Consider the following 120,586-nt stretch of genomic DNA (forward strand, 5'->3'; position numbering starts at 1 on the left):
ATGACCCAAATGCAGACACAGGAGACGGGTGTTTCGGTTCTCAGAATATTTATTATAACAATGGGGCAGGCAAAAGGTCAGGTCGATCCAAGAGTCAAAAAGGTACAGAACGGGCAGGCAGCCTCAGGGTCAGGGCAGCCTCAGGGTCAGGGCAGCCTCAGGGTCAGGGCAGCCTCAGGGTCAGGGCAGCCTCAGGGTCAGGGCAGCCTCAGGGTCAGGGCAGCCTCAGGGTCAGGGCAGCCTCAGGGTCAGAAAGGTCGGAACCGGGAACACTAGAAAACAAGAACTATAGAAACGAGAAACACGCTGTTAAGACCTGACAAAACAAGACGGACTAGCAAAAAAACAAACAGAACACGCAAGTATAAACACAGGGGATAACGGGGAAAAATAAGAGACACCTGGTGGAGGTTGAAGACCAGCACAAGACAGGTGAAACAGATCAGGGTGTGACAGCCCAGCCTGTAGCTGGAAAAAAAGAGTCTGACAATGGGTTCGTTTTGCATCCTCCGGTGCCTTAGTTATGCGATATATACTGATATAATAGCGTGTAACTCAATAGCTAAGAAGAACATGAAATTGCTAGACTGCCTGTTTGTGTCGCGCTTGTGTTTGCAATACTGACAACAAAATTTGTATGGACATGCCGATAATGTATTTTGTGTAAAACACGTCAACAGTTGCATGTAGCCTACATCCCTCCGGAAAAAAATAAAATAAAATAGGTTTTATGCTTACTGAGTTATTGAATGCAATAGTTTGAACAGTTTTGTGTACAATATGAAGTTTGTAGGCTACACTAGTGAACAGACAAAGTCAATCTGGGAGAGAGGAGCAGCAGTAGAGCACTCAGCACAGTAGCTATGTAGGCAGAGCAGTGGGCACTCAGCTACGTAAATGTAACAACGACGCTGGGAGACGGGAAGCAAGTGCAGGTAGTGAGTTTAATAATAAACGTAACAGAGAACAAGACACGAGTGTAGCGAACAACATTAACACTGCCTAGGGAATTAGACCTAAGAGAGTGCCAGATATAGGGGAGGTAATGAGAGAGGAAATGGAGTCCAGGTGAGCCTAATCATGAGTAGCAGGTGCGCACAATGATGGTTGCCCGGCCAGGGATGTCCAATGCTGGAGGGGATTAGTGGGAGTAGACCTGACAGTAAAACTATTATTTTGCAGAAATATCCATATTTTTTTGCCTTTTTTGCCTTAAATAACATTTTTAGAACGTTCTTAGAACGTTACTGTTTTCCTGTGTTGATTATTGAAAGTTTTCTTAATGTTCTGAGAACATGACTTTAAAATAGAACCATGAGGAAACCTGTAGAAAACATTATGCTGAAGTCCTGAAATTCTCACAGAAGAATGTTGTTTCTTAATGTTCTCTGAGCGTTTTGAGAACATGACTTTAAATAGAACCATGAGGGAACCTGTAGAAAACGTTATGCTGAATTATTGAAATTCCCACAGAAGAACGTTGTTTCCTAATGTTCTCAGAACTATTTGAGAACATTCCCAAGTTCAAACCAGCTGTAGAACATTCGTAAAACATTACTGAAATTGAAATGAAATGTAACCATGTTTGAAATTCAGGAAACGTTCTGTTAAAGGAATGAAATACCAAGAAAATAACATTATTTTGTCAAGTTCCTTCAATGTGCTGAGATGGTTCCAAAGTCAAGTAACTATCCCTCACCATTCCCAGAAAATTGTAGAAAGATTCTATGCAAAATAACCATACGATAACCATGCTCTCAACAAGCTCTTAGAAACATATGGTTCTCAGAACGTCATGTGCTAACTGAATACAGTTTGCTGAGTTGATGGTCGGTCTGGAACACATAAAACAGATTGCCAGGGTTTTGGGTTTCGAAGATGGACCCATTCTGGAAGGAACAACAAAACCTGGATGAGTGAGAGGGTCGCAGAACGAGGCAGGGGCTGCGGCACGTCAAACCTTCAGGCTGACCGGAAGCCAGCCTGCAATAAAGCTGGGAAAACTAACCCCAATCCCCATCCTGAAGCAGACCGGAGCACCGGGAGTGCTGGGGTGGGAGTCACAGGTGATGTGATTGGTATGGGGGGGCTGGGGTAATTTTATGGAATTGGGGGGGATGATGGTGTGTGTAAATGGGGATTATGGCAGTTTGTTTGGGGGGTGAGTTAGGACCAGCTGGTGGTTTTTGTTCGCGCTTGCATCTCTGTATCCCGTTTATTCCTGGAATCCCTATCGCAGTCTTAAATCAGAGTCCTCGCCATGGAAATTCAAGGCTGGATAACAACTTAGGGGTGAGAGAAAAACATGAACCTCCTCCCCAATCCCCACCCTCCGGCCCGCCATGCTCCCGTTCCCCCTCCGTTTTGTCCCCCACAGTCCCGGATTAAAAAATGATGTTTTACAGGTGTCTCACGATGCAGATGCTGTCCTTGCTCAACTGGAAACCGCATTCGTCCCTCCCCTCCATCTCGCCTCTCCATATTCTCCCCTCTGCCGACTTTTGCTTTGCTGTCAACACTGGAGTTGAGAGGAGGGAGGTGATCTTCCCTGAGTGTTGCTTTAATGAGCAACTTGTTGACAATAAAGGCAGTGTTTTGAATCCTGTCGTCACCTAAACTCCTCACCTCCTCATCCCTTCAAACCCCCACCCATCTAGACCAGACTATCGTCTCTCTATGGGACAGTCCCCTTAATAATGACTCGATCCTCTTCTAACCCTGACTCCCAGAAAGAGGGGCTTCAGACGAGCCACATTGACACCCTCCTTATCTCTTCAACTATCTGCCATATTCAGCTTTCACCTTGATCTGGCCCTACAAACTGACCAAACAATGGCATAAAAATATCCATCAACAACTGCCTAGTGGGACCACATCCAAGGAGAGAGGGTGCTATGGAGAGGGAGGGAAAGGAGACGGACAGACAGAGATAGATAGAAATAGCGAGGCAGAGAAAGGGAAAGAGGGAGCGAGAGAGAGAGAGACAGGAGCCGGTGGAGGACAGCTGTTGGTCTGTTTACTTGCAGGATGTCACTCTTCTCCAGATGTTCTGAAGCCCAGAGAGGAAAGGGAGTGTTGGGGGGAAGGGGGTGTTTGTGGATCGTTGCCAGGATAGAATCATCATTCAATGCACTACGTGGCCAGGTACTGAGGGTCAACAGTAGGACTGCCCAGCCCCAGGTGCCCCGGTCTGTGGCAAAGCATATAGTCAGAGCCCAGCAACACAACAACCAAACAAAGCTTCTCTGTGCAGCTGCTCCTCTTGATGAATTCACTGTTGTGTTTGTTTGTATATGCCTACATATGATAGATGTCATTGTGTTGCATATCGAATCTGTCTGCAGTACTGTACAATTACTGCGTCATAGGATACTCCACTCCCACTTACTTTTATACACTTCAATGGCCACTTACTTCATTGATATTACTTGTGGACGTTTCTGATAGTACTTCTTTGTTTCTTCTCTTGCATGTCTGGGGTGATACAGGTTCAGCCACAGGGTTGAGGTTTGCTGTCACATTAGGAGAGTACATTTCTTGAACATGTACATCCGTTGAGTCGGGGGGAGCTGTGACTATATTTCAATGTGGCTACTGTACTACACAGAATACTCTTCCTCCCTGGCAAGAGATTGGAGGAAGGATGAAATGGAGAATTGTGGCGAGGAAAGGAGAAAAGGGGAAGGAAGAGAGAGACGGGGGGAGAGAGGGAGTCGGTAGTCAAAATTCAAAGTATGCCCTTAAACATATCCAATATGTTACTACGCGATGGCAATACGATCCCCTTGGTTCTTTACTGGGAGCAAAATTGTAACATTTTGATCGTCAGAATATGGGTAAACGAGACAAGGATAAGCTGAATAAAACAACTGCTTGAGTAAAAAAATTGAGTTCATCGAATGTGATGAATGGTCACCAGGGGTGACATAACCAAACAAGAAACACTTCTTCCCTTTTTTTAAGGTGGCTTTGTGTTTTGCCAGAGTAGGGATCTTTTTTTTAATCTCCTTTTTTTCAGGCAAATCTCCCTCATTGCATTAGCACATGTGTCTAAGCCTGAGAACAGGGCCGATAACAGGCGCATGAATAACTGCAGGCGATCTCTGAGCAGTACATGGTGCTCCTGAGGAACATTAACATGGGCTTCAGCCCATCCCGAGTTAAAAAGGAAGAGAAGGATGAAAAAAGGAGGGAAGGGAGAGGGGAGGGGGAAAAGGCCTGGCATAGAGATTAGATTAGTACTTTAAAAACATCTGTGAATTCGTCCGGCCCAAGCTACCGCTTCCCGACAGATCTGGGCCCGATCGTGCATTCTCTTCCTCCGCCCGCCCACCCTCCCTCCATCCTCCCCCCTCCACCGCCCTCATCCCCCTCTGTTGTGGTTTGTCTGTTCTGTTTTTCACTGTGTCAGTGTGTTTGTTGCTTTTTACGACTCTCGCCCTCCTTCGGTCATTCATCTCAAAGCAGCGAATGTTAAATTGGGTACAGCTTATATAAAACAAATGTGTACAGAGCATAGAGCACACAATGGTTGGATGCGTTTAGTGCCTCTTGTCACCGTATAAGCCAGCGCTTCCCAACCCAGGGGTCGCGGGAGAAACTGGGGGGGGGGGTGCTTGGTTCATGGAACCAGGGTTACGTGAGCCACTAAATTGGGTTGTAATAAGAGTGTTTCTTTCCTAGAAATGTGTCTCTCACTTTTGAATGGTTTATGCTACAAAATATTATGACCGCATTCCTGAAAAATAAGACTCCCAGGAACACATACCTGGTTTCCCTTAGAAACCCTAGAACAGAGTGTAAAGAACCAGCCAGTGATAGACTGGTGAAAGAAGAACGTGATGTTCTTTTCTACACGGAAGATCATACACAATTATTGCCTGATGATCTTCCATGATGTTTTCCTGAATTTCAAACCGTACTTCCTCAGATTGAAATACTATTATATTATTTTAAAAGTTAGTATCGGTCGTTGTTCACATAAAAAAAAATTTTTAATGATGGGGTCGAGATTTAAAAAAATATATATCATAAACAGGTCACGGGACAGAAAAGTTTGGGAACCCCTGATATAAGACTTTGTGTGACACTACACAGGCTATACTCATGGCATAGCCCAATAATGTACAATTAACTACTTCAAGCGTAGCCCTAATAATCAGTTGAATTTTTTATTTTTACGCAACACCAAGCCCATCACCAACCACCCCCTCCCATGAAGGGGACCGGACTTGTCGAGTGTCTCATTATTACCATACAGTTCACAAGGCTCACCTCATGGAGTGTTACAACATCAACACTCCCACCTGCCTCCGGGGCAGTGATGGAAGTCCAGAGACCTAAGACATGATAATGTTATGTTACACCCTCTCCAGCACCATCTATCCTGGTGAGAGAAGGTGGGAAGGATAACACCCCCCCCCCAACCCAGGGAAGGCGTGGGCCTGGTTTAGAGCGACCTACGCCATTACTTTCCCTTTAATTATGACCTCGCTTCCAGCACCACTGAGCTGCAACTCCAAAGGTAGGAAGGGTTGGTACGGCATGAAGACAAAGCAAAACCCCTCCCTGGATGCCCAGACCCGGTCTCCACGCCAAACTAGTTATTGTAAATGCAGCGTACCGTATCCTCGCTGGCCAGTAAACTCAGTCTGCTAGCTACTGCTGTACTTGGAAATGCAGCACTCTCTCTCTCTTCCTCTCTCCTTCCTCCACGGACTGAAGACTCAACAACAAGGAGATGGATGACTGACATGTCAAGCATTGTTTCACCCCAAGATCTGGTGATGCCTGTGGATGCAGATCGACTGATCTGATGGTCCCGTGGGGCAGTTGGTAGAGCATGGCACTTGCAATGCCAAGGTTTTGGGTTTGATTCCCACAGGGGACCAGTACTAATGAACATGTCCGCACTCACCACTGTAAGTTGCTCTGGATAAGAGTGTCTGCTAAATGACTCAAATGTAAATGTGGTGACAGAAAAGGCAAATGTCACATGGTACCGCCATGTGTCAAATACAAATCTCTTTCCAACCACATTTTACTATTGGAGACATGTATGGGAAAGATCCTCTGTCAACACATCAATCACATGGTCTCTGCTTTCCGGGAACTTAGCGTGAACCACGTTCAGGTGTATAGCCGACTAGCCCCCATGTTCTCACGTGGGTGATTCAGACTCAGAGCTCAACTGGGGAGGAAGAGAAAGAGAGAAAACCCCATTACTTCAGTGTGTGCTTCATCCAAAACGCTCACTGGCTATGGACAAAGACTCCTTTAACAATGAGAGTTATAACAGCGCGCCATGACCAGATTGTCCTTATTTCACAGTCACCTGGCACAGAGCTCGATGAAAACATTACTACAACGGTTTCCGTTTAATATGTGACTGTATTGTGTTTCATTGCATAGGGAAAACGATTGTGGTTGATTATGGCAAGAGAATACCAAAACAGCCACCCTCAATAACTTTTTTCCCTCCTCTCTTTATACCAAGGAGGAAGTGACATTGTCAACATGGCTGTAAGGGTTTTCTGGTGAAAGAGAAGCGGACCAAAAAGCAGCATGGTGGTTATTCATTTTCTTTAATTTATAAAGAAACTACACATGAGATAACTAACAAAAACAACAAACGTGAGAAAACCTAAAACAGTCCTATCTGGTGCAAACACAGAGACGGGAACAATCACCCACAAACACACAGTGAAACCCAGGCTGCCTAAGTATGATTCTCAATCAGAGACAACTAATGACACCTGCCTCTGATTGAGAACCATACTAGGCCGAAACATAGAAATTCCCAAAACCTAGAAAAACAAACAGACTGCCCATCCAACTCACACCCTGACCATACTAACTAAATACAAAACACAGGAAATACAGGTCAGAACGTGACAATGGCGATGACTGGTTCATATACTACACATTTCCTGGCTGCTACTAGAACCAGACACAATCCAAAATGTCAGCCTGACTCTGGACCGACACCAGACCAGCACTCAACAAAAACGTAAGGCCCTGCAAAACTGTGATTGAGCAATTAACACCCGTTTTCATCCATCGATCCCTCCCTCCTTCCTGTTTTGGCCTGAGCAACAGCACAGTCAGATAAATCACAAATCTGTTCGTCACCAGAAGGAGAACAACAAGTCTAGACCAGGTATTCCCAAAATGGGGTACGCACAACGCTGTCGGGGGTACGCCCCCAAAAATGTGATTCACATTTTTTTTTATATATAAAAAATGGTCTTTTGTTTTCATTTTCAAACAGTCCAATTAAATTTTCCAAAGGGGCTATACGTTTGGGTGAGGTTTTTTTCTTGCCTAAATTAAACCCATCTAGTGTTCAGCGAAATAACAACACAATGTCAAATACAGGTAGCCTAGTCAACTAATTAACATCCAATCACATTAACCGTTACTCTCTCGCGGGAATTCCACTAACGGGACATATGTAGCCAAAAGTAGCTGCTGCTCATTCCGTTTGCTCGAAAATAGATAAATGGTTAAAAACAAGAAAGGCCCGCGTCCTTAGAGACACATACCAGCAGTACTACACCTGCACCTGTCGACGACACAAGCTGTTCTGCTTCCACAAGCACACCCAATGCCAGCGTCAGTAATTCTACATTTGTTGTTAAACCAGCTAACATGGATACTGACAGTTGTGAATCCGATGCGTCATTGTATGATTTTGTTTTGTATGTGTCACGTTCTGACCTTTTATTTCCTTTGTTTTGTATTTATTTAGTATGGTCAGAATGTGAGTTGGGTGGGCAGTCTATGTTTGTTTTTCTATGATTTGGGTATTTCTATATTTCAGCCAAGTATGGTTCTCAATCAGAGGCAGGTGTCATTAGTTGTCTCTGATTGAGAATCATACTTAGGTAGCCTGGGTGCACTGTTTGTTTGTGGGTGATTGTCTATGTTGATGGCTTGATTCAGCGCAGCTCGTATTAGCTTCACGGTTGTTATTTTGTTTACTGTTTTTGTATAGTGTTTCAGTGTTCAGTTCTTTCTTTAATTAAACATTCAACATGAACACATCACGCTGCATTTTGGTCCTCCGATCCTTCTCGCCTCCTCTTCAGATGAAGAGGAGGACGACCGTGACAGTATGCAAATGACCTCAACCTTATGGACCATGTCAAATGTGATATAGCAAAGCAACTGGGTGCGTTGGGTGTGCAATTACACGGGTACTTTCCCGAAACGGATGACACAAACAACTGGATTCGTTAGCGCTTTCATGCCCTGCCTCCAGTCCACTTACCGATATCTGAACAAGAGAGCCTCATCGAAATTGCAACAAGCGGTTCTGTGAAAATGGAATTTTATCAGAAGCCACTGTCAGATTTCTGGATTGGGCGGCGCTCAGAGTGTCCTTCCTTGACAAATCGCACTGTTAAGACACTGACGCCCTTTGTATGCAAGTACCTACAGTATTTGAGAGTGGATTTTCGGCACTCATTAGCATGAAACCTAAATACAGGCACAGAATGTGTGTGGAAAATTATTTAAGACTGAGACTCTCCAATACAACCCAACATTGCAGAGTTACAGTTGAAGTTTACATTCGTTTACATAGGTTGGAGTCATTAAAACATGTTTTTCAACCACTCCACAAATGTCTTGTTAACAAACTATAGTTTTGGCAAGTCAGTTAGGACATCTACTTTGTGCATGACAAAAGTCATTTTTCCAACAATTGTTTGCAGACAGATAATTTTACTTATAATTCACTCTATCAGAATTCCAGTGGGTCAGAGGTTTACGTACACTAAGTTGACTGTGCCTTTAAACAGCTTGGAAAATTCCAGAAAATGATGTCATGGTTTTAGAAGCTTCTGATATGCTAATTGACATAATTTGAGTCAATTGGAGGTGTACCTGTGGATGTATTTCAAGGCCTACCTTCAAACTCAGTGCCTCTGCTTGACATCATGGGAAAATCAAAAGAAATCAGCCAAGACATCAGAAAAAAAAATTGTAGACCTCCACAAGTCTGGTTCATCCTAGGGAGCAATTTACAAACACCTGAAGGTACCACGTTCATCTGTACAAACAATAGTACAAACAATAGTAATTCTAGACACCGTGGGACCACGCAGCAGTCATACCGCTCAGGAAGGAGACGCGTTCTCTCTCCTAGAGATGACCGTACTTTGGTGCAAAAGGTGCAAATCAATCACAAAACAATTGCAAGGACCTTGTGAAGATGCTGGAGGAAACAGGTACAAAAGTATCTAAATCCACAGTAAAACTAGCTCTATATCGACATAACCTGAAAGGCCGCTCAGCAAGGAAGAAGCCACTGCTCCAAAACCGCCATAAAATAGCCAGACTACGGTTTGCAACTGCTCATGGGGACAAAGATCTTACTTTTTGGAGAAATGTCCTCTGGTCTGATGAAACAACAATAGAACTGTTTGGCCATAATGACAATTGTTAGTTGTGGTTGAAGGAAAAGGGGGAGGCTTGCAAGCCGAAGAACACCATCCCAACTGTGAAGCACAGGGGTGGCAGCATCATGTTGTGGGGATGCTTTGCTGCAGGAGGGACTGGTGCACTCACAAAATAGATGGCATCTTGAAGGAGGAAAATGATGTGGATATATTGAAGCAACATCTCAAGACATCAGTCAGGAAGTTAAAGCTTCGTTGCAAATGTGTCTTCCAAATGGACAATGACCCCAAGCATACTTCCAAAGTTGTGGCAAAATGGCTTAAGGACAACAAAGTCAAGGTATTGGAGTGGCCATCACAAAGCCCTGACCCCATATAAAATATGTGGGCAGAACTGAAAAAGTGTGTTCGAGCAAGGAGGCCTACTAACCTGACTCAGTTACACCAGCTCTGTAAGGAGGAATGGGCCAAAATTCACCCAACTTATTGTGGGAAGCTTGTGGAAGGCTACCTGAAACGTTTGACCCAAGTTAAACAATTTAAAGGAAATGCTACCAAATTATAATTAAGTGTATGTAAACTTCTTACCCACTGGGAATGTGATGAAGGAAATCAAATCTGAAACAAATCATTCTCTCTACTATTATTCTTACATTTCACATTCTTAAATAAAGTGGTGATCCTAACTGACCTAAGGCAGGGAATTTTTACTAGGATTAAATGTCAGGAATTGTGAAAAACCGAGTTTAAATGTATTTGGCTAAGGTGTATGTAAACTTCTGACTTCAACTGTATGTGCATCCTTCAAGCACACCTTTCTCATTAACCTGTGGTGAGTTATTCACAATTTTCGATGAACAACTAAGGTTGTATATGTAAGATGGTTAAATAAAGAGAAAATTATTGATTATTATTATATTATTTGTGCCCTAGGCCTATAAGAGCTGTTTGTCACTTCCCACGAGCTGGGTTGTAATAAAAACTCACACTCATTCATATGTTTAATACGTGTATTATATAGTGTGTGTGTGGCAGGCTTTAAATGATGCCAAAAAACAACATTTGAGAGTGAGCTGACCCTGGTGCTAGAGGAGGTATGCGGGAAGGCAGAGGAGAGGAGGTTATGGGAGGGGAGATGAGGAGAGGAGAGGAGGTAAAGGGAGAAGGGACGAGGAGGTTATGGGAGGGGAGATGAGCAGAGAGGAGAGGAGGTAAAGGGAGAAGAGAAGAGGAGGTTATGGGAGGGGAGATGAGCAGAGAGGAGAGGAGGTAAAGGGAGAAGGGAAGAGGAGGTTATGGGAGTGGAGATGAGCAGAGAGGAGAGGAGGTAAAGGGAGGGGAGATGAGCAGAGAGGAGAGGAGGTAAAGGGAGAAGGGAAGAGGAGGTTATGGGAGGGGAGATGAGCAGAGAGGAGAGGAGGTAAAGGGAGAAGGGAAGAGGAGGAAGCGTACAAGTAAATGTTTGGGGATGTGAAAGTACCAGTACCTACCTCTCTTTTCTCTATGTGATGGCAGACAGGGAGGTTGAGTGAAAACAATCGACCACAGAACCAAATCAGTTCCACAGACGCCCATTTCCCTCCTCTCTCCCTTCGTCTGCCCATCGCCTGTTCTGGACCACCTCTGAGAGTCTGGGCTCTTCCTCAACAGAGATTTGTGGTCGCCTTAATGTCCGGTTTTCTTGTCTGTTTGTGGCTTTGTGGCGTCAGTGTGTAAATCTATTACAAATCTGAGACCACAGAAGATTTACCTAAGTAATAATAAATCTAAATCTCCGTTTTCATATTTTTATAACAGTATTTTTGTAGCAATGCAGAAGTAGCGTTGATGGATAAAAACATATGGAACGAACGTGATTGGCAGCACAACGGTGGTACGTGGCTGGTTCAAATCTTATTTGACCCTTTCTATTTGATTCCTGTCCGAGGAATCATACCTTACAAATTCTCGGAAATATCCAGCTGTGAAATTGACCAATATGTCTAGCATGTTAGAGGTGAGCCATAGAAGATGTCCTGGTGACGAGGGGATAGTGTCTGTAAGAAGGAAGAGGTTAGCGCAACAACTTTCCCCTGACAGAATCCCAAGGCCACTAATGCTAAATTAACAGTGACCTGTATAGATGGGGACTCACTTTCTCACTTCCCTGACCCTATTCTCACGTCCTGACCCTATTCTCTAGCTGGGAATAGGGTAGGAAGAAAACTGGGATTGGGACTGGAACAGGATGGGAAGGGACACAGTGCCAGGTCTGCTTCTCAGGGAAGTGAGAACGCTGGGAACAGGAAACCCTTCAGAGCACATCACAGTCAGACGGAAATGAATATTTAAATGGTGTGTGTGTGTGTGTGTGTGTGTGTGTGTGTGTGTGTGTGTGTGTGTGTGTGTGTGTGTGTGTGTGTGTGTGTGTGTGTGTGTGTGTGTGTGTGTGTGTGTGTGTGTGTGTGTGTGTGTGTGTGTGTGTGCTGGGGGGACAGGGGAGGCAGGACACTAGAGAAATCTCTACACAAGAAAAATGATTGAGGGATAGAGACATGGGGTGTGAAGGAGAGATGCAACGAGTTATGGATAGAGAGAGAGAAAGGGAGAGATGTAAAAAACAGATGGTGGAATAAAAGGCAAGAGCGGACAGAGGCTTAGCACAGGTGGGATGGACGGATGGGTGGCTGGATGGATTGCAGTGCTGGAAAACCTCCCACTCTTTCTCTCCCTCTTTTTCTTCTAATGACGTGGCAGTGGAGCTGAAGCCCATCTCTGTTCCTGTCAGTCCCCACACACAGGTGCTCAGTGACAGATCAAATCCTCCTTTGATTTTATATCTCCCAGGGCCCGCCCTGTATTTTCATAATGTTTAAAGAGAAAAGCGTTTTGATTGGGAAACCGGGTGGACATATGGTAGCCATCAAAGCTGGCTTAAAGCTGTAATATGTAACTTTTTGGGCGACGCTACTAAGTTCACATAGAAATGTGAGTTACAGATCTTTCATTCTCATTGAAACCAAGTCTAAGAAGCAGTAGATCTGTTCTATGTGCACTTTTTTATGCTTCATGTTTTTAAGTTTAGTTTTTGCATCTTTTACTTTCGGTTTTGTATGCCAGCTTCAAACAGCTGAGAAAATAAATTTCACAGCTGTTTAGATGGTACAATGACTCCCAACACTATACTTACTTGTTTTGTCAGATAAACTGAAATTAGGCAAATTATTAGAATATTAGCAAACAGGAAAGGTTGGAGCGATGTCTGCATAGTGCACCTTGAAGACCTGAGAGGGCTAGCATCACTAACGCCCCTGTACCCACCCCTATGCTAACCTGCCTGACTGAGGCTTCCTCTCTCCAGACTCCCCTAAAACAAAAGAGATCCAGAAATAGGTTCCAAAGGAAAGACCAACTCTGGAGACAGAGCACGCATACAGATATTACATTCCCAGAACGAGACTGGTCCTATTTTCCAGGATGGAGGAATACTAAAGAAACACACAGAAGTCCTGCAACAAAAGTAGTCCCTGTTTAACATGATGACTTTCAGAACTACTGTACTTCCACAGACAGACAGAGTTTAGGGAAGCAGCAGAGCATCCCCCAGTAAGAGTAAACCTCTGCCAGAGACAGCAATCTTAATCAAAGCAGAGTGACACAAGAGTAGTGTAAAAAGAATGTTTAAAGAAACGCTATAGGCCAGCATAAATATCAAACTAGTCCATCCTGGTCTATGCTGGTCAGTGCTGGTTGGATACTGGTCAAGTTGGTCTGACCAGCATGGTCTAGCTGGTTATGCTGGTTGACCAGCATGGTCTAGCTGGTTAGGCTGGCCGTCTAGCTGGGCACAGACGGTATACTGGTGACTAGTTTATGCTGGTGACCAGCTTGTGCTGGTATGCTGGTCCAGCATGGTCAAGCTGGTCTGCAAAACCACACCCATCATATTTCCCAGCATGCTCTATTGAAGTTAGATTTTTTTTAGCATGTTCTTTGTTGTGTTGTTGCATGTACATTGATTGATTAACACATTTTATGCTACACGAAGATAAATAGTATACATTTTTCATTCTAGCTGGTACACTTGTCACCAGAGTCCAAAACACAGCGAAGGCTGGTCATCAGCAAAACCAGCCCTGATCACCAGCATATGCTGGTCTATGCTATTTTTTCCCAGCAGGGATAGCTCTGTGTATCAAATTCCTCCACCCTATTTCATTTTCATTCATGCTCTGTGAGCGTCCGTGTGTTTCTCCAGTTCTGTTGAGTATCCCAGTGGTGCGTTGAAAGGACTGCCCACTGGTCACACACTGGTTGAATCAACGTTGTTTCCACGTCATTTCAATTGGATAGAGATTGAATTGACGTCTATGTGTGTGTGTGTGTGCATGTGTAAACAACTATGTATTTTAGTCTGTAGTATGCGTATGTGCATGGTCTGAGTTTATTCTTAACAGTTTACAGTAGACAGTTTACAGTGTGTTTGTGTACATAGAGGTCATAGATCAAGTTGCATCCCCCGGTCAGCAAGGTTTTAAGTATAATTTCTGTAACTTTCTCCATCTCTGGTTGCCCCTAATTCTCTCTTTATTCGATGCCTTGGTACAAAGCGATACAATTCATTTTTCATATCTGGTATCTGGTGTACCCATGTACAATTTTGGTCAGGCTATCAGGTTTGAATGTCCGGCCCTAGTTCAAATCAAATCACAATCACAAGTCCATTTATACAGTCTCCACACACTTTACAATTAAAAAATGCGTGTAAAATACTGAGAAACAGACATAGAGACATTACATTGACACAAAACAACACGAAGGAAAATAGACCATATGAATGTGGGGGGCAAGACAGTACAGGGGCAATACATTGGGTGCAGTGCAGTAAAAACAGTAAACATCGGGGACATTAGTTGTTTATCATGTTTAGTGGGAGGGAGGACAGCTCCACCCGGTGAAAGAAGCCATGGTAAACCAATCATTAGCAGCCAGGCTCCATTATCCCTTCGGGGACGTGGGAGAAGGGGACCAGTGGAAGGGCCCGGAAGGACCAAGTGTCCTTGAGAGACACAGGCTCCACTGTGGGTTGCCATAAAGACTATCCATGGATATTGTTGTTAGTGACTCATCGGCCAAACTGTGGAAATTGTAATTGGGTCATTACCACCAATTACAGGCAAGTAGGACTCATTATCTGTTTCGTCGTAATGGTTACTACATTATTATCCCTATTGTCTGTGAATCCGTGAAATACTGTCGGTTGTAGAAAATTGTCCATGATGAAAGCCATTGCCAACGATACTCTAAAATGTGTAGCGGTTTGGTCATTTTCGGGGAGGGTTATTCCCTTTTAGCTACACCGTGGAGGCCCTTGATTCCACAAGCAGCCATTCCTTGCGTGTGTGAAACAGATCAGAGATTGACTTTTGGATTTGGTTTATTTAGAAGATTGATTCCTTCCTCGGGACCCAGGGCCGACCTCCCCCAGTCCTCGCCTGACATCCCCATAAAGCAGAGGAGAGGAAAAAGGCATGAGTCAAAGTAACAACGCAATCCTCCTAGTCGCCACGTTCCAGGATTTATGACCAACCAGTGGGAGAGGCCCCCCCTGACTGACTCCCATCCATGGAAGTTCTGCACTCGAGCAGGTCACGCTCCCGTTCCCTGCACTGCACCTGTGTAAGCCACAGCTACACACCTAAGGCCGGCAGGTGGCTGTTTGTGATGACAGGTGTTGTACCCAGATATGCTAACGCCATTGGCTCCTATTGTTGATGAATTTCAAAATTGGATGGTTTAAAGAAATTATGCAAAAGAGGTGGCAACAAGACAAGCCTCTCAGCTGATTTGTTGATATACTGTAAATTGAGACATTTTGTGACTAAACTTAACAAGAGGAAGAAGAATTGATATTCCAAATCAAGATAAATGACATAAAACACAATGGAAAAAGACTTTGGAGTACCTTAAATTACAAGACCATGGTGCTTGCCTACGGAGCTGTGAGGGGAACGGCACCTCAGTACCTCCAGGCTCTGATCAGGCCCTACACCCAAATAAGGGCACTGCGTTCATCCACCTCTGGCCTGCTCGCCTCCCTACCACTGAGGAAGTACAGTTCCCGCTCAGCCCAGTCAAAACTGTTCGCTGCTCTGGCTCCCCAATGGTGGAACAAACTCCCTCACGACGCCAGGACAGCGGAGTCAATCACCACCTTCCGGAGACACCTGAAACCCCACCTCTTTAAGGAATACCTAGGATAGGATAAAGTAATCCTTCTCACCCCCCCCTTAAAATAATCCTTCTCATCCCCCTCCCCCCTTAAAATATTTAGATGCACTATTGTAAAGTGGCTGTTCCACTGGATGTCATAAGGTGAATGCACCAATTTGTAAGTCGCTCTGGATAAGAGCGTCTGCTAAATGACTTAAATGTAATGTAAATGAAAACCTAATTAATCTCCATCGTTCATTGAAGATGCTGGGTCCTGTTGATATTGACCATAAATTGTTATTGAAGAAACTCACTAGCTATGGCTTTACATTGCCTGTTAACCCTCGCAAGTCTGCCGGCCCAGACGGCATCCCAAGCCGCGTCCTCAGAGCATGCTTCAAGATGTCTACTACTGTTTATGTACCCAAGAAAGCGAATGTAACTGAACTAAATGAACTACTTCACCCCATAGCACTCACTTCTGTCATCATGAATTTCTTTGAGAGGCTAGTTAAGGATCTTATCACCTCCACCTTACCCAACACCCTAGACCCACTACAATTAGCATTCCGCCCCAACAGATCCATGGATGATGCAATCGCCATAGCAGTGCACACTATCCCGTAGCCGCGGGAAGTAGGGCTGCTGAGGGGGCTGCAGCACCTCCAGATAAATAACAATAAAAAACATGTAGGGTGGAAAACTTTTGCCCACCAAATTAGTGCACTGGTCCTTTATTACTCCTGTACGAACGGAGCAGAGCAAAATACTCATCAGCAGAGCAAGGAGAAATGTCCCACCAATTGAAGTGGATTTATCAAATGACATCAATGAGGGATAATCATATGGATTCACCTGGTCTGTCTATGTCATGGAAAGAGCAGGTGTTCCTACTGTTTTGTGCACTCAGTGTGCATATACAGGTACTGACATAGGCACAGTACACTGGATGTGCAAAACATTATGCTCTTTCCATGACATAGACTGACCAGGTGAATCCAGATGAAAGCTATGATCACGGAATTGGTGTCACTTGTTAAATCCATTTCAATCAGTGTAGATGAAGGGGAGGAGACAGGTTATAAAATGAGACGTGGAGTGTGTATGTGTGCAACTCAATATTAGGAAAGTGTTCCTAGTGTTTGGTATACTCAGTGTACTGTGCATTCTGAAAGTATTCCGACCCCTTCCCCTTTTCCACATTTTGTTACGGCCTTATTCTAAAATCGATGAAGTCATTGTTTTCCCTCAGGAACCTACAGACAATACCCCATAATAACAAAGTGAAAAATATTTTTTGAAATGTTTGCAAATGTATTAAAAATAAAAACTGAAATGCCTTATTTACATAAGTATTCAGACCCTTTGCTATGAGATTCGAAATTGAGCTCAGGTGCATCCTTTTTCCATTGATCATCTCTACCTGTGGTAAATTCAATTGATTGGACATGATTTGGAAAGGCACACATCTGTCTATATAAGGTTCCAGAAAAAAACAAGTCATGAGGTCGAAGGAATTGTCTGTACAGCTCAGAGACAGGATCGTGTCGAGGCACAGATCTGGGGAAGGGTACCAAAAAATGTCCCCAAGAACACAGTGTCCTCCATCATTCTTAAATGGAAGAAGTTTGGAAACACCAAGAGCCTTCCTAGAGTTGGCCGCCCGGCCAAACTGAGCAATCGGGGAGAAGGTCCTTGGTCAGGGAGGTGACCAAGAACCCGATGGTCACTCTGACAGAGCTCCAGAGTTCCTCTGTGTAGATGGGATAACCTTCCAGAAAGACAACCATCTCTGCAGCACTCCACCAATCAGGCCTTTATGGTAGAGTGGCCAGATGGACTCTCAGACCATGAGAAACAAGATTCTCTGGTTTGATTAAACAAGATTGAAGTCTTTGGCCTGAATGCCAAACGTCACATCTGGAGGAAACCAGGCACCATCACTACAGTAAAGCATGGTGGTGGCAGTATCATTCCTTAGGGATGTTTTTCAGCGGCAGGGACTGGGAGACTAGTCAGAATTGAGGGAACAATGAACGTAGCAAGGTACAGAGCGATTCATCATGAAAACCTGCTCCAGAGCACTCTGGACCTCAGGCCTGAGTGCTTCCAACAGGAAAATGACCCAAAGCAGACAGCCAAGGCAACACATGAGTGGCTTCAGGACAAGTCTGTGAAAGTCCTTGAGTGGCCAAGCCAGAGCCAGGACGTGAACCCGGTCGAACATCTCTGGAGAGACCTGAAAATAGCTGTGCAGAGACGCTCCTCATCCCACCTGACAGAGCTTGAGAGGATCTGCAGAGAAGAATGGGAGAAACTCCCCAAACACAGGTGTGCCAAGCTTGTAGCGTCATACCCAAGAAGACTCGAGGCTGTAATCGCTGGCAAAGGCACTTCAACAAAGTACTGAATAAAGGGTCAGAATACTTATGTCTGAATACTTTTTTGTTTTATGTTTTTTGTGTGGACCCCAGGAAGAATAGCTGCTGCTTCTGGAAAAAGCTAATGGGGATCTGAATAAACCTGTTTCGGTCTGCTTGGAGGAAAATGCATGACTACTCCAATTTGGTTTGCATGAGTATTCTTGTTACTCCTGACCTTTTGAACTTTCCAAATGTGAGATCAGACTCTTTCACTCCACGTCCCCTCATCTCTTCTCCATCTTCTCTCCTCACTCGTCACGCAGGTCACTGTGACCAGCTACTGTCACTAATAAATAGACCAGCTACTGTCACTAATAAATACAGAGAGCCTTCTGCCCTTATCCTCAGGACGACTGTCACAAGATGCAGACAAAACAAATGGCTGGTCCCAACCATGACATCTCAAATGATGGAAACCTAGACGGTGTGCAAATAAATGATGTTGGGATCTTCACATAGTGTGATGGCTGGCTTCACTTTCCACACACTCACCTAACAGGAAGACCAGGCGGATCTGTAGCTAGCCACCTGTCTGTGGCAACTAGTGAGTCCTCCCCTATCTCCCACTTGCCAAAAGAATGAGAGATTGAATAGAACCAGATCAAATCTGTCCAAGGGCAACCTATGGGAAAGTCTGAGGTTAATTTGTCTTCCCACGGTGCAGCCATTGGCCTAATGCCATGTTTAAAGTGAATCTGAACTTTTACTCAAAACGTCCTCGCTCTCTCTCTCTTTATCTCTCTTTGTCCCTCTCTCTTTCCCCTCCACCTTTTTTCTTTTAGACTTTACGGAAGGGGGAAATGCACAGCGGATACAGTTGGTATTCCTCAAACTGGGCAACCAGGAGATTAGCAGTGACAAAGCAAGCCATTAATGACTACAGAGGAAATAGAGAAAGTCCAGAAATGACTTCAAAAAACAAGCTGCCTCAAGGGCTTCCAATTTGATGTTAAAATATTTACTTTTGTCCACCCGTGGGAGGTCTCGATTTCCCGTCCTGCTCTGTCTCTGCGCGCCAGTGGTAAATGAAATCCTTGTTTGTTGCATTAATCTGCAATCCCAGACACATTAGAGCAGCCTGGTAACTGTTTTCAGTCCTCATGCAAACGCAGGGGGTCACGCACGTCATGTCAGATGGTGTTTATGTTTCGGAGACAAATCTAGTGAACTGTTCTAATGTGGGGTAATACACTGGCCTGACCATGTGGCCAGACCATGGTGATATTACCATAGCTCTGAAACTCTGTTTTAGACTCATTCATTTATATAGGCCTATTCCTTCAAAGTGAGGCATGCATCCATCACAAAGATAGAGGGATGTCCAATACTCGATATCTTGCATAGTAACAGACATTAGGCAATAATTCTCAGCACCTCTCCGTTAGAGTTGTCTGTGTTGAGTTCGGTGCTTCACACTGGTAATGGTCCAGATGATGTGAGTCAATATGTGAAGCTCTAGGGGGGGGGGGCTTGTGAAAGGCACTTCAGAAATGCATTCCATTATTAATAACAGATAGATGTAGTTCCCTGTCTCTCACTTATAAGTCGATCTGTGGACACCTTAGAACGAAATGGCTTGTATTGAGCAATAGCCCTGGTTCCCATGGACATAGTAGTATATTTTTTTAGCCTGGGTGACACACTGTAGGATGTGAAATCTGAATCCACTTGAAGCTGGGATGTCCCTCCTACCATTTAATTTGCTCTTCCGAATGTCCATCAACTCCTGGCTGAACCCTACTTCACAGCCACTGTCAAAACACATGCCTGCAATCCTTACATCATAACGCAGCAACTTCATCACTGTAGCACATTCAGAGATCGATTTACAGCCATTAATCTGAAATAATTCATAGATTTGAAACAAAAAAACACTTTCTGTTTGTTATAGACGGATAATAATATGAGACGAAAGGCGAGTTCCTAGCGAGTTCAGGAAGCCAAGCTAGAGCTGTGTGACATTCACAGTGATGGGGGCAGATGCTTTGATCAAGAAAGGCATTTACAAAATATGCACATTTTATCATTTTCTCTAAATACTGTATATTTTACAATTCTAAGGAAGGTGAAATCTTAGTTGTTTTATAATTTGATTATACTACATTTCAAGAATTATTCTTACAGTTTTATCATATTTGTACTGTGTACTTGAGCTTGCAGCATCGGATTTGTGATTACACACACCATGAAAAAGGTCAATAAAGCCATGAGTGTCACATATGAATGAATTAGGCTACATATATCCACTTTCACCATAAATGTTTCTTTCTTTTTCTTGGCATAAAAGCGCCCTGCTACTTACTGCCCTCTTGTGTGAGGATTGGTTAACACACAATCATTCTGCTGTCAGGGTGGTCAAAATACAACTACTGGTATAATGTATTGTATTTCAAGATTAATGAGAAAAGTTGGAACAAAATGCAGGAAATGTTTCGCATACAGTTGTTGGTGTACCTTGACACGGTGTAAATATCTCAAGAATATGCACACCTGTCAATCAGGGTTGGATAGGTTACATTCTTCTGTAAATGTAATCCATTAGTTACTACTTACCATTCCAAAATTGTAATTAGTAACGTAACTTCTGGATTACCCAAACTGAGTGACGTTATCTTATTCCATTAGTTACTACTTACCATTCCAAAATTGTAATTAGTAACGTAACTTCTGGATTACCCAAACTGAGTGACGTTATCTTATTCCATTAGTTACTACTTACCTTTCCAAAATTGTAATTAGTAACGTAACTTCTGGATTACCCAAACTGAGTGACGTTATCTTATTCCATTAGTTACTACTTACCTTTCCAAAATTGTAATTAGTAACGTAACTTCTGGATTACCCAAACTGAGTGACGTTATCTTATTCCATTAGTTACTACTTACCTTTCCAAAATTGCAATCAGTAACATAACTTTTGGATTACTGAAACTCAGTAACATAATCTGATTACTTTTAGTTACTGTTGGATTACGTTCCCCTGAAGAGGCATGAGAAGATGACAAAAAAGTTGCATCAAACGCATTTGTTGTGTCATCATAGCGCTCAGGTGGAACAAACTTAAACTTGCATATTTTTGTTTATGCTGAGCTGAATGTCAATGAGAAACAGAAAGGAGTCATAATGTATTCCTCTGCTTTATGAAGAACCCTACACTTCCCACTGGGCACACCACGCCATTTCAGTGTGGATAACTGGGTACCATTTGGTTGAGACATTGATCACTGACATTACAACCTATGTTCACCCACTCAAAAAGCAGCTAAATGTAAGTTGAATTTCCAATGTGTTATCACTATGCTTTCAACCATTTAAAAGCACAACCAAATTCCAATGTTAAAACCAATGTCTGATTTTTGGTTAATGCCTTTCAAGACGTGAGGCGGATTATTATATCAATTGTCAAGATTTCCACAAACCTGCTACAACCTATGCATTGCATGCTATCATAAACATGCACTCTTTATATGATTTACATACTGTAAGAATGCATTTTTAGTTTCAGCAACCTCAATGTGACCTCGATGTGTTACTCATTTTAAGGTTAGATGTTACATTAGTTTGTTTAAAAGGTACAAATTCAACCTATTTTTATACAAGATTTGTCTATTTTATACAAGGTTTGTTATCACGATAACATAATGCTGTGTTTGAAATTTCACTCTCAAAACAACAGTTGAGGACTTTTTTCAAATCCAATGTATTTTCTGTGTGGATTCCACAGCACAATACACTGACCAATTACATGAAAACAATGCTGATTCAAACAGTTTGTGCCCAGTGGGTTAGAGGTCTTCATGGGTCCACCCAAACCTGAATACCCAAGACCTGAACCGCAGTAGTGGTGTGTGGGTAAAATTACTGGGGAAGCCAAGCCAGAGATAAAAGCCATATTAAAACCTAAGTGTTGCGATAATTGATTTGTTATGCCTTGACACAGTGATATACTGTATAGGCCTAAGGCTGAGACAGTAAGAAGACCGTGGAAGAATACATTTAACCACACCTTTGTTTCATCACAAATCTGGATAGCAACCTCTGTCCTCTTGTCAAGTCCACAAAGCATTTTGCATGTAACAAACAATTACATGACCTACAGCAGGGTCAAGCAAGTTAACGTTTCTGACATTTTCGGACCCCTAAACAACTACTGATTTAGAACCACGGAGAGTTAACACATGTCGGAAAGACAACAACAGGAGCTGCCTCCACTATTCCGACACCATTTCATCTTCAACATCATCAAATCACCTCTGCTTAGTCTAATACAGTGACAAGTAAAAGATGCCAAAAACAATTTAGTCCAATCAACGCAAGCTAAATATGATGTGGCTGTCCATGGTTCTGTTTGTGTGTGTGTGTGCGCGCGCCGTTCGTGCATGTAGAAAAACATGTTAACTCACCCTACTTGTAGAGAAATGGGAAAGCCACCCTAATTCATGTTGACAAAACGGTCATACAGTACATGCTTTTATTTTTGTTGTTGTCCTAGGCTACCTGGCTAAAATGCTTGCTCGCTAGCCTAACTTCCTTTAATGGACAAAATAAACTAACATTAGCCTTCTACATCTAGCTTCCATCCTCTTAGCCCAGGGTCACAACAATGTATGAATTTATGGATAGATCAGAATCATCGTTGTAATCATTGACCAGTACAGAAAAATAAGTAAACCTCCAAGTCCAAATCCCTATCTCCATCCATGACTAATTTAGGAAAGTGCCAATTGTGGCTTGCTAGCTAGCTACCGGAGGACAACAACACAAAGAGATGCAACAATTTAAGTTCTTTCTGTCAATGATCCAAACTGGCTTCCCTTGACACTTTGTTTTGGTGTGCCAGGACCATTCACCATTGAGCTCACTCAGTTTAGCTAAATGCTGATTGGCTATTATTTGAACCTTTTTTTAAATCAAGGGAGACAAAATGTTCGCTGGCTTCCCTTGCATTAAATGCTATGGGCGGCAACAATGTCATACTCGTTTTGACCAGACCGCATCAGATAGATGGCCTACACATACAGAGACAGAGGAGCGCTGTTTCGTTCGCTTTCTCCGGTTAAATACATTCAGCCTCTTGCGATTTGTAGGAAAATGATGAAACACAGAGAGAAAAAAAGATAAATATGTATATACAGTACCAGTCAAAAGTTTGGACACAAACTCATTTTAAGGGTTTTTATTTATTTGGACTATTTTCTACATTTTAGAATAATAGTGAAGACATCAAAACGACGAAATAACACACCGGATTATGTAGTAACCAAAAAAGTGTTAAACAAATAAACAAATAAATATATTTGAGATTCTTCAAAGTAGCCACCCTTTGCCTAGATGACAGCTTTGCACACTCTTGGCATCCTCTCAACCAGATTCATGAGGAATGCTTTTCCAACAATCTTGAAGGAGTTCCCACTTATATTGAGCACTTGGTGGCTGCTTCCTTCACTCTGCAGTCCAACTCATCCCAAACCATCTCAGTTGGGTTGTTGGATGATTGTCGAGGCCAGGTCATCTGAGGCAGCACTCCATCACTCTCCTTCTTGGTCAAATAGCCCTTCCACAGCCTGGATGTGTGTTTTGGGTCATTGTCCTGACCCAATAAGCTCCAACCAGATGGGAAGGCGTATCGCTGCAGAATGTTGTGGTTGCCATGCTGGTTAAGTGTGCCTTAAATTCTAAATAAATCACTTACATTGTCACCAGTAAAGCACCCCCACACCATCACACCTCCTCTTCCATCCTTCAAGGTAGGAACCACACATGCTGGAGATCATCCGTTCACCTACTCTGCGTCTCACAAAGACACAGCGGTTGGAAGCAAAACTCTCAAATTTGGACTCATCAGACCAAAGGACAGACTTCCACTAGTGTAATGTCCATTGCTTGTGTTTCTTTGCCCAAGCAACTGTATTATTCTTATTGGTGTCCTTTAATAGTGGTTTCTTTGCAGCATTTTTACCATGAAGGACTGATTCACACAGTCTCCTCTAAACAGTTGATTTTGAGATGTGTCTGTTACTTGAACTCTGTGAAGCATTTAATTGGGCTGCAATATGAGGTGCAGTGAACTCTAATGAATGTATCCTCTGCAGCAGAGGTAACCCTGGGTCTTCCTTTCATGTGGTGGTCCTCATGAGAGCTAGTTTCATCATAGCGATTGATGGTGTTTGCAACTGCACTTGAAGAAATGTTCAAAGTTCTTGAAATGTTCTGTATTGACTGACCTTCATGTCTTAAAGTAATGATGGACTGTTGTTTCTCTTTGCAAATTTGAACTGTTCTTGCCATAATATGGACTTGGTCTTTTACCAAATAGGGCTATCTTCTGTATACCCCCCTTACCTTGTCACAACACAACTGATTGGCTCAAAGAAACTACGAAGGAAAGAAATTCCATGAATTAACTTTTAACAAGGCACACCTGTTAATTGAAATGCATTCCAGGTGATTACCTCATGAAGCTGGTTGAGAGAATGCCAAGAGTGTGCAAAGAAGAATCTAAAATCTGAAATATATTTGGATTTGTTTAACCCTTTTTTGGTTACTACATGATTCCATATGTGTTATCTACAATGTAGAAAATAGTAATGAAAATCCATTGAATGAGTAGGTGTTTCCAAACTTTTGAATGGCACTGAATATGTTTTATCTTTTCTTGCTACATTTTTTGTGGAAGCTTTGCTTCCCCTGGCTTCCCTTGGGATCTATGAATACATGCCAATGCTGACCCGGTATCTGAGCGGGTCCAGGTCCAAAAATCTAACTTTTACATCAGGGTTGGGTCTTGTTTGATTGTCATTGGGTTTAGGGTCTATGTAACTACAGCTGATAAACCTGATTGTCGTCGGGTCCATTCGGAGTTCGGGTCTGATTGTTCTATGGTCCGTTTGACTCTGGGGCCATCTTTTTTTATGATAGGTCCTTTTGAGTCTGGGTCTGATTGTCCTTGTGTCCATTCGGGTGCGGGTCCAACTTTTAAGACCTGATAAGACCTCCACAATGGGTGGCTTAGGTTACATGCTTAGGTTCCGTGATTGCCATGGCACCGTGAGGTCGCCAAGGCAGAGAGCTCTGCAAAATATTTGACATATTTTCATTATTTGTTTATATTATGTATGTTTTTAATACAAAACATTTGAGGGTCGAACTGAAATATCTGGATGGTAAACTTATGGAGTTTAAGTCATGTGTATTTGCTAGCTAGCTGGCCAATGGTATTTGAATGACACATCATTTCACCAGCTTTTTTGTTCCACCTGTCCCGGCTCCTGCAGGATGTGGACTGCAGTGTAAGAGAATGGCAGAGGCTCGACTCATTGGAGACTGTTCCAGACTACTTTCAAGGTGTGGTGGTCTTTTCTGGCACTTTTACAGTCACCGAAGCATCACCCAGCCTACCTGGTAATCCAGCCTACCTACAGTATGGAGGACGAGGAAACTACATGCCTGATTAAGAGTGCCAGGCCTGTCTATTATTCCTCTTTCACCAAACTTTACAGTTGGCACTATGATGCCCTAACCACTGTCCCAATAAGGGATATCTCTAGGGAATGTGCTTATCAGGCCAGCATAGTAAGGGCCTGTCCTGAAGCAAACACCAACCCCTTTTCCCTAGGCACTTGTGTAGATCTGAAACAACTGGATAGGTGTAAGCAACAGGGTGAATGCACATTGAAGTAAACCTCAGCTGTTAAATGTACTCAATAAAATTGTTTTATTGATCATGGTGATTCAGGATTAACATTAAAACAGGGTGAAATGCCCCACCAACATTAGACCACTATACAAAAAGCCTTAACATTGCTATAATAAGTAAATCACATCAATGATGAGAAAATAGTCAGATGAACTGCTAACTGATGCAGACATGGTGGCGGAGCAAAAAGATTGGAATGCTGTGAACCTAGGAAGTTGTGAGTTCAAATCCCAGGTGAAGACATACTGAATAATAATTACTGTATAAATGAACATTTCCAGTCATTCTTATCCAGAGTCATTTAGGTTTAAGAGCCTTGCTCAAGGGCATATTGACAGAATTTTTACCTAGTCAGCTCAGGGATTTGAACCAACAATCTTTCGGTGACTGGCCCTACACTCTTAACTGCTGGGCTACCTGCCACCCACAATGCAATCATGTATGTTAAGTAAGTCAATTGAAAACACTGTATGTTAAAAGCACTGCGTTCACTAATCAGGGCCTTGATGGACTCTGCAACAGTAAGAAGGTGTGATGTGTAATGAAAACATTTTGGGGGGGAGAATGTTTCTTTGGGACCATCAGGTGACATGTTCTGAGAACAGTGGCAACCATGCCCTGCTATGTTTGGTGGGAAGTTAATGGAATATTCTCCTAACCCTCAGAAAATGTAATTGTCAGACAGCACATCAGCACACAAATATTTGTAGCATATATTGTGACAGTAAATATCTGATTCAACTGATTATGTTTTTATGCAAAAGTACTTACATCAAATGACCAGCAAGGGGCATAATAATTATAGCATTTTATAACACTGCAAATAGAAATAGAATATAGGCACTAGAAGTGTTCTGTGTCAAACGTATTAGCGATCCTACGACCGTTCTATGCATCACATTTCTATTTGCAGCGTCCTGCGACGTAAAGTGTCCTGAACATGCCCCCCCCCGTCACTAGTTACCCCAGCCACAAAGTAATAAAACATGTCTATTTCAACCATTTGTCTTCTTCAAATCTGATGTTAAACCTAACCTTAACCACCACACCTTATGCCTAACCTTAAATTAGGACCAACAATATAATTTTGGTTTCAATGTTTTCGACCTATCTTTGTGGCTGTGGTAACTAGTGGAAAATCCATGCCCCTGGATATGCGATGACGTATGGACAACAAACAGTTGGACTCGAGTAAGCTAACGTTACGTTAGCTAGCACAAGGACGAGGAGAGAAAACAGCTTCTTTGCATTCAAGCGCTTCTCGGGGAACGTCAATAAGCGGCATGTCTTTGTTTTAAAATAACAACCAAAAAGGAGATTATTGTTCAACAGTTAAATCATTTGGGTACGAGAACGAAACATGCTCCGGACTATGACGCTTGTTTTTCTTCTTACCTAGTCGAGGATTGTGATGCGAGGTGCTCTGGTGAGACCGCGAACGACATTCGGAAATTATTTTTCTTGAGCTAGAATGATTGACTCAAAAACAAAGCATTTGGGTTTACCGAAAGGTGCATAAAACTACACCGGTCTAGATGTCATTGTCGGGCAACTACTTTAGCTAGCTTCATGCACATGAAATAGTATTTTGCTAACGTAATGGAGGCACCGTGGGTACAGTTTTAGCTAGCTGGTCACCCAAAATATAGCTATAACGTTAGCTAGCTTCCACATCCACTTTTAGAGTGTGCTGACCAACAAAATACAGAATACTGTAACATAAAACGGCTATCCATACACTTTGTTGATATCTATCGTGGTTACCTAGCGTTAAATTAGCTAGCCAAACAAGTATAAACTAGATTGAGACTAGCAGCAGAATACATTGTTTCTCGGTTAGGAGGATTTGTCACGGTCGTTTGACACGAGGGGTTGCCTTTATCTCTGGATAATTTCACAACAATTTACCGTTCATGGACATGTGATATGGTCAATTTATCAAAGTTTTTCTGAAATTACAATTTCAGGCTATAAATATTCTGAACTGCAGGCACCCATCACGTGTCAAACCAGTCAAATTTGTTTGCTTGAAAGTTGTCAATAATGTGCGACATTATCTCTTGAAATAGTTCTGTGTGGGCACAAATAGCTGTTTTGTCAATCAATTACGTTAACACTCAAAAAGCACTTATATTGTCATTGACAAAGTTGTAAACATTCTTGATGAAAGCATTTATTTATAGACAAATTATGTTAGCTATTGAAGGATCAAAGACCAACAGTCAAAGGTTAGACTGACATCTACTCAAAGGCATCACTTTAAATATCTTGTGTCAAGTATAGAGTTCTCGAATCCAGTCAATTGCCAACACTGTCTTCCTGGAAATGAAAATATGAATGTCGAGGAGCAAGCTCTGGATTTGTGCAATGTCAAAATGAAGAATAATGTTGGTGACAATACTACCAATAACTCGGAAGAGATCATTCCCCGGCTTTCGGAACTAATGGATGGAGATTTGTGTAAACAAGGCATTGGCAACGAAGCCGCCAACACGTCCTCTCTAGCTAAGCTCACAGACAACCCGCGAAGGGAGGACAACCACCGGTCAAAAGAGACACTAGAAATCGACGAAGTGAATGGGAATAAGAACAACAGCGTCCCAGATACCTCTGCAATAGTCAGTTCTGACTTTGACGTTTATCATGACGACCAACGCCAAGATGAGAGTATCAAGGATACAACACCATTGTCCCTCATGTTTGCTATTGAGGAAGGGGATGATGGTGGGGATATGGACATTGGTGTGGATTTGAGTCTGGATGAAAGTGGCATGTTGGAGTCAGAACCTACAGACCAGGGACCATCCCTAGCAGAGGAGGCATCCTCAAGCAGTACCAATCCAGATTCATCAACTCCAGACGCTGTCACCGACAAGGAACCTGAGAAACCCTCAGAACAGGAGGACTCGCCACCTGTCACTGCCCCAGGAGAGGTCCTCTCTCCAGCCCTGGATGAGGGGGAGGATAAACACAAAAATGGCAAGAGGGTGACTTTTCCTTCAGATGAGGATATTGTCTCTGGAGCAGTGGAGCCCAAGGACCCTTGGAGACATGGTAATTTCTAACACTGTTTTCTAAGCTATATCTGCTTATGTTACTCATATATGTTTAGGCCTTGTATGTGTGGCGTCCTTAGCCTTGCTGTGACCTCAAGCTGGGGATGCCATACAGTGCAGTCTGGTGCTCTTGAACTCTGACTGGCAAAGAGGAACACTGTCACGGTGTACCTTTCTGTTGTCCCTGGCCTAATAGAGGGTTTTGACGCTCACTAGACTTTGCACTTTTAATGTTGGATTGTAGGGTTGGCGTGATACTCTGAAACATGAAGCGGATATAATTTATTGATGAAAACAGTCTTAATGTTAATAACAAACAGCATTATGTCGTCACCTAGAGTTACATTTGTTTATTTTGCAAGCTATAGCACCCACAATTTGACAAAGTAGTTGTTTATAGGGCCAAGGAGTTCAGTCTAATTTGGTGTTTTCTTCTGCCTTCCATAGCAACCATTAGACCCTAATCTGCAGTCACACCATTGTCAAGTTCATCCTCAGGCAATACATTTCAAGTAATTTAGTAGACGCTCTTGTCCAGAGCAACTTACGGTAGTGATTTGGGCCTATACTAGGGCTATACAATACCTAGGATTTATATAAATCTATCAGACTCCCTTGTCAAAATGAAGAATTTAATCATCTTACACAGATGGCTTGACATATGAGAATACAAGGTGGATAATGGTTCCACATGGGCTTCTCCACCAGCTCAAAATGAAATGAGTTCCCTTAGACGTCTCTGTGTGTCTTCCTCATGAGTCAGACCAGGCACTCCTTAAATGCATGCCGTTTTAGTAGTGAGCACTGTTTATTTAGGGAAAACGCCTCAGTATTAGCCTGTGTTGTTGTATGTGGCTTGTAGTGATATTCCTTACATCTGCTTGGTGGATAGAGGTGTATTAATTCTGAATGGACAATTTTTCTTTCTGTTTTGCATACAGAACAAGTCAAGTGTTTGTATGCCTGTGGGCTTATTTTTATAAGGATGCTGCTGTTTCTCTTGATTGAACATTTCCTGTAGGCACCCCAAGCACTTGCAGACTAGGTTCTTTAATGTAGGAGGGTCAGGTGTGGGTGGGGAGATTTCAGGGGATGCAAAAAAAGCAGCAAGGTTGACATACATTTTCAATCTCAATGTTCAATTGACTTGAATTGATCTGGATAGCTTCATAGTACTTTAACACCAAAACAAACCTACTCAGACAGTTGTGTCCAATGAGGGCCAAGTGGGTGACCTTAACCATGTCACTAACTGAACACAGTTCAGTTTGTTTTACATGAGTTCCCAGATAGGAATAGAAATACCCTAATTCGTGCAATTAGATTTCACATCAAAACAGGAATTATCTCGATGGGTTTACTCATGGGAAAAATCCATGGTGACGTCCCCCCCCGTTACATCACGGCAGTTCTTGAGGTTACGGACATGGCCTCCAAGAAGTTATCAGTTTCAAAGATCCAGTGGCCGGAGAGGGAGGGTGCCAGGGACATCACATGATTCAAGATAACATTCTGCCATCTAGGGTAGATGCATGACTGATATCTTGATTAGTGTGTGCATTCCTATATTTCTGTCAATACAATACCATCAGTCATGTCAGATACACTGCCAACAGTAAATAGGACAAAATGGTGGTAGGGCTGGGCGATATGGACAAAATATCACACCATGATGTCTTTGACATTTATGATGGTATTTTATGTTTTTTAATAATAGTTGTAAATATGCTTTATGTGTAGTTCATGACTCTAGGTGGGCAACACATCTTAAGTGATTTCAATGGGCCTTTCTCCATTTATAGTGTTCAAGCCTACTCCAAGCAAAAATCATTTTCATCAATATCTGCATTTCCTGCGCTTTAATGATCATTTCCACTTTGTGCCACAAAGTATGATATGGGCAAACAATATAGGCTTAGTTAATTGGTGAACTATTGGAATCATGGAAATATAATAATTATTCTGATTCTATAGTGTTCGGTTCTAAATAAGCAGAGTAACACTCACGGACGACGAGTAAAGCTCAAACCAAGTTTATTCACCCACTGGACCATGCAGCTGCATAAGACAGACATATTTACACAAGCACTGGTATTTAAACTTTCCTCCTATGCGGAGTCTCCTCACAAATCTGGCCAGCCAATTACATATCTGTTGCTAGACAGGACTTTAGCGATGCCTGTTCTTTCTCACTTCATCTGACCTCTGCCTAAATTCCTCACTCTTCCCAAACTCACGGCTGTCCTGTTGACTTGTACCATACTGTGGCCCTTCTCCTTTCCATAGGATGTCTGACAATAACATGTTCTGACAATGTAAATGTTCTCCATTTCCATCTCCCACAGTAACATGAATAAGGATATTTCAAGTTTAGAAGTCAGAACCCATCAATAGTTAGAATATAGTGGTCAGCATCTTGGAATAAACCCGGGAGGAATTATTGACAGGGTAAGAACGAATGTCTTGGTCAGTGTTTCCATGTGACCCTAATTGTTACATGACATGTTTTCTAACTTTGTGTAGTTAGCTAACATGCTTCGCCTAATCCTCTCTAAGATAATATACCGTTGTACAACCATGCTTATCTAGGCCTACACCAGCGCTGGTACCAGACATTATTAGTTAGCTGCGTTTGCTCTGACTCTTGGAACATTTAGCAATCTAGCAAGCCAGCTAACTGGTTAGCATTAGTGGCTATCACTATTTTTAGCAACACCTTGCAAAGAAAAGACAAACGCGCAGATAGTTTGCAGACCATAAGATACACAAACGTAATAGTGTATAGCAGTGGTTCCCAAACCTTTCATCGTCCTGTACCCCTTTCAACATTCAACCTCCAGCTGCATACCCCCTCTAGCACCAGGGTCAGCGCACTCTCAAATGTTGTTTTTTGACAATATTTATTAAACACTAGAATGAGTGTGAGTATTTTTTTTCTCTGGAAAGTTCCTCCGTAATTGCGCACCCAGCTCACTCGGATGCTTCACTATATCACATTTGACATTGTCCGTAAGCTTGAGTTCATTTGCACACAACAAATAATACATTGATGGAAAGACCTGTGTATTGTCCTTGTTAATGCAGGCAGAGAAGAGCTCCAACTTCTTAATCATAGCCCCAATTTTGTCCCGCATATTGAATATAGTTGCGGAGAGTCCCTGTAATCCTAGATTCTGATCATTCAGGCAAGAAAAAACATCACCCAGATAGGCCAGTCATGTGAGAAACTCGTTATCATGCAAACAGTCGGACAAGTGAAAATGATGGTCAGTAAAGAGCACTTTAAGCTCGTCTCTCAATTAAAAAAAAAATGTGTCAATATTTTGCCCCTTGATAACCAGCGCACTTTTCTGTATGTTGTAAAAGTGTTACATGGTCGCTGCCCATATTATTGCATAATGCAGAAAATACACGAGTTCAGATTTCTTGCTTTAACAAAGTTAACAATTTTTTCACTGTAGTGTCCAAAACGTCTTTCAAGCCGCCAGGCATTCCCTTGGCAGCAAGAGCCTCTCGGTAGATGCTGCAGTATACCCAAGTGGCGTCGGGAGCAACTGCTTGCACGTGTGTTACTATTCCACTATGTCTCCCTGTCATGGCTTTTGCTCCGTCAGTACAGATACCAACGCATCTTGACCACCAAAGTCCATTTGATGTCACAAATCTGTTCAGTACTTTAAAAATATATTCTTCTGTTGTCCTTGTTTGCAGAAGAGGATGTCTTCCTGAATTGACTCCACATAAATGTAACGGACATGTGCCAGGCCCCGCCATGTCTGTTGACTCATCCAGCTTTAACAAATATAATTCACTGGCTTGTATGCGAAGCAGGAATTATTTCAAAACATTTCCTGTCATGTCACTGATGCGTCGTGAAACAGTGTTGTTTGATGAAGGCATTGCCTCTCTAGCTTTTTTGACCTTTTCCCCCAGCATTGTCCCAGCCTTATCTGCAGTAGCAGGAAGAATTAAGTCCTCCACGATAATATGGAGCTTGCCTGTCCTAGCCACTCGGTAGCTCACCATATAAGACACTTCTAGCCCCTTCTTATTAATGTATGTTGCTTTTATACATGTCTTACTACTCGAAAGTTGTATTAATTCTCGCTTTTCAAATGGGCATATTTCCTTTCAAAATGTCGTGAGAGAGTAACGGTCAATGTGATTGGATGTTTATTGTTTGACTAGGCTACCTTAACTGTATTTGACATTGTTGTTATTTTGCTGAATACTAAATGGTTTAATTTTATTTTTGGCAGTGAAACGAGGCTAAAAAACCTCACTCAAATGTATAGCCCCGTTGGAAAATCTAAATGGACGGTTTGAAAATGTGAATCACAGTTTTATTTGGTGTACCTGCGACGGCATTTCCTACCCAGCATGGGAATAGCCGGTGTTTCCTTGTGGAAAGTAGCACGCCACCAACATTGTTGCATGTTTATTTTTTCATTTAACTTTTTTTTATTTAACAAGGCAAGTCAGTTAAGAACAAATTCTTATTTACAATGACTGCCAAACCCTGACAACGCTGGGCCAATTGTGTGCCACCCTGTGGGACTCCCAATCACGGCCGGCCAATTCGAACCAGTGTGTTTGTAGTGACGCCTCTAGCACTGAGACGCAGTGCCTTAGACGGCTGTGCCACTCGGGAGCCCGTCGGTCTGACCATGCAGAGGGAACTGTAAGAAAGTGATCGTTACTCCGTTGTCGAAGAGGGCTTGGTGTGGTTAGTGGCATGCAACAGAGGGGGAGAGATGACTGAACTAGCAAATGGCGTAAACTATAGAAACTTACATTACACGCCAGAGCTGTGTATCACATTTAACAAAACAAACATTGAAATACCGTTATAAAAGGTAAAGTAAATACTCAAAGCTGCCAGTGCATCAATACCTGTATAGAGTCAAATACGGTATACCACCCAGCCCTAAGTGGTAGATATTTCGGGCCAATGTTAAATGAGTTTTAATCATGATGATAACCCATCTATCGTAAGTGCTGCAGAAGACTGAGCGATATTGTCTACTGATGTTTTACTCCCTCAACACGTTCATAATTTCCATTTTCACCATCTGAAACATCCAGATCTAGACATCCCAGGAAGTTTGAGGCATGGGCCTAGTATTCATAACAAGCGTGCAGTGTCCTCGATCCCCATCCAATATCCTTGTCTGTCATTTGTCTTTCCTTCCTCTTCTTTGATATTGCATGAAGGAGTAGGCCTAGCCTAGATCTCTCTGTCTCTGTGCGTTTCTTGGTTCAGCTGTCTTTCCCAGGGTCATGTTCACTCATGGAGAAGTGTCTTGAGCGGGTGTGATGGGCAGTGACTGATCCAACCGTGGCCCAGGAAATGAAACGTATCTCCACCCCCCCCCCGAGCCTCTTCATGGTTCACTTGGACTCGATCATCGTCACCATGGCTCCGGCCTGGAGACTTTCTTAACTCGCATGTCTAGGATCTGCTCTTCACTGCCCAAACCTCATCTAAGCAGTCAGGAGGAACAAACTTGGCCTCAAGTGCTTAGTGCTGCTCTCTCCACCTGGAGCAGACCCAGAGACTGACATGTTCAGAATGATCATAGTTTATGTGGCTTCTAGGATACAAGATGCCTTACGAGAGGGTGTCTTGTTTAGTTTCTGCAGCGCTTGTGGATAGATGTAGGTAGATGTCACGATGTAGTTTGCCATTGAAATTAGAGGTCGACCGATTAATCAGGACATGGTAAAAAAAAAAAAAAATACATTTTTTTTTTTACAACTTTATTTAACTCGGCAAGTCAGTTAAGAACACATTCTTATTTTCAATGACGGCCTTGGAACGGTGGGTTAACTGCAGTGGTGGGCCGTCAGGGTCAGCAAAGCCTTCTCTGCTGGCCTAAACATCATCAGAATATACTTTTAAAAATATATATATTTTCCCACAAATATATATAAAATTATTCCCCAGAGAGTACTCTTCATTTCATAGCTTTCCTCTTGATTGCACTGCTTCCAGCCCCAGGTTGAGATTTGGAGGGCTGGTCTTTGTTAGATCTTTTATCCAATCATATTCAGCCATCATGTGTTGCCAGGGGTCTAAAATCTGCCCTCAGGCCTTCAGAATCAACAGTGCTGGCGCTTGTAGTTTAAAGTGAATGGAAATGAAAATTTAGTGTCAACCAATCAGCTTTAGAGTTGGCTATTGTACGCCTGCTGGCTGGCTCCAGTGTTACACAGGAGTCAGCTAGCAGGCGTAGTGCGTGCACGTCTTTTGATTGGATTACCAATATTGAGAGGCAGGTCCTATATGGGCAGGTATATGCAGAACCTCAGAACTAGGAAACTGAATTTGATAAACAAATGAATTTGCGTACTACTAAGCTGTTTTTTTCAACCCACAATGGCGGAAGGAGGAGAAGATATCGATTTGGTCGAGGATATAATTATAACGCCATTCTCAAGACGAACTTTTCAAGAAAAGTTAGACATTGTAAGGAGAGGTCGCCCGACGCTGCAAAGCCTGTCACAGGTGGGAAAGGGGTTCGTTTGCCACTTTCAAAGTTCCAACTACGAGCGCTATTAATGGCTCACAGGCTCCGAGAAGCACTGCAATCTGTACTGCTGGGAATGCCTATTATTACAATTGAGCGAGAGAGGCACAGGTTCAGTCAAATCTATGATGACACAGCCCGCATCTCAAGTTCGCCCATGCTACTGGACAGACTCGGCTTTCAGCATTATCCTCCATGTCGATAGAAAAGGACTTATTGGTGGAACTAAAACGCACAGATAGACTGTACAACAGTGTCATTGAAGTCTTCTTGAGGAAAGAAAGGAGGATGGATTTTGTGTTCAAATAGTCAGTCTTTGGTTAGTAGGCATACAATGCATTTAATTTTTTATTAAATGTGTATGTATGTTTCGCATTTTATTTCGTTAATTTTAAATAGCCTATATATTAACAAAATAAAATGGCCAATAGCCTATGCTGCAAATGATTTGTTTTCTTTATTTTATTTTCAGTGAATAGTTGTCTTTATCATCACTGTGAAACTGCTTTGGGTGCGACGCAGCGCCTGGTTATACTGCATTTCTGTCTAAATGTATAGTGTCCAGAGCCATAGCATCATAATGATGGTAATAAGAGGTGGATTAATTCTGTGGGACTGTGTAGGACCTCACTGAAGGCCCAGGCCCACGGCACGCCACTGGTTAACTGCCTTGTTCAGGGGCAGAACGGGGCAGATTTTTTTTTCTCAGGGACAGATTTACACCTTGTCAGCTCGGGGATCCAATCTTGCAACCTTAGTTAACTAGTCCAACGCTCTAACCACCTACCTCTCATTGCACTCCACAAGGAGCCTGTCTGTTACACGAATGCAGTAGAAGCCAAGGTAAGTTGCTAGCTAGCATTAAACTTATCTTTTAAAAAAAACAATCAATCATAATCACTAGTTATAACTACACATGGCTGATTACATTACTCGTTTATCTACCATGTCCTGCATTGCATCGATGCAACGCAGGGGGATGATTTAATAAAAACGCATTTGCGATAAAAGCACAATCGTTGGACTACTGTACCTAACCATAAACACCAATGCCTTCCTTAAAATCATATTAAAATCTTGAAGCTAGGGGGCACTATTTTTATGTTTGGAAAAACATAAAACTGTAAAAATATTGTCTGTGAGTATAACAGAACTGATATTGCAGGCGAAACCCTGAGGAAAATCCAATCAGGAAGTGCCTCTTATTTTGAAACCCTTCTGTTCCTATGCATGCCTATCCTCCATTTTAAAGGGATATCAACCAAATTAGTTTTTCTCTGGCTTCCCTAAGGTGTCAACAGTCTTTAGACAGAGTTTCAGGCTTTTATTTTGAAAAATGAGCGTGAAAGATCACATTGCGTAAGTGGATAGGTGGGGGCTCTGAGTGAGTTTTTGCGCTACAGAGTAAAGCTGCCATTGTTCCTCCCGCTGTTATTGAAAAACCTACACACTAGGTTGATATATTATCGAATATATATTTTAAAAACTACCTGAGGAATGATTATAAAAAATGTTTGACATGTTTCTGTGGACATTATGAAGACTATTTGGAATTTCCGTCTGCGTTGTCGTGACCGCTCTTTCCTGTGTATTTCTGAACATAACGCGACAAACAAACATCGGTATTTTGGGTATAAAAATAATCTTTATGGAACAAAAGGAACATTTGTTGTGTAACTGGGAGGCTTGTGAGTGCAAACATCCGAGGATCATCAAAGGTAAACAGTTCATTTGATTGATTTTCTGATTTTCGTGACCAAGCTTCCTGATGCTAAGTGTACATAATGCTATGTTAGGCTATCGATAAACTTACACAAACTCTTTCGCTGTAAAGCATAATTTCAAAATCTGAGACGACAGGTGGATTAACAAAAGGGTAGCTGTGTTTTGCAATATTGCTCTTGTGATTTCATGAATATTAATATTTTTTAGTAATATTATTTGACTGTTCTATTCTATTCAGCGGTTGCTGACAAAAATGATCCAGCGACAGGGATGGGTAGCGTCAAGAAGTTAATGACCAAAGGCTCGTTATTATGTGTGTTATTATGTTATAATTAAGTCTATGATTTATTATTATTTTTAAACTTTTATTTAACTAGGCAAGTCAGTTAAGAACAAATTATTATTTTTAATGACGCCCTAGGAACAGTGGGTTAACTGCCTGTTCAGGGGCAGAACGACAGATTTGTACCTTGTCACCTCGGGGGTTTGAACTTGCAACCTTCTGGTTACTAGTCCTATAAATACTATATTAACTACAACCTAAAACCTCTTACCTTGGAATATTGACGTCTCATGTTAAAAGGAACCACCAACTTTCGTATGTTCTCATGTTCTGAGCATGGAACTCAAACGTTAGCTTTCTTATATGGCGCATATTGCACTTTTACTTCTCCAACACTTGTTTTTGCATTATTTAAACCAAATTGAACATGTTTCATTATTTATTTGAGGCTAAATTGATTTTTATTGATGCATTATATTAAGTTAAAATAAGTGTTCATTCGGTATTGTTGTAATTGTCATAATTACAAATAAAAATAAAAAATCGGCCGAATTAATTGGGATCTGCTTTTTAAAACATAATCATAATCGGTCAACCTCCAATTGAAATACACATCCACTGGGTGTTGTAGAGACTAGCCTCGATAATATTGAAGGGGATTTTGTAATCTGAACAAATTGATAGATGAAACTATTCCCTGCATAGTGTCACCCTGCAGTGAGATTGTACAAGGAGTCCTAGCCTCTTTTGTCCTGGAGCACTTCCCCAGTCCTGGCTGGGGATTGAATGTTGCATAATTTCCTCCAGATTCCTGAACTTCCCATCATGACTCTTAGCAGCTTTGCTTCCTCTCCTCCCTCCTTATTCCACCTCCCTTTCCCTCTCTCATCCTTCCCCTTTCCATCTCTCGTCCATCCTTTCTCCTTCTCTCGGGCATTCGTGGGAAAACCATGTGCTGACTCCTTACATCAGTGGTTCGTTCCCAACCTTTTTTGTTTACTGTACCACCAACTGAGTTTAGCTCTGCCCGGAGTACCCCTGACGTACCCCCTCAAGTGCATTAACATTTTTACCAGTAAGCCTACGGTCTCATTAATCTTCTCAACTACCCCTGTGGTTAGGCCAAGTACCCCCAGGAATCCTAGTAACCCTGGTTGGGAACCAGTGCCTTACATTATGCTGGAAGCATGTGGGCTATTGTTGGTTCTTCCATTGACGTATCATACAAATGAGATTAGTTGATATTTGTAAATATTCTGATTCTGTTAGCTACACTGTGTTTTGTTATAAGTGAAAGCAATTTTCCCCTGAAGAAAATAATAAATCGAATGCTGGATCTCATGTCAAAACAAAGAAGGCCCACTTGGAAATTGGCACCGGTAATGAACTGACCCTTGAAGTCTGATTATCCTCTTTAGTGACGTTAGGCTATGTGATGTGCCTCTGGACCAGAGTTGGACCTGACAGGCCTAAACGCTTTGTTGTTGAGCCTGGGCCAACGCTTTTACTTGGCTGAAGTTTGTAGTGTGTTTTGTGTACTGTTTGTACTGTCTGTCCTGCTCTGCCCCTGCAGCTTGAGGTCATGACATGAACCCTGCCCTTTTAACTGTGTCTGTCTGAACTTCAGTCATGGATATTGGGACTGTAGCGAGTCTGCTCAGAGTCCACCATTTTGACCAGCGTGTTTACACGGGGGAGCTGCTCTCCTCCACTTATGAAAACAACATACCTCTAGGTAGAGGTCGACCAATTAATCGGAATGGCCTATTAATAAGGGCCGATTTCAAGTTTTTATAACAATCGGAAATCTGTATTTATGGACACCGATTTGGCCTATTTATTTATTATTTATTTTTTTACACCTTTACTTAACTAGGCCGTTAAGAACACGTTCTAATTTTCAATGACGGCCTAGGAACGGTGGGTTAACTGCCTTGTTCTATATGCAAGCCGCCTGGCTCGTTGCGAGCTAATTTGCTAGAAATTTACGTAATTATGACATAACATTGAAGGTTGTACAATGTAACATGAATATTTAGACTTAGGGTTGCCACCCGTTAGATAAAATACTGAACGGTTCCGTATTTATAATAAACATTGTTTTCAAAATTATAGTTTCCGGATTCGACCATATTAATGACCGAAGGCTCGTATTTCTGTGTGTTATGTTATAATTAAATCTATGATTTTATATTTGATAGAGCAGTCCGACTGAGCGGTGGTGGGCAGCAGCAGGCTCGTAAGCCTTCATTCAAACAGCACTTTCGTGCGTTTTGCCAGCAGCTCTTCCCTGTGCTTCAAGCATTGCGCTGTTTATGACTTCAAGCCTATCAACTCCCGAGATTAGGCTGGTTTAACCGATGTGAGATGGCTAGCTAGTTAGCGGGGTGCGCGCTAATAGCGTTTCAATTGGTGACGTCACTCGCGCTGAGACTTGGAGTAGTTGTTCCCCTTGCTCTGCAAGGGATAACGATGCTTCGAGGGTGGCTTTTGTGGAGTGATGGGTAACGATGCTTCGAGGGTGGCTGTTGTTGATGTGTTCCTGGAAAAAAAATGGCAGATTAATTGGTATCATCTTTTTTGGACCTCCAATAATCGGTATCGGCGTTGAAAAATCATAATCAATCGACCTCCACCTTTAGGAGTTTGCAGTGTTTAACATTGTTATTGTCCCAAAAACTGTATTCTTCAGCCACCTCCATCCTTCATTATTTTTTACCTATTACATTTTTTTGTTGTTGCCTGAGATTCTATCTTCCCACAAATCGCCCTTATCTGTTTTAAACAGTGCTGGCCGGCGCTCGTCACAAAATGCCTGCTCACTTATAAATAGACAAGGCCCTGCGGAGAGCCAGTTCAGTTGTACTGTTTTAAGCCCATGATATCACAATCCCTCTGTGCCTGACAATGCCTCAGCTACAGCGTTGAGGCTCAGTGGCATCACAATTACCTTGAAGCCGTCTTTTAAATTGAAATGTCTCTTGTCACCACAATTACAGATCAACAAGTCACTAAGATGGAAGAAAATATTTATCTTGCCTCCTCAGGAGGAGGTGGCTCTTTATGACCTGTTATAATGAACTTAATTCACTTATAACGGATGTTATGAACTTTACATTTATGTTAAATGCAACAGTTTTGCCTGCATCTGAAGGTGAAATCTTCCCATATGGGCACTTTCTCACTCAGGCAGTGAGAGAAACAGAAGTTTGTCCATTTCCCTCGCATTAGTCTCTCCGTTAAGTGCCCTCTGTTAATTATTGACCAGCAGGCTAGCTCTGAATTAGCACGGAATCGTTTCATAATCACATTCCATGTGATTCTGGAGCACTTGATTCCCTGCTATTGCTAGATTCACATCGCTACCAAATCCAGGACTGCTGACTTCTCAGGCCCCCCTCCAACTTTCTCCCTCCTGAGGCGTCATTGTGGTTGTGTTGGTTTCTTCTAGACAGCCTGGCCTGGACATTCTGTTCTTGTTTCTCACAGTCATGTGTCCCTGAATGAGTGAGTGGGGCCAGACGTGGTCCAGGGGGAAAAGCAGCACTCCAAGATGGTCAGTCAGCTGCTGGCCTTGGATCAGCCCAAGGATGTCAGCCCAGGTGTGTGTGTGTGTGTGTGGAGGGGGGGGATAGCCACAATGTTTTTTCAATACACGCAATACCGTTAACAATTTAATCCATTTTTATATTTGTTGCTTCTTTTTAAGTAAATACCTTCAGTTTACTTGTGCAATACGATTAAGCAGATCGTGTTCATTTCACCTTATGTCACATTATTTTACGTTATGAAGCTTTACCATATTTTGTAAATGGCACAATGGGATAAAGTGGGAGCATATGAGTCCAGTTGTTTATTGAAGGGTTGCGTTTTATATTGAAAGCCAACCATGCATTTTTTTTCTTCAATTGAGTGATCAGGGACGTGCAACTGTAGTTTTCCTTCACAGAAAATGCATTATCGAAACACATTCGCCAGAAAATAGCTTAGTTTTCATCAGATGACAGCAGAAGTGCAATGAGTTTACAATGGAAAACAAATATATTTTCCGCAGACCACGCGTAACCACGCCAGCCCAGGACTTCCACTTCCGGCTTCTTCACTTGCAGCCTTTTCTGAGACCAGCCACCCAGACAGCTGATGAAACTGTGGGTTTGCACAACCAAATTGTTTCTGACAGTTTGTGCAAAAATTGTCTCCGGAAAGCTCATCTGTGTGCTCGTCACCCTCACCAGGGTCTTGACCTGACTGCCATTCGGTGTCGTAACCGCCTTCAGTGGGCAAAAGCTCACCTTTGAGGGCCACGGGTGAACGGTTTGTTGTGAGCAGAGTGCCCCATAGTGGCGGTGGGGTTACTGTATAGGCAGTCATAAGCTACGGCCAATGAACACACTTGCATTTCATCAATGGTAATTTGAAAGCACAGAGATACCATGACGAGATCCTAAGGCCCATTGTCGTGCCACCATTACCTCATGTTTCAGCATAATAATGCACGGCCCCATGTTGCAAGGATCTGTACACAATTCCTGGAAGCTGAAAATGTTCCAATTCTTCCATGGCCTGCATACTCACCAGATGTCACCCGTTGAGCATGTGTGGGATGCTCTGGATCGACGCGTATGACACTTCCAGTTCCCGCCGCTATCCAGCAACTTTGCACAGCCGTTGAAGAGGAGTGGGACAACATTCCACAGGCCACAATCAAAAGCCTGATCAACTCTATAGGAAGGAGATGTCTCGCTGCATGAGGCAAATGGGGGTCACACCAGATACTAACTGGTTTTCTTGTCCACTCCCTTACCTTAAAAAAGGTATCTGTGAACAGATGCATATCTGTATTCCCAGTCATGTGAAATCCATAGAGGCATAATTAATTTATTTCAATTGACAGATTTCTTTGTATGAACTGTAACTCAATAACATCTTAGAAATTGTTGCCTGTTGCAGCGTTTATTTTTGTTCAGTGTACAGTTCCTATTGTTTGCCTTAAAGTTAATATCGCATTTTACTGGAGAAATGTATGCTGGCTACACCAAGAAAAGTAGCTACATCGTCAGTCAGAGCGCTGTCTGCTGATGGAATGCCGTTAGTGAATTCTCATCCGAATGGAGAGGTGCAACTGAAGCACAGAGTTTCTCTGATGTCTAGCAGAAATGACAATAAGAAGCATTTTAGATCTGCGTCTACAAAACGCAGCAAGATATTTCTTATGAGGTTTGTCTTTAAAAATAATAATAATAATTTTGCTGCGTGAAAAAAAACGTAGAATTCCGCAATAACGTGACCCCTAAAGTTAACTTGCTAGTTTTCTAAGTAAATGGCAGAATTTAATAAGGTGACGGGGCATCATTGTGCTATCTTTCTGCAGTGTTTGAGAAGTCAAATCCCTTTTGCATGAGTTATTTGTATCTGGATTTCCTCTTTTCTCTGTTCTCGGCCCGTCTGCTCCTCCCCCATCGTCTTCGAGCAGAGCAGACGGGCCCGTTGCCCAATCGACTCCAGACTCCACACAGACACAGCATGTACACATGCTGCTCCAGAGCCAGTTCTTCTGTCATAAAGCATGAGTCAAAACTTTGTTCATTTGCACAATGTGTCTCGTTCACATTCACTTGTAAATGTCCTAACTCACCAAAAATTACATTAGGTTGCTCCTGCGTTTGGAAAGTATTCAGACCCTTTTTCCACATTTTGTTACGTTACAGCCTTATTCTAAAACGGATTAAAAAAAATAAAAAATAATCCTCATCAATCTACTCGCAGTACCCCATAATGACAGGTTTTTAGACATTTTTGCAAATGTATAAAAAATCATCTGAAATACCTTATCTAAATAAGTATTCAGATCCTTTGCTATGAGACTTGAAATTAAGCTCAGGTGCATCTGGTTTCCATTGATCATCCTGGATGTTTCTACAACTTGATTGGAGTCCATCTGTGGTAAATTCAATTGATTGCACAATTGATTTAGAAAGGCACACACCTGCCTATATAAGGTCCCACAGTTGACAGTGCATGTCAGAGCAAAAACCAAGCCGTAAGGTCGAAGGAATTGTCCGTAGAGCTCCGAGACAGGATTGCGTTGAGGAACTGATCTCGGGAAGGGTACCAAAAAATGTCTGCAGAATTGAATGTCTACCTAGAGCTGGCTGGCCGGCCAAACTGAGCAATTGGGGGAGAAAGGCTTTGGTCAGGGAGATGACCAAGAATCTAATGGTTACTCTGAAAGAGCTCCAGAGTTCCTCTGTGGAGATGGGAGAACCTTCCAGAAGGTCTGAGGGAAACCTGGCACCATCTCTACGGTGAAGCATGGTGGTGGCAGCATCATGCTGTGGGGATGTTTTTCAGTGGCAGGGACTGGGTGACTAGTCAGGATTGAGGTAAAGATGAACGGAGCAAAGTACAGAGAGATCCTTGATGAGAACCTGCTCAAGACCTCAGACTGGGGAAGAGATTCACCTTCCAACAGGACAACCACCAAGACAACGCAGTAGCGGCTTCGGGACAAGTCTCTGAATGTCCTTGAGTGGCCCAGCCAGAGCCCGGACTTGAACCAAATCGAACATCTCTGGAGAGACCTGAAAATAGCTATGCAGCGACGCTCCCCATCCAACCTGACAGAGCTTGGAGGATCTGCATAGAAGAATGGGAGAATACAGGTGTGCCAAGCTTGTAGCATCATACCCAAGAAGACTCAAGGCTGTAATCGCTGCCAAAGGGGCTTCAACAAAGTACTGAGTAAAGAGTCTGAATACTTATTTAAATGTTTTTTTTTTATACATTTGCAAACAATTCTAAATTTCATTATTTGGTATTGTGTGTAGATTGAGGGGGAAAAAACAATACATTTTCGAATAAGGCTGTAACATACATTTTTGGGGATAAGGTCAAGGGGTCTGAATGCTGTCCGAATGCACTGTTATGTATAACTTCATGAGTTTGATTACCTGTCTTTGTAGTTAGTTTTTAGTTTTCACCCGTTAGAATATTTCGCTAGCAGCCTCATGGATATTCGCTCTTACTTGCGTTCATTTTGTTAGCATCCAATGGGCTTTTTCCCTGTTTTATGGCGCCCCCTTCTGTACTAAACCGGTAATATCGTAAACCCTACGATGAGAGGACAATATGAAAATCTGGATAAACCCAACCCTAGTTTCTATTGTGTAAAATGTGCTTAACTACCTCAACGGCTGTTTCAGATGGATTCAGGTATCCATCCACCTATTTTTCCTCCTATGTGGAGCTGTAGGGGGCTCCCTGCTTTGTGAGATGTTTTTTTTGTCCATCCTGACCCTCCCCCAGCTGTAGGGCTGACCCCATTTAGTCGACTGGTCGGTTGTTTGGCTGTTGGGCGACCAAGATTTTTTTTAGACGAGCAGTTGCAACTATATATATTTTGTACTGCATACGAGACCTCTCTTTCATTCCTGTCTGGACTAATCCATTGCGATCACATTTACTGTTAATTCCTATAATTTCTAATCTACAGTGTTTGTTTGATTCGTCATTTTTGTTAATGCATTCAATATTATTATTATTATTATTATTATTATTATTATTATTAGTAGTAGTAGTATTTTATTGTTCTCATTGTTTGAGGACCGCACAACGTAAATTGACGAGTTGTCAATTTATTTGTTGTCTTTTGTTTGTAGCCTCCTGTCAATCTTGAGTAAGGACGACAACTGATTATGCGTAGAAGCCTAGGCTACCTGGCCTGCGCGCAAATGTAGGCCAATATATGTGCCCATTTGGGGATCTTGATAGTATTTCTGATTGAGAAGCTCCACAGTGGTGGTGAGTTAAGACAAAGTATGTTTTTCTTCACCTCAAACAGCAAGTAAACAAGTCTGTTTTTACATCATTGAGAATGGCAATAGTTCCTCAACATGGCCCATTTAAAAAATATTTCCAGCTCTCTCTTGATAACCACTAGGCGTAAAAGGGGGAATAAATGTCATGCTCTTATTCGGTGGAAACGTAATGAAATAGGCCTACCTGATTACGTCTTATCCCTTGCGCAAATAGCCTACAGCTATGTCTGTCCAGAGCTCACTGGCATGGGAAACTGAGGGCTCAGAATATTTCATACATTGTTTGCTAGCACAAGTTTGCCAGGCCCAAGTAAATAGTTGGTAGTGTTTGGGTTCTTTGCAGACAGGCCATGCGTAGCCAATGTGATTTCTAGGATATATTTATTTTTATCAGGATATTTTCTACCTGTAGGCGGTTTTGTATTTGTTGGCTTTATGTAGGCTGTTTTTACATAGTTGCCAATGGCTATAGATGTTAGTTTTAGAATTTTGATTAAGATACGAAGACTTAATTATAAATTAAATGAAACTGTTCCACGAAAATGTACACATGAAAATCAGAACTGGCATGCAGATCAGTAGAAATGGTAAGATAAATTGGCACTCCAAATGGAAAAGGTTGCCGACCCCTAGCTTAACGGCAGAATCTGGAGGAGGATCGGGAACAGGTTATTTTTATTCTTCTGGTTAGGCTATCTTTATCTCTTGCTCACTCTTGTGTCTTTAAAAAATACATTTAAAAAATACATGTTTAAAAATGTTAAACAATAGATTGGTCGAAAAAACAGACGACTCTAGGTCGAACAAGATTCTGTTTAGTCGGGAACAGGCCTATCCAGCAGGCATCCATCCAGGCCACTGTCAGTAGAGCTCTGCCCCGTAGCATAGGCCTTTCTCTCTTTCATGGACCATGCGTTCCTCGCCCCCTGTGACCAGTGTCAGCTGTCATGTGTGAATGACGTTGCTGCCACCCTGTGCAGCATGGTGGTGTGAAATGGCAGGGATGGGGACGGGGGAGCAGGGCGCTATTTAAGACTCTCAACACACAGTTGTTAAGTAGGCCATCAGGTCCAGTCCCTGCTCTGTTCGTCCAGAGGGCTCCCCTCATTCCACACAGTCAATGGCCTGTGACTGCTGACTGATTGCTTCACCAGGCCCAGTCCTCCTGTCGCTTCCCTCTGAACCCTACGCCCAGTCCTGGGGACCTCTTAACCCTACAAAATGGCTGCTTTGCCATTTCTACTTCTCCTTGTCCCCTCAATGCGGGAGCCGATCGATACAGGTCACAGACTGAAATGGAGTGTCTATTAAAGAACCTGTGATGTTGCATGCCGCAGTGTTGCATGGATTTTCTTTGAGTGACAAGTGCAGTTCCTCATCAGGTGTGCATGGCTCTACTCTTCCTCTCCTAGTCTCCTTGTCTCCTTTTCGTCTTTTGTCAACCTTGATCATTAAAGACCCATGCCGGTTGGCATGGCTTAGCATGTCTGTGTCACCATGTCATCAACACCCTGAGTCATAGTCAGTGACCCTTCAGCCACAAATGATTAGCTCAGGTGACTTTCACTTTCCATCGTGCACTGACTATGTCATTCCATTCTTTGTCTACCACGCTAATTTGTGTCAGTCATTGCAGAACGGTAATATTAATTGACATCAGAGATCAAAGTTATCTTTCAGAAGAGATGATTTACCAAAGAACATCAAAAGTAATATGCTGTTATCGTCAAAGCAGCATTCAGTTGTTCCCCCTCGCTTTCTTTCTTCCTCCTCCCTCCCATTTGATTGAAAACAACGCTATCCTCTGAAGTTTCAGTCCTACATGCAGTCCGCAGATGACTCGGATGCTCTTGCTAGTGCAGACTGTGTTCATCTGTGGTAGCTTGGCTGAGTCAGGGACACCTTGACCCAGTCCTAGTCCCTTCACAGACACCATGCCCAGCATAGAATGAGTAGAACGGACATGGCTCTAAAAATCTACAGGGGATTTCACTGTCTGCTCAATAGAAAAGCATTGCTCCACGTGTAGAACTCTGAGAATCAGCCCAATTCTTACAGGTGTTTGATCAACTAACATTCAAACATTGACACGGCCGGTCCACCTACCACAGAACATTGCTTTGAATCTACCAAGTTTAATTCTATGACACCCAGAGACTGTCCCTCTCAGCACTGATAAGTGTCTCCACACTCCCCTCTACGCTCCTCCCAGCCGCTGTGGTGAAAGGGGGAAAACGCAGAGGAGGAAGGAAGGGAAGGGGAGATTGACACACAGGGAGAAATTGGGGTCAGACTGCACTTGGATGCAGCTAGTTTGCGCAGTAAACCCTTCTGAAGGAGTAGTCGCGTAGACGTACTCCAGAAATGCCATTTTCCCCTCTGTAAAAATATTCAGTTGAGAGCTTTAGGCTGTATCTAGAGGTAAAAGGAGGCATTACTATCAGCTTAAAGGTCAAATTTGTTTACAGCCTGATTTAGATGACCGCTACAGTGCCATCTGAAAGCATTCACACCCCTTGATTTCTTTTAAAAGCCAGAATTAAAATAGATTTAAATTGAGGTTTTGTGTCAGTGGTCTACTCACACTACCCCTATAATTTGAAAGTGGAATCATTTTTTAATGAAATGTTTACAAATGAATTAAAAATAAAATGTTGAAATGTCTTGAGTCAAAGTATTCAACCCTTTGTTATGGCAAGGCCTAAATATGTTCAGGAGTCAAAATTAGCTTATGTCACATAAGTTGCATGGATTGTTGAATAACTACCTCATCACTGTACCCCACACAGAATTATCTGTAAGGTCGAGCAGTGAATTTCAAACACCGATTCAACCACTATACAAAGCGTTGTTTTTGGGTAAAGTGGCTGCGTCATAATATGGGTATGCTTGTCATTGGCAAAGACTAGGGAATTCTTTTCTAGGATAAAATAACCCGGAATGGAGCCAAGCACAGGCAAACACCTGGTTGTCTGCTTTCCAACAGACACTGGGAGACAAATTCACCTTTCAGCAAAACAGTTTTGACTTATATCGTCTTGAAAATCAATGGCAAGACTTGAAAATGGCTGTCCAGCAATGATCACCAATCAACTTAAGAGCTTTCATTGTCTTGATGCGAAAAAAGTTTATTTAATCAATTTTAGAATTCGGCTGTAACGTAACAAAATGTCAAAAGTCGAGGGGTCTGAATAGTTTCCGAATGCACTGTATTCGGAGACTTCCCTGCTGGCCCTTCCCTGCTGCCCTACCAAGACCAGAAACACAATAGGGACGACGACTTCTCTGTTCAGGCCCCAGGAGAAGCGAGCGGGTTCTGCCTGTTTCACCAGATCTCACTTTAATGGCCTCTAAATGTTTGCCCTCTTCATATGTCAAGGATTATCCCTAGCTAAGGTGTGTGCGCGTCAGTGGATTGGCCTACTCATAAGGTAGTCCTTACAATATGATCGGATGGTTATGATTTGATTAGGATCCCCAGTAGCCAACGCCAATGGCGACGGCTTGTCTTACTGGGGTCCGACAAAAAAACAGACAAAAATACTTTTCATCCTTTTCAAACATTTAACAGACATTTAAATATAACATTTAATTTAAATACAAGTGGTGAGGTAGATCGTGTGGGAAAGGCTGACCTTTGGTTGGTTTGACCACTTGGGGTTTTACGTCAGTACAACATGACAAGCTGTGTCCCATATTCGACACAGTATATTTGACTTTCAGCTTGACTCTTTGCTGTGTGCTTTATGTCTCCTCTTCAGTTGTGTTCAGAGGCACGTTTTCAAAGCCACATTTTCCTGTGCTTGTTGAGGCCTAATCGTAAAGTAAAAGAAGAATGTTATGAGACTACTCTCCCTTTTGGCCTGTGCTTTCGTTCTAGTTCTCCCAACCTGGCTAGTTAGTGCAAAGGCAGTGGTGGAAAAAGTACGCAATTTGTCATACTTGAGTAAAAGCTTAAGATACCTTTTTAATAGATACGGACTTAAGTGAAAGTAACCCAGTAAACTACTACTTGAGTAAAAGACTAAAAGTTTTTGGTTTTAAATGCAAGTATCAAAAGTAAATATTATTGCTAAAATATACTTAAGTGTAAATAATTTCAAAGTCCTTATATTAAGCAAACCAGACAGCATAATTTTCTTGTTTCAAAAAAGTATTTCCGGATAGCCAGGGGCCCGCTCCAACACAGACATTGTTTACATCGTTTTCATTTACAAATGAAATGTGTTTAGGGAGTTTACCAGATCAGAGGCTATAGGGATGACCAAGGATGTTCTTTTGATAATTGTATAAATTAGACCATGTTATTGTCCTGCTAAGCATTTCAAAATGGAGTGAGCACTTTTGTGTGTCAGGGAAAATGTATGGTGTAAACAGTACATACTTTTCTTTAGGAATGTAGTAAAGTCAAAGATATAAATAGTAAATTACAGATACCCCCAAAAACTACTTAAGTAGTACTTTCAAGTATTTTTTTACTGAATTGCTTTCCACCACGGTGCGATGGGGGATCAGGGCCAAGTGTCGAACGCTTTCTAGGCTAATTCTATGCCGCACCCTCGGTAGAAATGCCGCCATCTACCCTCTTTCTCAGTACCCTGCCTGTATTCCCTCCATTCTTCACCCCTACCTCACTTCCACATCTGCTTACCCTCTGTTTTCCTTCTTCCCCCTGTGTTTCTCCCCATGAATTCTGTGTATTGACTCGGGGTTGAAGACTTGTCTAATCAAGATACTTTTGTGTGTATATATAGTGTATGTGGACACCCCTTCAAATGAGTGGTTTCTGCTATTTCAGCCACGCCCTTTGCTGACCGGTGTATAAAATCGAGCACACAGCCATGCGATCTCCAGAGACGAGCATTGGCAGTAGAATGGCCTTAGGGAAGAGCTCAGGGACTTTCAACATGGCACAGTCATAGGATGCCACCTTTTCACCAAGTCCGTTTGTCAAATTTCTGTCCTGCTACAGCTGCCCAGTGTAAGTGCTGTTATTGTGAAGTGGAAACATGTAGGAGAAACAACAGCTCAGCTGCGAAGTGGCAGGCCACACAAGCTCACAGAACGGGACCACTAAAGCGCATAGCGTGCTTAAAACGTCTGTCCTCGGTTGCAACACTCACTACTGAGTTGTAGTGACAGCCTCTGGGAGCAACGTCAGCACAATAACTGTTTGTCAGGAGCTTCATGAAATGGGTTTTCATGACCAAACAGCCGCACACAAGCCTAAGATCATCAAGCGCAATTCCAAATGTCTGATAGAGTGGTGTAAAGCTCGCCACCATTGGACTCTGGGTTTGGCGGATTCCAGGATAACGCTACCTGCCCGAATACATAGTGCCAACTGTAACGTTTGGTGGAGGAGGAATAATGGTCGGGGGCTGTTTTTTATGCTTGAGGCTAAGCTAGCGGGGGGGGGGGGGGGGGGGCGGGCAGCTCCTAGTGAATACCCATGATGTTGGAATGAGATGTTTGACAAGCAGATGTCCACTTACTTTTGGTCATGTAGTGTTAAGTTTTTTTTCTTTTTTCTCAAGATTATTCATCCATTTTGAGTTTTTTTTCGTGTAGATAAAAAAGACATCCGTTTTAATCCAAATTTGTAACACGAGCTTCATAAACACAACCAAATTATTATTTTTGCAATAGCATATATGCAATTATTTTGACTGTTTTGAATGTTGACGTCCAAAATATGTCAAAGGCCCTCAAGGCCTTTCTCGTGTTAATGTACGTGTTGTAGGCCTATTGATTAGAATCAGCAAGCTAAGCTCACGAGCTGGGAGAGGAGGCTCGGCAGCAAAACTTGACGGTTTTATGAAGGCTGGCCAATACCTACAGTAGTGTTGTAATCGCATAGCAGCCCCAGAGACTGACTGTACAGGTTCTCTTATATGTTTTGTTCACGCCTCGCCTGGTCACCTCACCACCAAGGTGAATTCTGTCATTTTTTAAAACATGTATCCCAATCAGGGGCCGTCTGTTGATGAACAACGTTAGCTTGAGCTCATAGAATATGGTTCAATGGCTCAAATACCTGCATTTGTGGTGAACATTATGGGCTACATTATTCCTGATGGCATACATTTAAATAAGCCTAACTGCATAACAAAGAAGAATAATGAATAAGAACGCAAATGTCCTCCTTTTTTTGACAAATAACTTATCTTTCACAACAGTGCCAACAAATCTCACAGGTTTTTTTTTTTTGGCCTTTGTGCAAACAGGTTATTAATGCCGGCTATAGGTAATCCTGTTTGGGTTTTGCCTGCTGCCTGCACATTTGTTTTGTCTTTAAGGAGGGGTAAAATGGTGTATTTGGCACCGTTTGGCTTGTCCTCAGAGCTCAGACAGACAGCATCTCCCTTTCAAGCTGTATGTTGGTTTTAGAAGTCTTGTTTAGCTCCAGGAATTGTGCAATACAGCTCACCCCCACCTTCTCCATACAGTCAGGTTTGTGCTGTAGGATTGGAGGATATTACCATCTAATTGGAAATCAACTGTGTTTGACAGACATCGTTGACTGCAATGAATGGAAGCAAGTCCCTGCAGTGACGTTCCAACATCATCTAGTGGTGATGTTAGAACATATCATTTTTTAAATGTTTAAAAAAATATTTTTTTACACATGATCGTTTAACCTATTTAAACTAGACTGGCACTGCCAGAGTTGGGCAGCAGGCAGCGCACAACAGGGCAGCTCACAGCTGGGCGACATGCCAAATGGCCTACCTATTTATTTTTCAATAAATATGTAGGTAGACTTAGTCTACTATTAATGCAATGAGTAGGCCTACAGTGTAGATTGTAGACAGCGGAGAGTCTAGCCAAAAGATGCATTTTCCCTTCTTGTCGCAAATTTAATTTGAATGTTGACTTACTTGTTGGTCGAAGCATATCTTTCACGAACAACATTCAAATGAATTTGGATGACCGTAACAGAGTTTTATATCTCAGAAAGATGTGTTTGTGAATAGGCCAAATAAAAACATGATATGATAATAATGAGAGAGAACCAACAATTGCAAGATAGAAAAATCGAATGGAAGTTTAAACAAACGTGACAAGTTTCTGGCCTCCACCTGACCAAAGTTTTAGGAAAATCCTTGCAAACCAAACAGCCAGAATTATAAGACTAGACTACTGTCAATAAAATGTGCAGTTAACGTTACTTGTACAAGTTAAACAGATGTGAATTTATTGTGGAAGTGTTTTATTCATATCCTTCAATTATGCAACCAGCATTACATAAGCTCTCACAGCAGCACTTATGGGAACAAAAAATAAATGTTGCCTATAAAAAATACAAAATAAAACATTTTAAGCTACAAAATAAATCAAGTTAACAAAATATGTATGACAAACTTATTTTCACTGTAATTTATTATTCTAGCCCGGCAACAGAATATTCTAGCCCGGCTACATTTATTTTGAATAAGACGCATCTGTGAATAGAGGCTTTGAAAAGTGCAATAAAGAGCCATTTGGACTGTTTTTCTTGTCATTTTATATTAACCTACCTAAAGGTTTCTGGCAAGGAACACAAGAATGTTCACCTTTTTCTGTCTTTAATAGACTGCGGAGAGGGGTAACAATATTACCTGCTGTGAGGTCTACTGAAAACAAGTTCAGACGGAATGCTTTTCCCACAGATGTAGATGGTATTTGAGGGCGACGCTGGCCAAGAGCGGAAAGCGACCCTCATTCCCTCACTACCCTGCCAGTGGGTCATCATCTCCTCAGATTCCATTTTAGTGTAACTTTGCTTCGCTCTCCCAAGAGACTGCCCAGTGACGTCTTCTGTGGTCGACATGCACGCTCAATCTCAGTTGAAATTGTTCTTAATCACCACTGAAAGGGTCTCGTATCACACTGTCGGCTTAAAACGTTTGGTACCAAATCATCGTTCAAAGTTATCGTTACCACATATCACCATATGATTGGTTTATTTATTTATTTGCCCACAATATTGGATAGACGATTTCCACATTGTAGTCTAATTATTTAGACTTTAATCGGTGGTTTGATGGACAGGCTGCATTACAGATTGTTTACTGCGTTGCTAGGCAAGGACGACCCCCCCCCCCCCCCGCCCCGGGTAGGGAAAAAAATAGACGATACAATCGTATATCAACAATGTTTGGACAGGTCGATGGGGTGACGTGTCATTCCAGGCATCAACCAACCATTTTGTGCTGCTTAAAGGTGAATTAGTGCTCCATGCTGTTTGCAGTAAAACTCTCAGATTACTGGGGGATGGGAGCAGCCCAGACTTTATGGCCCTGTAGCTTTTATAGCACATCTTTACCTGCTGCTATTTACCTTGAGCTGTTTCCGGCCAGGGAAGCTGTGTGGTACACAGTGTGGCCCTGGCTTCTCAACAGAACACACTCTCCCACTCCTACTCCAGTTCCTTACTTGCTGAGAACTAGTTTTCTAGAGGACTGAGAATAGGTAACGAAGTGATGGCGTGTGTGTGTGTGTGTGTGCGTGTGTGTGTGTGTGTGTGTGTGTGTGTGTGTGTGTGTGTGTGTGTGTGTGTGTGTGTGTGTGTGTGTGTGTGTGTGTGTGTGTGTGTGTGTGTGTGTGTGTGTGTGTGTGTGTGAGGCGTGCTCTGAGAACCAGGGGAGTTTCTCCACCTCTGGGCTGTTGGATTGTGCTACCTTCCTGCGACTCACGTCTCTCTTTCCCCCCTCTGGAAAGAGTGTACACTCACTCCTGCTCGACGACAACCCTGCAAGCTAGGCCTAATGCTTTCCCAAGGACACGTTGTACACATAAGCGTGCGCACACACACACACACACAGAGCGTTGACAGGAGCTGACATGAGCCTCAGGGCTTTTGCAACAGGAGCCACATGTAGAGCTGAACTGAAAGGGTTTGTGTGCAGGGTGTAATTGGGGTTAACAATTGAACATTAAAAAAAGCAGGTAGCAGTATTAAGTCTACATGAAAATGTTCACTGTCCTGACCATTTGGAGGATGTCTTTGAATCTGCTGTAACAATGTTGGGGGGGGAACACACACAAGGAGGCTACACTTTGTAGAAGGAAAGCAAGCGATATGTTCTATGATGAAGTTGAGTGTTTTGGGTGTGTTCTGTTTAAGGAATTGTCTTAATGTGAGGGAGAGGGATGGTGAAGGTGATTTCACAATCTGCTTCTGGATATTTGTTTTTGAAAGAAGATGCTCGATCTCCGTCAGTTTGAGGAGATCTCATAAGAGACACTGTATTGTGTTTTGGAGACGGGCGACTATTGAGACTGCTTTATTGGGTTGCTGCCTGCCCTGGATGTCCAGCCAGGTGATTCTAATACAATACAGCCCCTCCTGGATCAACAGGTGTGTACACACACACACACACACACACACACACACACACACACACACACACACACACACACACACACACACACACACACACACACACACACACACACACACAGAGGTAGACAAGGCAAGCACACGCACGTTGCCTATACTCTCTCGCTCTGTCACACACACAACGCACACACACTCACTCACCCTCTTTTCAGACGCGTTTTGTTTTGACTGCTTTTTAAAGCCTTTATCCCTCTGTCGTCTGCTCCGCCGTATCCAGATCAGTCCTGATATAGCACATCCTGGGCCTAACAGTTGATGCCCTGAGCCTTTTTCTCAGTGTGTGAGTGAGTGGTAGGTGTGTTGCATAAGCAGCGCAGCTCTGGCTCTGTGCTTTCCAGGGCCCTTTTAGAGCAGCCTGCCAGGCTGTTGTTCATTCAGTCTGCGTCTGATGGCAGGCAGAGCAGAGCCTCATGATGCTGATCACTGGTTGGGCCTGTCTGGCCTGCAGGAGAGCTTTAGTTCTGCTTCTATCTGAAATGGACTATCTGTTTTGAATGCATGCGTTCGAGGGAAAGCTTAACAACTGCACTACTAGGTGTCGAGAAACGTGCACACACACATAGTTGAAGTCGGACGTTTACTTAAACTTAAGTTGGGGTCATTAACTCGTTTTTCAACCACTCCACAAATTTCTTGTTAACAAACTGTAGTTTTGGCAATTTGGTTAGGACATCTACTTTGTGCATGACACAAGTCATTTTTCCAACAATTGTTTACAGATTATTTCACATATAATTCACTGTATCACATTTCCAGTGGGTCAGAAGTTTACATACACTAAGTTGACTGTGCCTTTAAACAGCTTGGAAAATTCCAGAAAATTGTCATGGCTTTAGAAGCTTTTGATAGGCTAATTGACATAATTTGAGTCAATTGGAGGTGTACCTGTGGATGTATTTCAAGGCCTACCTTCAAACTCAGTGCCTCTTTGCTTAACATCATGGGGAAATCAGCCAAGACCTCAGAAAAAAATATTATAGACCTCCAGAAGTCTGGTTCATCCTTGGGAGCAATTTCCAAATGCCGGAAGGTACCATGTTCATCTGTACAAACAATAGTAATCAAGTGTAAACACCATGGCACCATGCAGCCGTCATATCGTTCAGATGCGTTCTGTCTGCTAGAGATGAATGTACTTTGGTGCGAAAAGTGCAAATCAATCCCAGAACAGCAAGGAGGCCTACAAACCTGACTCAGTTAGACCAGCTCTGTCAGGAGGAATGGGCCAAAATGCACCCAACTTATTGTGGGAAGCTTATGGAAGGCTACCTGAAACGTTTGACCCAAGTTAAACAATTTAAAGGCAAGGCTACCAAATACTAATTGAGTGTATGTAAACTTCTGACCCAGTGGAAATGTGGTGAAATAAATAAAAGCTGAAATAAATCATTCTCTCTACTATTATTCTGACATTTCACATTCTTAAAATATAGTGGTGATCCTAACTGACCTAAGACAGGACATTTTTACAAGGATTAAATGTCAGGAATTGTGAAACTGAGTTTAAATGTATTTGGCTGTAGTGTATGTAAACTTCCGACTTTGTGTGTGTGTGTGTGTGTGTGTGTGTGTGTGTGTGTGTGTGTGTGTGTGTGTGTGTGTGTGTGTGTGTGTGTGTGTGTGTGTGTGTGTGTGTGTGTGTGTGTGTGTGTGTGTGTGTGAGACACATTACCAGTGCCTGTGTTTCTATCTCTGTAACACACAGTGTTGATGGTGCTCCCTGGTCATGAGTTATTTGGGCTGTGATTTGGAGAATATGGAGACACGCCGAATAACATGTTTGCACACATCCGTGCTCTCTCGGTCTCTTTAACATACACACGCTTGTAGACACAGTCAGCCTAACTGGGATGTCCCCTGGAGACTCATTGCTGTTGTTCGATTGTCACTTGACCATGGAGGGGTTAGAATGACTGATAAAATCCTCAGGTTTCTTCAAAGCCACTAAGGACAAAGGGTTATCTGTGTGTTGTGGATGCGTTTCAGAGGGCTTTGATGGGTGAAGATCCCAAGCTACAAGAATACCACGGCACCGCCCTGAATGTCTATGGTTGAACCATACTGCATGGAGTCGAACCACACGGAGTCTCTGTGCATTGAATTTCTTTCTTCAACGTTCACCGTCTTCAACAATCCTTAGCCTGGTCCCAGATCTGTTTGTGCTTTTGCGTGATCCCATCGTCATTGGCAAGCTGAACATGACAATTCCATTAGGAGTTGGCAGGAGAGCAGAAACAGACTGGCACCTAGGCTAAGAGGATGACCGTCCTGCCACTCGGGAGCGGGACTAGAATGACAATGCGGGATTCAGATGAAGGGTGGGGAAGGAGAGCGGGAGGAAGGCAATAGAGGGGACATTTTGTCTCACCTTAGCGTAAGTAGCCAAACTGCTGATGGCAGGACAAAATATCAGACCTTTATGTCTTGAGTGAGAAACAGACTCGCAGCATATGCATGCACTTGAGACACACACACACACCTGTCTCTTTGTCTGCGCATCTCTCATTAGTCTATCTGAGCTGAAACAACGGGGCTGAATCTGCACCTCAGTCGTCTGAACAGTGCAAGCACACGCTTGCACTGTTCACAGAGCGAGTGTGTAGGATGGCAGTGGGTCTGTCACACACACACACACACATGCGCGCTGGACTCTGTAGAAAGCTGCAGTACAGAGGCACCTCGGAGGGTCTCCACGGTGTGCCCCTCTCTCCACTGATGAGCCAGATACAGTCTGAATACTCACCAGCCATTTATAGCGAGGGGATCCGGTTGGCTTCGTTTCCTGTCCATTAGCTAAGCAGATTGCAAATCCCATATACTTACTGTGTCTCAAAATACCACATGCTCTCCTTGTGTATGACTCACTCAGCCACCAAGGGAGATGTTTTTTAATGTGTGATATCGCTGAGCGTTTTTGACCGATTTTCACTCGCCAGTTGCATGTGTTTTTTATTTTTTATATAGAGGTGAGAAGGTAGCCAGGTGAATGTGAGAATGTTATGTCACCATGTTGTCAATCGTACTGTGCCATAATGTCTGTGATGTAAACTGATGTCGTCAACAGGCCACCTTTTGAGTATCGACGTGTGTGTGTAATCATGTTGTCACCTTGTTGGCATAACTCTCTCTTGTTTTTCAGCCCAGAATGTGACGGTGGATGAGATTCTCTCTGCCTACAGACAGGCCTGCGTGAAACTCAACTGTAAACCCATCCCCAAAGTGCTTAAACAGATGCAGGTAAACTTGAATGAAATACACTTGCACACACACACACACAGATATAGAGCTCATATCCAAAGAAGAAACCCACTCAGGTTAGCCCAAACAAAGTGTAGGCTTTTAATAGTTTGTGGATCCACAGTAACACACACACACTCTCTCTCACACATTCTCCATGCCACTATTTCAGTAGCCTAATAACAACACTGAAACACTCGACTTAATTCAGGCTTTCTTAGCTTTTAGTCTTGTCGTGGAGCTGGATTAAGCCTGTATCTGGACTTTTAAATTCCCCAAATCGGGTACCAGTGGAACCCTCTCTCACCCTGGCACCCAATCAAACACCACCTGACCTCAAACCACCCTGCTGGGGCAGCTCACTCACACCCCCCGTGGGGATTGTCATGGAGCTAGCTGGGCTTTGCTGACAGCAGCAGGGGGGTTTATGTGCTGTGTCTGTCTGGTTTGTTGATGTTTGTTGTTTTCCGTTTGCTCGGTCTTGTGCTCTAATCCCTAATAAAAAGTAGCTCCTGGGGTTTGATAGGGAATGTTTTCTTTTTTTAAATACCGGTGCCGTATGTGTGTGTGTCCACACATTAACGTGTTAATGCAAGAGTGGGCATTGTTTGTTTTTCTTTCAGTTGAAAGCCTGTTATGTAGACACTTTGTCTTGGCAACAGGAATGAATGGAGAAACCCGTGAAAGGCCTTTTTCACCTCAAGTGTCTGGGCAGAACAAGGGGAGGGCTCATGGCTGTTTGTACTGGGCTTATCGCTGTCGTTCTACTGTCCAGTAGTCTTCCTTCCTTTCCGTTCGCGTGAGAGGTCGACCAATGCCGCATTGATACCATGATGTTTGCTTGTGAAGAAAGAGAAGAGAAAATGGACAAAAATGCAATCACAGATGGAAATGAAGAGCCAGACCGAGGCACAGCCATAAGTAGCATAAGAGAGGGTGTGTGTGTGTGACTCCTACTGTAATTTGCCACGGTTTCCTGTCCAGCGACCACACACTCCAGCATGTCTCCGTCTGCTGTGCCGTGTCATTGGAAAGTTTGAGTGTTTGCGGAAGTGCTTGGTTAAATAAAGGTTCAATTTATTTATATATTTTTTAAAATATATATTTACTCTTCAAGACCCACCCCAGAACTCTTTCCGCCCATCCACCTTCCCTTAACACACTCACACATACACTCACACATGCACACAGACATTCTCAAACACACACCCTTGCACAGTACAAACACACATACACACACACACACACACGCATAAGCTAAAGCAGCCTACTGTTAACATTCTGTCGATGGTCAATAGCCTTCTGTTGGTGGTCAATACACACCCTGTTGCTTGCGTACAGAAGTATGGGCGTGTTTTTTATTTTTTAAATACCCACTGTAGCTTCCTGAAGTCTCCTGAGCAGGTTTGTCTTTCTCTGTTGTGTGTCTCGTCTTAGGAAGACAATGGGCGTCAGGGTGTGTGCGTGTGGGATGGCGGTTTAAATCCGCAGTTGTGTGAGGATGAGCTCATAGGGAAGAGTCAGAGGGTGAATGACAGAAGGGGCCGGCAGCGGGATGGCGAGTGCAGCTACACGTGATCAAGTGTTGTCGTATTTGTCACATGTGCCGAATACAGCAGGTGTAGACCTTACCGTGAAATGCTTACTGATGTTTGCGGTTCGCACTGCCCACACACACACACACGTACTGTGCAAACACACATGTTCTCGGTGGAATAATTGACTCCCTTTCCTTCTCTCTCAACCCCTTGTACTGTCTGTCGTCTGTCTACCCCTCCTGCACCTCTCTACCTCCCGCATTCCTTGCAAGAAAAACCTTGCTCAATCCGCCTCCTCTCGCGTGTGTGTGTGTGTGTGTGTGCGCGTGTGTGCGTGTGTGCGTGTGTGCGTGTGTGCGTGTGTGCGTGTGTGCGTGTGTGCGTGTGCGTGTGTGCGTGTGTGTGTGTGTGTGTGTGTGTGTGTGTGTGTGTGTGTGTGTGTGTGTGTGTGTGTGTGTGTGTGTGTGTGCGTGCGAGTGACGGAGGCTCAGGGAATCTCCCGTCACCCCACTCAGGCGGCGTTTAGTCATTGGTGAGAGAGAGGGTGACATCACGCACACTTGTGGAAAGACTCATCACTGTGCTAAGCTGGCCTTCTGCTCGTGCCTTAAATAAAGCCCGGGTAACTTTCCACTGTGGGGTTAACAGCCAGTGAATACACTGTCGTCAGTGTGTTGGCTGCTGGTCTGCTCTGATCCACGGCCCGGTTTTTCTGCTTAGTCATCCTTGAAAGAAACTGCTGTATAAACATACCCGTCCCCCAAAAAAATGACTGCCAAGAAAGATGTGTTTTTTCCCCCCTTTTTAAATAGACTTTTTATTTAGTGTGTACTGTGCACGTGGTGTCCGGCCAGGGCCTACAGGTTACCTACATTAAGTGTGTGTGTGTTTTTAAGGGGCTCTAGCCTATTCAGCGTCTGTGTGCGGAATACCTGAGCCTCAGTAGCCCCAACCAGCGCCCCTGGGCTTAGACGCTTGGCAGCACTGTGTCACATTTCTGTCTCCGCTGCTCCCCGTCTGCACGAGGATGTTCAATCTCCCCCTCTGTCACACACGCACAACTATAGATGTGTACGCACATGTGCACACACGCTCAAGAGTACGCACACTCATAAGGCCACAGATGTTCACTTTGGCGTGCTCGTGACTCAATAAGGTGTATAGGACTACTCATTATTCAGGGACAGACATACCTGCGGCCACACAGTCCTATTGTGGAGGCCTGTGCAGTGCCGTATCGTGTTCCCTTTCCGTAGTTTCTGGCTCGCCCCTCTGAGAGACACGCACACACACTCATAGTCACCCCAGGTAGTAGAGTGGAGGACCTGCCAATCCCAGAACGCCACGGAGGGTCACACACCATCAGCCCCAGAAAGTCACTCACTCAGATGAATGTATCTGTACCTGAATGGGTGACACACACACACACACTATGCAGTACCTCAGTGGGTCTTACGCGTCTTCACTGTGTGCTGCTCACACGCACTCTCACATACCTGAATAGGTCTGTCTTTCCTCTCACACTGTCACATTCACATGCATCTACTGTAGGCTCCTGGCAACATGGTATATTGTGCTAATGGCTGTGTATTCTTCATGGCAAGTGACTAAACCAGCTGTAGTTTAAAGTACAATGACTTTTTAATTTTCTCCAGAAGGGTGTGTTTGTCTGGGCTGAAGTGTCTGTCAGTATCGCCTGCAGACAGTCAAAACCACCTGAAGGCTATAGGGCCAGGGGACTATTTACTTTGGTCTGTTTTCCATGGTTTTTCTGCTGTCTGTAGTTTCTCACACTGTCTGTCTGGGCTGTATTCAGGTCCTAGCAGAGCTTCAGATCCATTCTTAGCTATCTATCGCTGCTGATCTTGGACAGACTTAGCTTTATTTCTCATCTGCAATTTTTAAGTATTGACCCCGTAACCTACGAACGGATGGCCCTAATGTTGCTCTTGGTTGTGTAGATCACATACCCTGAAAACACACTTCGGTGTACTTTGCTTTTATTATGAGGACATAGGTCTGTTTAGCTACTGTTATCAGCGGTGACTATCTGACAAGCAGCCGGTGATGGGGGAGGTGAGGTTATTGAGTTTGTGTTCACCGTGCTGTGTAGTGCAGCACAGTGGGATTTGCTGGAGGGGGGGGGGCGACAGGGTTGGAGGTGGGCTGGGGAAGGGTGGATTGGAATATCCCCACCCCCCCTTTGAATGCAGTGGCGTTATGACGCGAACTGTGCAGAATAGAATTGGTTGCTGTGGAGTGAGGACACATGCGTCACATAAACTTGTGGGTCGTGTAGAGATGTGACTGAGGGCAATACCCGCCACGGCCTCTCTAACACACTGTAATCACAATGCGTCCAGCTCAGGTTTCATGGACCTGCTACATTTTAGATGCCACTATTTCCCTTTGATCTCGTGCATCTTATTGGCACAAAATGGCTGCCGTGCGTCAGCCAGGTGTGTGTGTGTGTGTAACAACACAGACACACTGAGTTTGAATGGGAAGAGTGACCTTTACCTATGTAGGGATCTGGGACGTTCAACAGATAAAATGCTGGATATTATTATTGGCCTCATCCTACTATGACACTGGTTCAGATAAGAGAAGAAATGCTTTGTCTGCTGTTTTCCTGTCTGTTCAGGCAGGTCTTGGCTTGATGTTGTACTCTGCTGACGCAAGAGCGGGCGCACACACACACACACACACACACACACTTTAATCCCCATTGAGCAATCGTGCCGACCTGTTCTTTGTATCAACGGTTTAGGTCTGTGTACACAGGAGTTGTTTTCTTTCCCATTTACGTGGGTTCTTATTGGCCCCCTTTTTATGTGATGAAAGTCAACGTCTGTCTCTATGGTGACATTGTCCTACTGTGTTGTCTCTCTGAGTGATTGGCTTTGTGTGTCTTACTGAGGGTTGTTCTGTTTCCCTGTGTTTTCTTAGGAGCTGAAAGACCTAACTCATCGAAATGAATGCCTGGACCTTAAAGGTAAGCGTATACTGAATACACACGCACCGCGTACAACAGACACGCGCACACACAGGTCTGTCTTCAAGGCGTGACCGCTTGTGTCCCTCCAGGTGAGAAGCTGGACTATAAGGCGTGTGAGTCCTTGGAGGAGGTGTTCAAGCGGGTCCAGTTTAAAGTGGTGGACCTGGAGCAGACCAACCTGGATGAAGATGTACGTTTATCCACACCCCTCACTCTCCTCCTCCCCCCCCTTTTTTTCACCCTCTTTCCTCTCTTCAACTCCTTTTCCTCGCTCTCATTATTTCCCTCCTCTTATTTCCCTGTCCCCTCGTTCCCCCTGTCTGTTTCCTGTCCCGCTCTCCTCTGGCAGGATGTGCAGTGTCTCCCAGGGTTGCGCGATTACTCTAAGAGCTCTGTGAATGTAAACACCATTAGATTGGCTTGGGTTGAGACGCGGACAGACAGGCGGTCAGGCGCAGACAGACCAGGCGGTCAGAACCGGAGCTCTGCTGTAGGCCAGAGGGACACAAACAGACGCTGCCTAGTCTGACCACTTCTTATTTCCTCAAACACACATTTTGTAGGCTTGGCTCCATGTGCTACTCAGTCAAGTGCTGTAAATGCACACACTTTTTTGTCCATGCTTGCACAGACTATACTGTAGACCCATACGTGAGTGCACATTCATGCACGTGGAGAGGATGGTGCATGCCCCCATTTGCTATCTACATAAGCATGTTCATGCATGCAAAGATACGCCGACAGTACTAAACAAATACATCGTGGTATGAATGCAGGCGCCCCCCCCCCCTGACTGCCCTGGAAATAAATAATAATAATATATGCCATTTAGCAGACGCTTTTATCCAAAGCGACTTACAGTCATGTGTGCATACATTCTACGTATGGAAATGTCACTGAACTGACTTGCTGAGCTCCCTCACACTCGCTCGTTAAAGACCTTCTTTTTTAGTGGCTCTCCCACCGCAGGGGGAGACGGTCAAGTTTAGATGGGGACAGTGGGTTTGTCGGGCTGGCTGTCACTGGCCTGGATGTGGATGGCCCTACCTGGGCGACAGAGGGAACGGGTGGCGAAGGAGTGGGTGAATGAGAGGCAGTGGTTGAGACAGAGCCATGGATCAGCCCAGTCTCTCTGTTGTGGGTTGTGTTACCCTTTTCCAGCTGCCTCACTTCATCAGGCTCTCTGTTAATGTGACTTACTGTAGCTACACCAGCCAGCCAGGGGCATCCGTCAGGACTTATTTGTTCAGTTTCTTTACTTTTGGATGGTCGTGGTTCTGGTTGGATAGAACCTGAGGTAACATCGTCTTAGCTCGACTGTTTTGTCTACTTATTTAATTCGAAGACCCTGTTTTGTTGGATTTGCGTGAATTAATTCCAAAGGCACGGTATTATTTGCATTAATGATTCCACAGTTTCTAATGATTTCTGGAGGGTTGAGGAAAGGTTCCCTGTGCAGATTGTGCTGTCCTTGCTCCAGTCATGTGCTAATTCCTAGACTGAGGTCGGCATGCAGATTCTGCAGCCAGCCAGATACTTACCCACCGGGCTCATGACTTGACTATTTCTGCTTTTTCAGGCAAATGGGGCCTCTGCCTGTGTGTGTAGATTCTCTTCTACTCACAATGATCGCCTGCTCATGAGTATGCTGGGTGTAGGTTTCCTGGGTAAAAATCCCAGACCTTTTGGAGTGTTGATGTCTGAGTAATAGTGTCAGCTTCTACCATATAGGCCTATTTCTCTATTTTCCTTTGTTCCATCTTTCGCATCATCCAACCAGTGGTCTCACCCTTGAGGCGGTTGGCCGTTTCCATAGTAGCGGAGGTTGTGCACAACACTGTCGGCCCTTCCTCCCATTTAGAACGTATGGCAACACTTGTAGGGAATATTTCTCTTTCATGATCTTATCTTAGTAGTTGGGATGTAAGACCAGTGTAAAGTGTGGCCAAACATTTAATCCTCCTGTCTCTCCTCTCTTCCTCCCAGGGTGCATCCGCTCTCTTTGACATGATTGAGTACTATGAGTCGGCCACACACCTCAACATTTCCTTCAACAAGCACATCGGCACCCGCGGCTGGCAGGCCGCAGCCCACATGATGAGAAAGGTGAGAGGTCTTGACCTCTGGGCGGGGGGGGGGGGTTTGTCGTGCGATGAATCAATGGCAAAATAGTGGATGTGATGCGTGATGTTGTCAGATATCGTCCAATGAAGTGCTTACTTGCAGGTTACTTCTAGACAATGCAAACAAAGATGAGAAGAAATAAAATAGGAACATAAAGTAAATGGCTCAGTAGAATAGAATACATTGTATGGCATAAGTATAGTACAGGAAGGCACCCTTTTATAGTCCAATATTTAGACTTTTGGGGATTACGGGTCAGGTGTTTAAATTGTGCAGTATTTAGCCATCATAATATGCAAGTGATTGGTGTTTTTTTAAAGGACAATGAGTAGAATCCAGCAGCATGTTTAGGGTATTGAATGCATTTCGATCAACTGGATTTGCAACGTAGCCTGTCCCCCGTTTCATTAACACTAAACCCACGTGGGTTTAGAAAGACATCTCCCCTGGGTATGTGTGAGGATGAGACATGCCTGTGGCGTCCACTGAAGCACCCCCTGGGGCTGCAATCGGGCATGCAGGAGGTTTAGTGTACGTACACAAGTGTGCTTTTTGGCTTGTGTGTTTGTGTAGCAGATATGTGAAACTCAGTCCTCAGCCCCTTGCGCAGTTAAAAGGCCTTTTTCAATAGCGTGATGGGTAGAGATGCTTCAGGAGGGAGGTCATGTGTTTGCAAGGCAGAGGTCCTGAGTTCCGAGGCCTCTTTGAGCCATATCACGGGGAAGCAGTGCTCTCCAAGCAAACCACTTGACGTACGATACATTCCTGGTTGTGTGTACAGGTGTGTCTGGATATATGGCTATGCATCATCACTAGGCTGGGCGTAGCATGTATTTGTTAGAGAATGTCTCTTTCCAGTGACAGCAAGGTGTAATGCTCTTAACTGGCGCTGTGACGTGGGTCATCACAATCAGAGCTCCGATTACAGATTACGGGAAGTTCCTGGATTATGGAAGAGAGGTCAGGTCACAGTTAAACCCGGTCGGGGGGGTGTTGTTCCCATTCCCAGGGATGCTGGGAAGATTATCCAATATATTTTCCAAAGACATCCTCTGTACAAGTCTGTTTGTGAGCACATAGGTGTTCAGATATAATCATTTGGTGGGCACTTATAATTGTCCTATTTCACAAATGTGTATTATGTGCAAATTTGAAATGAGATTTTTTGTTTTTGCATATCCCAACTCTCTCTGAGACACCCTTGGAGAATGGGGTCGCGGCCGGGGTCACGGCCAGTGCCCCTGGAGGGCACATTGACATATTTTTTCCCACCATGTCATCTCGGGGAGTCGAACTAGCAACCTTTTGTTTACTGGCCCAATGCGCAAACCGCTAGACTACCTGCCGTCCATATTAGCCACAGCTGACAGTACGTGGGCTGCAGATCGCAGGCCTCCCGAAGGCACAAGCAAAACTGTGTCTGCCGTTATGGGTTAGTATGTCTACATGGAGGAGACCATGTTTTTTTTCTCTACCTTTTTGATTGTAAGAAGAATGTGCCAGTGACTCATGACGACGTGGGTATGAGATCTAGAGAATGAGGCTCCTTTCTTTGCACTCACAATTCATACAAATAAAGTGGTTTTAGGCTGGGTATCTGTAAAGCACTTTGACAACTGTGGATGTGAAAAGGGATTTATGAAATACATTTAACTAGAAATTTGATTTAAACATGACTTCATGTGTTTTCTGCCCCCAGACGAGCTCTCTGCAGTACCTGGACGCCCGCAACACACCCCTGCTGGATCACTCTGCCCCGTTTGTGGCACGGGCGCTCCGCATCAGCGGCAGTCTTGCTGTGCTGCACCTAGAGAACGCTGGGCTCTCTGGACGACCACTGATGCTTCTGGGTAACGCTGCGGGAAGATGGGGAGGCAGGGCGTCATCACTGTGTTAACCGAGAAGTTTTCCTCATCCTTCACTCATTTGCCTCTCCTTCCCTCTCTCTAATCTCTCCCCCTCTCCAGCCACGGCTCTGAAGATGAACATGAACCTACGGGAGCTGTACTTGGCTGATAACAAGCTGAACGGCCTGCAGGACTCTGCACAGCTGGGCAACCTGCTCAAGTTCAACTGCAACATCCAGATACTGGACCTCCGCAACAACCACATACTGGACTCTGGTAGGGATACAGCTGCTATCACTGCTATCATCTCGCTCTCTCTCTCACCTTCTCTATCACATCATGACAACCTCATAAACCAGTGTTGAGTTTTCCGTCTTGCAGTCCAAAATACAAAATTAGTGCCTCTCCGTCACTTGTTTCCTTGTAACAAATAATCTGGACACGTTTTAAAGAACGGAAGAACCGCATTCTCTAACCACAAATGTCATTTGAATCCCAAACTAACCCCACGCTCAAAGCCATTAACCCTAACCTCTTTCTCTCTACCTCTCCCTCTGTGTGGTGTGCAGGTCTGGCCTACGTCTGTGAAGGCCTGAAGGAACAGAGGAAAGGCCTGGTCACTCTGGTGCTCTGGAACAACCAGCTAACACACAACGGCATGGGCTACCTCGCAGCTGCACTGGTAAACACACACGCCACAAAATGAGATGCAGCCATGGGGTTGAGGAAACTGTGGTTTGCGTGTGCTCCCTGGACTCTGCTGATTTAAGCAGTCCTGTGTTTTTGTGTCTGGAGCCTACCTCACATCTCTCCCACAGAAACTATGTATAAAACAGACAATGAATCCCTATGGGTTCCCTGTGGAACAATAGACATGCGTTGGCAGTTACATTGGACACCATTCTGAACATGAGGTTCATAACACTGCAAGTTGTACAGTTAATTGAACTCGCTCTGAAGAATCCCACTCCTATGGCTAATGTGACTGATGTCAAGTTTTACTTCCAGTGATATCAGCAGCTGTGCAATGTAACTCCTTGGTGTGTCCTTTCCCTCCCACTGCTATCTCCCCCTTCCCAGCCTGTCTCGGCTCGTCCTATCAGGACAGAGAAGCTGGGTACAGGCCATTATCACTGATTCGGTTGCCAGGAGAACTGGGCCTAGCTTTGAAGGCCCAGTGCAGTCAACATTCCAAGATCAAAACGGCTGCACTGGGCCTGTCTATTAGCACTGGGCCTTTTTTAGTTAAGCATGGTGGTGACGTCTATATCCAGGCCTGTCGGTCAGTGGGAGGGTGGCTCATGCACACAGTAGTGGTGCTCCCAACAGTCCTTTTATCCTTGACATAGAGAATGATACTGTTTTGACCGCGTGGAGGACTTAGTCAGCAGGCCTGAGGGAAAGTGTTTTTAGGGCTGGGTGGATGATATTCTGAATATACTGTATATCACCCAACTAGAATGAAGTCTAGTCGGACCCCCACGTGGACAGGTTTGGTACGACTGATACTTCCTTGTCATATCAAAATACAGAAATGAAATCGCAGCAGCTGCTCTTCAAGAACTAAGCAACCTAGAATGATGTCCCTTTTTAGATGTCCCTTTGTCGGGACGTTGAGGGGTGTCTGGAATACTGAGGCCTTCTGGGAATGTTGGCACATAGACACGAGATTCCGGGTCTTCAGAGAGGCCTGTCGGCTAGCGTTCCCATCACGGACTGGATCTAGTGGTGCAGAACACACGCTCTGGACATTCATCTAACGCTCATGCACGAGATCCCATGACTGACTCCGATACACTCTCATAATGGGATAGACATGTACATATAGGCACCACGTACAATACATTTGTTTTTACTATATATATATATATATATATATTAGTATCAGTCAACTTTTATTTTGACTATTTTCTACATTGTAGAATAATAGTGAAGACCTCAAAACTATGAAATAACACATATGGAATCATGTTGTAACCAAAGAAGTGTTTTTAAAAAATCTGAATATTTTATGTAACCACCCTTTGCCTTGATGATAGCTTTGCACACTCTTGGCATTCTCTCAACCAGCTTCATGAGGTAGTCACCTGGAATACATTTGAAATAACAGGTATGCCTTGTTAAAAGTAAATTAATGGAATTTCTTTCGTCAATGTGTTTGAGCCAGTTGTGTTGTGACAAGTTAGTGGTGGTATACATAAGATATCCCTATTTTGTAAAAGACTAAGTCCATATTATGGCAAGAAAAGAGAAATGACAGTCCATTATTTTAAGACATGAAGGTCAGTCAATCTGGAATATGTCAAGAACTTCAAGTGTAGCCACATAAACCATCAAGCACTCTCATGAGGACCGCCACAGGAAAGGAAGACTCAGACTTACTTCTACTGCAGAAGATAAGTTCATTAGAGTTACCAGCCTTAGAAATTTCAGCCCATATAAATGTATCACAGGGTTCAAGAAACAGACTGATCTCAACAACTGTTCAGAGGAGACTGCTTGAATCAGGCCTTCATGGTCGAATTGCTGCAAAGAAACCACTACTAAAGTCCACCAATAAGAAGAAGAGTCTGGCTCGGGCCAAGAAACACGAGCAATTGACATTAGACCAGTGGAAATCTATCCTTAGGTCTGATGAATCCAAATTTGAGCATTTTGGTTCCAACTGCCGTGTCTTTGTGAGACGCAGAGAGTAGTTGAACGTTCCCACTGTGAGGCATAGAGGAGATGGTGTGGGGTTGCTTTGCTGGTGACACTGTCTGTGATTTATTTACAGCATTCTGCAGCGATACGCCATCCCATCTGGTTTGGGCTTAGTGGGACTATCATTTGTTTTTCAACAGGACAATGACCCAACAAACCTCCAGGCTGTGTAAGGGCTATTTGACCAAGATGGAGAGTGATGGAGTGCTGCCTCAGATAACCTGGCCTCCGCAATCACATGACCTCAACCCAATTGAGATGGTTTTGGATGAGTTGGGCTGCAGAGTGAAGGAAAAGCAGCCAACAAGTGCTCAGCATATGTGGGAACTCCTTCAAGAATTTTGGAAAATAATTGCAGGTGAAGCTGGTTGAGAGAATGCCAAGAGTGTGCAAAGCTGATAAGGCAAAGGGTGGCTACTTTGAAGAATCTAACATTTAAAATATATTTTTATTTGTTTAGCACTTTTTTGGTTATTCCGTAATGTTGATGTCTTCACTATTATTCTACATTGTAGAAAATAGTAAAAAAATAATAAAACCCTTGAATGAGTAGGTGTTCAAACTTTTAACTGGTACTGTGTACACACACACACACACACACACACACACACACACACACACACACACACACACACACACACACACACACACACACACACACACACACACACACACACACACACACACACACACACACACCCTTCGGAAAGTATTCGGCCCCCTCAACTTTTTCCACATTTTGTTGCATTACAGCCTTATTCTGAAATTAAATAGTTTTTTTCCCCCCCTCATCAATCTACACGCAATACCCCATAATGACAAAAGAAAAACAGATTTGGTGAAATATTTGCAATTTCATGAAAAATATTAAACTGAAATATTACATTTACGTAAGTATTCAGACCCTTTACTCAGTACTTTTGTCTTGGCTGTGTGCTTAGGGTCGTTGTCCTGTTTGAAGGTGAACCTTCGCCCCAGTCTGATGTCCCGAGCGGTTTGGAGCAGGTTTTCATCAAGGATCTCTGTGCTTTGCTCCGTTCATCTTCCCTCGATCCTAACTAGTCTCCCAGTCCCTGCCCCTGAAAAACATTCCCATAGCATGATGCTGTTACCACCATGCTTCACCGTGGGGATGTTGCCAGGTTTCCTCCAGACGTGACGCTTGGCATTCAGGCAAAAGAGTTTGTTCTTGATTTCATCAGACCAGAGAATCTTGTTTCTCATGGTCTCAAGAGTCCTTTAGGTGCCTTTTGGCAAACTCCAAGCAGGCTGTCGTGTGCCTTTTAATGAGGAGTGGATTCGGTCTGGCCACTCTACCATAAAGGCCTGATTGGTGAGTGCTGCAGAGATGGGAGACTCTTCCAGAAGGACAACCATCTCCACAGAGGAACTCTGGAGCCATGTCAGACTGACCATTGGGTTCTTGGTCACCTCCCTGACCAAGGCCGTTCTCCCGCGATTGCTCAGTTTGGATGGTCGGGTCTTGGTGGTTCCAATCTTCTTCCATTTAAGAAAGATGAAGGCCACTGTGTTCTTGGGGACCTTAAATGCTGCAAAATGTATTTTGTGGTACCCTTCCCCAGATCTGTGCCTCAACACAATCCTGTCTCGGAGCTCTACGGACAATTCCTTCAACCTCGTGACTTGGTTTTTGCTCTGAAATTAACTGTCAACTGAGGGACCTTTATATAGATAGGTGTGTGCCTTTCCAAATCATGTCCAATCAATTGAATTTACCACAGGTGGACTCCAAGTTGTAGAAACATCTCAAGGATGATCAATGGAAAAAGGATGCACCTGAGCTCAATTTCGAGTCTCATAGCAAAGGGTCTGAATACTTATGTAAATAAGGTATTTCTGTCCTTTTTTTATTTTTATACGTTTGCAAAAAAAAATTGCTTTATCATAATGGGGTATTGTGTGTAGATATTTGTTTTTATTCAATACATTTTAGAAAATTGGCTGTAACGTAACAAAATGTGGAAACGGGAAGGGTTTTGAATTTTTTCCGACTGCGCTGTGTACACATATACATTTTCAAGGTGATGGATACAGCCCTCTGTTTGTAGTGTGTTGTACTTTGCATCATACGTCACAGTATATTTGCTACCCCCTATCCCATGCTATGTGTAAAATCTGTTCCTCTCTCTCTCCCTCTTTAGCCCTGTACCCAGAGTTTGGAGACCCTAAATCTGGGCCATAACTCTGTGGGGAACGAGGGGGTCCACAAGCTGAAGGACAGTCTGATCGCCAACCGCTCGGTGCTCCGGCTGGGCCTGGCGTCCACCAAGCTGTCTTGCGAGGGTGTGTGGGTGTCCTTATTTAGCTATTTACAGCTATTTAAAATAAAAACCCTCATTGTCTATGTAAACGGAGCTGTTAGTGTGTGAAAGGGCATTGAGCTGAGCCCTGTACCACCACCTCTCCCCCTGTACCACCACCTCTCCCCCTGTACCACCACCTCTCCCCCTGTACCACCACCTCTCCCCCTGTACCACCACCTCTCCCCCTGTACCACCACCTCTCCCCCTGTACTGTATGTCAGGTGCCGTGGCGGTGGCTGAGTTCATCGCCGAGAGCCCCCGGCTGCTGCGTCTGGACCTGAGGGAGAACGAGATCAAGACGGGGGGCCTCATGGCCCTCTCCCTGGCCCTCAAAGTCAACACCTCCCTCCTACGCCTCGACCTGGACCGAGAGCCCAAGAAAGAGACTGTGAGAGAGCGGGGGGAAATGGGGAAAGGGAGATGTACAGAGAGAAGTGGGGACTGTATGCAAGTTGTCCTTTGTAATACATTGTCAAGATGAGTTGTGTTGTCCAAGAGGGAAAAATGGTCAAATTAATTTGTAGGGAAGGGGGGAGTAGGGTTGGAGTAGACGGGGAACATCAATATAGAAAGCCCTGATCTCACCTAGTTCTCATTCCTCTGTTTTCCTTCTGCCTCCCAGGTGAAGAGCTTCATCGATACGCAGCGTTCCCTGCTGGCTGAGATCCAGAACGGCTGCAAGCGGAACTTCATCCTAGCCAAGGAGAAGGAGGAGACCGAGCAGCAGATGCATTCGGCCTCCATGGCCGAGATCGCCACCGAGGACAGAACCATAGAGGAGGACGGAGCTGATTCCGGCGAGCTTGTTGATAACGATGGGAAAGACAGTGAGTGTGAGGGAGGAGAGGAAGGAGTGAAAGACACTGAGCGCCTGACTGAAAGCCAATTGGCAGTGAGCTCTGAGGGAGTGGTGTTGCCTTTGCTTTTGGAGTCCGACTCGGACACGGACGAAGAAGAGGATGAAGAGGTGGTTCTCTCTAAAGCTCCCTCCGTCTCCCCCGCCCCCAAACACACTGGTCCTTCACTCCGGGCGGTGACAACTCAACACCCCCTCAATGCCTCACAGACACCCCCCGTCCCCTCTGCCTCACCTGCTACGGGGTCTGTCATTTCAGGGATCACCGTCACAGAGTCCACGGGGGCCCCCGGTACACCCCCCTCTCCGGGCCGCTGTATCTCTGTGTCGAGCCCCGGGAGGGGCCACAAGATCTTCATGGTGACCAGAGTAGAGAGCCCATCTGACCAACAGCAGTTCCAGGTCCTGGGGAAGATTGGCCTGACCAAGCCCCAGGTCTCCAAAGAGTCGGTGGTGTCACTAGTGAAGGAAACCACACAACAACCACATCCTGGTTCACAACCCCCACAGGAGGAGGTGAGAACACAACCCCAGGCCGCGCCCACACCACTGACACAGGAGCTGGTCCAGAGTTCAGACGACTCACAGACAGTCAACCCTAAACCGATGGAGCAGAGTCCTGTTGCGCCAGAGCAACCCCCTTCAAAGGAGACCGTAGTAGAGACTCCTAATGACCCGTCGGAGACGCTAGAACTACCATCCAACCTCCTAACCCAGCCCGCTGAGGAAGAAGTGGAGGGCATTCTAGACAGTTCTCAACCTGTATTGAGCCTGTTAACAGCAGCCCAGACATCACACTCACCCTCCCTTCCTACAGAAATAGCAGCAGCAACACTAGCATCACCCCAACAGACAGAGCAGATGGTAGAGACAACTACAGAGCCCGGGCTAGAACAGTCTGCTGTTGAGCAGCAGTCCACTGAAGCTGCGCTGAAAGGAGAGGAGGGGGAGGAGGTGGTTGTGGAAAAGGAGGAGAGTCAGGACCCAGTAGAAGAGACACTTTGTGAACAGGCGGAGTCTCAAACCGACACAGAGGAGGAAGATGACATGCAGTCAGAACGGCTTCCACAGCAGGACCAGAGTCCGGAACAGGCTCGTGACACAGTTCAGCTACCGTTAGCGCCGCAACCGTTAGCACCTCAGCTAGCTACACAGACTAACACGACGCCCCTGGGGAGTCTGCTTCTAACAGCACCGCTCCAGTCACAGCCTGAAACAGTGCAGCCAGACTCTGAGCTTCTGCCCCCACAACAGGAACCGGCAGAGACACTTCCACAGGCACAGCGACAGGTGGCGCCAGAGAGTCCGCCAGAGCAGGGAGCAACGGAGAGTGTAGCAGAAGCAGAAACTGAACAAGAACTGTATCTGTGGGAGGAACAGCAGCAACTAGCACAACAGGCACTTCCTGTGCAGGTGGAACTGCAACAACAACATCCTGTTCTAGAGGAACTACAGAAGCAGCAGCTTCAACCAGAGGGGCAATCACAGACCACTCTTCCCGCTGAGCCCTCGCCTGTTCCAGCCGAGACAGACACTTCCCTGGAGGTGGAGGGCCGGAGCTCCTCTCCGAAGGCAGAGGAGTCCCCAGACGAGAGCTCCACGGACGAGGTGGAGAGCGTGGAGGAGGTGGTGGGCTCGGCCCTTCCCAACGGCCTGAAGCCAGAGTTTGCCCTTCACCTGCTGGACCCCGAGGGCCCCAAGCCTGGGCCTGGCAACTGTGTGATGGAACACGGTGAGTCACAGGCTCTGAGGGAACACCCTGACTGTAGTGGGACAACGGGTGTGACCGACACATGCATACGGTACACACGTGGTACACTCGCAGACACGTACACAGTCTGACAGAACGTGTGTGTGTGTGTGTGTGTATTTTGCAGTGAGTGTCACAGCAGAGCTGAGCTGTGGTCAGGACCTGGAGGAGCTGTTGCTGGAGGCCAGCCTGGAGACTGGGAGAGACGCACCATAGCTGTGTCATGGTACACCTACACTTACTAAATCTCCTGGATCTCGTTACAATGTACAGTCAACACACGTTAGACACGTTTGTGGTAACACACCCCAAAAATAGATTGGCCGATCTATATCAAGTAATGCAATGTGTGCTCTAATGTCGGTCTTATCTGTTTGTTCTGCAGTGGTTCTGTAGGAGAGAGGAACACAGGACTCGTCTCTGTCTCGGTGACTCTGCTTGTTGCTCCTCCGATTTTGTTGTCGTTACCACGAACTCCTCACCACCCCCTCTCTATGAAAACAGAGGACCAGTTGTCATCTAAGTAAAAATAAAAAAAGACCCAAAACAATAATCATTGAGCTTCTTCACAGCATATAAGGAATTCACTTCAACTGAAACGCGCGCACACTGTAATTGTAAAGAAAGTTTAACAAAATAAACAAGAATGGACACTAAGAAAATCACACTAACCTTTTGCCTGTCACTACATTCCGTCAATCAGGAAACCACGCTCATGCTGGGGGGGGGGGGGGGTGAGAGAGAGGGACGGACGGACGGAGGGGGTTTATCACTGCGCTAACCAAAGACACAGGACACACTCTGCTCACCCCCAGCTCCACCCCGACGTGTGTTCTTCATAGTGTCGTGGGTTTGCACACTGACACAAAACCATACTATTGCCCTCTGCTGGACGAAAGAGTGTGCACAGCTGTGTGGGACTCCGACAAGAGGACCCACTGGCTTTGTGTGTCATTCTCTGACAATGACAGTGGGGCACAGATGGTTTTATAACCAAGGAATGTGTGTGTTACAGTTTTATCTGCCCCCCACCACCACCTCGTAAGGGATCTCTGCCAAAGTGATCGTTTTCTTTTCTGTTCCTTCCCCTCCGTTGGCTTTGGCCCCCTCAGGAATCGTCCCCTCCAGTGTCTCTCCAGCAACGCCCTGGGAACACCCGAACCATCTGTCATCTGCCAAAAGCACACGGTCTCAGTCACAAATTATGTTGGGTTTCCTTTAAGAATCAGATAGCGGAGTTACTCCAATCTAAAGCTTTCTGGAGACATCTGTAAATGTTGGAAAACAAAATGTCTGCCTTGACGGAGTAATGCCGTTCATTACGGAGGAAGTCTACCCTTTTTTTCTCTCTCGACTGGACAGTTATCAGACGTTCTTTTCCAGATGGATTTTTTTTTTTGGTCTCCGACCAGAGTGATTTAAATGTAGTGTGACACTCAATAGGAGTATAAATAAAAAAGCAGGTCTGACCGTCTCTCTCCTTCAACTTCTCCCTCTTTCTTTTGTATTTTGCAGGTACAACACTGTGCCATCTCATTTCCCAACTCAACACAGGATAAATGTTGCCTTCGACTCGACTAGGTTTAATTCCATCTCTTTTTGTTTTGCTGCTTGGAGAAATCAGTCATTTTGTATTTATTTTATAGTTGTATGAGCCTTTTCTTCATGTGATTTATTTTTCTCCCCTTCTCTTCCTCATTGTATTAGTTATTTTCCGTGGGGTTTGCTTTTAAAGATTTCCCCATTTTGATGTATATTTCAGATTCAAATTAGAGAAATTATTATGTTGAGGTTTTTTTTGGGGGGGGGGTAGATAAGAATATGCTGGGTGGCAGTATCAACGGATATGGCAATAAGGAGGGGGGGAGAGAGTGCAGTTATGAAAATGAACGTTTTCCTAAGGAGGAGCTACGTGAGGGATGGTTTACTGAGAGACTTCCTGTGCTGACTGAGAGACTTCCTGTGTTGAAACTTGACATCTTAAACACCACTGTGCTAAGGCCACCTGGGAGCGCTGGGGATATTGGTGTTTTCCTTGTAGGCCAGGAGGACATTGATATGAACACAAACAGGTGGGTAAAAGCTTTGAGTGAACACAGGGGTACCTCTGTCTTATACCATCTTGGGACATATGTGAGCCTGAATGCCCACCACTGTGAACCTATGGGCCAGGTACCAACGGCCCTATTCAACCGGTATCTAGAAGGTTCCAGGGTAAGGCAAAAAAAGGTGCTTTCTTACAGTGCAAGAAGAAGACAGGTTTGTCTCAGCTGCGGGATCCTCTGTATATAGGTTTTGGTTGAATAGAGCCCCTTGTCTCAATCCCACTGTTCTGTCTCCCCTGGTCAACCAGGTTGTTTCTCAGCCCAGGTAATCATGTCTGTGCTGCCCCTGCTGTTTGTAATCTTTCATTTTTAGTCATTTTTAATTATTTGTTAAATTAATCGAAATGTGCTGGTAATCACATATGTATGGCAAATCACTTTTGTTCCTCTCTCAAATAAATGCATGTACTGACTAATGAAGTGACAGAGTGTTTCACTGGAAATACTCTCTTTGGGAACTGCATTGGATGTTCTGCGTGGAAATTATTTGGAATTTTCGGAAAATATTTCATTTGACCGACCATCATATTTAGGACAAAGTACTGTAGGTCTGAAAGTCTATTTTGCACTGCTATTCTGCTGGTTAGTACCATCCCATCAACAAGCAAGTTAAATGCTGCTAGTGTTTCCATGTTTCTCTTCTTTTTTTCTTTTGTATGTTTAAGCAAATTAGCCAATGGCCATATTCCAGTTATTCAGATGTAGAGAAGAATAATTTATTGGTCAAGGTGACATGGACCTAAAATGGTTTTCTATACGAGGAAGGAAATGGTATGGCTTTAACTGACAATGTCACAGCACATCAGTGTTAGAGACTCAAGTTTTTTTTTTTTAAAGGTCTTTGTAGGAGGCCTTTGGTAGTGTTTCATAAGCCTGCTGGTAGTGTTTCATAAGCCTGCTGGTAGTGTTTCATAAGCCTGCTGGTAGTGTTTCATAAGCCTGCTGGTAGTGTTTCATAAGCCTGCTGGTAGTGTTTCATAAGCCTGCTCCAAGAGTGTTCTAACCCACATTTTAACCAATTCTGGAGCTTTGAGACATTAGAACCAGACTAGAGAGAGGAAGGAAGGCAGGAGATTGGATGGAGTGAGAGACTGCCTATGCAAAATGACTATCACCTTTGTTGGTATCAGGTTGGTGTGATGATCTCTGGTGCGTCAGAGATATGGAATAAGAATACTGTGTATCTCAATGGTTGTTGTCCTTTCGTTCGGATGGGATGTGACCTGGTCTGAGTTGTATTAGGCAAGGTGATACTGCTTTGTATTGAATGAATTAAGAGGCTTAATGTAAGAGGGTACCATGTTACCTGTCCGAGATCTAAAAGACAAAAGTAGTAATCCACTTCACACAGAATCCACAGACATGATGTGGGACTACAAATAACAATAGTGGAAATCTGATTTGCATACCAGGTCCAAGGCCCAGTACAAGAGCTGACCGATAGCTTGGCCAGACTAGTGACCCCTCTTTCAAGAGAGGTATTGAAAGAACAGGATCTGTTTGATGCTTGCCATTGTTTTATCTAATTTCAATGTATTCTATGGATTTCTATCATATATTTTCTCCTTTTTCTTTGCCAATAGGACATGTGTACTGATATAGAGATGGTTCTTTAAATAAAAAAATAAAAACATTTAGACCACTCGGATCAGCGATCGTGTCCTACTATGACGTGGCATACTTGAAGTATGAAGTGGCATCTTGGCCAGATTTCTTGGGATGGCATGGCTCAATCTGAACTTTCCAAAAATGTGACCAAACTTTAAGATGGGACGTTGAGGGGTGAGGCGGTTCACTGCCCCCCCTCAGAGACAGGCTCACGGGGCGTGGGGGATTGTGCGTGTGTGTGGGGGGGTAATTCTTTTTTCTTTTTTTCATTACTAATCTGGTTCTGAAGGAATTCCAGTCAATACTAATCCAACCCCCCCCCCCCCCAGCTGCTTATATGAAGAAAGATCATGAGAAAGAGGAGAGGAGAGGGGGCTAGAGAAAGCCTTAAACATAAACTTCATAAGCGAAACTCAGCATCTCCAAAGCTCCCTGAATTAGAGGGTAAAAATACATTTAAGGACCATTCTCCTTTTGTACAGTAGACACGTGTGATCTGGATTGGATAGAGAGACTAAGGGCAGGACCTTCTGGAATAAATTTAACTCAACACCCATGCGAACATTAACATGTAATAGCTCTTTTTCCTTCATGTTTCTTCCCTTCCCTACTGTATCTATGCAAGTATTTATTTTGTTCTACTTTTCCCCAGCCCAAACTGCCACCCATGAAAAGGCTTACATCCACAAGGAAAGCAACACTGAAAACGAATTAAAAGTGACCTTCAGTTCTAAGTCTGCTTTTCTCAGCTTCCCCGTTCACCTTTTCATTTCAGTAAACTTAGAAGTAGTGCAGTGGGTTTCTGCTCTCAGTACACCTCACCTGAAATACATTAGTGTTGTCTTTAATGAGGTAGAATCATATAAGCAATGATATTGTGCAATATTGTGACCTGTGGTGTTTTTGTAGATTCACCTACATCTCATAATGTGTTCTTCTAAACTATCTATGAAGGTACAATGTCTTGTTTTTGTTTATTTGGGTTCAAGTTTTACTGCATTTATGGATTTTGTGTATAATCTTGGTTGAAATAAAGGGTTTCCTAATTTCTCATGTCTCTTGGTTTCATGTTTGTTGCCTTGCCTTTTGAGCTAGGATCTTATACACGTCTCCAAACTATGGGGGACCGAGCCTCCATGCTGCCTTGCCCCTCGCCTATGGAATGCTCTCCCTGACCATCCGAGAGCCACTCCATCCATGAGAACTTAAAAGGGCCTTAAAAACCTACTTCTACAGCCTGTCATTTTCATAGCCTAGATTGCTTGCCCACTGTTGTTGTTGTATATTGCATCTATATTTATTTTCCCTGATTAGAGTTTCTGTAATGAAAAGCGTTATACTTATTTCAATGTATTCATTATATGTTCTGTATATGCCCCAGTTGTTGTGTTGATGAGTTGTGTAGCATTTGTAAGACCGAAACCCAATTGACCACCTGCACAGTGTCGACCGTGTCTCTCAGCTGTGTTTAGTACAATTGTTGTGGTTGACGCTGCTGTAGTTTTCTGTCCCAGCACACTAAGTGAAACCGGAGGTCGGACAGAGGAGTGCCATAACAATAAGTCAACAATCTGGTGTCTAGTTGATTAACTAATGTGGTTGTCTTGGAAAGTTAAGGGTCAGCAGTGTTTGCTATTAAACTGTTTGAGTGTCAGTGGACAGACCAATCTCATTCAGTCTCATGTGTCCCTTATGGCAATTGTTTCCATTTGGCAACCAGTGGTGTAAATACTTAAGTTAAAAAAATATTTTAAAGTACTACTTAAGTAGTTTTTTTTGGCGGAGGGGTGTATCTGTACTTAACTATTTATATTTTTGACAACTTTTACTTCACTACATTCCTGAAGAAAATGATACAGCACGGTTTGTTTGTAAATTATGTTGGTGTGCCCTTGGCTATGCTTAAATAAATAAAAACAAGAAAATGGTGTCGTCTGGTTTGCTTAATATAAGGAATTTGAAGTGATTAACACTTATATTTTGATACTTTAGTATATTTGAGCAATTACGTTTACTTTTGATATTTAAGTATATTTAAAACCAAATACTTTTAGACTTAGTAATGTAGTATTTTACTGCTTGACTTTTACTTGAGTCATTTTCTATTAAAGTATCTTAACGTTTACTTAAGTGTGACAATTGGGTACTTTTTCCACCACTGCAGGCAACATACCCAAACAGCACTGTCATATCTGTGATGACATGCAGAGTAAGCACAAGACGTTGAAAAGAGGGTAGAGGGAAATTATGCACATCCATAGAATTGACAGGTGCTGGGAAGGCTATGTGGAGTATTATAGGTTATTAGATGATTATTACAGGTTTATAGATGAACAAATACTACACGTTGTTCATATGATATATTATGCTATGTCATGTATTATGTAATATTTTGCAAGTTGTCAGTCAGCCAACCTCTGGACACAGATTCAGTTTGTGTTTTTGCAAAGATTGGATTGAGTGTGACTGCAATGCTGAAAGAGCAGCTGTAACCTGAGAAGGTATGTGAGGGATAACATGCTACCTAATTACCTGCTGCTCTGGCTGTTGTCACGCATACCTTATTCTCTTTTATTAAAGGATCATAAAATCTGTAGGATCCAACTATTCAACCTTTATAAGGAGTTTCTTTTCTAAGGTCAGTGGCAAGTGATCCAATGTTTCCTCGCCAGGCCTTTCCCTGGGCCTGAGGAATGTGCAGGCGTGTTGGTATAAGAGTGAAAGGGACTTTTCTGTGGTGTCAACCCTCATCTAGCCTGTTGGCTCACTGGACTGCACCAAGCTCCTGGCAGGGAGGACCTGTCTGAGAAGGGGCCCTGGCACCGCTGCATCTACACTGGCATGGATGGAGGGGAAGAAAAGGGCTGTGAGTTCGCACCCAGGTCGGGTTGGAATTCTCACTCTGTTACAGAGGGATAGGTTTGTGTTTTTCAGTATGTGGTGCTCATGTGGGTTAGTATGTATCCAGTATGGGGCGCTCATGGGATGGTGAGTTGATCTTCTCAATCTAAGGGTTCTCTTTTTTTTGTAATAGCATAATATGTCCAGGGCACGACTAAGCCTCCTATTTGTGATGATGGCATGTCAGCATGACTATCACAACACAAACTTGGACAATCCTGTATGAAGTTCATAGGCTGAGACCAAGAAAAGTCCCTAGCTTGCTGAATGTAAGATGTAATCTACCATGTATTTTGAAGATTGTATGCTATTCATATGCTTCTCTTGCTGACCGGTTGTCAATAAATCTTGAGTTGGACTCGTGCTCCCGAGTGGCGCAGTGGTCTAAGGCACTGCATCTCAGTGCTAGAGGCATCACTGCAGACACCCTGGTTCGATTCCAGGCTGTATCACAACCGGCCGTGATTGGGAGTCCCATAGGGCGGCGCCCATGTGGCCCAGCATCGTCCGGTGTAGGCCGTCATTGTAAATAAGAATTTGTTCTTAACTGACTTGCCTAGGGGCGGCAGGGTAGCCTAGTGGTTAGAGCGTTGGACTAGTAACCGGAAGGTTGCAAGTTCAAACCCCCGAGCTGACAAGGTACAAATCTGTCGTTCTGCCCCTGAACAGGCAGTTAACCCACTGTTCCTAGGCCGTCATTGAAAATAAGAATTTGTTCTTAATTGACTTGCCTGGTTAAATAAAGGTTAAACAAAAAAATGTTTGACCTATTGTTTATACTCTGTCTCATCACAACTTGCCATTTGGGTGGCCACAAGAATCCACTCAGGTCTTGGAGAACAGGATGTGGTCGCTCAAGCATGACGATGAGTTTTTGTCAAGTATGACAATGAGTTTTTATGATGAATATGACATTATTAGGAACTTTCCCCCTGACGTTATGACACAGCTTTATTCTTATTGATACTATATATACTGAACAAAAATATAAACGGAAGATGTAAAGTGTTAGTCCCATGTTTCATGAGCTCAAATATAAGATCCCAGAAATGTTCCATGCGCACAAAAAAAGCTAATTTCTCTCAAATTCTGTGCACAAATGTGTTTACATCCCTGTTAATGAGCATTTCTCCTTTGCCAAGATAATCCATCCACCTGACAGGTGTGGCATATCAAGAAGCTGATTTAACAGCATGATCATTACACAGGTGCACCTTGTGCTGTAGACAATAAAGTTCACTCTAAAATGTGCAGTTTTGTCACAGAACGCAATACCACAGATGGCTCAAGTTTTGAGGGAGTGTGCAATTGGCATGCTGACTACAGGAATGTCCACAGGAGCTGTTGCCAGAGAATGTCATGTTCATTTCTTTACCATAAGCCGCCTGCAATATTGTTTTAGACAATTTGGCAGTATGTTTAACCGGCCTCACAACCATAGACCATGTGTAACCAGGCCAGTTCAGGACCTCCACGTCCGGCTTGTTCACCTGCAGGATTGTCTATGACCAGCCACCCGGACAGCTGATGAAACTGAGGAGTATTTCTCTGTGAAAAAGCCCTTTTGTGGGGAAGAAATAATTCTGATTGGCTGGGCCTGGCTGCCCTGTGGGTGGGCCTGGCTCCCAAGTGGGAGGGCCTACCCCTGGCCAGTCATGTGAAATCCATATATTAGGGCTGAATTAATTCATTTAAATTGACTTATCTCCTTATATGAACTGTAACTAAACAAAATCCTTGAAATTGTTACATGTTGCGTTTACATTTTTGTTCACTATAGTATAACCTTTGCTCAAGTTTAAATTACTTTCACTCAGCATGACCTTTTCTTGATGTGTGGGCAGTAACGGGTTAAATGGGTGGGTGGGCTTTCCTCTTAACCCACACAAGGGAACGGGACAGCAGATTGGGGATAATGAAGGATGATGAGAGCGAATCCCCTCACATGACAGCGATTATAACCTGGGAGTTTGATGGGCGTGGGAGAGAGAGGAGAGGAGAGGAGAGGAGAGGAGAGGAGAGGAGAGGAGAGAGAGAGAGAGAGAGAGAGAGAGAGAGAGAGAGAGAGAGAGAGAGAGAGAGAGAGAGAGAGAGAGAGAGAGGAGAGAAGGAGATGAGAGAGAGGAGAGAGAGGAGAGGAGAGAGAGAGAGGAGAGAGAGCAGAACACACAAGGAAACGTTTTAATTCGGCAAGCAGAAGCGCGAATGTGGACGTATTACCTTGCCACCATTTACCAGGAGATTATTTGACGCTTGTGATCTACCGCGCGTCAAAGGTAAAGAAACTCTAAAACTATCATATAAATATTAATTCACACTATTTAAAAGTGATAGTGGCAAACCAGTTGTCAGGGATTTTTTTTTGTCGTCAGACTAGCCTAATTTTAATTGCTCTGATTTAGAAGCACATCATTGCTCATTGCATTAGGCTACCACCGGTAATTGTTTTTCACATTTTGATTTATGTATTTCAGTCAGAGCACTGTGTGTGTGTGTGTGTGTGTGTGTGTGTGTGTGTGTGTGTGTGTGTGTGTGTGTGTGTGTGTGTGTGTGTGTGTGTGTGTGTGTGTGTGTGTGTGTGTGTGTGTGTGTGTGTGTGTGTGTGTGTGTGTGTGTGTGTGTGTGTGTGTGTGTGTGTGTGTGTGTGTGTGCGTGCTCCAAGCAGGTTATTCATGCTGTGAAACTAATTCCTATATGACTTTTTAGGATCAGCTAGGCTAGAGTGTTATTGAGTTTGGTTTGGACCATTGCAAGGTAACACATTCCACTGAACAAGAGACGTGCTAAAGCTCCTTTGAAACATTTCAAATCAAATTTGTCAATTTATAGCACAGGGCAGATTAGCTAGAACTAAAGGTTACAGGATTTGCCTGGTCTGTAACTTTGTTTCTAACTTAGATAAAAGGGTGCTATCTAGACCCTAAATGCATTATTCGGCTGTCCCCATTGGAGAAATGGAGAACCCTTTTTGGTTCCGGGTGGAACGCTTTTCACAGAGAGTTCTACATGGAAGCCAAAAGGGATCTCCTATGGGGACAGCCGAAGAACCCTTTAGGAACCCATTTTTAAAGAGTGTATGTTGTACTTTGGGTAACCAAATAACCTTTGCAACAGTGAACATTGATAGAAAATGCTATACAATTATTACATTAACTTGCATCTGATGGGCTGCTCCATCAATATTGAGCACGAAATGTTACTTTTTTTCATGTGTCTGTATCGTCTGACAGGTGAGATGGCTTGCAGGTTGGGGCTCCCCCACGGCAGTTCCCTGCACAGATGCATGCTGGTCCTGACCGTCCTGCTCCTGCTGTGTGAGATTGTTGTCAGCCGCCTCTGTGACTCCCTAATCACCATGGTGGACGTCTTCCACACCCTCTTCATCCTCATGCACATGGCTCTTCCTCTTGCTCAACCCACCCTGGGCAGAGGCCCCCCCAAAACCGCCACCTGCCTCCCCTCTCTCCACCTCCACCTCCATCACCTCCACCCCCACTCAGTCACCTGTCAAATCTCCCCCATATGCCTTAACCATCTCCTGTGTCTCCCCCATCCCTTCCAGCTCAGCTTCCTGTCCCTCTCCTCCCCTCTCAACCCCTGTCCTCGCCACCACTTCCCAGTTTCCTTCCAAACCTCTCACCCCTACAACCACCCATTGTTTCTCCCCTGACCACTCTGAGTCCAACCAGCTAACCTCTTATCCCCATCCCACCCTGTCTGTTCCAGCCAACCTTTTTCCCCGACGCCTCCCCCCCTCAGACCTCCCTGTGTGGCCTGTCCTACAGTGAAGCGAGGGTCCAGCCCCTGGGGGCTCTGATCTCAGCTCTCCTGCTGGCTGCCCTGTGTGTCTCTGTCTCTCTGGATATCCTCAGCCACACACTGCAGCCCCACCCTATACAGCGCCCTCTTTTGGCCACGGTGATGGGGGTTGTCAGCCTGCTCTACAACCTCCTGGTGCTGGGGCTCAGCTGGGGTAGCTGGCTTGGGACCAAGACTAGATCTGCCTGGGAGGGGGAGGAGAGATCTGTCCTTGGTGTGAATGGAAAAGGCACAGAGCATTCTTTGCTTTTATTATTAATGTCAGTGTGGGCGGGAATTGTGTACAAGTTCTGCATTATTCTAGCAGGTTAACTGGAATATAAGCAATGAACGTCTGTTTGTTTTTCATTCCAACACACCACAGTCAAGGCCGAGGTCCAGACCAAAGACAGCACTGGAGTGGGTGGAGAGAATGACCTCCGTATCCTCACTACATCTCTGGATGGTGCCTCCCAAGATGGAACACTTGTACTCTGTAACCCTGGAACCTCCAGTGTCCTGAACCCTGACAGTGACTCTCAGCACCCACCCCAGACATCCCTACTCCGTACCGTGGCCCCTCAGGGTCCCCTTTCAGACCACTGCCATGGAGCACTCACACCCCCTGCAGACTCACACACACTCCCTGCAGACTGCAGAACTGCAGAGACACCAAACAACTTCCCAAATCCAGAGTCCAGTGGCTGTCATCCAAAGTACCCCAACTCTGAGGTGTCTAAGTGTGTGGGACACAGAGGTGAGAAATGTTATCTTTCCTGTCTTTGGCCTTCACAGTACATTTTGGTATTTGGTAGATGAGTCATTTCTATGCTTGGGGAAGATGTTGCATTTTGTGGTCTTAGGCGGGAAGTTGAACCCTTGTCTGGAATTTAACAGCAAATCAAAAGGAGGACTAGGGTGTAGATCAACTTTAATATCGCAGATAGATTTTGGGTTTATTCATTTCAATGGTTTGCATCATTTCTAATTCCCTTTTATTATGGTTTTATTTAACCCTACACTCCTCCCGTGATTGGACTAAAATAACACTCAACGATACTTGTACTGCTACTTACAGCTATTTTCACTCATGTACGGTACATGTAGTTAAAGGATTATGCATACTTATATGTCCCTAATTTCCTCTTCCTGCAAATGCTGGATTTCCAATCACAGCGGCCAATCCACCATTAATTCTGATTTGAACTCCAACCCCACTGATGTCCACAGATGAATCTTTCCAAGTATATTACCATTTTGCTATTTCCTTTTGCAATTACATCCCTCTATTTTACTGCGACGTCTTACGAGGCTTCTGAACCTTACCGATATTGCACTATAAAATAAACACTTTACCGAAGACTACAATGGTATTACCCATTGACTGATTGTAATTTTTCAGACCCCCCCCCCCCCCCAACAATATTTTGGTCCATCTGAACCCTGATATTAGTACATAATCATTCCTGGACCTGACTCCATAAGCCAGCCGTCGATGGACAGTGCTAGAATATGCTCTATTGCTTATGTTTCCTCCAGGCTGCACCCGTCAGACAATGTTGTGTATATATTTGTAACGGCGTTCGTCTGATGAAGGAAGAGAGTCGGACCGAAATGCAGCGTGTTGGTTACTCATGTTTCTTTAATGAAGAAAAAACGGAACGATATATGAAATAACTTATAAAGACGAAAACAACAAACGGAACGTGAAACTTATTACAGCCTATCTGGTGAACACTACACAGAGACAGGAACAATCACCCACGAAATACAAAGCGAAACTCAGGCTCCCTAAATACGGTTCCCAGTCAGAGACAACGAGAATCACATGACTCTGATTGAGAATCGCCTCAGGCAGCCAAGCCTATACAACACCCCTAATCAGCCGCGATCCCAAATACTACAAACCCCAATACGAAAAACAACATATAAACCCATGTCACACCCTGGCCTAACCAAACATATAACAAAAACACAAAATACAATGACCAAGGCGTGACAATATTGAGCATTCTTTTTGTAGCAAGTATAAAATATCTTAAGATTGCAATGAACGGATGAATGTGTGTCAATTGTTGTTTTACATATCAGTTCATAGATCCGATGCCAAGGTATTGGGACATCAAAGACCTGTTCCCAACTGACTTTAATTTGATGGCATTGCTGTCAAAAAAATTTACCTTAGAGACTTAGAACTATATCAGTATTTTTTACTAGTGGGCTGGAAGTATCAATGTGTAGTTCACACATGCATAATCTATGAGCAGAATGACTGTTCTACCTCAATTAGGCACAAAATCCCTAGTTTTGAAAGCAACTTTTTTTCTGGAAGCTGTGCTGCACAATTCCCCCCCACTTGGGCCAGACCCCCACTAATTTGAGTTCAACCAATGAGCACGACAGAGAGAGCAATGACGTGGCACACATATCTGCACATTTTTGGCTCGTGAACACTACTTTCAGAACTACTGGGTACTGGGTATACAAAAGTGAAATCTTTTTAAGTGAAACTGAGACATTTTTCAAATGTTCTATACTAATAATCTTAAGCCATTTAATGAGTGGCAGACAGACTAACTATTTCAGTTTTGTCTAGTTCTTCCTGCCTTACCCCCTTTTTATCCTGTCTCCTCAGATAATCAGACAGACCCCACCACAGTCTCAGCCCTAAAGTCAGAAAGCCCCACAAGGCTCAGAGTTCAACTTCCTGCCTTTCTCCCATCCCTCATCACCCTCACCCAGGCACTGCTGGGCTCCATCCTGGCCCTCACCAACGGGCTTACCCTGCTACTCCTGGGCCCAGACTGCCTGCATGGCTCTGGGGCCTGTGGCCCCTTCATCTACCTGGACCCTGGCTTCTCCATGGTGGCTGTGGTGGTGCTGCTGGCCACCGCTCTGCCCCAGGTGTGCCGTTACGGTTGGCTGCTGCTCCAGGCCAGCCCATCCCAGGTGTGTGTGTCTGATCTGGGCCGGCGGATCGCCAGTGTGCCAGGGGTGCAGGCGGTGCACGACCTCCACGTGTGGCAGCTGACAGAGAGCTGCCTGGTGGCGTCTGTACATGTCCACTGCCACGCTGGGTTCCAGATACACAGGTTTTTATCTGTTTTTATAGTACAAAACAATGAATGTTGATGTTGGGGAGATGGTTTTGGAAGGTCCGTAATACAGTTACCTCAATATGCATCTATTCCCACAGGTGTGGTGATCTGATGTCGGGGGTCACCAAGGTGTTACAGAGTGTAGGTGTGAGCTGCTGTACCGTACAACCAGAGTTCGTCCTCTCCACTCCCTCAGCCAACGGCAACATGGATAACAACAACACCAACCACACCATCATCCATAGGGAGAGTCCCCCACTGCCCTCACACCTGGCCTGCAGCCTGGCCTGTGGGAAGGGCTGTGTTGGGAGGATGTGCTGTGCTCCTCTGGAGGAAGGGTCTACAGAGCCACTGGCACCCCCTGCTGGGGAAACTGAGGAGCCTCACGTGCTGATCATAGAGAACGCCTTTCTTTGAGGGAAGGACCTTTGACCTAGGATGTATCTCAGTACTGAAGAGTGGGCTCCTTGCCTTCTTTCCTTCATATGAATGTGATGTGAGATGTTGAGGACTGAAGGCGAGTAAACCACTTTGGGAAATTAAGATACAGCCTGGGGAATGAATATAATATATTAATATTGTCAGAATATTCTGAAAGACTTCGTCCCCATGTCATTGAGGTCATTTTAGAAAGCTAGATAGCCTAATGTAAGAATTAGGCTCTCAGGTAAAGAGTAGAAATCACAGTAGTCATTATGCTTGTGTGTGTGTCTTGGGATGATAATTAACATCATTCCTATGGGTGCTCAGAAAGTGCCTGTATGTTTACTGTATATAATGTATAATCTATGCATGTAGTACATCATTATGCCGGTATTGTATTTCATTGTATTAACACGGTGCCATACCAAAGACACAGTAGGTTGTAAGCCAAGTAACTCACCCTATGAAGAATTGATTCAATAATGCCATTTCAAACATATTTTCACGTCCATTATTGCGCATTGATGACATAGTTCTGTCTTGTCATTCACATTTTGTGTACATTGAACGTTTAGGTTCTGTCAAACGATCACAGGAATGAATTGAGTTAATGGCATCAGAACTTTTGGGGAGTATTGTCACCATAAACAACAGAAGTCACGGAAACATACAGCAAGCTATTAATGCTCCCAATGTTTAAGTAGGCCTTTAAGTGCGTTTAAGTACTCCCTCTTATCAATGTTCTAGAAGTTTAACACTTTCTCACACACACATACACACACACACACACACACACACACACACACACACACACACACACACACACACACACACACACACACACACACACACACACACACACACACACACACACACACACACACACACAAACAGCTTTAAGTGCTGTTAGTTTGTTTTTATCGCTTTGAATATGTAATGAATATGTAATGAGTACATTGGTATAATCACCGTAACACAACATCATTATATATTTTCAGTGTAGTCGTTAGTACATGTTTCAAATCGCCCTTCGAAGTGCTGAAAGTAATATGCTACAGTAATGTAAATTACAGTAGATTACACCGTTTTCACATTAGGTAATACACTTACGTTACCCAACGAAATTGACAGAAAATCTATCATTTCCGTAATACAGTAATCAAACGTGTGATCAATGAAGACATCCTCTACAATCATTCATGCAAAAAAAAGATACAAAATATAATACCAACATAGTACAACTATCTGTAATCAAATGTAAGAAATTAAATTAAACAAATTAAATGAATGAAAATAAAACATAACGTTTAGCACACATTCATTTGCATCAAGCCTGTCTTGAGCATTTAGCCATAAATTATCATCCACATCACAGTGAATGTCCTCATTCTTCATGCACCGTGGGAAAAACCTTTTGGCATGGCGAATCCAAGCTTGACATTGGTCTGTATTGATGTCGCATGCCTCATCCATGGCTAATACTAACATAGGGTGTAATCATTAGTCCAACAGTTGCAAACGAGAGTTTCTATTGGACAAATTCAGGTATGTTTAACACCGTTTGGTTTGCTTCCCTTCATGAAATGTATTTCAAAAGAATCAGCCGAATGAATACACCCCTGATCACGTGTAAACACAGTTCATTTTCTTAGCAAGCAGGTTGTGTTCCTTCTCGCATCTATGCGCTCTCCTCTTCGTACCTTTTCCCTTTGCTTGTGGACTTCAATGTACAACACATCAGCTATATGTGATCAGGCAAAAAAAAACTTTCCAAGCCAAACCATATCATAACCACTATACACAGCCTACATCGTTGTCACCATATTTGCTAAAGTAACATCATAATCAACATAACTAATAGAACTAACGTGTTAGTAAACCCGTTACAGTGTACAGTCAGTATGCAGTTTAGCACTTACACTGGCAGGCCCCGGTGGCAATACATTTATCAAACCAAAAGCTTACCTTGAGTTGGAAGACTTCCAGTGTTGTGTTGGAAAGTCAGCAGGCTAGCTAACATAGCATCCTTCTGTTTGAGCAAGGTGTTTGAGTAGGCTAAACTAGCTAGCTGCATTTGCTAGCTGAGTACTGTAAGTGAGACTGAAAGTCAAACAAATTGTGACCGACCGCCTTGATTCATTTTTATGTAGAGGAAAATTTGAAATGGTGTTTTTTTTTACATTGGATTAAAGCAGAGAGACAGAACTACAAAATTGTGAATCATACACTGCATTTGAGGAACAATTGGAAAGTAATTGTACTTTGAAAATTGATAAACTTGTAACCTCACTTTTGAGAAAATGTCCTTTGTATGTTTTGGTACCTACTTGAGAGCTATTCTTTGTCTACACCCATTCAGCATTGTTCATGTTCACGCCCATCTCTTTAAGGGTTGATCCAAGCCTTCTGCCCTAAGAACAGCAGTCAAGTACCCAAGCTAACTGGTTAACGTTGGCTAGCTTGCTAGCTACTTCTAGACACAAATGAGAGAACAGTTCACTGACCAGTTTACTCGCCCTAGCAGAGCTGGTTAGGCTGTTTTTATGTTATCCAGAGCATTGGTGACTGCAACTGTGCTGCTGGCAACAATTTACACTTTTTTGCCAACGTTTACTGACACCAGCCATATTCAACGGGTGTTGAGTGTTCGTAAATTTGTCAGTTATTCTGCGCTCTGGCACTCTCAGACGAGAGTGCTCTGACATCAGAGTAGATAACCAGAGCTAATTTACCAGCTACGTCTATCAACAGTTGTCGCAGTGACATTCTATTGAAATGGTTACTTGCATAGTGGAGTCTTGTTGAGAAATGTGCTAGCTAGCTAAACAATGAACCATAATCCCAACTCATGACGTTACTACCCTGCATGAATCTGCAGGTAGCTAACCAACCAGGTTCAATGTTAGCTAGATAACATTAGGCTATAACTAGAAAAGCAAATGGCTCTGAGATACGAATAATAAGATCATACACGTAACTTTCCGTCAAAATTCGAAATGTGTAATATCTGAAAATGTAGCTAGCTAGACTAGACCTTATACATCATGGATGGATGCTTCTCCCTGTCACGGATGCCATGGTTGCCTTTAGTTTGAAGATGTAATCCGGAGACACGTGTTATCTCCATCTCTTTAGCTATCATACTCTAATTCCACTGATTTCAAAACTGTCCTCCAGAAAAGTGGAGAGCAACACTTATGCAGTTCTACTACGAGATATATATATATATATATATATATATATATATATATATATATATATATATATATATATTTAAAGCTGGATTAGACAAGATTACCCACACATACTGACCAGCTCAAATAGGCAGAAGCGTGCTATATGGCAGACCAATACAAACTCATCTTTTGACATGTCCAGCCGACTCATTATCTCAGCCAAACATGGCTAGTGGGAAGGATGCTGCCTTTTTCTGTGGCTAAACCATTTAGGCTCGTAATTGAACAATTTCATTCATATTTACATACAAGTTTGTTATTAAGTTAAAGTTCACATGTTTCAGAAGGCATTTCTGCCCAACAAATGCATTTTGATTTTTAAAAACGGTTTCGGTTCAAATGACTCTCCTGTGGAGTAGTGACCCCGACATATGCCTAGTTTCCTGAAACAAGTCATAATTATGAATTCTCTCTCTCTATCACTCTTTTGCTTGTCCTTCATTTTGTAAGAAATTAATTTGTTAAAAACTGTTCAACTATTGTCTTTCTCTCTTTGAGTCAGCTACTCGCTGCATGTTATGCACTGCAATGCTAGCTAGCTGTAGTTTATGCATTCAGTACTAGATTAATAATCTGATCCTTTGATTCGGTGGACATGTCAGTTCATGCTGCAAGAGCTCTGATAGGTTGGAAGAAGTTTTCTGGAAATTGTCATAACTACTGTGTAAGACTTTGGAAGGGGATGAGAACCATGAGCCTCCTAGGTTTCGTACTGGAGTCAATGCACCCAGAGGAGGACGGAAGCTAGCTTTCCTCCGGCTATACCATGGTGCTACGCTATAGAGTGCTGTTGATGCTACTGTAGACCTTCATTGCAAAATAGTGTGTTGTAATAAATTATTTGGTGACATGAATATATTTAGAATAGTTTTATCCAAAAAGGATCACTTTTGAAATGTTAAACCATTTTAATTTTTATGAAACTCACTGAGGAGGATGGTTCTCCCCTTCCTCCTCTGAGGAGCCTCCACTGGGAAGAATACTGTAACATGTTGTGTGAATGTACTTGCATTACAATATGCAATTGACTGTACATGTAATAGTAAAGCATAGTGCATATCCTGCAGACTTTCCGGTTTTCTTGGCGAAATGTTCTCATGATCGAATTGACAGTTGATCTTTTCAGATTGGGCTGAACTAATCTGCTGCCTCTTCCATGGTAAGGCCTCTGTTTACCACATGGTCAATGACAGTGGCCTGGACTTCATTAGACACAACAGTTCCCTGCCATCTGCCTCCCTCTCTCTGATGCCCACAACTTTGATAAGGCCCATGCCCACCTCTTTGGCAGGGCCCATGCCCACCTCTTTGACCTCTTTGATGGGGCCCATGCCCACCTCTCTGACAGCCCCATGTCCGCAAACTCTTTGATTTCTTCCTCTCCCTTGCTGTCTATCCTGCTCGATGTTGAAATCAATTAGCAATAACGAGTAATCATCATGTATGGTTATCATGTATCATACATGTCATTTAGATGTTTATACTTTACAAACACACATTCTATTCCTGTAGTTCTCAAAAGCCATATATAGTAGACAAACCAGTTTAAAATCTATAGGTTTACCAAACGGTTAAGTGGTTAACCATCAAGTGCAGTGATGATCAAATGTATTTAAACATGAGAAGAGAATCATGTGAAAAGTATTGTGAGCATTGCATTGTGAAAGGAATATACTTTGTATGAAATGTATTTCTAGATGAAACACTGATTAGGTTTGGTGAAAAAAGTTACCCTGTGATTTTGTGTCGGTGTACTTATTCAATCGTAAATATGCTTAAAGTTTTTTTTATTTTTTATGCTCTGTTTTGAGTTTTGTACCAAGAGTTGTGAAATTGTACCACATACTTGTGAAAATAGTACTAAAGCGATAACAACAATGTTTCTTAATTCTCAGTTCCGAATTCCCAGTAGGTTTGAACGCGGCATAAGATGCTCCAACGCGACATACTCATCTCATTGGCGGTGGTGAGGTAAGAGATAGTATGTCAGACTAAATTGCAATTGACTATCATAGCCCCACATTTAAAAGTCTGTGATGGTGAGATGAGAAGACAATCAGAAATAATGTTAAAATGTTTTTCAATTGACTGCCATAGCCCCAAATAAAAGAGTAAAAATTGGTTGTTAATTAGGCTACGTCATTTCTTTCACATTGTTGGGGTCACAAGATTGGGTGTTGGCGGGCCAAAACAGTTTGGGAACCCCTGTTTAGTATATACAAATATACTGCATGATCCTGAAATACCATATGGATTGCTTTTATATGTGTGCCTATCTTCACCAAAGGCACTGGAATAAAATAATTTTAACCAAAGACATTCTGCTTCCTTTGTGCACAAAACATCTCTGAAATGAATGAACCCACAAATGAGAAAACCAATGTCATGTTCTTTCTACGTTAGAGACACTGATTACATAGCCTAATGTATTTTTATTTTTTATTTTATAAGTCAGTTAAGAACAAAAGTTAAAGACAAATTCTTATTTACAATGACGGCCTACCCCGGCCAAACATGGACGACACTTGGCCAATTGTGCGGCGCCTTATGGAACTCCCAATCACAGCCGGATGTGATACAGCCTGGATTCAAACCAGGGACTTTAGTGACACCTCTAACACTGAGATGCAGTGCCCTAGACTGCTGCAACCACTTGTGCATTTTGTCAAAATGTCTCTTTATGATGGGCAATTCTACCTTCAGTGTCCTGCCAACCATATACAGTAATAGGCCTACATTTACAGTATTTTTCCATAAGATACCTCACTACAGAGATAATAAAGTAAGATAATTAGGTGGGTGCTTACATTGGTCCTATTTTACACATGAAACACCCTTGGGGAGTTGGGTCAGAGCCAGGGATCAGACATTATTTGACGGTGACCCTGGATTCAGACTATAGAAACTCCACCCCTTTTGTTATCAACCAGCCAATAAAATCTGAGCTATTTTGCATTATTTCGAAAAATCCGCCTTTAACAACAAACTTCGTTTAATATTTGTATTTATTTCATTATAGAGTCAGAAAAACGCTTGTTATTTTCAATTGAGCAAATCTTTACATTCTCTATACTAAATAGTATGGTTGCTTTCGACACAAAATTTGGAAACCGAGACTGAAACACTTATGTAGACTGTCAGGTATAAATTGTCACTGGAAACTCCCTTTTAAGTGCCCGGATGAGCCTCGGTGGTCCGAGGTGCAGGCTTCAAACCTGTAGCTGCTTAGCGGCAGAGTGGTTCAATTCCACCTTTCGGGCGTGATTTCTGACCACGAAATTGTCTTGTCTTTTTGACCCCCCCACTTATTCTATATTCATCGCAGTTCGTTAATAGAGATCTACGCAACAACAAAAATCCATTCCTTGTAAAGAGCTCTTGAAATTAAATTGATACAGTTGTTGTTTTGTTGGAAGGTTTTATTTCAACATAGTCATTAGTCATGCTTTCTAATACAGTTTGGTATTGATATGGTATTGTAGCCTAGCTGTCACATTTAGAGCTTTAGGCCAGTTACTGAAAGGCCGTGGGTTCGAATCCCCGACCCTGGGTTCGAATCCCCGACCCTTGAGCAAAGCACTTGACTGCTTCTGCTAAATGACTAAAAGAAGATGAAAAGATCAAAATTCAGGTGCTGCGCGCCGCGGCCCATATGGTTTGCATCCTTCAACGAACCAGACCGGATATACATAATGACTGGCAAGCCCGGTAAACCAATCACCACTTGAACGTATTTTTTCTTAACCAATCAATGTTCTTTTGTTAGAGTGAGTGGGCGGAACCATCTTTTACGGAAATGTGTGCATGTCCTTGATTATGAAGTAACGTGGAGAGGAATAAGCTTCATCTGATGGTGTAATTTGTCGCTTATCCAATTCAAAGGTAAATTGATATTTGAGCTGAGTAGAAACTAGTGTTTGGCAACAATTTTGGAATTATATTATAAATGGCTTCATTGCTGTCCAATCTAGCTAGCAACGTGTGGTATTGTTCGCCGTTGACTGCCGGACAATCCAGCAGCAACATAGATAGCTAAATTAGCTAGCTACACCGACCTTACCTTGATGTTGTCTAACAACGAGTTTAACACAAGCACATTTAAATGCAACGATATTCCTTTAACGAAATAAGAAAGGACCTGTAAATAAGACTAATCTTTGCCCTATGATATTTTTATGTTTCCCTAACTAGGCGTGTGTCAACACCAGCTCAGTGACCATGCCTCTCCACAAGTATCCCCCAAAAATCTGGGAAGCCATGAAACTGAAGCAGGGGATCTATGCCCGCCTCCCCAAACACTACCTCCGCTCTCTGGAGGAGACCACGCAGCCCACCCCGGTCCACTGGAAGGCCCTGGGAATCAAGTACAGGGCCAATCCCAAAACAGGACACAAGGAGCGGGTACAAGACGTCCCCATCCCCATCTACTACCCCCCAGAGTCCCAGGATGGCCTATGGGGAGGTGAGGGATGGATATCAGGCTTCAGATATGCCAACAATGACAAAGTAAGTACTATGCAGGGCATTAATTAACATTTGTTTTGTTCCCTGTATTCACATACACACTTTATTCTATATCTGAGCATGTATCATAACAATGTCTCTTTCTTCAGCTCTCCACCAGGCTGGAAAGAGTCTGGAAGCCACAGCTGTTCACCAGAGAGTTGTACAGTGAGATCCTCAACCACAAATTCACCATCACCGTAACGGCTCGCGCACTAGACCTCATTGATGCTGCCTACGGCTTTGACTACTACATCCTGAGGGTGAGAGAGAGGAGGCTGCATGTTGTCATCTTTAGCTATTGTGTGTGAATATATGTAAATTCCCCAACGTGCAGTGTTTTGAGAAGATGACATTTAACATGGGTTTCATCATCCAGTGACTTGATTTGATTCTCTTCCAGACACCAAAGGAGGACCTGAACTCCAAGCTAGGAATGGACCTGAGGCGGGCCATGCTCCTGAGGCTGGCCTTTAAAGACACCCAGCTCTACCCAGAGGACCCTGCCAAGAGGGAGACCATCTACACCAAGTACAAAGTGGGTTCGTTATGTTTTGGACCATGACAATTTGAAGTATCAACAGATTTTTTTTTGTTTTGACCGTTCATTAAGTTGCTATAGGAGATGATGCAGGAGTTCATAAAGTCAGTTTGTAGATAGTTAAAAGATCTCATTACATTATCTCTCCCTCTCATTCTGTCCTCACCCCTCTTCCCTTGCCCCCAGCAGCAGTTTGAGATCCCTGCAGAGGAGGCTGAGTGGGTTGGCCTGAGTGTGGATGAGGCTGTGGAGAAACAGAGACAACTGGAGCACAAGGTAACTGCATCGTTTCAGTCAATAAGAACAGGTGTCACTCAGTAATCACCCTGCCAGGGTAAACATACACGGTCGATATCGACACATTTTTAGATTGTATCTACTCTGTCCCATACTCTCTCTCACTGGACTCTATTGTTTTGTGTCCCAGGAGCCGGAGCCTCTGTTCAAGAGCTGTGTGGAGAACCTGGTGAAGGAGCTGGCCATCCAGAAACTCTCTGAACCACAGCTGGTGGAGAAGAAGTAAGGGTCATTTTCTGAGGAGCACTAAGGTCACTTCCTGTTGACAGTGACACTTCGTCCCATTGAAAGACACTTATTTATTCAGGTTCTATTTTTCAGCAGCAAATTTGGACATCTCTCCATCTGGGTTGTTACGATGTAAATATTCGCCATTCCTCTGTTTGATAGTGAGACTTTCCTTGATCAGTGATATCTCATTTGTCTGAGGAATAAAATATTCACATTTCTTGATTTGTTTTTATTGACAATTTGATGCCTAATCTAGACTGTCATACTCCAGTTTATCCTCTAGATGGAAGTGTTTTTCAGTATCAGAATTTAAGAATGATAGAAGACAGCCAGGAGCCTCTTTTATCAAAGGTGCTTGCGCACGGAAAAATACTCTAAACCGTGCTTGTGGCAGTTTTCCCGTATTGATAAATGTTGAACTTAATGGGGAAGTGTGTGTATCGCAGGTACAGTTCATACCAAATGCAGAAGATTCACATTTTCTAGTGGTTGACCAATTGTATTGCAAGCAAATATTGTTATTTTTGGAGGAAGTGGAGGTGTTTGATTCATGTGTATTGTAATAATGGTAGGCTAATAAAAACATGTAAGTCTAATTGTAAGATGGATACATCAGGAGATCAGATAGCAGCAGGAATCCTAATATGTTTCTTTTGCTTTAAAACATTTTTTTATAGGCCTAAATCATTGTCATGTTGCAGGACGTGTCTCTCCTTTTCAGCCATGACTGGTTTATTCCTGCCACACAACGAATAGGTAGTTCCACGAAAAGAGTGCCTTTTTGCATCCCTTTGATATTTTAAGTGGAAATTGTGCACCAATATTGAATTTTAAAAGCCTGTTATTAAATGAAGTGCCCTTTTAATATAGACCGCATGGAGAAGTCAATACATCTGAATAAAAGCTTGCTAGTGTCCCTCCGTCAATTCCTCCGTTCCTCCGTCATTGTAAAGCCCTAGATATTTTGTTGCTTTGGCAAATTAATTTCTGAATATAATTATTTAGTTATTCATTTACGTCTCTCCCCCATTTTAAGGTCAACCCTATTGCGTTAACTGAACTCACTTTTTAAAATGATGAAACTATTTATTTTTAAATATTTATTTCAAAAGAAACATTGAACATATATTAGTCAAATCATAGTGTAAAAGCAGGTGAGCTGGTTCTACTCTTTTTGGGAATTTTGTGGTGGAAAAGTGAGCGGTCGAGCATACAACGTTTTTGTGAAGCTTGGATTCAATTGCCACTCCCTGTTGCACACAAGGTTCCAAATCATCAACCTTGTTACTTTATTTGGCACCTAGTAATGTTTTTATATTTAACCACTTGCGTGTTCCAGGTGGAGTTGTAATCCTCATTCACAAGAGCACAAATATACACTGAACAAAAATAGGAATGCAACATGTAAAGTGTTGGTCCCATGTTTCATGAGCTGAAATAAAAGATCCCTGAAATTTTCCATACGAAAAAAGCTTATTTCTCTAATTTTGTGCTCAAATTTGTTTACATCCCTTTTTAGTGAGTATTTCTCCTTTGCCAAAATAATCCATCCACCTGACAAGTGAGGCATACCAAAAAAGCTGATTAAACAGCATTACACAGGTGTACCTTGTGCTGGGGGCAATAAAATGCCACTAAAATGTGCAGTTTTATCACACAACACAATGCCCCAGATGTTTTGAGGGACCGTGCAATTGGCATGCTGACTGCAGGAATGTCCACCAGAGCTGTTGAAAGATAATTGAAAAAATTGAATATTAATTTCTCTACCATAAGCCATTTTAGAGAATTTGGCAGTACGTCCAACCGGCTTCACGACCGCAGACCACTCGTAAACACTCCAGCCCTGGAGCTCCCCATCTGGCTTCTTCACCTGTGGGATCGTCTGAGACCAGTCACCCGGACAGCTGATGAAACTGTGGCTTTGCACAAGCGAATAATTTCTGCACAAACTATCAAAAACCATCTCAGGGAATCTCATTTGGTTGCTCATCGTCTTCACCAGGGTCTTGACCTGACTGCAGTTCAGCGTTGTAGACAACTTCAGTTTGCAAATTCTCACCTTTGATCGCCACTGGCACACTGGAGAAGAATCCCAGTTTCAACTGTACCGGCAGACAGCATGTATGGCGTTGTGTGGGAGAGCGGTTTGCTGAGGTCAACGTTGTGAATAGAGTGCCCCATGGTGGGGTTATGGTATGGGCAGGCATAAGCTACGGACAACGAACACAATTGTATTTTATCCATGGCAATTTGAATGCACAGAGATACTGTGACGATTGTCGTGCCATTTTTATCCGCCGCCATCACCTCATGTTTCAGCATGAGATCCATGTAGCAAGGATCTGTACACAATTCCTGGAAGTTGAAAATGTACCAGTTCTTCCATGGACTGTATATTTACCTGACATTTCACCCATTGAGCATGTTTGGGATGTTCTGGATCAGCGTGTTCCAGTTCCCACCAATATCCAGCAACTTCGCACAGCCATTGAAGAGGAGTGGGACAACATTCCACAATCAAAAGCCTGATCAACTCTATGCCCTTACCTTTTGTCAAGGTATCTGACCAACAGTAGCATATCTGTATTCCCAGTCATGTGAATAGATTAGTGCCTAATTCATGTATTTGACTGATTTCCTTATATGAACTCTTAAGTCAGTAAAATCTTTGAAATTGTTGCACGTTGCGCTTATATTTTTGTTCAGTGTAGTATGACTCTAATTTATCTATAAAAACATGCATGTGCAGTAGTGGTCTTAACGGATAAACCTGTACCGAATACCTGAGACCCGATCCCCGATCCGGGACATGAGCGGGCCCGGATCCACAAATTCGAAGTAATGTCACACGTCTGGGTCGGATCTGATGTGATCGTCATAGGCTGTAAGTAAGTGTAATTTTAACTGATTTGTCCAGACGGGCCGGTAAAGATTTTCTCAAACTCTTGTTAAGTTAGATGGGGAGCGGTGGTGAACAGCAATTTTCAAGTCTTTCCATTTTGAATTCAGGTTGTAAGGCAACAAAATGCGGAAATAAGTCAAGAGGTATGAATACTTTCTGAAGACACTGTATGTTCCATGCCACAGTTTGAGAAATCCCAATCATTTGTTGCGCACGCAAATCCTACAATCTCCACCTATGCCAGATTTTGGTACGAAATGTACTCAAGGCTGATAAATGAGGCCCCATGTCATTAATCTAAACACAACAGGCAATAACCTACAGTAATTGAGTCTTAAACAAATAAGCTAATTTTTCTCATTACAATTTGTATATAACAATTTGTGTTTTGTCCCACTCTCTGTCTGTCTGTGATTTTTGGGAGATTACAAGGACCATAAGTCAAGATGGACTTCGTCTTATTTACACCACACACCCCTTAACTCACTGAAATGGCAGATAGACCACATAACACCCTTGTCTATGAATTCCCTTATATGGAGCCAATGATATTATTGAAAAATAAGCTGCTTGGGTCTTCAGTAAACACAGTTTCTTTTGTGGCTTTTGCTTTCGACTCCTTCAGTGTGCCTGCACAGGTCCGCTGTAACGGTTTCCATTACACAATGGTGTGTGGTTAAGACACTTGTAGGGCGGGGAGTCCCTGTTAGTTGGGGGACTCCCGTGGGTGGAGTTACCTAGCAACAAAGTAGGAGTTCGCAACAATTATCTGTCTACAGGTTCATCCTTACCTTATAAGGATAGGCGATGTTGTATGCCAAAGACTTAAATTACCCTTACTGTAAATCTAATGTATCATAGCACTCGTTTTCCCCATAGGCCCATACTATAAAAAAAACCTGTCTTTATGCCATTACACGGGCAGAGTCTACGATGGGAATGCACAGTATGCAAACTAAGCAATAAACAGTGAAATATACTATGTGTGGAGCATCGTTCAGGGAATCTTCGTTCAGTGTCTTTAGTTATTTGATTTGATTGTTCTCAACTACTTTGAACTTGACGAGATGTGAGAATTGAGTGCTTTCTTCCATTCCCTTATGATTATACGCATACGCTACTGTTCAAAAGTTTGGGGTCACTTAGAAATTTAACTTTTTTTAAAGAAAATCATTTTTTTTGTCCATTAAAATAACATCAAATTGATCAGAAACACAGTGTAAACATTGTTAATGTTGTAAATGACTATTGTAGCTGGAAACGGCAGATTATTTTATGGAATATCTACATAGGCGTACAGAGGCCCATTATCAGCAACCATCTTTGCAACTCTGCCTTGAAGGCCAGCATCCCGGAGTCGCCTCTTCACTGTTGATGTTGAGACTGGTGTTTTGCGGGTACTATTTAATGAAGCTGCCAGTTGAGGACTTGTGAGGCGTCTGTTTCTCAAACTAGACACTCTAATGTACTTGTCCTCTTGCTCAGTTGTGCTCCGGGTCCTCCCACTCCTCTTTCTATTCTGCTTATAGCTAGTTTGTTCTGTGAAGGGAGTAGTACACAGCGTTGTACGAGATCTTCAGTTTCTTGGCAATTTCTCGCATGGAATAGCCTTCATTTCTCAGAACAAGAATAGACTGGCGAGTTTCAGAAGAAAGTTCTTTGTTTGTCTGTTTTTAGCCTGTAATCAAACCCACAAATACTGATGCTCCAGATTCTCAACTAGTCTAAAGAAGGCCAGTTTTATTGCTACTTTAATGAGAACAACAGTTTTCATCTGTGCTAACATAATTGTAAAAGGGTTTTATAATGATCAATTAGCCTTAGCTAACACAATGTGCCATTGTAACACAGGAGTGATGGTTGCTGATAATGGGCCTCTGTACACCTATGTAGATAGTCCATAAAAAATCTGCTGTTTTCAGTTACAATAGTAATTTACTACATTAACAATGTCTACACTGTATTTCTGATCAATTTAATGTCATTTTAATGGACAAAAAAAAGTGCTTTTCTTTCAAAATCAAGGACATTTCTAAGTGACCCCAAACTTTTGAACGGTAGTGTACGTGTTTCCACTATGTCATTGACTGACAATTGGGTTGGTTTATATATTTCTAGTTTTACTTGATAGACCTAAAATAAATTGTAATCAAACAGTCAACAGGTGATGACATACATTGAGTATACTAAACACTAAGGACACCTGCTCTTTCCATGACATAGACTGACCAGGTGAATCCAGGTGAAAGCTATGATCACTTGTTAAATCCACGTCAATCGGTGTAGATGAAGGGGAGACAGGTTAAAGAAGGATTTGTAAGCTTTGAGACAATTGAGACATGGATTGCTTTCGACACCTTGCAAAGTCCACTCCCCGATAAGTTGAGGCTGTTCTGAAGGAAAATAACATCTATTTTAGGAAGGTGTTCCTAATGTTTGGTATACATGTTCTAGAGGGACTGTTCATTATGTAGGTTGAGTCATTTTGCATTCACACTTTTCCCCTATTGTAACCATTGTGGTTCAGGGGGAGACAACACGATCAGCTAAATTCAGAAGATAGCATCTTGTTTGCTAATTTTTTCCACACAACGATCAGCCAGTCAGCCTACCAGGCCAAAATCCCCTTGAATCCCCCAGAGAAACAGCTATGTAGGCCATCTCTAAACCACAACAACACCATAGACTGCATTTATACAGCCAGCCCAATTCTGATATTTTGCCACTAATTGGTCTTTTGAACAATTAGATTGTTAATTTGGCAATAATTGGAGCAGCCTTTGTGACTGGTTGTGTTCATGTGGCCCATGATAAATTACAGCAGCTAAATCCCACTGTGTATGGCCATCAACATTCAGTGATCCCAAACCAAGGTTGGGTAAGGTACCTATAAATGTAATCTGTTTGACTAGTTACCTGTCCAAAATTGTAATCAACGTCACTTTTGGATTACCTAAACTCAGCAACGTAATCGGATTACTTTCAGTTACTTTTGGATTACTTTCCCTTTAAGAGGCATTAGAAGAAGACAAAAAGGATCCATCATAGTGGTCTTTGACTTGTGGTCAGACTTGCTCAGGTGGAACAAAGTTGGGCCTTTTTTCAATGTTGAATTGAATGTCATTGAGAAAAAAAGAAAGGCCTCAATGTATTTTTATTTCGCAAACATCCTATCGGAATGTAGAAGTCATCCATGAAGTAGTCTAGTTTTTAAAAGTATATGTAATCTGATTACAATATTTTTTCTGATAACCTGACAGATTACAGTTAGTTGTTTGTAATCAGATTACATTTAATGGCTCACATGCAATCAGTTTCTCCCCAACCCTGTATGAAACCAATAGGAGGCAGTAGAGAGTCTGCTAAAATAGAGTGCAAAGGAAACTGTCAAGTTGTACCACTTCCAGGCTTAATCATGGCTCATCCTTATAGCCAACTCCACTCCTATAATTCTGTTATACGGTAATTAAGTTTCATCCTTCAACATGATTTAATCATTCCACATTTAGGACAATCGAGTTTAAATTAATTCTATAATATTCTACAAAAATATTGAATAACATGTCACAAAGATTCAAATTGTCTCACACACAAGTTACATTTTAACACCAGAAAAGGTGGAGAGAGAAAAGGTTAAACGTCGACTTTGTTATGTCACACATTCTCATTTGCATTCAAACACATTTGCAGGACATACAGTAAGTGATGTGTGAGTAAGACGAGGAGATATGGGGATTGTTGTATGGCCACACAGGACATTTCAACTACCTCAATCAGCATTTTTATAGATGGGAACTTTCAATATCCAAGCCCCTTACTAGCTGCCAATGCTTTGTACTCACTCACTCACTTCCCACCATTGTCCTTATATTACAGGGAATAACCACACTGAGAGGGTAGCTGCAGGTTACTCTCTACAAGGTAACCTCATGTCTATGCTTTCTTATGACTAACCGAAATACTTGAAAAGCTCTTCAGCATGAATCTGTAGAAATTTTACGTTACAAAATCCCAAAGTTAATTTCTGGCCAAGTGTGCAAATTCTCCTAAAGCTGCTGAGCTAGTTTTAAAGTGAATTCAGACCAATACAGGATAAACTTGAGCATGTACAGTAGGCCTAAAGAAATCAAACCATTCATGTGAGTGTGTATACTTTAGTCAAGTATGAAATGTACTATAGTCAAGTTTGAAATGTGTATTGATTTTACCTCTAGTAATACTCATCAGGGTAGACTAACTGTGTGTACATGCGGGAATGAAACTTTTGGCTGTGGGCCCAGTGTGGGGTTTCCCTGTGGCTTCATGCCACGCTTTTTCCAGTGTTGGTCAACAGTGAAAAGCACATTGTGAGATACACCTGCTCAGACTGGGTCTGTACGTCTACAGGAGGAGCCATTTAACTGGGATATCCAGCTTCTGTGTTATTATTGAGCTTATTAAACAAATGTACGTCGTCATATTGTTCACGTTGGACCTGTAAAGAGAGATCCATTGAGGCTTGTGCCGTTCAGCAGATAAGGGCGGTGTGAATTGTGCCTCTCTTTCACTGGGTTGCGTTCAGTAGGCATAAAAAAGGAGCAAACCGCCTAAACTTCTCTCCTGTAAAAACATTTGAAGACGTTGTTACTGTTTGTGCCTAATAAACAGGACCTGGGTGAAAGCTTGAACTGCTGCCGAGATTGGGATTTTACAGCGGCCTTAGAACTTCCCATAATGGCCCTCTGACTCAGCAAAAAACGGAACATGGGGGATTAAACTATTACGGTTTAATAAATACATCCAAATAGAAATGCTTCAAAATGCTTCAAAATAAACGAGAACAAGTTTCAGCGGTACAACACACAAGCTGTATGGGAGAATGAGTCATTGTTGACTCAGTGAAGCGCCTCATCAAAGCGCTTCCCAAGAAACTGATGAGCTAACATAAGAGCATTTCTGCTTTTTCATTGGGTAAAACACCCAGTTACATACAATTCAAATAATATATTTCTGTGTATTACAATAATTGTCAAGTCACAACAGTCAAGTCAGGTCCCATGTACACGACTGGGCAGGTTGTGTGGGTGAGTTTAGGGGAAGTCACGTTGTTTTTGGAGTAAATGTGAGTGAGGCATTAGGAATGTGAGGGGGATGGACTGACCGGGCAAGAAAAGCTGGCTGCTAAAAATAGGATTGCATTAAAAGCAGCCGAGCCTGAAAACAACAATGGATCCAGGAGGGGACACACTCGTTCTCCCACAGCCGTTGTGTCTTTCATTCAGTCCCCTCTCTTATTCACTCTCCTTTCTGATATTGGACAGTTTGCTTTTTACATTTAGTAAAAACCTACCATGTCAATTATATTAAATATGAAATAGCCTATACAAACAACAATAAAACGCATTTGAAGTGACCAGAGTTTAAGATGACGACTTGCAATCATTTTATTTTTGAAATACTAATGACAACAATCAAAACGCTAGTGTGAAGGGAGGAGTCTGGCATACAGTATACAAAGAAGCTGTGGATCTGTTAAGAATCTGAACATACACTGAACATGTTTAACTGAATAGGACTTACAGCAACACGACAGAGGTAGACACTAGGAAGGACAGCGCATTGGACTATGGTCGTTTCTACTGTACATGAATATTGGTTATTACAATGAACAGAGTCAACAGGTGAGCCAGAGGTTAAAACTGATGTCAACGTTCAAAGAACGACAGATAACAGACAATGACTGACTACACAATAAAGAATATATCACATATGGAAAGTGAAAAATAAACAGCCTTTGATAGATGGTCCCTTTTACTTAACAATTTCTCCACAGAGAGGTGGTTTTCAGGTTGTCTTGCACCGACAGTTAAATGCTTAGGGCTCGATTCAATCTGTCGTGCTGAAGATCCTCGCTACAGCACAATATACATTTAAAGGCAATGATGGCACATTCGCAGAGACTGCATTCATGGTAAACGGTGCATATGTCGGCTCAATTGGAAATTACCTTTCATGTTCAATCACGCTATAGCGCTGAACATCCGCGATATGGATTGAAACGAGCCCTTAGTTATGCTTTCCTTTAGTTGAATCCTCAATTCAGGGATTTCCTGCAGGTTCTTGTCGAAGTCTGCCTCAACCACAATATATACACAGACGGAGCCTGACAAGGAAAACTGACAAGGCAGACAAGAGTTGAGTTTAAGTGTCCATTTTGTATTTGGTCAGAGTACTGGATGGTCCCCTAATCACCACAGGTAGTATTGACAATGGGTAGGTAGGAACCATTTTTAACATCCATGGCTAGCCTATTGGAAGGGCAACTCGCCTCCACCAGTATCACTCTGGTCCCCCCGGAGGCGCTAAAGCTACATGCTAAAGCTACATGTCATCTGTGAGTGCTGTGCTGATCACGGCTATTAGCCTTAGGCTAACGTTAGCAGCATGGTGAAGACAGACTTTTTGAAATGTATTCTTTTAGGGTCTGGTAGTGGTCGTGTGTGGGAAGGAGAGACAGGGGTCTGGATTATAGCCTCGTCCAGCAAGGCCTTTGGGGGAAAGGGGTAACCACACCATTAGGGTACAAGGTGCCTCAGCTACTGCTATTACCGTGTGTGTCCAAACTCTCATACTGTACTATGTTTGGGTGAGAGGACTCTCACAGGGTACAGAGTTAGGTCCCTACACACCCTAAACTTCTAGTTTGAGGAGCAACACAACAACAAAAAAACTTAAAGTTCAGGGGTTACCACATTCAGTCTTAAGGGGGTATGTTTTGCTCTCATAGGTCCCCCTCTGTCTTCACCTGGACCAAATCACACCCCTCGTTATCACACTGACCCTGAGGGGCAGAGCCGGGGAGTGACAGTGGGAAGGGCTGCATCAGAGAGGCCTGATTCTCATTGACTAGCTGATTGAACTGCTGGTCGTTATAGTAGCCCAAGTCCTGCCCAGACTCACACTGGTTGGGGTTAAAGTTCATGTCCATGCCACCTGGGACAAAGAGGGAGTTGACCCCCTGGCCAAAGCCAAGGAGGGCAGGGTCATGGAACAGAGGCTCCAGAAGTAGAGAGAGAACACTGATGTCCTCTGGGCTTATGCACTCGTTCAAGAAGCTGTCCTCCTGGGTGTCACTGTAGTGGATCTCCCCCATGGTGGAGGCCCCAGACTGGGTAGGAGGATGCAACTCCTCTGGGACCAGCCAGTTATCTGCTGGGGTGAAGGTGAATGGCTCGAGTGGCTGCGATTCTGCTGCAGCCACATTCTGAGCTGTGGGCGGTAGAAAGGACTTGTGTTAGAACACCTTACTGGCACTCAGCTGTGCAGTCATTTGTTTTTGTGAGGCTGCTGTGTAAGCAGCCTTCATTGTTCTCTCTTTCACTTTCCCTTTTACTTTCTGTCCTGAAATAGGTCGCAGAAATTGAAGCTGGAAAGAGAGAGAGAGAGCCGAGGCCAATCCTCACCTGCCACACAGGATCTCTCTGTGAAGCTGATGTCCGTCTTTATCTTTCTCTTCCGCTTCACCTCATAGGGATCTGAACACGGCATCAAAACAGAAAAGAAGAGGAAAAATAAATCACCTAACATGTTATAACACAGCATTTATGATATCATATATAACATCATAAGTTGTATCAACCTGTGTTGTTGGGCTGGTAGGTAAACGTGACGGGGTCACTGTCCATGTGGTCAGAGAGACGACGCAGGAAGACTTTTACTTCCACTTCCTCCCCCACGTCCTGTTCCCGGTAGGACGGGGTCTTGAACACGATAGCGATCTGCCGGTGGACGTCCGTCTGGGCAAACTCCGCCTTGGCCTCCCAAGACCCCCTCTTGAAGATGATCTCTATGTCGTCTGAGCGGGCAACACGCACGCACGCACGCACACACACACACACACACACACACACACACACACACACACACACACACACACACACACACACACACACACACACACACACACACACACACACACACACACACACACACACACACACACACACACACACACACACACACACACACACACACACACACAATCAGCTTGTATCATTCTCCAAGCTGTTTGACTTCAACAGTGTATTTCCTGAGAGGTGTCATCACACGTCATGTGTCACTTCCATTTAGTTGTTTTAACAGGAGTTTACTTCCCCATTGTATATTACAACTTGTGAGTCTGGCTGCATCTCACCTTTCTGGACTTTGTCGCAGAGCATGTAGATCTCAGTCTTGCCGGTGCATGGCCCTTTAACAATGTTCAGACGGTTGATCTTCAACTCAGATGTGGTGGTCGCCTCTGTGAACACGCACACACACACACACACACACACGCACACTGAACATCTGCTGGATCGTTCAGGAAGTACATTTACATAGCTGTGGTCTTACAGTGCTGTGTCGCATCACGTTAGAGGACCATGTAAAGGCAGTCATGTGTAGGTGGTTGTGTCAGTGTCAGGAGGATGTTTGGGAGGGGATCTTACTCTTGTCATAGACGGGGTTGGACACTATGGGGTTCAGAAAGTCCCTCTTTCCATCCACCCACTCCAGCTCACACTGGAAACACAGCCGCACCACGTTCATGTCCATGTCCTCGATACTTTTAGAGTGGCCCGCTGGGAGGACAGAGGAGAGGATATTACCCTACTGCTAATGACAATACAACTTTATTGTACAATAATATTGGATGTGTGTAATTGGATACATTCTGCGTGTGCTTGCGATGTGCTTAATGTCAGGGCTCTACTCACTTTTAAAGGGGTCGATCTTCTGATTCCGTCTCTTCTCTAGAGAGGCATCCAGCTCCTTCCGCCTGACACACTGGATGCCCAGGTTAGCGAAACTGCAAGATGCACACAAAACATGGTTGGTTACCAACCATTAAAAACAGACATGTTTACACTAACCCAGTGCACTCTCCTAGCAAAGCACCCCAAACACGGTGAAGGAGGAATGAGAAAGGAGGGGGATATGGGCCTCTGGTGGACAAAGGGAGAAACTTAAGAAAAGAGAGCGATGAATAGAGGAGAGAAAGAGAGGGGTACCTGTGACGTCGGTTGCTGTGGGGGTTAAAGCAGACGACACAGATTCCGGTACCATCCGCACAGTCTTTACCCACAAGGCAGTGGGGGTGTGGGCGGTACGGGTAGTCTTTGGTCACCAGGGAAACAGTGACCATCACTTTTTTTATGTTCTGAATGGGACCCTGGAGCTGAAAGAGGGAGGAGAAAGGGGGAAGAGTGTGAAGAAGAGAAAGAAATGGGGAGAGGGACAAAGAAAGAGGAGGAGGAGAGAGATACTGTATGCATCAATCAAAGCGAGATATGCATCAACCAAACCTTCTTTCTTCCTCCGACACAAGTGAGAGCATGATTAAAACTGAGTAAATGTAAGGTGAACAACCAAAACTGATTCAGTGCCTCTCCCTTTCAAATGTCAAGCGTCAAACTTCGAACTTGTCTGATAGTGTTAATCTTAGAGAGCCGCGGTCTGAATTGTAGTATGTGGGTGGGGATCAACAGTGTTTAATCAGACAAAGATGTGGATTTGTGGGGTACTTTCTATTTCAGTTACAATCAATCCCTCTACCTCTGCCCCTGATCCTTACACTTGAAAGGCTCTACGTGTTGAGGGCAGCCAAACCAACAAGGGGGGAATTCTGGGATAGGTGGTACATTCCGTTAACCCTTCCACTTCCCACACAGACAAACACATCCAGTGCATGTTAGGGATGACATTGGGAACACAATTTGCAGTAAACAAATATAAGGACTAGGTTCTATTCTAATAAGACGTTATAGCAAGGTTCTGACTGAGTGGTCACGAAGATGTAACTTATCACAAGAGTAAAGGTGTTAACTGCAACTGCTAAGTTGTTGTAAATTAAAATACAGCCAAATACAATATGAATCTATTGGGTACCTCTATAGCAGGCAGGGTCTTGTTGGAGTCCCCACTGGAGGCCCCTAGGATGCTCCCGGCCGAGCGGCCCTCACACTCATAGCGGAACCTCATGCCTCTCTCCTTGGGCTGCTCCACCACAGCCAGGGTGGGCCTCTCCAGGATCTGCTCCAGCAGATCAGTGTCTGTCTGGGCCTGTCGAGAGGGACCCGCTGGCCCCCTGGAAGTCCCTGAACCAGAGGATCCCCGTCCTCGTCGGTTTGAGCCCGAATGAGAGACCCCACGAGTGGGGTGAGGTGCTGCCATATCTCTGGTGCTAGAGGGGTGCTGGGGCTGAGGGAAGAAGCAGGGTGCCTGCGGAGAGACATAATTTAAAGACAAAAGGCCATGTTTAAAAATTCATGTAAAGAACACAGCCCGACAACAAACAGTTAACTTTGTATCCAAAAACATCATCATGACGGTACTGAGAATAAAACGGTTGAGGGCGTTTTCAAAGATAACCTGCATTGTTATCGTTTATCTACATACTCCCTCTCAGTACACCACTTTCTATGTCCTCATTTGACACATTCTGTTGCCATGCCCCCCTCTCAACCGTTAAACTAGAGAGCATCTCTTCCGTTTTTGGTAAACCCCTCTATACTTCCGTCCTCTCAGGCGACGGAAGTTTTTCATCCTTCATGCCTCCCTCTCTCTTGCTCTCTCTCGGTCTGCCCATTTCTCCTGGTTTCTCTTATACGTCAAAGTGGTATACTTATATCAATAGAAAAATGGCCTGTGTTCATTATAGACAGAAGCAATCTCTCTCACACACACTTTGCCCTCAACTCTCCAAGTTCAACCACATACCTTCAAATTAACAGCCCGTTTCAAGTATCCCTAGAGACCAGCAACAGGAAAAGCGATTCGCCAAAAACAAACCGGAACAAAGAAAAACAAACTGACCGACTTAAGGGATCGCCTTAAACTCTTTGTTATTACAAGCCGTCCAACAACTCAAGTCTGTCTAAACAAACCACCAGAAGTGGATAAGGCTGTATGAACAAAAAGAGGTGTGTGTGAGATCAATGTGCTCCACTTCAAAGTAGCGTCTACAGGCGGTTTGTGTGTGTGTGTGTGTGTGTGTAAGAGTGATATTATGGGCATGCCTTAGAGCCTCTACACAAAAGCAGCTTGGATCGAGCCAATCGAGCCAGGAGCAGCATGCTCAGGAAACAGGAAGTTGACATAATCTACAGCAGATCGACCAATTAGAAAAGCAGAAAAGCCTCAGAATGTGAACTTCCACCCTGAAAGGGTTGGCCCCCGGAAGGAAGGGAATTCAAAAACGAAAGTTGGAATCAGATGACACTCTTTCTCTCCTTTTCTGCCACCTCCCCCACGAGAGGAAACAACATGCTGACGGGGGTGTGTCAACTCAGCTAACAGTCTATTCCAAGGCACCACTTTAACACACAGACACACACAGACCACAATTGTCTCACTGTGAGTTCCAGACTATTTGAGAACAGCAACCCAAGGCATAACAACAAGGTGCTCAATGACACCTTAGACTTCAAGCACCAGTGAATCGAGGCACCACGCTATGTGCCGTTGTGCACATTCCTTATCCATAGAAACTGTCAGTAGTCGAGTTTCACTTAGCCCCGAGGTGTGTCTGTCTGCCTTGTAAAAAGCGATAGCACACATCCCTGATAAGACTATACTTCAGATCAACCCATTAGCTGTTTTCTTGACTTTATCTCCCAGCTATTACAACAAACTGAGATACCAAACATTAATAGTGTGAACTGATGCGACCATAAAGAGTACCTGAGAGGCTGCAGAAACAAATCAAATCACTAACTAACCACTACAAGTCGACCTCTCGGTTTTACCTATTGAACTCTATGAATCAATGGCCTAACAAAAACGACAATTTATTGTACATATTTTCCTTCAAGAGTGGCTGAATATATTTTTGCATTAGATCCCGAAAGGCTTGGTACTCACCCTGGAGGTCGTGCCCCTTGGCACCAGTACTGGGGGCGTTGAGGAGGGTGTCTGCCTGGACATGACCCTGTGGTTCTGGGCCTGGAGGTCAGAGTCTACGGGGGGATGAGGAGGTCCAGGGAGGCAGAAACCAGACTGGACATGACAGGGAAACTCCCGGTCTGCAGAGATCACCTCCTGAATGATGTCTAAAAAGAGTAGAGGGAGTGGGATGAGAAGCCTGCAAAGGGAGCTGGTGTGTAGGTCATCTGAGTGTGATCTATGTCTGTATGTGTGCAGTACCAGCTACATTAAACCACGAGCATGATGCATAGGCCAAAGAGGCCCTATGTATGTAGACTATAGGCCTACTAGATATAAAACATTTTTTTTAAAGTATTTCAAACTGTACATTAATAATAAATAGCCTACTCACCCAAGTCGATTGCTGGTGTACAAAGCAGGAGAAGAAAAGTGAGTTAACTCATGAATAATTACTTTGTGACAATGTTATACTATAGGTGTAACAGGCCAGACTAACTACATGTATGACAATGACTGTAATAGTATAACAGGTAAGTCATATGTAATAACAGGTAATATGTATTACATTGTAATAGTATATGTTTAACAGGTAGCCTAAGACTAGTGCCCAAGACTAGTGCGATATCTCAGAAGTGGGTGTTGGCCCCTCTACTCAACTGTCAGTCACGCTTGGGAAGACAGAATGACAACACAAACTGCCAATTGAATAGCATGGCAGTGTACCGTTTAAACAGTAGGTTCACTTGTCTGGGCCCCTGCAGTCAGTCCCCTTTTTGACACAGACCCATGACAATGCGTTTCCTTTACACTATTCTGTATATCTGTATAAAATACGTATGAAAATTATACTACTGTCCATGCCAATGTGAATGTCGTGGGACAACACACACCAGACACCGTAGATGCATAACTCCGATTTAGTTTACGTAAAAGAAAAGTCACTTACTTGAAGTGCCATTTTGAACACTCATGTTTCTCATGGCACGTTACGATGTTTGTCCTGGAGGTGGAAAGTTTGTTCGAGTAGTTTAAAAAACCCAGACACAAACACAAGTCTGTCCTATTTCCCCAGACCGATCATTGCGTGGCAACCGTAGGAGACAGCGATCAAAAAATCGCTCTCGGATATGCTTCAATTGGCCTTTCGTTTTTAAGAAGCATACGACGTCTGGGTGGAAATCCCCTTACATCACCAGTTGGGGAAACCCCCTAGCGGCAGTGTTGTGCTGGCTGTAGCCATGTACAAACGTCAAATAACGGCTCACTCCATCACCTATATTTAGCAAACTACTGTAGCACAATAGCCGCCAGTGCAATGTCTCGAGTGGGATTATTGTTTTTATCTAATACATTTGCAAACATTTCTAAAAACCTGTTTTAAGCTTTGACATATGGCTGCTACTAAAGGGGTAGATAGTTCAATAGTAATATCCTCTAAAACGCTCCGGTGACAAACAAACTGTGCTGCCCTGTTTCCAATCGTCCACATGGCTGGGAGAACCTATTCAAGTAAGTAAGTAAATACATTTCGAAAATAACTATGTATTATTAGCTCATTTGCTACAGTGCAGGCTAACTCAAATGAGCTAGCCAGTCGGTTAGCTACCTAGCCATCTTCACGTACTGTATAGATAGCTAGCTAAGTGAATGAAATATCACCATCTACCTAACGTCATATTAGTTAGCTATCTTGATGTATTTATCGCTGTAAAAAAAAAAAAAAATCAAAATGCATTCGTAGGTAGCTAGCTAACAGCCATGGATGACGGTGAAAGGATAGCAGCCCCAACTGTCAGTGAAAGTAACGTTAGGCTATTCTGAATAGGACATGTACTTTTGTGTAGTTCCTGTCCCTAGAAGTGAGGATGGATATAATAGCAACATAATATTCAGTGTGGTGTAATTTGACTACAATGACGTTTGTTTCTTGTGAGGTTTTCTGTCCTCGGGTAAAGAGTGCTATGAAAGCCTGTCTACATATGACGAGGTCCCAAATGAAGAGCAGTGGTTCTCAGTCCTGGGGACTCAAAGCAGTGCACGTTTTTGTCTTAGCACTGCACAGCTGATTCAAATGATCAACTCATCATCAAGCTTCAAATGGTATTAATGTATTCGTTTGTGATGCTATCCTTGATATGATCCTGTTAATGTTATATGCTACACATGCATATATGTGTGCCCATGCATCTTTCAATCCAATTTTATCATGATTTGTTATCAGGGATATTATACTTTATTTATTATACTTTAGTAATCCACAATGACCTGGTGATGTAAAAGTCCATATTCCTACAGATACCTTGTAACTGCAGATTCCTTCAAAACGATTGCCTACAGTTGATGTGTAGGGCACAGCAAGGTTGGGTGACTAGGGCCATCTGGGACTGCCTGCTGGAGGAATTCAAGTGTGTGAAGGAGCAATTCAAGTGTGTGAAGGAGCAATTCAGGTGTGTGAAGGAGCAATTCAGGTGTGTGAAGGCTACCTGTGTCCTGCATAACTTCATGAGGATAGACACAAGGACCAGGAGGGGATCTGCAGCTCGACACCGTGTGTGTCACGTTCTGACCTTTATTTCCTGTGTTTTTGTATTTAGTTAGTATGGTCAGGGCGTGAGTTGGGTGGGCAGTCTATGTTTGTTTTTCTATGTTTTGGGTATTTCTATGTTTCAGCCTAGTATGGTTCTCAATCAGAGGCAGGTGTCATTAGTTGTCTCTGATTGAGAATCATACTTAGGTAGCCTGGGTTTCACTGTGTGTTTGTGGGTGATTGTTTCTGTCTCTGTGATTGCACCAGATAGGACTGTTTTGAGTTTTCACATTTATTGTTTTTTTTTGTAGTCAGTTGTTCATGTGTACCTTAACGTATTAAAAAGAACCATGGACACTTACCACGCCGCGCATTGGTCCTCTGATCCGTTTCGCCTCTCCTCTTCGGAAGAAGAGGAGGAAATTCATTACAGTGTGCCAGAGGAAAAGTCTGTTGCTCTGCAGGATGTTTTAAGGATGGGGTTCAACAACACAGCAAGAGGCAATCTGTGTACAGGAGATATTCACCTCCTACTTCTTTCGAAGAGGGTGCTGTTCCCTGGCAACACCATAGACTACACTATGCACAACCAAAGGCTCTTTTAAGAGCCATTCACATTGCAATAAGAGTATTCTTCCATTTACTTAGCTATGTCAACTGCAGTTATTCAATTCCCAGTTTCTCTCCCTTTGATTTCTACTTCTCAGGTGAGGGTGCTGTTTAGGTAAGAGTGTGATGTTTGTACAAAAACAAAACAGGCTATTTTAAATCACCCATATTGAAAAAATGTAGAACAATTAGACACCCTATAACCCACAACTACACACTCATGTATCAATCTGATTGATGGATTGTGTTGTGCAGTAAGCAGGCTCAGGTGTATAACTGTGGCTCCTTCCACCTTCAAAGAATAGGCAAGAGTGCCAACTATGGAGAATAATAAGACACTCAATTATTTCTATTACTACGCTATATTGTTTGTTCTTGTGTTTCCGTTCATGTGTTTCAGCATAAAGTACTCTGCAGCCACTTAGTGTGGTGTGGACACCAGGTGAGGCCACACACACAGATTCCTGTTGAAGACTGTCACGTTAACTACCTTATTTTCTCAATAAATAGTCTCTCTCATTCACTTCATCCCTCTCTCCTCTTCTCCCTAAATCCTCTAGGTTATATCAGCTGTATCGGTGAACACCTCCCGCATCTGAACTGGCTACATAGAGGGCACTTGGTCAGGTCAACAAGAAGTATTATTAAAGAGATGTTTTACATTGAAATACAGATGTAGTTGTCCCAGAGTTAATGATCCAAGGTCAGTTTTGCATTTAATCTGATGATTATGAGGACTAACAATGTTAGTATAAAAAATAAAAACAAGGCTTAAACATGCTATCTCTCTTGTCTGCAGATATGTTTTGATGTGAGAGAGGATGCCAACTCCCAGTCCCATCATCGCCACCTCATCCGCTCTTAAGATAAGTGTCTCTAGTCGGCCCGAAGGTTATGAAATTGTGATGAACTGAGAGAATATTTGGGTATCAATGATTCATCAATCATATGCTGCCTTCCCTCCTCCTATGTTCTTACCTCTTTCCCTTTGTCTTTAACACCTCTCACCACCTCTTTCTTCCTCTGTTTTATAATGTACAACAGATGTACATTGAAGTACAGATTGAACTTGCATTTATAATATTACAAATATATTTATGCATGTATTTATCCAACACTTGGATAATGAACTTCTTTCAATAAAGTGTCACATTCTCTACTGGTTGAAATTAAGTCTCTCATTTGATGAAATACTACACCTATCCTGTGTTCATCAGATCAATGCAGATGAAGGGCATTAGATATCGAGATGAACCGGTTTTAGAGTATTTACATGATGCATAGGAAGTGTAGTGTACTGTTTCTTAAATTATATTTCTGTATGAATTATATATGAATTACAAATCAGCATTTAACTAGTTAAATCCTGTTTCTAGTCTATTAGTTACAATGTGTAACCATTGATGCCCCAGGACCTAGATTGGTAAACACTGTTGAAGTGTATAATTGTAATACATACATGCAGACACAGTGTCATTCAAAGACTGGAATTTAATACTCTTGGTATTGGATATGACTGGATAATGATCCAAAAGACATTCATTCCTGAACTGCACCTTTATTTGCCAAGGCAGAGTACATGATCAGTGAACATATTAAATGTACAGGCTACAATGTGGGGATCTCATGCTTGGTAATAACTACATGTATATACGACTTGCATCCTTGGTACAAAAAAATATTATATTCTACTCAATCCATAGGCTTCATTAATGTCATTTAGAGTGTTTTGAAGTTGATACAACTGGCTATGATAGCTGAGGATCATAGCTAGGTTCTAAACTAATATGTATACCAAATGTTTGGGTCCATACACAGATCGGCTAGTTGGCTACACATCCATAGGCATAGTTATTTTTATAATCCACTGCACAATAAATTGGAACATACAGTTGAAGTTGGAAGTTTACATACACTTAGGTTGGAGTCATTAAAACTCATTTTTCAACCACTACACAAAGTTCTTGTTAACAAACTATAGTTTTGGCAATTCTGTCAGGACATCTACTTTGTGCATGACAAGTAATTTTTCCAACAATTGTTTATAGACAGATTATTTCACTCATAATTCACTGTATCACAATTCCGGTGGGTCAGACACACTGGAACACTAAATTGACTGTGCCTTTAAACAGCTTGGAAAATTATAGAAAATGATGTCAGGCTTTTGAATTTTCTGATAGGCTAATTGACATAATGTGAGTCAATTGGGGGTGTACCTGTGGATGTATTTCAAGGCCTACCTTCAAACTCAGTGCCTCATTGCTTGACATGGGAAAATCAAAAGAAATCAGCCAAGACCTCAGAAAAAAATTGTAGACCTCCACAAGTCTGGTTAATCCATGGGAGCAATTTCCAAACGCCTGAAGGTACCACATTCATCTGTAAAAACAATTGTATGCAAGTATAAACACCATGGGACCACGCAGCCGTCATACCGCTCAGGAAGGAGACGCGTTCTGTCTCCTAGAGATGAACGTACTTTGGTGCGAAAAGTGCAAATCAATCCCAGAACAACAGCAAAGGACCTTGTGAATATGCTGGAGGAAACAGGTACAAACGTATCTATATCCACAGTAAAACAAGTCATATATCAATATAACCCGAAATGCCGCTCAGCAAGGAAGAAAGAAGCCACTGCTCCAAAACCGCCATAAAAAAGACAGACTACAGTTTGCAACTGCACATGGGGACAAAGATCATACTTTTTGGAGAAATGTCCTCTGGTGTGATGAAACAAAAATAGAACTGTTAGGCCATAATGACCATCGTTATGTTTGGAGGGAAAAGGAGGAGGCTTGCGAGCCGAAGAACACCATCCCAGCTGTGAAGCACAGGGGTGACAGAATCATGTAGTGGGGGTGTGTCACGCCTTGGTCTTAGTATTTTGTGTTTTCTTTAATTATTTGTTCAGGCCAGGGTGTGACATGGGGTTATTGTATTGTCGTATTGGGTTTTTTGTAGGCATTGGGATTGTGGTTGATTAGGGGTGTGTCTAGTATAGGCTTGGCTGCCTGAGGCGGTTCTCAATCAGAGTCAGGTGATTCTTGTTGTCTCTGATGGGGAACCGTATTTAGGTAGCCTGGGTTTCACTTTGTATTTCGTGGTTGATTGTTCCTGTCTCTGTGTAGTGTTCACCAGATAGGCTGTATTAGGTTTCACGTTCCGTTTTGTTGTTTTGTATAAGTTATTTCATGTATCGCGATTGCTTCCTTAAAAAACATGAGTAACAACCACGCTGCATTTCGGTCCGACTCCCTTTCGACAAACGAAGAACGCCGTTACAGGGTGCTTTGCTGCAGGAGGGTCTGGTGCACTTCACAAAATAGATGGAATCATGAGGGAGTAGAATTATGTAGATATATTGAACCAACATTTCAAGACATCAGTCAGGAAGTTAAAGCTTGGTCGCAAATGGGTCTTCCAAATGGACAATGACCCCAAGCATACTTCCAAAGTTGTGGCAAATGGCTTAAGGACAACAAAGTCAAGACAACAAAGTGATTTGTCGTTTGCCTGCCCCCCTGCTTTTGTAATAAACTTATGTTACTTTGAAACTGCCTGCATGTGGGTCTTCTCCTGAGCCTTGTCAGTATCACTATTATAGGGCTGTGAAACCCATAGCCGAATGGCTTCAGTCTGGCAACCCTCAGAAAATTTGACATAGCCTTGTATAAAATGCATTAAGAATGAAATGGTGTAATGTACACAAACAATTGTAGCCTTGTATTAAATGCATTATGAAGAAAATGGTGTAATGTAGGCTCCACAAAATGCGTTATGAATAAAATTGTGTAGGCCTACTGTTGCCTACACGAAAAAAAGGGCCATTCTGACTACATGCACCAGTATCCCAAAGTATTAAGTGAAAACAAGCATAGAAAACAAGGTCTCGTGTGCAGTCCGGCAGTGTCAATTATGCGTGTGCTTAGAAGTTATGGAGACTAAAGGCTTCCATGCAACAACCTGTTTGGATAACTTGGCATTTTATTTTTGACAATCTGCTGCCCCGTACGTTTTGTCTTTTGTGTAATTGCATTAATGCGACATTGCCACCATTCGCAGTTTGCATCAGGGGCGTAGACATGGATGGGCCTGGGTGGACAGAGGCCCAACCACTGGGGAACTAGGCCCTCAGGCCCACCCAATCAGATTAAAATGGTTTAAGCATTGTTGTGGACTTAGACCATCAACAAAAAATATGTAAGTGTGATTTTGAGTGTGAAAATCTGAAAAATCTATAGGAAAACTCATTAAAACCCCCATAGGAAAACAGGATTTTTCACACAGGGTTTCCTTAGCTGGGTGGGTCATTTGAGTATTGAGTATAAATTAGAGTATACACTTCTCCAGACACCACTACACCACTGCGTAGGGCCGATGGAAAGACAGTAGTCACACACAGCATGATGTTAAAGGATAAGCAGTCCATAAACTCTGACATAACATTCCAGTAGGGCCCAATCATAAGAATACAAAAACACTACCATTAAGCATTTCCCATATCGAAATGTACAACTATTACTTACAATTGCAAAAAATATTTCACGTTTAGCACACAAAGTAACCTGCAGTTTAAAGAGGAACTGACAGCATTTGAAATACTTTGCAGGCATAAAACAAACAGACAATCATAATATCAGTAAAAAAATATCAAATTCCAAGTTTATGCTACAAAACCAACTTTAAAAAAGGTTTTAAAAATAGGTTATATATTTGACTCAATGTTCCATGATGTACATTAAGGCATTGTTGTGTTAGGTTCTTATTTTTCAGAATAAATAACTCACAGACTCTAGAGAAGTTTTAACCAAGTTTAATTCTGCCCAAAGGGTCTGTACAGCTGTAATTCAGACATCCAACCATTTCTCTCCATCACTGATATATATATATCTCACTTAAGACACTCCTCCTTCTCTCCAATCCTTACATCTTATGGTGCAACAGGAAGAGGGTAGTAAAACCTTTATTACTCCCTTCAGGGGATCTGACCTCACCTCCTGACCTCAACCCCTCCTTCGCCTAGTCCACAGATATCCATCTGCCTCCCCTATAGCAATCCTTTGACCTCCTCCCGTCCACCCAGCACATTCCACAGCCACTCTGTCTTTTTACAGATCTCACTCCTTAATATACTATGCGTCTGATCTATCATGTCTTTAATATCTCAATGTTCAACATTTCGAATCCAACAGTTGGCAGAATAGATGGATGCAGTTCAATGCATTATTAATATAATTCACCAATACATTTCTTGGTAGTTCAAAAAATATTGCTATCGCGTTGTAAATCACAGCTGGCCTGGTACATTGTTTTCTGCCTTCATTCGGGATGAACTGTTTCAGTTTCAGTGACTCAATAATCTGGACAAATGTAACTAAGGCTGGGAATGTCAATACAAACTAGCAAGGGCAATAATCACAAGTCAATCATAACGTGGCTAATAGACCAGCGTATCTATTTATGTAGAAAGCTAAAAACACGGAGCTTAACGTTAGCTAGCTAGGAGGATGACATGTCATGCCATTGGAGGAGTGGGTGAGTGACTTGACTTTTTCCCCTCATATCATTTTCGGTGGCTACACACAGCTAGAGATGCACGTGTCATTTGTTTAGCTAACAAGATCTTGAATGACTGTTATACAGTTAGCATATCTCTTGCTATCTAGCTATCTAAGTTACTTTGATTTCAGAGCAGTCTCGTTTGAGTGTGCCAGAGCGCAGAACAACTGATGCATTTACAAAACAAGTAATATTTTTTTTATTTAACCTTTACTTAAACAGGTCAAACCCATTGAGGCTAAAAACCTATTTGTGAGGGCGACCTTGCAAGAAGGCAAAACAGGGAAATGGCAAGGTGTCCATAAAACACAGAAAAATAAGGAATACACACAAAAGACAAAGTGTCACAAGTTAAAGATTACAATTGAAGATTAGAAACAACTGCATTTTTCACAAACTGTGTTGTCGATCAGAGTCTTCAAAACAGACAAGGGCACTAAACACCTTAACTTCA

The 120,586-nt window shown here is 43.2% G+C and overlaps 4 protein-coding genes, 1 long non-coding RNA gene and 1 other non-coding gene across 8 annotated transcripts; 5 read left to right on the top strand and 1 right to left on the bottom strand.

Moving 5' to 3' along the window:
• Positions 1-26,889: 26,889 nt before the first annotated feature.
• On the top strand, positions 26,890-78,650 carry LOC123993074 (protein phosphatase 1 regulatory subunit 37-like). The gene is made up of 13 exons (XM_046294838.1): positions 26,890-28,768; positions 57,650-57,747; positions 62,235-62,280; positions 62,373-62,473; positions 64,270-64,389; positions 66,107-66,257; positions 66,375-66,530; positions 66,824-66,936; positions 71,120-71,261; positions 71,503-71,669; positions 71,904-73,869; positions 74,015-74,113; positions 74,273-78,650. The coding sequence occupies exons 1-12, from the start codon at positions 28,048-28,050 to the stop codon at positions 74,101-74,103; spliced, it is 3,870 nt and encodes a 1,289-aa protein (XP_046150794.1). The 5' UTR covers positions 26,890-28,047; the 3' UTR covers positions 74,104-74,113; positions 74,273-78,650.
• Positions 78,651-83,743: 5,093 nt separating this feature from the next.
• LOC123992326 lies at positions 83,744-88,076 on the top strand. The gene is made up of 5 exons (XM_046293479.1): positions 83,744-84,156; positions 84,261-84,549; positions 84,685-85,056; positions 86,935-87,391; positions 87,496-88,076. The coding sequence occupies exons 1-5, from the start codon at positions 83,785-83,787 to the stop codon at positions 87,812-87,814; spliced, it is 1,809 nt and encodes a 602-aa protein (XP_046149435.1). The 5' UTR covers positions 83,744-83,784; the 3' UTR covers positions 87,815-88,076.
• A 6,154-nt stretch (positions 88,077-94,230) lies between these two features.
• Positions 94,231-94,317, top strand: trnastop-uca. The gene has a single exon. It is a non-coding gene; the product is annotated as a tRNA-Sec (tRNA).
• A 510-nt stretch (positions 94,318-94,827) lies between these two features.
• On the top strand, positions 94,828-96,845 carry mrpl28 (mitochondrial ribosomal protein L28). 2 transcript variants are annotated; one of them, XM_046296479.1, is made up of 6 exons: positions 94,828-94,938; positions 95,248-95,562; positions 95,670-95,822; positions 95,963-96,097; positions 96,287-96,376; positions 96,528-96,845. In XM_046296479.1, the coding sequence occupies exons 2-6, from the start codon at positions 95,275-95,277 to the stop codon at positions 96,621-96,623; spliced, it is 762 nt and encodes a 253-aa protein (XP_046152435.1). In that variant the 5' UTR covers positions 94,828-94,938; positions 95,248-95,274; the 3' UTR covers positions 96,624-96,845. The 2 variants fall into 2 exon arrangements, with proteins under 2 accessions (XP_046152435.1, XP_046152436.1); XM_046296480.1 differs by having other exon boundaries at positions 96,290-96,376.
• An 8,095-nt stretch (positions 96,846-104,940) lies between these two features.
• LOC123993075 (transcription factor RelB-like) lies at positions 104,941-113,250 on the bottom strand. 2 transcript variants are annotated; one of them, XM_046294839.1, is made up of 11 exons: positions 112,381-113,250; positions 111,826-111,837; positions 111,411-111,598; positions 109,437-109,769; positions 108,560-108,726; positions 108,266-108,357; positions 107,999-108,130; positions 107,707-107,811; positions 107,152-107,367; positions 106,976-107,047; positions 104,941-106,781 (listed from the first exon to the last, which is right to left on the bottom strand). In XM_046294839.1, exons 1-11 carry the CDS (start codon positions 112,412-112,414, stop codon positions 106,294-106,296), a joined length of 1,839 nt encoding a protein of 612 aa, XP_046150795.1. In that variant the 5' UTR covers positions 112,415-113,250; the 3' UTR covers positions 104,941-106,293. The 2 variants fall into 2 exon arrangements, with proteins under 2 accessions (XP_046150795.1, XP_046150796.1); XM_046294840.1 differs by lacking the exons at positions 111,411-111,598; positions 111,826-111,837; positions 112,381-113,250 and adding an exon at positions 110,268-110,544.
• LOC123993076 lies at positions 112,654-115,739 on the top strand. The gene is made up of 2 exons (XR_006831358.1): positions 112,654-112,943; positions 114,971-115,739. It is a non-coding gene; the product is annotated as an uncharacterized LOC123993076 (long non-coding RNA).
• Positions 115,740-120,586: the final 4,847 nt, after the last annotated feature.

The sequence above is a fragment of the Oncorhynchus gorbuscha genome, linkage group LG13 (genome assembly GCF_021184085.1).
Source record: "Oncorhynchus gorbuscha isolate QuinsamMale2020 ecotype Even-year linkage group LG13, OgorEven_v1.0, whole genome shotgun sequence".
Classification (NCBI taxonomy): domain Eukaryota; kingdom Metazoa; phylum Chordata; class Actinopteri; order Salmoniformes; family Salmonidae; genus Oncorhynchus; species Oncorhynchus gorbuscha.

What these genes read in the sequence shown, in the direction of transcription:
- LOC123993075 (XM_046294839.1), bottom strand. Translation starts at nt 112,414, where the DNA reads ATGAGAAACATGAGTGTTCAAAATGGCACTTCAA. An exon ending in AGACCCTGCCTGCTATAGAG is followed by an intron (nt 108,727 to 109,436) that starts GTACCCAATAGA and finishes TCCCTCTTTCAG; the next exon opens with CTCCAGGGTCCCATTCAGAA. An exon ending in CAACCCCGTCTATGACAAGA is followed by an intron (nt 107,812 to 107,998) that starts GTAAGATCCCCT and finishes GCGTGTTCACAG; the next exon opens with AGGCGACCACCACATCTGAG.
- mrpl28 (XM_046296479.1), top strand. Translation starts at nt 95,275, where the DNA reads ATGCCTCTCCACAAGTATCCCCCAAAAATCTGGGAAGCCATGAAACTG. An exon ending in GATATGCCAACAATGACAAA is followed by an intron (nt 95,563 to 95,669) that starts GTAAGTACTATG and finishes CTCTTTCTTCAG; the next exon opens with CTCTCCACCAGGCTGGAAAG. An exon ending in TTGACTACTACATCCTGAGG is followed by an intron (nt 95,823 to 95,962) that starts GTGAGAGAGAGG and finishes ATTCTCTTCCAG; the next exon opens with ACACCAAAGGAGGACCTGAA.
- LOC123993074 (XM_046294838.1), top strand. Translation starts at nt 28,048, where the DNA reads ATGAATGTCGAGGAGCAAGCTCTGGATTTGTGCAATGTCAAAATGAAG. An exon ending in CAAGGACCCTTGGAGACATG is followed by an intron (nt 28,769 to 57,649) that starts GTAATTTCTAAC and finishes CTTGTTTTTCAG; the next exon opens with CCCAGAATGTGACGGTGGAT. An exon ending in ACGACCACTGATGCTTCTGG is followed by an intron (nt 66,258 to 66,374) that starts GTAACGCTGCGG and finishes CCCCCTCTCCAG; the next exon opens with CCACGGCTCTGAAGATGAAC.
- LOC123992326 (XM_046293479.1), top strand. Translation starts at nt 83,785, where the DNA reads ATGCTGGTCCTGACCGTCCTGCTCCTGCTGTGTGAGATTGTTGTCAGC. An exon ending in CTCACCCCTACAACCACCCA is followed by an intron (nt 84,157 to 84,260) that starts TTGTTTCTCCCC and finishes TCCCCCCCTCAG; the next exon opens with ACCTCCCTGTGTGGCCTGTC. An exon ending in CCTTGGTGTGAATGGAAAAG is followed by an intron (nt 84,550 to 84,684) that starts GCACAGAGCATT and finishes AACACACCACAG; the next exon opens with TCAAGGCCGAGGTCCAGACC.